Source organism: Gossypium hirsutum, chromosome D04, assembly GCF_007990345.1.
Source record: "Gossypium hirsutum isolate 1008001.06 chromosome D04, Gossypium_hirsutum_v2.1, whole genome shotgun sequence".
In the NCBI taxonomy this organism is placed as follows: Eukaryota; Viridiplantae; Streptophyta; class Magnoliopsida; order Malvales; family Malvaceae; genus Gossypium; species Gossypium hirsutum.
The window spans coordinates 54,198,424-54,331,275 of NC_053440.1; the positions used below are offsets into that span (position 1 = coordinate 54,198,424).

At 33.0% G+C, this 132,852-nt stretch overlaps 13 protein-coding genes across 32 annotated transcripts; 9 read left to right on the forward strand and 4 right to left on the reverse strand.

Annotated features, from left to right (window-relative positions):
• Window positions 1-12,874: 12,874 nt before the first annotated feature.
• LOC107898344 (dirigent protein 22) lies at window positions 12,875-13,616 on the reverse strand. Its single transcript, XM_016823855.2, has one exon. The coding sequence runs from the start codon at window positions 13,579-13,581 to the stop codon at window positions 12,973-12,975; it is 609 nt and encodes a 202-aa protein (XP_016679344.2). The 5' UTR covers window positions 13,582-13,616; the 3' UTR covers window positions 12,875-12,972.
• A 9,313-nt stretch (window positions 13,617-22,929) lies between these two features.
• Window positions 22,930-24,545, reverse strand: LOC107898343 (dirigent protein 21). Its single transcript, XM_041090923.1, has 2 exons — window positions 24,120-24,545; window positions 22,930-23,016 (listed from the first exon to the last, which is right to left on the reverse strand). Exons 1-2 carry the CDS (start codon window positions 24,517-24,519, stop codon window positions 22,961-22,963), a joined length of 456 nt encoding a protein of 151 aa, XP_040946857.1. The 5' UTR covers window positions 24,520-24,545; the 3' UTR covers window positions 22,930-22,960.
• Window positions 24,546-28,820: 4,275 nt separating this feature from the next.
• Window positions 28,821-32,477, forward strand: LOC107898767 (ATP-dependent Clp protease proteolytic subunit 6, chloroplastic). 2 transcript variants are annotated; one of them, XM_016824305.2, is made up of 9 exons: window positions 28,821-29,060; window positions 29,136-29,197; window positions 29,424-29,493; window positions 30,073-30,274; window positions 30,398-30,463; window positions 30,619-30,759; window positions 31,546-31,599; window positions 31,759-31,851; window positions 32,137-32,477. In XM_016824305.2, exons 1-9 carry the CDS (start codon window positions 28,975-28,977, stop codon window positions 32,182-32,184), a joined length of 822 nt encoding a protein of 273 aa, XP_016679794.2. In that variant the 5' UTR covers window positions 28,821-28,974; the 3' UTR covers window positions 32,185-32,477. The 2 variants fall into 2 exon arrangements, with proteins under 2 accessions (XP_016679794.2, XP_016679795.2); XM_016824306.2 differs by having other exon boundaries at window positions 28,826-29,060; window positions 29,148-29,197.
• Window positions 32,478-36,202: 3,725 nt separating this feature from the next.
• On the forward strand, window positions 36,203-38,294 carry LOC107898341 (uncharacterized). Of its 4 annotated transcripts, none has more exons than XM_041090925.1 (2): window positions 36,203-37,422; window positions 38,058-38,294. In XM_041090925.1, exon 1 carries the CDS (start codon window positions 36,434-36,436, stop codon window positions 37,391-37,393), a length of 960 nt encoding a protein of 319 aa, XP_040946859.1. In that variant the 5' UTR covers window positions 36,203-36,433; the 3' UTR covers window positions 37,394-37,422; window positions 38,058-38,294. The 4 variants fall into 4 exon arrangements, with proteins under 4 accessions (XP_040946859.1, XP_040946858.1, XP_016679342.1 ...); XM_041090924.1 differs by having other exon boundaries at window positions 38,079-38,294; XM_016823853.2 differs by having other exon boundaries at window positions 38,097-38,294.
• Window positions 38,295-42,071: 3,777 nt separating this feature from the next.
• LOC107898766 (phosphatidylinositol 4-kinase alpha 1) lies at window positions 42,072-57,676 on the forward strand. 2 transcript variants are annotated; one of them, XM_041090927.1, is made up of 26 exons: window positions 42,072-43,220; window positions 43,455-43,796; window positions 43,906-44,067; window positions 44,356-44,526; window positions 44,675-44,833; window positions 44,923-45,050; window positions 45,211-45,517; window positions 46,006-46,174; window positions 46,505-46,722; window positions 47,830-47,988; window positions 48,101-48,280; window positions 48,722-49,249; window positions 49,372-49,731; window positions 50,006-50,220; window positions 51,282-51,465; window positions 51,651-51,778; window positions 51,904-52,057; window positions 52,305-52,571; window positions 53,118-53,195; window positions 53,337-53,375; window positions 54,441-54,613; window positions 54,702-54,897; window positions 55,371-55,511; window positions 55,987-56,195; window positions 56,806-56,967; window positions 57,075-57,676. In XM_041090927.1, the coding sequence occupies exons 1-26, from the start codon at window positions 42,345-42,347 to the stop codon at window positions 57,331-57,333; spliced, it is 5,964 nt and encodes a 1,987-aa protein (XP_040946861.1). In that variant the 5' UTR covers window positions 42,072-42,344; the 3' UTR covers window positions 57,334-57,676. The 2 variants fall into 2 exon arrangements, with proteins under 2 accessions (XP_040946861.1, XP_040946862.1); XM_041090928.1 differs by lacking the exons at window positions 54,702-54,897; window positions 55,987-56,195; window positions 56,806-56,967; window positions 57,075-57,676.
• A 1,197-nt stretch (window positions 57,677-58,873) lies between these two features.
• Window positions 58,874-65,345, forward strand: LOC107898763 (putative pentatricopeptide repeat-containing protein At3g18840). 5 transcript variants are annotated; one of them, XM_041090930.1, is made up of 5 exons: window positions 58,874-61,271; window positions 61,850-61,897; window positions 61,978-62,050; window positions 63,421-63,479; window positions 64,208-64,244. In XM_041090930.1, exon 1 carries the CDS (start codon window positions 59,174-59,176, stop codon window positions 61,196-61,198), a length of 2,025 nt encoding a protein of 674 aa, XP_040946864.1. In that variant the 5' UTR covers window positions 58,874-59,173; the 3' UTR covers window positions 61,199-61,271; window positions 61,850-61,897; window positions 61,978-62,050; window positions 63,421-63,479; window positions 64,208-64,244. The 5 variants fall into 5 exon arrangements, 3 of the variants coding, with proteins under 3 accessions (XP_040946864.1, XP_040946863.1, XP_040946865.1); XR_005911944.1 differs by lacking the exons at window positions 58,874-61,271; window positions 61,850-61,897; window positions 61,978-62,050 and adding exons at window positions 62,358-63,177; window positions 64,959-65,022; window positions 65,268-65,345 and having other exon boundaries at window positions 64,208-64,259; XM_041090929.1 differs by having other exon boundaries at window positions 61,850-62,050.
• A 1,914-nt stretch (window positions 65,346-67,259) lies between these two features.
• LOC107898762 (arabinosyltransferase RRA3) lies at window positions 67,260-70,601 on the forward strand. Of its 3 annotated transcripts, none has more exons than XR_001684484.2 (3): window positions 67,260-68,127; window positions 68,905-70,208; window positions 70,287-70,601. XR_001684484.2 is itself a non-coding variant. In XM_016824299.2 (2 exons), exons 1-2 carry the CDS (start codon window positions 67,969-67,971, stop codon window positions 70,027-70,029), a joined length of 1,284 nt encoding a protein of 427 aa, XP_016679788.2. In that variant the 5' UTR covers window positions 67,260-67,968; the 3' UTR covers window positions 70,030-70,601. The 3 variants fall into 3 exon arrangements, 1 of the variants encoding a protein (XP_016679788.2); XR_001684485.2 differs by having other exon boundaries at window positions 70,467-70,601; XM_016824299.2 differs by having other exon boundaries at window positions 68,905-70,601.
• A 1,653-nt stretch (window positions 70,602-72,254) lies between these two features.
• Window positions 72,255-76,559, forward strand: LOC107898761 (dolichyl-diphosphooligosaccharide--protein glycosyltransferase 48 kDa subunit). Its single transcript, XM_016824298.2, has 13 exons — window positions 72,255-72,623; window positions 72,704-72,840; window positions 72,936-73,061; window positions 73,830-73,883; window positions 73,984-74,097; window positions 74,272-74,327; window positions 74,446-74,487; window positions 74,809-74,884; window positions 75,001-75,072; window positions 75,161-75,286; window positions 75,397-75,501; window positions 75,799-75,882; window positions 76,294-76,559. Exons 1-13 carry the CDS (start codon window positions 72,350-72,352, stop codon window positions 76,339-76,341), a joined length of 1,314 nt encoding a protein of 437 aa, XP_016679787.2. The 5' UTR covers window positions 72,255-72,349; the 3' UTR covers window positions 76,342-76,559.
• Window positions 76,560-78,440: 1,881 nt separating this feature from the next.
• LOC107898759 (pentatricopeptide repeat-containing protein At4g32450, mitochondrial) lies at window positions 78,441-83,158 on the forward strand. 7 transcript variants are annotated; one of them, XM_016824292.2, is made up of 7 exons: window positions 78,441-78,703; window positions 79,198-81,290; window positions 81,621-81,670; window positions 81,795-81,874; window positions 82,099-82,146; window positions 82,452-82,524; window positions 82,958-83,158. In XM_016824292.2, exon 2 carries the CDS (start codon window positions 79,230-79,232, stop codon window positions 81,270-81,272), a length of 2,043 nt encoding a protein of 680 aa, XP_016679781.1. In that variant the 5' UTR covers window positions 78,441-78,703; window positions 79,198-79,229; the 3' UTR covers window positions 81,273-81,290; window positions 81,621-81,670; window positions 81,795-81,874; window positions 82,099-82,146; window positions 82,452-82,524; window positions 82,958-83,158. The 7 variants fall into 7 exon arrangements, with proteins under 7 accessions (XP_016679781.1, XP_016679783.1, XP_016679778.1 ...); XM_016824294.2 differs by having other exon boundaries at window positions 81,795-81,866; XM_016824289.2 differs by having other exon boundaries at window positions 81,795-82,146.
• A 1,092-nt stretch (window positions 83,159-84,250) lies between these two features.
• On the forward strand, window positions 84,251-92,650 carry LOC107898757 (phospholipase A-2-activating protein). Of its 2 annotated transcripts, none has more exons than XM_016824286.2 (23): window positions 84,251-84,477; window positions 84,591-84,922; window positions 85,029-85,132; window positions 85,447-85,515; window positions 85,685-85,745; window positions 85,934-86,073; window positions 86,503-86,692; window positions 86,993-87,054; window positions 87,232-87,320; window positions 87,683-87,755; window positions 87,837-87,896; window positions 88,331-88,477; window positions 88,592-88,630; window positions 88,758-88,795; window positions 89,100-89,186; window positions 89,646-89,811; window positions 90,092-90,166; window positions 90,427-90,563; window positions 90,764-90,840; window positions 91,126-91,195; window positions 91,379-91,444; window positions 91,974-92,124; window positions 92,355-92,650. In XM_016824286.2, exons 1-22 carry the CDS (start codon window positions 84,409-84,411, stop codon window positions 92,106-92,108), a joined length of 2,286 nt encoding a protein of 761 aa, XP_016679775.2. In that variant the 5' UTR covers window positions 84,251-84,408; the 3' UTR covers window positions 92,109-92,124; window positions 92,355-92,650. The 2 variants fall into 2 exon arrangements, with proteins under 2 accessions (XP_016679775.2, XP_040946867.1); XM_041090933.1 differs by having other exon boundaries at window positions 84,276-84,477; window positions 84,567-84,922.
• A 245-nt stretch (window positions 92,651-92,895) lies between these two features.
• On the reverse strand, window positions 92,896-94,352 carry LOC107898758 (transcription termination factor MTEF1, chloroplastic). Its single transcript, XM_016824287.2, has one exon. It carries the CDS (start codon window positions 93,801-93,803, stop codon window positions 93,006-93,008), a length of 798 nt encoding a protein of 265 aa, XP_016679776.2. The 5' UTR covers window positions 93,804-94,352; the 3' UTR covers window positions 92,896-93,005.
• Window positions 94,353-94,683: 331 nt separating this feature from the next.
• LOC107898756 (EEF1A lysine methyltransferase 4) lies at window positions 94,684-97,714 on the forward strand. 2 transcript variants are annotated; one of them, XM_016824284.2, is made up of 8 exons: window positions 94,684-94,976; window positions 95,112-95,208; window positions 95,580-95,718; window positions 96,426-96,508; window positions 96,658-96,792; window positions 96,874-96,978; window positions 97,233-97,366; window positions 97,681-97,714. In XM_016824284.2, the coding sequence occupies exons 1-7, from the start codon at window positions 94,891-94,893 to the stop codon at window positions 97,359-97,361; spliced, it is 774 nt and encodes a 257-aa protein (XP_016679773.1). In that variant the 5' UTR covers window positions 94,684-94,890; the 3' UTR covers window positions 97,362-97,366; window positions 97,681-97,714. The 2 variants fall into 2 exon arrangements, with proteins under 2 accessions (XP_016679773.1, XP_016679772.1); XM_016824283.2 differs by lacking the exon at window positions 97,681-97,714 and having other exon boundaries at window positions 94,693-94,976; window positions 97,233-97,654.
• A 1,297-nt stretch (window positions 97,715-99,011) lies between these two features.
• On the reverse strand, window positions 99,012-100,944 carry LOC107898755 (tubulin alpha-2 chain). The gene is given in 2 exon segments (NM_001326859.1): window positions 99,012-100,404; window positions 100,776-100,944. Coding segments are annotated over 2 exon segments (1,353 nt in total). The 5' UTR covers window positions 100,869-100,944; the 3' UTR covers window positions 99,012-99,144.
• Between the last annotated feature and the right edge of the window lie 31,908 nt (window positions 100,945-132,852).

The window sequence follows — 132,852 nt, forward strand, 5'->3', positions numbered from 1 at the left end:
GATAAACATGTAAGCCAATGCAATGATTAAATTTCATTTTAGCTCTTATAAAAATATATAACTCAATCACATTGCCTCTCTCCCTAAAAAAAATCTGACTTTACCCTTGGTCGTGGAACCTTTTGCTTGATAAAGCTACTCGTATGTCGAGACCATAGAGATGAATATTGCCTTCTTTTCTATTCTTGAATGAGCATTCATTCAGCAAATAAATAAGCCTTTTGCATATATAACATGCATTCAGAATTCTCCCATAGTTGAACTTAACCATTAAAGGATGTAACTTTTGTATTGATCTTGAAACCTTTAAGTAATGGTTCGTTGACATGAATAACAACCTTAAGGTGTATTACACTGCACTATTTCACTTTTTTTGAGAAATTGAAATACATTCTAATAAGACTGGGGAAAAGATTCCCAATTCTTGCAGAAGTTTTTTCGAGTCAAAAGGCTGAAAGGCATGAAAGGGATTGAATCTAAAATTAGACTTGAAAGAGTCAAGTGATCTGCCCTAATTTGATATATCAAATTAGGCTCTCTTAAACACTTAATGAGTTTATTCTCAAGCAATTTATGAGTCTTTTCTATGCTTTACGTTGATTTTTAGTTTTTATTATTGATGATCATTTTTCTTTAGTTTTAGTCCTTTTGAGACTCAAATTGGCAAAATGGTGTCATTGGGAGTCTAATGATGTAATTGAGTTTATGTAGGGAGACAACGATGGCCAAACCTTAAGGAGAACTGCAATTGACATGGGTGTTGCGACACTGATGCTAGGATGTAACAACATTGATCCTTTATCACTTCAAGGGAGCAAGACTTCAATGAAAAACCTACTTGGAGCAATTTACCGAGGATGTCGTGACACCAAGGGTGTTGTGTTGTGACACTGAACCCAAAGTCGTGGCACCAAGTTTCCAAGGTTGCAATATCATTACTGCTTGTTGAAGTGAAGGAGTCAGGGCCACCGCCGAAGATGTCGCAACACCAACTACTCAATGCTGTGACATCGAGACCCCTCAGAGCCAAGATTGTGCCACTGTCAAAGGTGTCGTGACACCGATGTATAACTAGGAAAAAATTACTGCAATGGTAGTTTTATGTCTAACACAAACACAAGTCAACTCATACACTATAAGGGCATTTTTAAGTTTTAAGGTCGAATTTTGGTTTTATTAATATGCTTTTGTTGTAAAAATTAAAGGAGCCACATTTTTACCATCTTTTTAGCTTAGTTTTTATTCTCTTCTCTATTTTTAAGTTTTAGTTCTTTATCTTTTTCAGGTTAGTGGTTGTAGCTGGTATTTTTCTTAGCTTTTACTATAGTTTTAGTTCTTTACACTTAGATGCAAAAACCTTACCTTGTATTTTGATTTCCATTTAAATCCTTTAATAGATTTTAGCTTTGTTAGCTTTCAAAAGTGTAAAAATCTCAACTCTAGTTGTGCTTTCTTCTTCATTGTTGTTGTTGTCATCTTCTTGACCTTGATTTTTATACTTTCTTTAATGAATCATTTGAGCATGTGTTTGGCTATGTTTGTGTGTTAATGGTGGGTAGTAACTAAATCTCTTGGCGGTTGGTTGATGAAAATGTTGCATGGTTAGTTTTTGGGTTAGGGACTAAATCGTAAAAATTAGACTAAATTGAATAAACTTCAAAACCTAGAATTGACGCCTCTAGGTGAATATTTAGATAGGTGAGACTGAGAGGAGAGCCTATTGAGAACCAATTTGATTGTCTTGATTTAGTTTAGTGAGATTGAGAGATAAACCACACTAAATCGTTTAATTGGTTAAAATGGTGACCGAAAGGTAAAATTGAAGTAATTAGAAGTTTGAACATTTTAGATCTCTAATCCAAGAATTAACCAGCAACATGGAAATCAACTGACCACTTTATTCCATTGAATTGTTATTTGTGTACTTTTGATTGTTTTGCAATTTAGTCCTTCTAGGTGTTAGATAGTGTAATTAAGCTTTGATGATGAATTGTTGTACTATAATACTTAGTGAATAGCTAGCTAGACTTCATATTTGCTTGTGTCTTCATTGTTAGTCACCTTATCACCCGAACTCTCTTGGGTTCGACCTTCGGAATACTCCATGTTCCATTGCAATACAAAAATATTACAACTGACCTATCAACCTTGCAGATAAGCCGCTTTAATTCTAATAATTTTGTGTCAATTCTCTACTCGATGTCCGTACACCGTGGCGCGGTCATCAAGCTATTCAAAATCTACCCCAAAAGGCCAAATTTATAAGACTAAATGCTTTCCTATAAGTGACTATGGGGAGTTGGCTTCAATATATTTTTTTATCAACCATTTCTTCCAAAACAAACATGCAAAAGTTGTGGTCCAACTCATAGACCTCAAGAATACCCTTCGCCTTCCAAGCCTTTTGGACAATCGTTTTCAATGGTTGAAGACGAATAGGTTTCAAAAAGATTACCTTACCAACCAAAGATATGTTGTAAATCATTTCATTAATGAAATCATCAGTGATGAGCTCCTGGGTTTCTATTTCATGCACGATATCCTCTTGTAGCACCAATCCAACTTCCATGTCCTCATCAATAGCCATAATCCAGAGAAGTAATGAAGAAAACGACCAAGCAAATAATATAGAAACAAACAAGAGCAAATTAAAGAAGAAAGGAGGGTTGATAGAGCATTAAAAAAAGTGAAACAAGAGAGCAGAAGGGAAGAAACAAGAGGGTTCTACAAAGAGAATAGAAAACGATTGATATATGCTTGGACAAAGCTACCTTTGATAAAAGCAAAACAACCCCCAATATTAAAAATATAATTAAATTTAATTCCACCAATTCTCTAATTATTTTATATTTTTAAAAATCTTGCAAAAAGAAATGAATTTTATGGACATGGGAACTTGTGCTTTGTAACATTCTTCAATCCTTAGTAATAGGTATAATAGAGAAGTTAAGTAAAGTAGATGATGAATAAGGAGATAATATCTGACTTTTATACTTCTTGCTGAGATTGGTTTTCTTTGGCTTGTAGAAGTAGCTGTCATTAAAACTTGATTTAATTTTAATTTTTTTTAAATTTCGAGTTAATCGAATCGAGTTATTCAAATAATTTGAGTCAACTCGAATAACTCAATTCGAGTTTGAGTTCGAGTCAAGTTGAAATTTACAATTTGAATAACTCGAATAATAGATTGGTGTAAATATTCTTTTGGTCCCCGTCAACTTTGAAAATGAGCAAATTAGTCTCTCTCTCAACAAAAATTTGAAGAAAAAAATTCAAAATATTTATAAATTTTCAAAATTTATATTTTAAAAAAAATTATAAAATATATATAAAGAAAGTTAAAATTTTTAAAATGTTCTAAAGTAATAATTTTAGAAACCTAAATAAGTTAATTAATGATTCAAGTTTATTATATTAAAATATCTTAATTTTTTATTATTTTTCTTTAAAAAAGTTTTCAAATATATATGATTTCAAATTTATGTGCTCTAACATGGAATTAGTAATACTGCAACAATATTTTAATTTGGGATGTTTAGTTTTTTTTAATTTAACTCGAACGATTTTACTCGGTTCGACTCGACTTGAATTTCATTTAATACGAATCGATTCGAAAAAAAATTCAAATCAAGTTAAAATGATAAAATAAAACTCGTGAACTCAATTAACTCAAAAAATTTTGACTTACTTCAATAAAAGAAAAGGTATTAGCTGAATCCATCATAGCCGACAATATTTTGTAGGGTCCTTTTATTAGCCTCACCGTCTATGTGTGTCAATACTAAGATGGCATATACCATTGTCTTGAGTTGGCTTGCTGCTCGCTATGCTTTATTGGTACTTGAGTATTAGGTTAATATTTCTTTTTATAAATTTATTTATTTTTAAACATCTTTTTATTTTTATTTTCTTTATTAATGGTTGCCATATGTTATAATACGAGGCTGTCACAGTTCGTTGTATTATTAGCTATCCGTGTCACATGATTATATTCTAACGATGCCATACCAAAAGTACTAAATTATATGATAAATTTCAAGTTCAAATATCAATTAGGTTAATAAAGGTTTAGATATCAACAAAATACTAGAGACCAAGTTTAAGGGCTGTTTATATGTTCTTATGCGACGTAAATTATATTAAACTAAAATATTTATATATGAATATGCAACTTTATGATATTAAAATTTAAGGTAAATTATACAAATGGTCACCAACGTTATCGAGTTGTTGCACTATGATAATTCATTTGTTAATTGTTGTTAAAGGAGAATCCGTACCACTTTTATAACTTCAACAGTTCTTTATAACAATCTCATAACTATGGTGGTCAGTTTCGTACCAACCCTAGTCGTGTTAGTCGGTACGTATTGTTTTAGTACTAAAGTACAACAAGCAATATATTTTTTCACACTGGTGAAAATTTTAGTCCGTATCGGTTGCACCGGTCGGTGCATAAATAATATTAAAAATATAAATTTTTTAGCTATTTGCTAAAGACTTAATTAGAATGTATTGACCGATCAAAAAAACTACAATAAAAAGTAAGGTTTAACATTTTAAATTTTAAAGTTTTTTTTCTAGTACATATTTTCACTTTTAAAATATAATTAAAAAAAACTCAACTTACCTTATTATTAAAGAAAAACCTCCGCTTACCCTTTAGCTTTTTTTTCTTGTTAATTCTGATTTATTGAATGATTAATTTTTATTTGTAGAATTTATTGATAAGTATTTTATATAATTTATAGATATTTTTTATTTAAAATTTTAGCATCATTTATTTTATATTTATAAATATTTTATATATATTAAATATTTTTTAAAAACATTAATAAATTTAAAATGATACACAAAAACAGATGGTACTAACATATACCGGTTTCAATAGGAAAACGATGTATCCACCGATGTAATTCTAACTATCTTGCTCATAACTATAAACCAAAATGTGGCAAAATTAACATGCCACAAACTTGTCATTACTCCCTTAACAATAATTAATAAATAAGTGACTATAATATAATAAATTAATAATATTAATTACTATTACACAACTTTTAAAAATATAATTTTTCATAAAAATGATTGAAAAATCATAAAAGATTATAAAAATAAAAAATAGAAAAAATATTAAATATTAAATATTAAAAAATATATATGAAAATTGATATAAACTTGTAAAAATTATAAAAAATCATAAAAACTTAATCTGGATTGGATCAATCGGTTGCATCGATTAAACCGAAATCAGCAAGGGTATTGATCCAGAGAAAGCCATTAGATTGGTTGACCTGAGAACTGAACAGTTGAACAATTATTTTATATTTTTAATATATATATATTATCTTTAATGTTTTATTTAATTGAACTAGACGAACTGACAAATCGAAAGCATGACCGGTTCGATCACCGGTCCAGTTCTGAAAACCTTGGTTAGAATATTCATTCTAACATATGATAATAGTTGGATAATAAAATTTTGTTTTGATAAAAGTATTAAAAATAAAAAAATTGTTTCAACCGCCCAGTTCCCGAGTCAACCGGTCTATTAGCTTTTCTTGAACTGGTACCCTTGTCGATTTTGAGTTAATCGGTCCAATTCAAATTATTATGATTTTTTATAATTTTTATAATTTTATATCGTTTTTAATATTTTAATATTTTTTATAATTTTTTATTCTTTTTAAAGAATTCTAATACATTTTTTAAAATTTTAAATAAGTTTTATTAGTGTTATAAAACTTTTTTTTATATTTATTAGATTTTTATATTTTATAATTTTTTATAGTTTTAATAAGTTGATGTAATTTTAATTTTTTTTAATTTTTATTATTTTTAATCATTTTATGGGAAAACTATTAGATTAAACCATAAATTTCATGTGTCACTATCTGATTGATTTTTTAATTTATTTTAACAATCAACATGGTTAATGACGGAAACCATTAACGAGGAGGTTTAATTAATTATTGAGGGCGAAATTAATATATTGGCTTAATTGATTTTTTAAGGGCTTTTTTGACATATAAGCCTAATTATTATTTTTTGTATTTTTCATGTCCGGTTTACCATCTATATTCGAAGTTTGTGATTGCTTGTCTCAACAATATCATCTTCAAGATTCAAATCGTATTCTCTTTTTACAAATATAATATATTTTATCATCACACACAATATTTTTAGTATAAAATCTATTTTTTAATAAAAAAAACAATGAAAGTGGCCGCGTACATATCGCGGGGAAAGAGAAAAAAGTGCGGATACCGCGTAGCACCCGATCCATTATTCTGACGTATTTCGAATCTCCTCTGCCTTTAGCAGTTTTTTCGAATAAGAAGTTTTGAACACAAAAAGGTTGGAATTAGTAGAAAAGTAGATTTTTTAAAAAAATTACTGTGAAATCATACGCACATTTTTTTCTTTAAAAAAATATTCCACTGAAAAATTGTTTTAATATTTTTAAGTTTTGTCGATTGAGCCTTAACTCAATTGGCATGACATTGTTGGCAACGTAGGAGGACGTGGGTTCGAGTGTGCTGAAGTGCATTATCCTCTTATTTACGGGTTGAGGAGGGGTTATGGATAATTCTAAGCATTGTGTCAAAAGAAACAGATATCAGAACCTATAATAAAATTGTTAAAAAGAATTTTTAAGTTTCAATTATGAAAAATAATAAAATTTATTTCAGTGAATGGTTAAAATTTTTTAACAGTAATAGATTACTTTTTTAAAGAAAAACTTTTGTTTGAGTTATTAGATTATAATTTTAATCACAAAAATATTCTTTTATGAAATTAATATTGTGTTTGCAATAAAAATATAAGTCGTAATTGTTTGAAAAATATTTGGTACACTGTTAGTGAAGTTTTTAAACTCTATAAATATAGTTAAGGGGTTGACAAATGTCCTATAAGAGTATAGTAAAATATTAAAAAGAAAACAAATTATTAATACTGCTTGTGAAATAAAAAAAATACAATACCAATATTCCAAATATTAACCGTAATTATTTTTAGCTTAAAGCTATACTAGTAATAATTTTAAACATGTATTTTACAACAATTTTTTTTACTTTTCAAAATTTGAATTTATTCGTAAACAATCCATGATTCTAACAAAAGTTGCTCCTGATGTGATTCCGGTCACATCATGTGATTCGTCTCAAAGGTCTTGAGATTGGACCACGCTCAAAAGGCCCAAATGCAAGATGAAAACGTTCAAAGCCCATGCAATGTTTGCATGTGAACTTTTAAAGGCCCAAACCGTCCATCTTTAATTATTTCTACAACTTTTGTTTTTAAAATATAATGGTGTCTTAATTTTGTCTAAAATAATTGATCAGATTCGTGGACGTTCCTATGAAGAAACACTTATGATACTAGAACTTATGCCTTATCAAGCATGTTATCCCATTTTAAAACTGGTTTATTCTATAGCAGCAAATGCTTGTCACAATAGGGGTTTCAATGAAGTGAGTTTAGCCATTACTCAAGCCGCAATAAATGAGGGAACTACTCTGAAAAGACTAAAACCTCGAGCTTGAGGACGGAGTTATCTGATAAAAAGACTCACTTGTCATATAACTATTACATTGAAAGATCTTGAATTTGAACCACTTGACAAATATATGTCGCGCCCAAAACCAAAAAACACCGAATGGCTAGGATGGCTAAAAAAGAGATAAATTAAGAACACAAATATGGCATATCCTAATATATAGTTGTGGAGAATTATGGGACAAAAAATAAATCCACTTGATTTTAGGCTCATTCTCTTTGGTTTACACAACCTAAAAAGTATTCTGAGAGTCTACAAAAAGATTAAAAAAAATAAGAGACTGTATCAAGAATTATGTACCCTGAAATTGTTTCCTCAACTTCCATATTTTTATTCCTTTGTTAAGCATTTTGTTTTGAAACATTTGAGTCTAGTTTTGGCATGCGTCATTTGAGTAAGTGTTTATAATAAGTTCGTCCTTGTGTATAAGTATGTTACATAGTCTTAGTTATATGAAGATATCATATGCGTGTTAAAGTATCTTTCGTGATTACGCGTGTTGCTATATTGAAGTGTCATATGTTGTTATTTTGGTGTCCTTTGTGCATTTTGATTTGTGCTTCTTTGAAATGATCTCACATTCTTTTTATATTTGTTTTGTAGGTTTATTCGGTTGGCCACTTTAAAGTCGAATGCATGCACAAGTACATTCAAGGAATCATCAAAATCCATGGGTTTAAGTTCATTTTTGTCAAGTCTCATATTTTTGTTCAAACCCTTTTATTTTCCGAGCGAATTTTCGAACCTAAACAAATAATTTGACTAATGAGTAGATCTATTTTTAACTTAAGATAAATTCCAAATACTTGTCGCGTGTATAAATTTATATATATGCCAAATACTTATTGTAAGTTATAATGTTACACCTCGTTAATATATACATGCCTATATATAGTACCTCATCCATGTACGTATATCACCTCGCCCAAGTTGTATATATTCATTTGCGGAGCTTACCATCATAAGCTTGTCTCAATTGGGTGAATTTTTCGAAATCAAGTAAATAACCCTTTCACGAACATTTCGTGCATCTTTTCATACATTGCATGTTCATATTTCACCTTTAAGGCGTCGTGTAATCATACAACATGACTTTATTTAAAAGTAGTAGACTAATGATAATAACAAATTAACTCCTACAATATACCTTTCCAAGTGTTTAAAAATTCAAATGTGCACAATTTTTTTCATAAGCAAACAAATCTCACCCTATACAAATCTTTCCAGTGTGCAATTCGATCGGATCCATTGGTTCGCAGAGCTATTTATTCGATTACAGACATTTTTGGAACACCTCTAACGGAGAGATAAATAGTCAATTTTGAAAGAACTTATTGTCAACCTCTTTCAGATATGAATCCATCTAATTCAGAAAGAAGAACTTGCATCAATATCTCAATTTCAATTCAAACATGGGTTTGATTCACACTCCATGTTCTAAGAAATATTTACCATCCGAAAAGTGGAAAAAACGGAGTCTTTGTCTAAAGAAATGTGTTGAGAAAGGGTGGATGTATAGAACCTTTTAACAAGACTCTCAAAACGGAATCTATTCCAAACATATATGTCATGGTTCCTTGTTTCAACATGGTACAAATATCTAAATTTAATATTTTTAGATGCTTTTCCAGATTTATTGTCGATACGTGACACAGATATTTCATCAATAATTTATTTTTTTATCTCGAGTAAGATTCCTTCTATTAGGAGCAATTGTTATATATAAATAAATCTCCCAATAAGACCCACCCGATGATAGTCACCACTCTAGCAGCACCTAGGTGACTCTTCTGATTGAGGAAAAGAAAGTGGACATATTTACAATGAACTGTCCTCTCTCTCCACCAAGTGAACAACCTTAACCATGGTCTTTCACTTCAATAGTTCACAAATTGTGTGAAACACACCTTCACAAAATAATTTAAAACTCTTAATTATAAATATATAATCATGTTCCTGAAATGATGAAAAAAATTTCCTATATATATATACCTGTTGAACTTTTTCAAACTGAAGCAAGGCTAGCACATGGCTAAAGTTTATCATCTTTAAGCATGTGTTTTGAGTATTACATAAATACACCATAAAAATGATTGAATGATGTTATTAACTTTTTGTATTTAATATTACATTTTGAATGGTATATATATATACTAGAAGTCAAATTGTATTTTGCTCGCTTTATAAAAATAGATAAATTAATTCATGTATATTAGATCAAAGAGCAAATTGATCATTGGGTAAAAAATTTCATCCTGCTCTACTGTTATTTCGTTAGTTATGTCTGTTTTTAACGATATAAATAAATGAATTTCTTAATAGAAAGAACTAATTTACCCTTTAATTTAATATACAGTGATTAATTTACCTATTTTCTTAGTAAAAAAGACATAATACAATTTAACTATAATATAAAAGTCTTCATTATACTTTTACCTCATAAAATCTATTTTAACAACTCGATATAAATACCAAGACTAAATTTGAACATATAATCTCAAATTTTTAAATTATTTTTAACATTTTTTGCGGAATCTCTTTTTTTACCATTAAACTAATATTTTAATTTTAAATTCAAATAAAAATATACATTCACTTTTAGATGAGAATAGTATAAGCTTGACTTTAATCAAAACTAAAGAAAGGGACATGTAGTGGTGGCAATCATGAAAGTCTGCTAATCATATTATAAATTAATAATTTAAATAGAAAATAAAACTAAATGTTTCAGATTTTATAAAATATGATTTATTAAGTAAATTAAAATATCTTAAATTTTGGAGACGATTCACTTTGTAGGTTGAAAAATTATATGTTGCGATGAAATTAGGGTTAAAAGAGTCAGATGAATTGGTTGAGAAAGATCCCCTCTGGGTGAGAGAAGGTTTATATAGGTGGATCTAATGCGACACATAGCTGTCTTTGGTTGGTCAATTGATCTGTTCAACAACTTCTAATAGATCAGTAACATGACATTGCTTAAGTCGTAAGATACGTAAGTAATAAGTGATGATTGTCTTACTAAATTGGTATGTTTGTCAAAGATGATTACTTGCGTATTTTCCACATTTGATTAAACATATCCTATAACGAAAATAAACTGATTGAAGTAACCAATAATATATGGAATTCAATATTAGTGGAATTTATTGATATATAAGTATAAATAAACCATCTAAATAATATTTTATATAAAAATCAATACCAAGTTGAATCCGATTAATTACTCAAAGTCAATTCTTTAGTTTGTGCTAACCCATGTGATAGCCACCAAGCCATAATGATGTATTGCGGCTACTACCAGCCAACGGAGGCAGCTTTGACGACTACTGTTATAACGCTGGTCACAACTCACCAACCACAGAAATGTTACAATCTACTATGTTTCCATGTTGAAAATTTTAATATTCTTTGAGTACAAGGTTACTCCTTAGTTTTAATTGATTCATAGTTATTACGAAAATCTTTGAATATGTGACAGTCATAGGTGAAGCGAGTAAAAGAAGTGTCGATATTTATCATTCGATTCTTAACTCTTTTCTTCACATTTTTTTGTCAAGATTTAATAGACTACCAGTTCGGATGACCCTTTATCACAACGTTCTCTTTGTTCAAGAATTATTCAGAATCAGCATAAGGACATGATTGGAGGAGCTGCTATTGTTCAAAGGTCTAACAGTTTCCAACTGCTGTCTATCCAAAGCTTCAAATTTGCTTAAATCTCACAATATTGATCAACATCATTGAGTGCACTGAAAACTTTAACCAACTTTGGAAGACGCCAAAATTTTCTTTTAATATGTCAACATTAGACACCAATTAGCAAACAATTATGAATTAAAGAAATAAACGATATAGTGTATTACGACTTACGAGTGCTTCCAAAGCTTTCTTTATTTTTTCATGATTATATATAATTGTTCTAGATTTTATATTAAAATATATTATAATATGATATAATTTTTTTTTTTAAATTCCCTTTCCCATGCCTTGTCGCTGCCACGTAAGTGTTGAAACATTTAAGACTTGTTTGGGCAAGTTGAAATGGGCTAGTCCTCCTTAGCTTGGACCAATCAATGGCTATTAATCATGGACCATTTTCTGCTAGTCCAAGCCGAACGTAGCCTACAATGACCACCCTGTTATTTTGTTTTGCCCATCCAAAACTTATAGGATATAAAAATGCAAAGAGAAAAGAATAGGGGATTGGGGGGAGCGACTATAATTAATTTAATAAAAACTAAAATCATTGTTAATAAGTTCATGGTTTAACTAGAAAATAGTCTTGAGAATAAAATTTTTAAAGCTGAATATATTATTTTCCATTTTTTTCTTCTGATAATCGCGGAGGAGAATAGGGTTGTTTGGGATCAAACCCATTCTCGTATACCTACAACATAATGTTCTTGTCACTAAACCAATAGATTATTGACATTTTTGGGTTTTATTTTATATTTATTTTGAGTTCAAATTTTATAATATGTAAATCCTATTTTAATTTATCCTAACGATGTAACGGTAAGATGACGAAGCACGTTAAATTAATATTTCAAACCAAAATTTTAGGTTAATTTATAAAATGGATCCCATATTTTTTTCATTTTGGGTATTTTTTTCTTTTATGTTTTTTTAATTTTATTTTTTCTTTATTTTCCATTATCTTCTGCTTCTCCCTCTATTTTTTTTCCTTCTCCATTTCTTTTAACCTAGTTTTTCTATATTTTCCATTTGTTAAAGGTAGTGCCTATACATTTGTTTTTTTCGAGTGAGGTGAGCTTAAGGAAATTTTAACAAATGGAAAATATAGAAAAACTATGTCAAAAGAAATGAAGAAGGGGGGAAAACAGATGGAGAAACAAAAGAGAATGAAAAATAAAGCAAAAAAAGAAAGTTAAAAGAACATAAAAGAAAAAAATAAATTACTCAAAATGAAAAAATATAGAGACCCATCAGCTATTTAACATAAAATTGCTTAACCTAAAAATTTTGTTTGAAATGATGATTTAACGTACCGCATCAGCTTACTGTTACATCATTAACGTCAATTAACGGCTCAGTGACTAAAATGTTACAACATGATAACATAAGTGACTAAAATGTAACTTGAGGCAAACAAAAGTAACTATTTGATAATTTACCCTATTTTAAAATTATAAATATAGAATTCAAAATCGATTAATTTAATTAATTCGATTTTGGTTTTTTCATAACTGAAACTAAATTAATATTTTAATTTAATCTGAATTTCAAAATTAATTTTAAACCGAATTGATAAAGCTTAATCTGAAAATTCAAAATCAATCTTTACACCCCACTAATATATAAATAAAACATTTTATCATAGTAAATTAATATAACGAAGCTCAAAAGCATAAATTATTAAATGTAAGCAAAGAAATTAAGGTTGATCATCATCTATAATGGAATACAAAAACATTATACTCCACAATAGCACGGGCTTGATTGATTGATTGAGTCCTCACCTGAGCATAGCCACGTGCAAATCGGAAAACGCCGCTCCCACCGACTATCGGTATCTCTCGCACGGTGGAAAGAACCTCATTTCGCCCCAAAACACTGAGGGTGCTACCATTGTATTTGCCTTCCGTGAAAGCAAAATTAGTCACCATTAACAAGCTTAATTCACCTTGCGATGCGACTGTATATGTTCCCTGTGCTTTTCCCACCGTTTTGGAGTTGATGTCGGGCTCAATTGTCAAAGGGTCATCGATGACATATACATCTCCGAACATAAACTGTGAGGAACGATTGGTCGATGGTTTTCCGTCTACGACACGAATCCCAGTAATGTTTTTGCCCGAAAGTACGTCGTGTAAGTAGAAGTGAAGGTGGGATAACTTTTCTTGCTTGAGCCCTAGTGATGATGGAGATATGTATTTACCGAAAAGCTCGGAATATCCATAGGCAACGGTGAGTCTTGAGAAGGAGGTGATGATGGTGATGAAGAAGAGGATGAGGAAGATGATGAAGCTTTGGGTTTTCAGCACTGATGCCACCATTGTCGGATTGGATCACTAGTAGATAGATAGTTCAAGACGGAGGGGGAGTTATTTATGCTTTAAAATACATACCTAACATGATGCAAATTATAATAGAAAAATAACCAAGCCATTGACATTTGATGCTCTATTTTGGCTCTGCTTGACCTTTTGATATTGATGTTTGGATTATTAATTACTGAACTTTGGCATCATCCTTCAATTCAAATGCAAAAAAGAAAAGAATTTGGGATTGAATTGAAAATTGGTTGAATTAATGATATACAATGAAAATAATCAAATCATTTTGATTATAAATGGAAAATTGGAGATTAAAAAGAACCAGCTAAAAATCGATTGTTAAATAAGTTTTTCGAAAATAATTAAAAAAATCAATTAAACCCCTCGACGAACAGTGCACTCAATTGAGCCTTTTGAATCGTGATTTGTCATGGGCTTCAACAAAAAAAAAAGAATTCAAGAAACTTAATTAGATACAAATCATGATGCAAAAGACTCAATTGGATGTACTTTTCATCAAGGGGTTTAATTAATTTTTTTAATTATTTTCAGAAGGCTTATTTAACATTTTAGCCTTTTATTTTTAACAAATTTTTTTTTTATTTTTCCATTATATTTTAGGGTGGCAGAGCCAAAAAAAAATTTTGGGACGGAATTAAATTGTACATTTTTACAAAAGTAAAAATGTAATTTCTCCATTTTAATAGTCAGAAAATTTCTCGCTTGAGCCCTAATGATGATGGAGATATGTATTTGCCGAAAATCTCAGAATTCGACCGACATTTGGCAATGACGGTGATAAAGAAGAGAAGAAGGAAGATGATGAAGCTATGGATTTTGAGCATTGAGGACGCCATACTAGCACATAAGTGATAGTTGAAGAGTTGAAAAACAATGGGGGTATTTATTTTTAAAATGCACACTTAACATGATGCAATTTATAATACCAAGAGTATCCCACCACGGCATTGACATCTGATGTATCTGTTTTTCACCGTCTTTGAGTACCTTTTATTTCTTAATATAGTTATTGATATATATATACATCATCAATTAGTTTATTTTGATATTTTCTAAACATAAATATTTCCAATCATTATTTGAACGAAATATTAAAATTCAAATGTTGTAGCATCATTGTCAAGCACGTCAAATCACCGACAAGCACGTTGAATTTAGCTGTACGAAAAATTGAAAATTATTAGTCTTCTAAACACTCAAAAATTTCACTAGATAATATTCTTTTGTTTTTTAATTTTTTTTGTGCCTAGTAACTTTATATTAGTTAGTATTTATAGTGATGATTCCCCATAAAAGACCACCAACTTTACATCTCACTATTACACACACCGACATGCGAAGATGGCGGGCAACAAAACATGGGTCATTCCCACGAACCAAAACATGAAAAAACTTTTAAAATTAAAATTAAATATTTGTATTAAAATTAAGCGGAATTAATTGATGAATCAAAACACAAACACATAAATAAAATGCTAGGACGCAATTACTAAATCGATCCCCATAACGAGGCCACATTCATGGTCGCAAATTATCTACCTCCAACATTAGGAACAATATTAAGGCCTTGTAAAAGACCACAATATGCGTTTATTTGCGAACAAAAGCCAAAGAAACAAGTAATTGTTGGGGATTCTACTTAAATACCACTTTTAGTTTGAATAGAATTAATCCCGAATCATAAATTTGTGCATATGCTTATAAAAATTACGTATTTAGAACACAGTCGTGTGTTTTAAAATAACATATAATAAATAATGAAATGTATGGTTTGAAATTAATTAATAATAACACATGCAGTATGTACATTATTAAAATAAAAAAATGAGATTAAATTTTGAGTAAAACGAAATTTAAACACGTAAATACATCAGATTAAGAGTATTAAATACACTGCAATTATTTATCGTGGTGTAGTGATAAAGAACTTGTTTATAAATCCTTTGAACATGTATTTGACCTTAAATATGTTAATTTTAATTTATTTTTTAACCATTATATAAAAGTATATAAAGACAAAATTACCATCAAAATAATAATAGCATTCATTTAATAGAAAGGGAAAATTAGTTTTTTTTCTCAATTGAGTTGGTACTTGGTTAACCTGTACCAACTCAGTCAAAAGTTTAAATAATTGTAACGACCCAAAAGTTAGTAGTGTCGAAAAATGCGGTTTCAGGACCTCGTTTCCGTAAACCGAGCTTGTAAATATTAAATTAAAATATTTACGAAGTTCATATAATAGAATATTAAATTTTGGTCCTTCAATTTTGCCTATTAATTGCTTAATTTAGGTACAGGGATTAAATTGTAAAAATTTATCACTATGGATTTTTAATCGGCCAAAGACTTAAGGACTTAAATTGCAATTAAACTAAGGTCTAATTATACAAATAAACCATTATAAAAATGAGTATAGTGCCCGGTTATTGTTATTATTATTATTAAAAGTTATAATTAAATTATAAAATGTAAATATTAAACAAAAACAAGTGGACATAAAGAGAATTCATTTTTTCTTTCTTCTTCATCAACACCGAATATTCAAGATGAAGAAACCAAGAATCGGCCTTTAAGGGTTTCTAGTTTTAACAATAAATTGGTACGTGCAATTAGGTCATTTTCTTGTAATCTTTATATTTTTGAGGTCATGGGAGGTTGATTTATCTAGTCCATATACCAATTTGTAAAAATGTTAAAGTTTTTGAAAGTTTTAATTGTTGATTTCTTGAAGTTTTAGGTGTTAAATTGATAGATTTTAAGCTTAGATATGAAAAATGACTAAATTATAAAACTTAATTAATAGTTTCGTGCATTAGGAACCAAACTGAATAAAATGTAAAATTGACCATAGGAATGAGAAATAGGAGATCCCTAATGGGAAATAGTGAAATCGGATTTCAATTTGGAGCTTTAAATTGGAAGTTATGTTTGTCTTGGTTTTAGGGACTAAATTGAATAAATTGCAAAATATGTATGATTTTCAAAATTAATGTGGTTTGATATGGAATTTGATATTGTATTATGATTGAATTATTATTCGTAGCTAAATACGACATAAGATTATCGAAAGGGAAAAGAAAGGTGAGAGCCGACTACGAGTGACGCGAGCTTTCGATTTGTATTTCTATGATCCAATTCAATTTAATTATTGTGTATTCATGTTAAATTACATGATTTAGTTATGAGGTAAGTATATAATATTTGTATGAGTTAAGATGAGATGTTTGATATGGTATACCAAGATAGAGGATTAAATTGAATAGAATAGAAAGTTGCATGGCTTATTTGATATATATAATTGATATGAAATTGGGTTGAGATATTTTATATACGGTACTGTAAAGGTTAACTAATAATGAATTGAGATTGATGGATTGTGAATTGAACATATAATGACATTGGAAATAGGTTGCCTATTAAATGTACAGGTTATACTTCGATTCATCCAATGATACAGTGTATGTGCTAGTATAATTGATTTGGCTTGTCCGATGATGCACTGTGTGTGCCAATATAATTGCTTCGGCTTGTCCGATGATGCACTATGTGTGCCAATATATTTCCTTCAGTTTATCCGATGATGCACTATGGTGCCAAATTGGGATATAGGTTGGCTAATTTGTATATCCGTCTTGAAATGTGACTAAGGTTAACTGGATTATATAAACATGATTTGGCTAGGTTGTATGGTAGATTGAAATGAAATATGAATTGATTTGGTATATTTGCTTACATATGAATTATGATATTTGATAGCATGTGAAAGACCATGCGAATTAGCTAGAAACGAGCCTTGGGGGTCGATTGAGTATTTACGAGCCAACAGACTCAAAAATGATTAAATTGATGAGATGAAATTAAATATGTAAATCGATGAATGTGTGTATATATATATATGAGTATATGCTTATAGATGGTGATATGAAATAACCAAATGAATCGATCACTAAGCCTATGTTACAATTTGGTAATACAAATTAGTTTAATAATAAACTTGAATTGATTATTTGTATTTGAATAACATTTATGTTAGATTGATTTGATTTATAGAAATACCACTGAGTTTTATCACTTGGCGTGCGATTTGTTTTTCTGTACGTAGGTTAGGTCCCAAACGAGATCCCGAACATCGACTTCAGCATCCAGTCAAAATCTCGGACTCGATAATGTTTGTATAAATCTCTTTTGTTGGTTATAAGGAATGTACCTAGGTTGAGTCAGATTTGGTATACAAAGTTTTGTGTATATGCACTTAGAGTTTAATGATTAATGTTAGAATTTGGTTAAATGCATATAGCTTGTAATAGAGTTAAAGTTTTGATATGAAATGGTATATATATATATGAACTTGGTGAAATAGGCAAGTATGTAAATGATTTAAATGCCTTGCATTAGGTAAATGGGTTGTAGGCGATAAGGTATTGGCCTAACGTTAGAAAAGGCATTAGTTTGCATAACCTGATGTTAATATGTTGCAAATATGAGATGATTATAATGGTTATATGTTTAGGAACTGGTTCGGAAAATTTCAGGTTGCTAAACAAAGAAAAATTGCAGAAATAGTATGTGATGTTGCAACGTTAAACGTATGCCCTCACAACGAGAAATGACCTATAATGTCACAGTGAGACGAGGAACTCCCTCATGTCGCAACATCAAACCTGTACTTTGAATTCTTTACAATTCAGTCCTGATTCGGTCTCAGGTTAGCATTAGAGCTTTCGTAAGCTCGCATAAGACGCATAAATGGTTTTTTTATTGTAATATTTGTTTATGATATTTTTATTTATATGTCCAACGATATGAATTTTATTTAAATTTGATTGAAGTTGCTCCAACAATAAATGTGACACCTTATAGCTCGAACTTGACTATTAGTCGAGTATGAGATGTTATAATAATAGTATATATTAGCACGTCTCCCCATCATTTCAAAAAATTAGGTTCAAAATTTGATTATATTATTTATAATATATATATAAGTTTTTGAGATAATATAATTTTTTATCCTTGAACTTTGCAAATAGGTCCATTTTGGTACATGTACTTGAACTGGGCAACTAGATTCATTTTGGTCCCTGAACATGGACTCTGTCAAGATTTGATGATGTGGCCAATGTTCTTAAAATATGACTAGATTGGACCAAGAACCGATCAGTATACTAGTTCAAACAAATTGAATTGGTAACTACTCGAAACGGGTAAAAATTGAAAACTAGGACAAAAACTAATAGTTAAGTAGGTTGTACGAGTTCAATTATTTTTTAATTTTCTTATGAATTTTTAATTATTTGTTTAATTAGTATTGATTTAGAAGTTGAATTGAGCAAATTAATTGAATAAAAAAACTAGTGATTCGACCGGTTCAACCACTGGTCCAATTATTAGAACACTATATGTGACGTTATAATATAGTACCAAATCATCACCTAAAAATTTATTTAAGTTTTTTTTTAATTTTCAAGTGATGATGTGGCACAATTTCAAAGTGTCGCATCATCAAGCTTTTATATTTTTCAAGTTTAAGGACCAAAGTGAATCTAGTTGCCAAGTTCAGATACTAAAGTGAATAGGAAAAGTACCAGTACGAAGTAGACCTAATTGTCAAGTTTAAGGGCAAAAAGTTATATTATCTCAAATTCTTTTGACATTTTATTTATGTTATATATATAAGGTTTTACCAGTAAATTAGCCTCCAAACTATATTTCAATTCTTACATTGGTCCTTCAATTTTTTTTGTCAAAAATATACTTAAATTATTATTTTTTTTATGTTTACCCAAAAATAATACCAACCAATAAGAAACTCATGGCACATTCTTATTGGACACTATATACTTTTTGGGTAAAAATGAGATAAAATTGATAGTTCAGTATTATTTTGACAAATAAAAAACTTTTAAGGACCAATATAAAAATTGAATATAATTTAAGGGTCAATTTACTAATAAAGCATAGATATAATGATTTTAACCATTGTTATAAATCACACCAAATACAATAATTGTATCACAATGGAAATATAATTTAAACACAAGAATATCAAAAAATAACATGATCTCATGGTATGAATGGGTGAATATGTTAAAAATTATATAAAATAAAGGGTAAATTATATTAGTAGTCACTTAATTTTTAGTAACTTTTTTTTTGTCAACTAATTATGAAAAGTTACAAAATGGTTATTCAACTAGTCGATTTCATCTTTTTTGGTCACCAACTATTAGATGACTAATGGAAAAATGATGTGGCGGCTTTTAAAATTGGCATAATAGAAATTTTAACTCTGAACATTTATACATTGTGTCAATTTAGTCTTAATTCTAAAAAATTTAACCCCCAATATTTACATATCATGTAATTTATTTTATTTTATTTTATTGTAGTTTTACTTTTCTTTGTGACCCTTTCACCGAAAAAGCTATAAAAACAAATTTATTAGCTATATTTAATCGAAAATATACCAAAAATAGAAACAACCAAAAATCCAATATAATAATTTCATTTTTTTTCTTATTATTTTAAATTTAATCATCAATGTCACAAAGAAAAGAAAAACTGTAAAAAATATTAAATTGCATAATATATATAAATGTTGAGAGTTAAATTTTTTAGAATCAACACTAAATTGACACAATGTATAAGTGCCAATTGTAAAATAAGTAACTTTTTGTGTATTTTAACTATTAGTGAACAAAAATAAAAAGTTGAATAGTTAGGTGATCATTTTTTTATTTTTTCATAATTAAGTGAAAAAAAATACTATTGAGGAGACTACCAATATAGTTTATCCTGTAATAAATTATTTTTATAAACATTTAGATAAAATTATAAGGGAATAATTTATATTAGGATGATCCAAAAATATAATAGTTTTTAAGCAACAATAAAACAGTGTCACATTATCAATTTTTAAATATGTACAAATATTATTATACACTCATTTCATGCTAATAGTTTGAGTTGAAGGAGAAGCTTCATGGAAAGATTTTGAAATCGGGTCAATGGTCGAATTGATTAGACTACCGATTTTGGGTTTGATCAGTCCGGCTAATTTGACCAATTTAATTGAATAAATTATTAAAAATAAAATAAAAAATTAATTCAACTGATCGGTTCAACCAGTCCAACCCCTTATTCTGGAATAGTACCTCAACCACTTATCAATCCAACTAATCCGATTTTGAAAACAATGTTTCTTGCTCCTTCAAGAATATTGGAGAAGATGCTTTGTGAAAAAAGTTTGTGCTCCATGAGGGAAGATTTCTTGTGTGACCTTTGAGTCCAAATATGTGTTTAGGCTAATAACCCTTTACAAACCTTGTTATTTGGGTTAATCAATTCATTTGATCTAAATTGTTTGTATTTGTCTGGACTTGAACCTATACTTAATTTTTTTTTGTCTAAACCTATGAAACATTAGGTATTAATAAATTCCATTATCAATAGAGAAGGAAAATTATATGAACAACAAAATAATCATGTGATGAACAATAGTAAATTCAACCCTAAATGTAGGCAATAAAATATGTGAGAAATTAAGCTAATCATCAACAATAATGGAATACAAAAACTGTAACACCCCTTACCCGAGACCGTTTCCGGAGTCGAGCACGAGGCATTACTTAGCTTATCTTACCAATTCGGAGCATAAAAACTAGGTTTGAAAATTTATTTCATTATTCGCAGCAAATCTGTCCAATCGCGCAGCAGTTACTAAATTAATTATAACTTGAGCTACAGAACTCGAAATTTAATTCCGTAAATTTTCCCTGAAACTAGACTCATATATCTACTCACCATAAAATTTTTAGAATTTTTGGTTCAGCAAATTAGTACAGTTTATTAGTTAAAGTCTCCCCTGTTTCACCACCTGACTGCCCTGACCTCTAGTCACTAAAAATAAGTTTTCTCACTGTAGGATTTTCATATGAAGTTCTTACTTGTTTATACAGAAAATAGACTCATTAAGAAATCTAAGCATGTAAATTTCAACTCATAACCATTTTTGTACAATTTGTAATTATTTTCTAAACTCAGAACAGGGGACTCCAAAAACGGTTCTGACCCTATCTTACTAAAATTCACATATCTTAAAATATAAATTTCCTTTTTCTACACCGTTATTTTTCCATGAAAATAGACTCAACAAGCTTTAATTCCATATATCATTCACCCTCTAATTCATTTTATACTATCTTGGGTGATTTTTCAAATTCACGTCACTGTGCTGCCTGAATTCTGTTTCTTTGCAAAATTTTATCCTTTCATGATTTCCATGCATAATTTATCACCTAATCTTTCATAACAACAAACACCTTCATCCTTAATCATTTTAATAACCATACATCATCAAATACTTACACATCACTCATTAGCAAAATCATCATTACAAACATACAAAATAACTAAATCCCTATACATGCCATAACTCAAACGTGTTTCGATATAAAATACCGAGCAGTTGTAGTTGATAGTGTGGACGATCTCCGACTTCTTTAGGATCCTTGAAGTAGCTTTGCAATACTATAAGAGAAAGAGAAATAAAAGAAGTAAGCATAAAGCTTAGTAAGTTTACTAGCAAATAAATAACAATATTTAACTTAAATAATTAAACTCAATGTCTATATCTCTAGTTTACTCTTTAGTTAATCTCATACTAGTTCTCTTACTTGTTTACTTAGAATACTTGTGTGCATAACTTACTCAATCCTTGCTGCATCGTTGAACATCAATTGATAGTATAATAAGTTCTTAAGTCTTACAACTTACCTGAGCTTGCCATTTATGCTTTAAACTGAACTTTCATGAACATGATTCGTTTACAAGCCCGTTGAGCTACATTGGAATAATAAGGATACTCGGGTCTCTTCTGATAATAACATGCCAAAGCCATGTCCCAGACATGGTCTTACATGGGATGTTCTCGTGATGGTGCCCATGCCATGTCCCAGACATGGTCTTATAGGGGACCTCTCATCTCGGTGCCAACGCCATGTCCCAGACATGGTCTTACATGGGACCTCTCGTCTCGGTGCCCATGCCATGTCCCAGACATGGTCTTACAGGGGACCTCTCATGATCTTAAGGATGCCAATGCCATGTCCCAGACATGGTCTTACATGGGATCTCTTTACCCAAATGTCATGACATTCGTATCCAGTACCATCCTTATGTATCAACAGGACTTTTAAATTTTAATTCTCTATCATTTCATGCTTGGATCATCATCAAATAAATTCATAAAATAAATTCATAATTGCTGGAAATTAACAGCATTAATAATAAATATTGAAATATTGCATTTATTTACCGTAAACTTACCTCGGTACCAATTATAGCCAAATTCACCAACTTAGTCTTCAACTTTATTCTTCCCTTTGTCTAACCTCGAGTTTCGTACTTCTTGATCTAAAATAGTAAATTTAACTTATTTAATAATCACATTCATCAAAACAGCCCTCGACTCTAACTTTTTCAAAATTACAATTTTGCCCCTAAACTTTTACATAATTACATTTTTTCCCCAAGGCTCGGAAATTAAACTTCATCTCTTATTCTTATGTTTTATAACATTCTGAACATTTTTCCCTTCTATGGCAACATCAAATTCCCACTCTAACATGTACTTATGAACATTAGGTATTTTTACCGATTATGTCGTTTTACTCGTTTTCACTTAAAATCGCTTAGCAAAAGTTGTTTAACATAATTTATAGCTTCATATTCTATCATAAAACATCAAAATAAATACTTTTCACCTATGGGTATTTTTCCAAATATAAACCCTAGGTTAAATTATTGCTAGAATAAGCTAAATTAAGCTACCGGGATCTCAAAAACGTAAAGAACATTAAAAACGGGGCTTGGGATCACTTACTATGGAGCTTGGAAGCTTGAAAACCCTAACTATGGCTTCCCCCCTTGCTGATTTCGTTCATATGAAGAAGATGATGATTTTTGCCATCTTTTTCCCTTTTAATTCATTTTAATTACTAGATTACCAAATTGCCCCTAACTTAAAAATTTTCTATTTCACTTATCTCATGTCCATTTTTGTCTACCAAGTTACCAATGGTATAATTACCATATAAGGACCTCCAATTTAAAGTTTCATAACAATTGGACACCTCTAACATGTAGAACTCAACTTTTGCACTTTTTACAATTTAGTTCTTTTGACTAAATTGAGTGCCCAAACGTCGAAATTTTCGAACGAAATTTTCAAAAAATCATTTTGTGAAATTGTAGACCATAAAAATATAAGAAAAATAAAATTTTTCTCATCGGATTTGTGGTTCCGAAACCACTGTTCCGATAACCTCAAATTTGGGCCATTACAAAAACATTATACTCCACAATAGCATGGATTTGAGTGATTGAATGAGTCTTTGCTTGAGCATAACCTCGAGCGAATCAGAAAACACCGCTCCCACCAACAATCGGCATCTCTCTCACGGCGGAAAGAACCTCATTGCGCCCCAAAACACTAAGAGTGCTACCATTGTATTTACCTTCCGTGAAAGCAAAGTTGAGCACCATTAACAAGCTTAATTCCGCTTGCGACACGACCACATATGATCCTTGCGCTTTTCCCACCATTTTTGAGTTGACATCGGGCTCGATCATCAAAGGGTCATCGACAACATATACATCTCCGAAGATCAATGGTGAGGAACGGTTGGTCAAGGGTGCTTCAGCTGCGACACGGATTGCAGTGGCGTTTTTACCGGAGATTACATCGTGGAAGTAGAAGTGAAGGTGAGATAACCTTTCTCGCTTGAGACCCAATGATGATATAGATATGTATTTGCCAAAAACCTCAGAATCCGACCGACGACCAGCGATGACAGTGATGAAGAAGAGAATAAGGAATAAGATGAAGCTATGGGTTTTGAGCATTGACGACGCCATATTAGCACATAGATGATAGTTCAAGAGTTGAAATATAAGGGGGGTTGGTATTTATTTTCGAAATGCACACTCAACTTGACGCAATTTATAATACCAAAAGTATCCCACCAAGGCGTTGACGTTTGACTTTTCACCTTTTATTTCTCAATATAGTTATTGATGTGCAGATTATTCATTATTTTATTTTGGCATCATCCTCGTGTGAAAACAAGAAAATAATTTACAGCTAAACTTGATGTTGAATCATAAAATAGGTGGTTTAAGTGATTCAATTGATTTTTTTTATTGAGTCTTAATTTGATTAGCATTAATATTGTTGTTAACGTAAGAAGACGTAGGTTCGTGCATACTGAAGCGTGTTTATCTTCTTATTTAAATGTTGAAATTGATTATGAATAATTTATAAAAAATAATAATAATATCCTTTTCAATCCGCAAAAATAAAATAAAAAATTGTTAAAATTGGGTTTTTTATTATTTTACTTTTAATAAAAATATTTCTTTTTCGTTTTTATCTTTGATTTATCATTTTTCTAATTTTAGTAACTTTTTAATATTTATTTCAAATCTTTTATGATTTTTTAAATTATTCTCAAATAAGTTAAATTGAAGTTTAAGCCCTCGAAAACATATTTTAATTTTCCCCCTCGTAAAATATTTAGTGTGGAATTAAATATTTTGTAATTCTTTACGTGTTTTTTTAAAGAAATAATTATTTTGGTCTTAATTTTAATTTAATTTTTAATCAATATTCAAGTGGGTTAATTGTTAAGTTAATATAAAATGGTTTTAAACATAATTTAATTCTTTTAATTAGATTATAATCTTTTGATGTTGTAGTTTTAATAATTTTGAATGTGCAAAATTGTATTTCTCAAGTTAAATTATTATTTAATAAATTTCATTATGTTTTAAATGGTAAATATGAAACACGATATAGAAATCCATGACTTTACAGTAACCTTCTAAGCAGAAGCGAAGCCCTACCATGAAATTATAAATTAGTAATAGTAAAATTACATTTTGATTTCTCAAATAATAAAATTTTGATGTAATTCTTTAAAAATTATAAAGATATAGGCTATTAAAATGGTGAAATTATATTTTTACTGACATAAAACTATACAATTTAGTTTCGTCCCCAAAAATATTTCTGTTTAAGATATAGAAATGCTATTATCTCAACCAACCAATATAATAATGAAAAAGGATTGTATGGAACTGCGATTCCACGTCACCCCTATTCATTCCCAATAAGAAAATGACAAATCAGAGTTTTAATTTTAGCTTTTAGCATTTTTAGTTGGATTTAATTTTTTTCAGGAGGAAAAAGCCAGAAATCAAGAGAAAAAATATGATTTGCCACTTTTTTATTGAAAAGAGATAATGATGATATGGGATTACAGTTTCATACAATCCATTCTCTATAATAATTGCTTCACAAATCAAATGAAAAAGTTAAAATTTATAAGATTTATATAATCTTTAATTGTTACTTTGTCATATCCATTGGATTTTTTCCTTAGTTAGTTAAATAAATTTGGGTGATTACGAAAGGGTTGTTGGATTGCGTTTCTTACAAAATATTGTTCGTTTTAAGGGGTATTTGATTTAAGAAATATATGGTTACATTTAGTAATAATATTACGAGAATTTGAGATTATGGATGATATATCATATTATGTTGTTTGATTCTTATTCGTCGAATTTAATATTTATGTATCTGATCGACAGAATCTAAAATTTCTTAGAAGTACATTTTAAATTACTTTTATTATAAAATTTGTTTTTTTAATAAGTTTAGTTCTAAATATTCGATGTTGAAATAAATTTATAAATCACGATTATAATAATTCATGAAAAGTTTGCATCATTAATCGTCATTATAATTAGGAATAATGGCAAGTTTTACCCCTCCACTTTTGGGTACATTACCCTAATACTGTTAAAAATGATGACTTGACATGTTGACCAATTAGGTGGTGCCATGTGGCACTTTATTGACTCGTTGACTATGAGTTCATGGGCATCTCAGCAATAAGCCCAACAACATTTTTCTCCCCCAAATTATTGATTTTTTTTTTCACGTTTTTCTTGTTTTCTTTTTCTTTGGTTTTCTTCTGTTTCCTTAAACCACTATTTATGACATAAACATGGTTTATTTGCATATAAGCCCTTGGTACAATTACCACTCAAGAATTGGCTCAAATTCAAATTAACTCCAACTAGTTTTTAATCACTGCATAATTTAGTTCTAGTACTATTTATGTAATAAATTAATCAATTTAATCACTAATTAATTATATTTAATTATTTACTAAATATTTTTATTTCTAATTTAATTCCTAATATTTCTATTTTCTAATTTCACACTTACTTTGTAACTACTCGATAAAAAAATATTTGGACGATTCGATTTAATAAATTTGACTTCGAAACCAAGTTTTTTTCAACATCGATGGAAATTGAGTTGTTACAATTATCACTTATAATTATAACCACATTAATATACTAAAAATAAATTATTAGAATAAATATAATAATTATAATTTTAAGGTATCACATCTACTGTTTCACAGTAAATAAAAAGTTGTTTTTTAAATCATTTTAAATTTTTTTAGAACAAAAAAACTAAATTGATTAAAATAATAAAAAATAATAAACAATTTTGTTTAAAATATAGAATTATGCTCGTAATCTAAGATCTCTAAATAATAAATTGGAATGAGATTATGTCCTATATCAGAGCATCTTAACACTATTAGGGAATATAAAATTACGTGATGACTGAAATATTAAAAATCTAAATAATGTAATGTGATTGTGAAAATGTACATAATATTACTAGCCATAATATAAGTTAAATTTTTGGAGGAAACATTGTTGGGAGCCTCGAACCCCAAACATGAATCGTAAAACGAACATAAAAATATTAAAAAGGTTAATCTCTTTACTGGTTAAAAAAACTTATTTAATACATGAGTTATTATTTTATTGTTAGTGGAGTTTTTTAACTCCACAAATAAAATTAAATGATTGACAATTTTCTATTTTAATTCATTATTAATTTTTTAATATTTACCGTTACTACACTAGCAATGGACCAAATAATTTTGAATTAATGTAAATTTTGACCTTTGAATTTGGCAACTTGATCCACTTTGGTACGTATAGTTTTTTGGGTCCATTTTAGTACTTGAATTTGACAATTAGGTCTGTTTTGGTCCCTGAGCTTGAAAATTATAAAAATTTGATGATGTGGCTCAGTCTCAAAGTGCCGCATCACCAAATGTTGACGGAATTCAAGCTTAGGGATCAACTCAAGTTTAGGTATAAAAGTGAACAAAAAATTATAGGTATCAAATTGGACCTAATTGCTAAGTTTAGGGACAAAAGATTATATTAATCCAATATTTTTTATACATTAGGTATTAAAATAGTTGTAATAATATCAATGCTAAAATAGTTCAGTATTTGCTAGAAAAAATGTTGAATAAGTTAAGCTACTACTTTATGAAATATCACGTTTGGCCCTCCTAAAGCTTATAAATAGAAGGATAATGCGCTTCAACGCACTCTAAATTACGTACTCTTGTATTGATAATAATATTCATGCTAATTGAAGTAAAAATTAATAGAAAAAGTATTGTAATATTTATTTTTTAAATTAAAAATAGGACAAAATCAAAATAAATATGAAAAACTCTAAATATAATTTAGATAATGTGGAATCTAAAAAATACTATAGTTTAAATATCTCATTGAATTAATTTTATAATAGAATTTGCAAGATTGTTTTCCATGACCAAATAAGTGATTGTGGGTAGCTAATACAACACTTAAAAATACATATATAAAGTCGATTGAGTCTTGGCTTAATTGGTATGAGTATTGTTGTCAATGTAGAAATACGTGAGTTCGAGTGCGCTGAAACATATTATCTTCCTCTTTATAGGTTGGAGAGATACTATGGATAGTTCTAAATGTTATATAAAAAAGAGCAGACATGGTTAAAACCTATAAATAGATTTTTCAACAAAAAATACATACATAAAAAAAAGTGAAAATATACTGTTCAACTTAAAATTCATAGTCCGATCATTGTCACATGAAGGCAACCTAATCGATATGTTAAATTGACAAATTTTGATGGAAAATACTTACAATTTTCTACAATTTTATCAAAGTACAGGGGCTAACAGCATATTTTAACCAAAAGATAAACAAATTCAATTTTTTTATTTTACATATTAATAATTAATAATAAATTCAAATAAATAACAAGCCCAACCCAATAATAAAAGGAAGAACTGCATAGATCTAGACGTAACCCAAAAACAAAGGTCACCTGCAATTCTCGTTTGCCTTGGCTATATCCCCTCCTAAAAACTCCTCTCTCAATCTTCCCTAAAAATCTCAAATTTTCTACTTTGAGTTCATACGATTTTTTATATAATGGTAGCTTCAGCTGTTTCATCTTCTTTGAGTCTATCACTCTATTCTCGAACCAGACCCACTTCCATTTCGTCCCCTTCTTCGAGGTACATACATGTTTTTATGTTGTTTGCTCTCATTGTTCTTTTCTTTATTCCTTTTGAAATCTTTTAATTTTTCAGAAGCTCGACTAGGTTGATAATCTCCGCATTGCCAACCCCATATGGCGACTCCTCTGCAATGGGTAACTTTCGGATTCTTGAAATTTCAGTTAGTTGGCCTTTTTTAGCTACTTTTTTAATTCGAGTTTCACGCCATTGATTCGATTAAAACTTTGCCTAGCTGTAGTTAAACTTTGCCAATGCTTTTGATGAGCTATAAATGTAATTTTGTGTTAATTATATTCATTTTTTTTAATTACATGTGATGTATGGTTATGAACATATAAATTGAATGAATTATGGATTCAGGGTTATCTAGTAGAGTTTCTGGGCTACCTTTGAAGATCGACAAGAAGGGTTTCGGTGACTCTGATTTAAGGTTTGTTTACTCTTATCTTATTGCTTTAGTTTCATATCACTGCTTTATGTCTTATGTCATGAATGCATATACATATGATGTTTATGAAGTTTGTCTCCTGTTAACCACTCACGACCCTTAGTTTTTGACTCGTGTTCATAGGATTTAAAAGGATAAATTCGTTGACAGTTTAGTTATGAAGTTCGAATGTGTTGTATATACCTTGTTGCTAGGATGGAAACGTTGAGTGTTGTAGGAAAATCCTTTGATCGAATACTTAGGTTTCGTTTTGCTACCTCCTAATTGATCAGACATTACTTATTGTACTAGACAACATCATAATAGCTTTTAGTTGTTGACTTGTACTCATCGGTTTTGAAAGGATAAATTCGTTGACGATTTAGTTATTAAGTTTGAATGTGTCATGTTTGCTGTGTTGTTAGGATGGAAAGGTTGAATGTTGAAGGAAAATCCTTTGATTGAATGTTTAGGTTTTGCTACCTCCTAACTGATATCATACATTACTTATCGAACGAGACAATCATACCATAAATTCTGTTTTATTTTATATATATACATCATAATACTTTTAATGTACAGCTATGGTGCAATAGAAGCCAAAAAGGGTAACCCACCTGTAATGCCGGCAGTAATGACACCAGGAGGACCGTTGGACCTTTCAACGGTGTTATTCAGGAATCGTATCATATTCATCGGGCAACCAGTCAATTCACAGGTTGCTCAAAGAGTTATAACACAGCTTGTGACCCTGGCAGCCATTGATGAGAATGCAGATATTCTGGTGCGATCATATTTTTTACTATTTCTCTCTTCATTCTTTGTTTTTCCTTTTGGTATGTAGGGTTTTAAATCGAGAATTTCAGATCCTGGTCATAGTTTATAACTTTAACCAATATTTTGTCAGGTGTATTTGAACTGCCCCGGTGGAAGTACATATTCTGTCTTGGCAATTTATGATTGCATGTCTTGGGTAAGATTTTCAACTTTTTGGGGTCCATCGTTTTGTATTTTTTCTGCCCTTATTACTGTATGTTATGGCATCATAGTACGTATTTTGATGAATACCATGCTGCGTGCTTTATTCGAGCTTCTTATTTTGCAAGCATCAATTGGTCATTATTTCAGATAAAGCCAAAGGTTGGCACTGTTTGTTTCGGAGTAGCTGCAAGCCAGGGAGCACTTCTTCTTGCTGGTGGAGAGAAGGGAATGCGTTATGCAATGCCAAATGCACGTATTATGATACACCAACCGCAAAGTGGATGTGGGGTATGATTTAACTTCTTGGTTTGCAATATTAGTGGCCGGATATAGAAAAGAAGAGTTTTTAAAGGGTGATGAGAAGATTTTATAATAGCTAGTACACGTCTTGGTTATCTTGTTCGAGAGGCATGGTTACTATTATGACTGAAGTTTTTAATGTTTGTGGACAAAATCTACTTTAACCATTTAATTTTGTTTAGGTTCTATGATTTTGATTCAATCACATGTTAGCGTTTGAAAACTGATGGGATGCGGAGAAATCCCATCTGGATCTTCTAGCACCAGTTGGATACGGATTGAAATATCGAATTGTGCTTGTTATAGTTTATATTTTAAAAAATACAATTGAGGTTTTGAATAGGGTATGAATATAAGCTTCAAATAGGAATGTGTGTACTAGCAAAAATACTTGTTCTTATATGCTTAGACAATTATGTAGTATCGATGTCTCTATACAACTTAAAATGAAAATCGTGTGGATGTCTGACTGTTTTCTCTTGTGGAGTTCTCTTGTACTCTTGGGTCAATGAGACATTCAACTGACAAGTGCGGCATTGCATTCTAATTCGACAACCACTTATAGTTAGACATATTTGACATCCAGGTTCCTCTTTGATTTAGTTTGTCACCTGTTGACATTTATTTGCATGTTTTGCTGTAGAAGATGCATTCACATTTGTAAAATTTTGAGACACCTTGAAATTACATTTAAGTTCTTCAACTCTGTGTGACAAACATGAAATACTGTCTCATGTACTAATCGAACTCGATTTGTCATGCATTGTTTTGAAGGGTCATGTTGAAGATGTCAGACGTCAAGTAAATGAAGCCGTTCAATCTCGTCATGTAATTTCCTCTTTCTTCTATTTTGCAATTTTCCGAGTAAGCTAGCAATGGATAAAGAATGATAGATTTCCCTGTTGTGCTTTCTAAATCCATTCATATAACAGCTTTTGCTATCGTATGCTTTCTAATTTGGCCTTTTTTCCCCTACGTTTGTTGCAGAAAATTGACAAAATGTACGCGGCTTTCACCAGCCAACCTCTTGAAAAAGTGCAACAATATACTGAAAGGGACCGCTTCTTATCTGTTTCCGAGGTAATGTTTGCCTTCTTGTTTTGTTAGAAACACTAGGTAACGGGAGCTCGCCATCAATGCTTGTTGAAAACATCTGTCCCGATTCCCATCCCCTTTCGTTTTCTTCTTGGTCCATATGAGTGGGAGGAAAAGTTAGTGACATATGAAGTCCGAATTCGCTTTTCCCTCGGGGAGGCCTAATAGTGATTACCTTTGTGTTTAAAATGGCATTGACATTAAAAACCATTTCAACAAATTGAAGAAAATGATTAACCATTCTGTTCTCTTCCTCTGGTTCTTTGACAGGCTATGGAATTTGGGCTCATAGATGGTGTCTTGGAAACAGAATATTGAAACTCGAATTCAATATTTCGATTTTACAAAGTCCCCTCCTTGCAATGCTGCAATTCATTGCCAACCTTGAATTCCAGCACTTAACTTTCATAGTTATATAAATTTATATTGGCAAATTGTAATCATGTTGTGAATTGGTGTTTATAAATTTACATGCTAATTATTTGAAATTATGATTCTGTATGTCTAAAAGAACTACTATGATAACAGAATCAAATTTAGACAGTAAAGGATTTTTGATAAATTTTGGGATAATGTAAAATTTAGTCTTAAACTTTTATATCTTTTATGAATTATCTTTCTTTAGTTAAATTTTGTTCTCGGTCTTTTAAAGAAAGTCAAATTTGACCGTCAACTTTTAATAAAGGGTTGAATTGTTGTTTTCTAAACGGAAATATGGTCTAAAATGTTAAATTTTTAGACATGTATTTTATATATAATTTTTTAATTGTTTGCTAACATGGCATATAATTAAAAAACTAATATTTTAGTTGAAATTTTCATTAAAGAAAATGATTTAACTTTTTTCTAAAAGCTAATAATCAAATTTAGCTAAAAAAAAGAGCGAATTAAGATGGATAAATTTAATATTATATTTTAAATTTTCATTTACATTTATAATGCTAATCTTTCTATAAACTAACTTGGGACATTCCCAAGCATAGACAATTAAAAATAGTAAATACATGCATTAATTCTCAATACATTGAATCCCATATTAATCTCATACATGCATTTTTCTTAATATCTTGATTTCCATGCATTAAATTTCATACATGCATTTTATTCTCTTACAAAAACAATCTTCTCATTTTTCCCATTAGGCTTTCAAAATCCAAAATGTGCTTAACTTGTTACTAGCAAATTAACAGATGCATCTACATCTAGGGTAGGTAAAATACATGGTGTATTTTCGTAAATTTAAAATCTATTTTTTATACTTTTATTTTTAAAAATTTAGTTATTATTTACATATTTCAAAATTCAAATCTAATTTTTAACGTCATTAAAATTTTCCAATTAAATTTGTTGATCTCACATTTTGAAAGAAGAAAAAGTACTTACTTAATAATCATGTAACTAAAGAAATAAAATAATTTTATAATAATATTTATAACTATTTAAATTAAAAATATTTATATAGTAATTCGGACAGATAAGTGTTGGGTGACTGAGTGCAATGTTAAGACACATTTTACTTTTAAGACGATATGTAAATTCGAACCTTAAAGATAACCTTATTAAAAGAGGTAGCTTCAAATTTTGAATATAAACCATAAAACCAACATAAAAAAATCAAAAGAAAATTACTACTAAGTCTCAGCAACGAGAAATTATTTTATAGACCTTTCCTACCATATCATCTATGAGCCATTTTCAATTATTTAATGACAATTTTTTTCATGTCATTTATAATTTTTTTTACCCTGAACCCGAAACCCTAGATCTTGGACCTCGAACCATGGATCTTACCTCAAACAATATCGTTAAAAAAATTAATGTTTTAGTTAGCATTTTCATTAAATGTTTTGACTCTTTTTTGAAAGGTTGGGCCAAATTTAACTCAAAAAAAGAATAATTGTCAAATTGATAAAAAATGTAAATATTGAGGGTTAAATTTGATATTATCCCTTTTATGAATTAATATCGTGAAATTAATTTTTTTAAGTAAAATCAATTACTTAATTAGAGTAAAAAGAGTCTACTAAAATAATTGAGTGTTAATTTTTATGTAACATGATATATTCAAGGGATTATAGTGAAGCAATTATTAACTTCAATTAATTGAGTGATTAATGTCACTAAAACCAACATATTATGTTTTTTTTTAAATTCACACAATCTATTTATTTTTAGGTTAAATTATAAAAATAGTCACTCAACTATAATTTTAGTTTCATTTTGGTCATCCAAGTATTAATTTTTTCCGATTTAATCCTTCATTAAAATCAAATACATCTTAATTGTAGTTGGATTAGTGACGAAAAGCGTGGGCCAATTATTGACTAATAACAAATTTAGCCTTTAATGTTTGCACATTCTATCAATTTGATTCAAAATATAACAAATCAACAAATTTAGCCTTCAATGTTTACAAAGTTTATCATTTTAGATTCTAAAAATTCACTAAATTTAACCATCAACATTTATAATAGTTATCAATTTAGTTCTAAATTTAAAAATTTTTTTAAAAAATAGATTTTTTTTTAAAAAGGAAGAGATAAATTAGTGATTCTTTTGGTGGTAAAGAAGATAAATTAGAGATAATAATAAAAATTTGAAATGATTTTATCTTATAATAATAAAAATTATAAATGAAAATTTTTAAGATAAAAGATTATCAGTAATAAAAATTTGAACTAATTTTATGTTTAAATGTTTTTTTTTAATTTGAACTCATTTTTATATTATTTATCCTCTTATTTAATATTAAAAAAACTTTTTCAAAATAAAATATTATAATAATAACTAATTTTATCTAATATTTTATCCTAATCATACTCACGAGTTGAAGAAATTATTTTTACAATAAATTATTTTATTATCATTTTTTATAATAAACTATCACTTTTATCACATAATATTAATCATTTTTCATTATTATTTAGGATAAATATCAAAACTATACACGAATTTTCATCCAATGTGTGATGACGTACATGAACTTTGATTTGGTCCAATTTTCTCAAATCACTGACAACATTATAATCGGATCAACACTATTTTACGTTTATATATCACATGCACAAACAATTATATTAATTAAATACGAAATTAAATGCATTTATTCATTTCTTTAATATATATACAATTGAATGCATACACGTGAACAACAATTCAAGTTTCATATATATAATTACACCAAATCAAAATTAATGTATCAAATTGCACATTAAAAAAAAGTTCATGGATATATTTAACATTTATCCCATATAATTTCAAATATATATTTTAATTCCAATATATACTGATTAAATTATGATATTAGTCCCTGTATTATGTATAAATTGTAAATTTTTGACATATATACCAAATTATGGTATAGTTTATATTGAATTCAACATTTTCTTTGTAAGCACAAAATTTGGTTCTTCTTCTTTTTATGTTTTTATTTGCTTGAAATTAGAGACAGAAAAAATTTGAACTAATTTTATCTTATTTTTTCAAAGATAAGTTGGAAAAATTTTATATTAAAATTTGAAGTAATTTATTTAAATTATGTCATGAACAGATTTTATCCAAAATTTTTTTAATTTTATGTTAAATTATTTGAATATATATTTGTACTTATATTATACTCGTAAATATTTTGTATTTATAACTGTGAAACTTTAAATATATATTTAAAAGTCTCTAATCACTATTTATCATCTTATTTAGTATTTACTATAAAATAGTCACTTTTGTTTATCTTAGATTACATTTTAGTCACTTACGTTTGAAATGTTACGTTTTAGTCACTTTATCGTTTTGTTACGAAATGGTCACTCTACCGTTAAGCTCCGTTACCTCCCTAATGGCAGTCTTACGTGGCAGTCCAAATTAAATTTATTTAATTAAAAACATATTTTTATCCATCAACTGAATATCCAAATTGGCATTTAAAATTCATTTGGACTGCCACGTAGGACTGTCGTTAGGGAGGTAATGGAGTTTAACAATAGAGTGACCACTTCGTAACAAAATAATAACGTAAGTGGCTAAAACGTAACATTTCAAACATAAGTGACTAAAATGTAATCAGAGGCAAACAAAAGTGACTATTTTTATAGTTTAGCCTGTTTACATGAAATAAATGATAAAATAAAAAATTAAATAGTAAATTATTTTATTTTATTAACTCATATCCTTCAAGATTATCATTTTCAATTATTCTTGTCCATATTTTAATTATTATTTTAAGATAAATATAATTTTTTTTAAAAATTAAGATAAATATTTATCTTCCATAAAAAAAAAAGAAGATAAATAACTGCTATAATAACTGCTATCACAGCATTACAAAAATCTCCGCCGCCAGACCAGCATAATGGTCAATAGACCCGCAGTCACCGTATTAAATCGGTCAAGCAAGGACTAAAACCCTAAAAGCAAAGGATTTGAGTAGTTTCTTTAGTTTTTTAAAGAACAATTCCAAAATATTTTGTCTCCATTTTGTTATTATCTCAATCCCCAAAAAATCTCTCCATTGTTTCATTGAATTTCAAACCCACCATTCATCTTCTTCCATTTTTACAAAAACCCATCAATGGAAGAACAAGAAATCAACAGGAAAAGAAAGAACAATCATCAAGAATTCACTGGTTTCAATAATGGAGGTGATGATGGCAATGAGCAGGACAACGATTTGCTTGAATTATCTTTATCGACGACGGCGGCGGCAAACAGAGTTTCATTTCCGATGGATTTGGTGACGTCGGCGTTGTCTTTTCCGGTGGTACCGTACCAACGAGAACAGCTGCAAATGGTTTCCCAACCGTCGTTAATGGAAACACTGCTTTATCAACCTCCACCTTCGTTACCACTACAGTTATCCCCTAACCATTCTATTATATGCCCATCACAAGAGCTTGTCTTGTCTTCTTCTTCATCGTCGTCGTCTCCTGTGGCTGTTTCCGGCGTTGGATCAGTCACCGTCCCTGTCCCCTCTCCTGGTCCCGGACCTTCACGGCCTATACGTGTTCGGAGGAACTCAACAAATGCCTTACGAGAAGGTCAAAGCGAAACGGTTCCTCCACCGTACCCATGGGCTACATCCCATCGAGCCACCGTTCATACCCTAAACTACTTATTGTCGATACCGATACCAACCATCACCGGCGACGTTCAATGCAAGCGGTGTGAGAGACAGTACGAGATGGGGTACGATTTGAAAACCAAGTTCACTGAAATCGCCACTTACATTGCTCAGAACAAAGAGTCCATGCACGACAGGGCACCATCTGTTTGGCGGAATCCCGTGTTGCCCAAATGCAAGTTCTGTGACCAAGAAAACAGTGCAAAACCAGTCATCTCCGACAAGAAGAAATCCATTAACTGGCTCTTTTTACTCCTCGGCCAAGTCCTTGGTTGCTGTACACTTGAACAGTTGAAGTATTTTTGCAAACACACCAAGAACCACCGCACTGGTGCCAAAGATCGTGTCCTTTACCTCACTTACCTAGGCCTTTGCAAGCAACTAGACCCTAATGGCCCTTTCGATAGATAAAACCGCTTCCCATGGAGGATTGTAACTTGGTACGTATATCAAGCTAGTATGTTGATGATTTTACGTTGATTATGTCGTTAATGCATAAACTATATTATTGGCAACATTTTCTTGTTCCATGAATGGGGGTACATATATATAGCAAGACAAGTGTTTGATAAAAATATTATTTTGCCTCTAAATATATTGTTTTCAGCTTGTTTCCTTTAATAGTTTGGTTCATAAATGAATCATAAATTATTAGGAGATAAAAGTACAAATTTCTCATTATATTAACATGTAATTTAAGAGGCCAAATAACAAATCTTCAAAGCCACTACTTGTACCCTTATCTTCATACTTGCCTGCATGGAAGGATGAAATTTTAATACTGTAGTACTTCTATTATCTATGTTATCCGGATTCGAAGAGAATGTTGAATATCGTATGTATACTTGGAGAGGGTGTCCCATATAAGTGTATATCAGTTTGGTTCATAAGTAATGCTCAATGAAACATGGAGCTATCTAGATTCGAAGAGCATGTCCTATATTATATGTATATATACACCGACAAGAGTAAAAAGTTTTTGTTATATATAGAAGATTATAGTCTCCTGTTTATGTTTGACTTTGTGTTTTAACATTAATGGAAATGTAAATTTTGACTAACATAAACTATTTAGTTGAGTTTTTTTCATTCATAGGTTTGTTTTTGGATGAAGGAGACATATGCTTTGAACCAGCTGCAAGGGAATTTGGTTGAATGAGAAAGGAGCAGAAAACAGTACCAAATTTTAGATTTTTATTTTGTGGAGGGTCAACCATCTTTGTTTTCTTAAATTCTCCAATGCAAAAACTCAAATATAGAAAGTAATATTTGTTCAAATCATATATAAGAAGATTGTTGTTCTTTCTTTCTATATATAATTACTTATCATGTTAATTAATATCTATATTACTCATACTATTCAGCATATCTTTAATCACAGAGTTGAATCCAATGGTCGAGGGTTCAATATTCCTTATTTTGGGTATGAAACAACTTTAAAACTCATAACTAATATCTATCCCCTTAATAAATTTACAAAACGTATAGTATTAATCACCTTGGAAAACCCTAAAAAAATTATCATGCAAATGTCATAAACATTGTGATAGGTAAAAGAGACATATTTTCCTCACAAGTACTCATGTTTGACGTAAAAAAACTCTTAAATTCAGTTAGTTTAATGTTAAGTTGAGCTACATGAATAGTTTCAAATCTAATCCAACTTTTAAATTTTTTTAGTATGTGTTTTTTAGTCTAAATTAATATTAAAAATTTCAATTATAACTTTAAGTTAAAAAGTGATCTAAGTTAATTTCTTTTTAACTAAATAAGTGAATAATAAAGTGTTGTTCATGATTTTTATAATGACTAATATCCTTTTAGAATTTAAAATTATTTAATTTTATAATTACAATCTTTACTATCAAATATAACATTGAGAATTACAACATAATTATATTTTACTAATCAAATACGTCTAAAAAATTAGAATTTTCTGTAATTATAAGAAAACGTAATTATTACTTTATTTCATCCGATTACTTTGTAGTGTCCAAACATACCCTAAATAAGAAATTTTGGGCACAAAATTCATTAATTACCACTAGTATCAACCTGGGTTGATAAAGTTGTTGAATATAAATGCGATTTAAATAAAAAATAAAGAGTTAATTGTATTAGTCATTCTTAAACTATGACTTTCATTTTAAATTGGTTTTCAAATTTTAAAATAGTCTAATTACATCCTAAACTACGGAGGTTATATTAATTAGGTCCTTTAAATTAGTAAAATTGTTAATTTAACCGTTGCATGACATGTCAATTTTTATGTGGTATAATTTAAAATTAAAATTTTAAAGAAAAATTATTATAGTAAAAAATTTGGTTTTTAAGTTTTCAAGGCTATTACAAAAGCTTTATCATTCTCGCTTTTTTTTTCCAGTTTTATTTGTTTTTAGTCTTTACTATTAGAAGTTGTGTGACAATGCTTTTATTTTCTTTAAAATTTTCATTTTAAATTATATCATATAAGATTCAACATGTTATTTGACGGTTTAACTAACAATTTTAATTATGGAAAGACCTAATTTATATAACCTTGATAGTTTAGGGATGCAATTAAAATATTTTAAAATTTGGGGACTAATTTAAAATGTAGTTCATAGTTTGGAGGTGTTTGACGCAACTATATCATATACTATTTGATGTATTTTTGATGGTTCAGTTAACAGTTTTAGTAATAGGACATAATTTATATAATCTCGATAGTTTAGAGATTAGAATAATTAGAAGTTTGAGAACCAATTTAAAATATGTTGCGTTTCTTAGAGTTTATAACAATTTTACACTTTCTTTTTATCATTTTGGCCCGTTATTGCTTATTCTTCCCTTTTTGCTTCAATCTTTTTCCTACAATTTAGTCATTTATTTAATTTTTCGTCTCTTTTAGTCCTTAAATTTATGTTATTTGTCAAATTACTCTAAAATAGATGGAAAATTTAATATTTATTAAATTTGTTGACGTGCCATCCAAGTGGATTATCACGTAAGCAATTAAATATTTTTAAAAAAAATTAAAAATTAAAAATTCATAAATTTTTTAAATTTTTTAAAATTATTTAAAAAATATATTTTTAAAATTTTAAAAATTAATTAATTACTAATATGGTATATACATGGACTACCATGTGGATGTCACGTCAGTAATGTTAACATTTATTTTCATTTTAGGATGATTTGACATGTAATATAAATTTGAAGGTTAAAATAGAGAACAAAAAAATTAAATAAAAAGCTAAAATAACCCTTCTTTTTATATAAAATTGGAGGGAGAAAATTATTATGCTTTTTAATTATATATTTAGATTAGATCGACTTCAATTTTAAGAAAACTTTATCCAATACTACATTTTAATAGGTTTAGTTTTACATTTGAATTAATACTATGTGTATTTATCATAAATTTTTTTATTTCATAAGTAGAAATAATTTTTTGAGAAATAGAAATTTTCAATAAAATTGAGAGATATTATGCTAATTTTATTGTAAAATTTAAATATTCATTACTAGTAAAAAGAAGAAGGCTAAAATGTCAAATAAGTCCCCTAAAAATAATTAAAAATTTAATTAGGTCTTTTGTCGAAATGTGCATCTAAATGAGCCATTTGAATCATGATTTATACCCAATTGAGTCCCTTGAACCCATTTTTTTGTTGAAGCCCTTAATAGTCATTAATTGTTGATGTGGCTAGTGATATGGAAAAAATAACGACTTTCATCATATTAACCCTAAAATCTAAACTCAATAATGAAAAATTAATATCGATATTTTTTAATATCAAAATATATAAGTTTTATCAAATACATATATCGAGTTGAATAAAATAATAATACAAATACCATATTAAAAAAGTGTCAAACTTAAAGAAATGGGTATTTTAATTGAACTAATATTATATATTTTTGGTAGAAAATATTGTATTTAATTCATGATAATATTCTAAAAGAGTGAGGAAGCGGATCAGATCTATCTATGCGAAATATACGAAATTAAATTGGTAGGATTTAATAATTAATACACCAATGCCAGCCTGCCAGTTAAGACAAATTAAAGAACAAAAAAGGATCCGAGAAGCTCGAGGGGTGGGCGAAACAAAATTCGCTTTTAAATATTAAAATAAAAATGAAATGTTATATTTTTGTATTAGTCCCTTCACTTTATAAAAGTTACTAATTTAGTCCCTATACTTAATTTGATAAATTTTAGTCCCTACAAATTTTGAATTGGTCAAATTTAGTCTCTATACTTCTCAAAATTTAAAACTTTAATCATGACCCAAAGAATAACATTTAAACCTATTTGGTTATATTCAATTACTAGTCATATATAGGGGTGTAAATGGGACACTGGTGCTTGTAAGATACTCAAGTTCGACTCGAAAAAAATCGAACTAGATCGGTAGTTATCAAGCTGAGCTCGAGCTACCGGTTGAGCCGAATTCAAGTTTAGTAATACTTGACTTAAATGACTCACGAGATTTATCGAGTTTTTCATATTTTTATATTATTACCTTTAATATATATTATTAACGCTAAGCTTAATTATTGAGTTGAGCTTGAGTACAAAAATTGATAAATGAGCTTAATTGAGCTCGAGTAATTCAATTACATCTCAAGTCGAGCTCGAACTTAAAAATAAATGTTCGATTGAGCTTGAGTCGAGTATTGAGCTCCCAATTTCGAGTCGAGCTCGAGCTCAGCTTGATTATATCCCTAGCCATGTACTACGAGTATAGTTGTAGATTTAGTCCATATTTTCCAATTGAATCGTTCTGAGTCCTTATACTTTTCAATTTTTAAAATTTTAGTATTGATGCAATTGATTTTCGTTATTCCATTAACTGAATTTTTAGCGATTAATACGTGAAAATAACAAGCTGATAATATTATAGATATGATAATATGTTTGTCATATTAGATTTTAGAAATAATTTAACAATTATATCAATAAAAACTAAAATTTTAAAAATTAAAAACTACTGTGATTAAAAATACCAAATTAAAGTATAGGACTAAATCTACAACTAAAAAAAAGCATAGGGACTAATAGCTGAAGTTAAATTCATTAAAAACACATAATAAGCGGAAAAAAGAAAAGAAAAAGAAGAGTATATGAAAAGCAGAGAAAGAGAGAGGAAATAAAAAGAGGCGACAATGGCAACAACGGCGACAAGTACATAACTGAACTAACAGCGACGTTACGAAGCTGCTTCTTCGTATAGAAGAAGATATATGAGAAATCTGAAGCCCTAATTTCTTTTTATTTTTTCTCATTCAGTTATGCGATCTTTTTAGTGACGAAATCTGGTCGCGAGAGTTGTTTTTGATCGGATTTTTTTAGTCAGAATTTTGGTGATCGGAGATGGAGTCGATGATCGAACTGTGCGACATTATAGCGAAGAATCCGGAGAAATTTAGCGATAAAATTGCCTGGATTTGCGGGAGGTGTCCACAGTCGGAGTTGTTACTGGGCGGATCGCCTAGAGTTTCGAGGTCACAGCTCAATGCGGTGCTCGTCGTCGCACGATTGCTCTCTAAGTGCCCCCATTCTACTGATAACCGCCCTAAATCGGTGATGTTAGAGTTTATTCGGGCAATTCCGTCGTCGTTTCACCGTTCCTTTTGGCCGCAGTCGTACAACAACGACTCAATTGCTTCCTTCTTCGTCGATTTCTTGAAATACGTGTCTGAATCTGCCGATTCGTCTCCTGATTTCGGTTTCGAGATTGCAGGGTTGGTTGGGGAGGTAGTTATGGCTGCGGTTAGTAATCACGATACAAACAGCAATGATTCGGCAATTTCTAGGGCTTTCTTGTTGGCTTTATCGCAGAATTTCCCTCCAATTTTACCGTCAGACGCTGATAATTTGATAAATTACCTTGTCGAGCAGTTGGCTATATCAGTTCCGGAATCACCGAGGGAGCTTATTCCAGGAAGCTCGGAGACATCGTCTTCTCAAAGTTCACCTTTGAGCGCCAAGCATTTTCAAGGCATTGAGATTTCAAGCCCGGCCAACGACTCATCCAGAGGGTCTTTGATGGCAAATGGTGGTGGGGCTATGTTTAGGCAACAAGTTGCTTCCTTCGAGGAGGAGCCTGTGGAGAGTATGGAGAAACTAGAAATTGCTTTTAAATTGATTGCTCATATTTTGCACAAAGTAAGTATAGATCAAAAGCTTTTGGAGCAAGTGAGATTTATTGCTAAGAAGCAGCTTCAGTCTATGTCTGCATTTTTAAAGGTAAATGCCAACGAATATCTTGTGGTATTTTATTTCTTCTTTTTGGGCAACTGAATGATGAATTTTTAGGGAAAGTTATGAAATGAATATTATACAAGAAATGGTTAAAAAGGAGATTGGAGATAACTTGCGCTCGCAATAAATTTGTATATTAAGTTGGTCTTTCAAATTTATATGAGCACTTAGTAAGGAAAAATGAGATGGACGTACTTTTTATTTTGACTTGGTTTGCAGATAAGGAAGCGTGATTGGACTGAACAGGGGCCACTTTTAAAATCCAGAGTAAATGCAAAACTTTCAGTAAACCAAGCTGCTGTTAGGATGCAAATTAGAAGTCTTCTATCTCTTGAGGCAGATGCTAAGACCTCTAAGAAATTGGTTCTTGAGACTCTTGCATTGTTGATAGATGCTGCTGAAGCATGTATAATCTCTGTATGGCGAAAGTTGAGAGTTTGTGAGGAGCTTTTCAGTACCTTGCTTTCTGGGATTGTACAAATTGCTGTCCCTAGGGGAGGGCAGCCTCTGCGCATTTTGCTCATTCGCCTTAAACCCCTTGTACTGGCTGCATGTATGCAGGTTTGTTTTATAGTTGGGATTTGGATTCAGAATCTCTAAAATGGTCTTATAGGTTTATATATGTATTTTCCTTTCTTCTTTTATATTTCTTACAACAAGATTACAACAGGCTGATACTTGGGGAAACAGCCAAGGAGCCATGTTTGAGAGTGTTCTTAAGACATGTTGTGAGATTATAGAATCTGGCTGGGCGAAAGACCGTGCTCCAATGGATACATTTATCATGGGATTAGCAACCAGCATTCGTGAGAGAAATGATTATGAGGAGCAGGTCTGTGTATAATATTAGCTTTATATTAACATATCTTCGCCGGTTGTGTTGTTATACAATCTCTTTTATCAATTTAGATTAAAATTCTTTTCTTTTTTTCTTTTTCTGTCATTTCCTTTAGCTTGGATATTCTGTATTTTCATGGATAGAGGTTGCTCTCTCTCTCTCTCTCTCTAGGTGGTGATTATGTTGCCTCTATCTATGCTTGTATTAACCAATAAGTGATAACTATAAACCCCATTTAGTTTTGATATCTTGCAATGTTTACATGGGCCATTTGAATTGCAGGTTGATAAAGAGAAACAAGTAGTTCCAGCCGTACAGCTTAATGTAATACGTCTGTTGGCTGATTTAAATGTTGCTATCAGCAAGCCTGAAGTGGTGGACATGATACTTCCGCTTTTTATTGAAAGCTTAGAAGAGGGTGATGCTATGACTCCTAGTTTACTACGGCTTCGAGTATGTATTTTCTAATTATAGATTTGAAAACTTTTTCCCCACTATCTACATATGCGAGTAACTTGAAGAGTTGACATAATAATCATGCTTCTTTGAATATTGTTGGCATGTTTTCTTGGCTTTGACATGTACTCTCAATTTACTGCAGCTTCTTGATGCTGTTTCTCGCATGGCAAGTTTAGGTTTTGAGAAGTCATATCGGGAGACGGTTGTTCTAATGACAAGGAGTTACTTGAGTAAACTATCTAGTGTAGGGTCTGCTGAAAGCAAAACATTGGCCCCAGAGGCCACTACAGAACGTGTTGAGGTATGCATTATTTGAGATATAAGTTACTATTTAGTTGTCTGGGAGTTTTTCTTCTTGATTAGATACTCACTGATTCAATCACATTCTAGACTCTTCCTGCAGGATTTCTTTTGATTGCTTCTGGTCTAAAGAGTGCTAAATTGCGTTCAGACTATCGCCTTCGCCTGTTATCTTTGTGTTCTGATGTAGGTTTGGCTGCTGAGTCAAAAAGTGGAAGGTAGATATTTTCTGACTAGCAATATATTTTTATGTTTAATATATTTCAAATGTTGTAATCTGCTGGTTCTGTGTCGTATGGCTTACTTTCTACTACCTTTTTTATCCACCTTGTTGTGCATGTTTTAGATATTTTATGCTCGTTATTTCAAATTTTGCAGGAGTGGAGCTGATTTTCTGGGGCCCCTACTTCCTGCTGTTGCTGAAATATGTTCTGATTTTGATCCTACGCTAAATGTGGAACCTTCACTGCTGAAGTTATTTCGCAACTTGTGGTTCTATATTGCTCTTTTTGGACTGGCACCTCCTATACAGAAGACTCAAACACCTGCAAAACCAGTTTCCTCTACATTGAACAGTGTGGGAAGCATGGGTACCATTGCCCTTCAAGCAGTGGGTGGACCATATATGTGGAATGAACTTTGGTCTGCTGCTGTCCAGCGTATTGCTCAAGGGACTCCTCCCCTTGTAAGTACATCTTCAAGAATTCTTCCGTGAGCGCTGACATTATTTCCTCTGACAAATGAGTAGCTTATTTGACAAATCATTAGCTTTTTTTTAGTCTGCTGTCTTGCTAGTATCAGGCTGATTTATATTTAATAGTTTTATTTGACACTTTTTCTTATGTTTTTGATGTACTTGATTATACACAAATAAGTTTGACATTAACACATTAATAAAGTTCTAATTGTCTAGTTGAAATGGTCTTAATCAGGTGCCGACTCTTAGTAGTTGAGTTGATTAATAATATGTTGAACATTAGAAACTTTTTATGTTGGTCTGACTCATAGTGCAATGTCTCTTAAAGGCTTTTTCAACCTTCTACGTTTTTGGAGCAATGCTGATTTTTCTTTGGATTGTTCTTGTATAAACTCAGTTTGAGTTATTTGTGCTTCTGAAAATAGAACTGTGTACGCACACGCACAATTTATATCTAAGTTTGTGTTTCTTTGCAGGTTGTTAGCTCAGTGAAGTGGCTTGAAGATGAGTTGGAACTAAATGCCCTTCACAACCCTGGAAGTCGTCAAGGGAGTGGCAATGAGAAAGCTGCTGTAAGCCACAGAACAGCTCTCTCTGCTGCTTTAGGTGGGCGAGTTGATGTTGGAGCAATGAGCACAATTTCAGGTCTGGTGAAGTTAGTGCACTTTTATGGTGGATATAACTCTGTTCTCCATGTTCAATAATTCCTTGTGTTATAATGGCTTGTTATTTAGTGGTACTCATCATCTGCTGCTATCTATACCATTATTTATTTATTTCTTTGGGTTTTCTTTCCTAGGAGGCTCTTTCTTTTGTTGATAAAAAACAATATTGGGGATGGGGAATGGGGGATTACAGGGCTTGAACCCATGACATCTAGGTGACTAATGGGAGCTATAACCACCACTTCACTCAAATGTCGGCTCCTAGGAGGCTCCTTTGATCAATGTCTCTTTTTGCTTTTTTAATTTTCAGGTGTAAAGGCAACATACCTTCTTGCTGTGGCTTTCCTGGAGATAATACGGTTCAGCAGTAATGGTGGTATCCTTAATGGTAGCACAAGTTTGACCGCTTCAAGAAGTGCCTTCAGTTGCGTCTTCGAGTACTTGAAAACTCCAAATCTTATGCCTGCTGTCTTGCAATGTTTGACAGCAATTGTGCACAGGGCATTTGAAACAGCAGTGTCATGGCTTGTATGTCTTCAATTAACTTTGAAGTTTTTGGAGAATTATTTTCTTCTTTTTTGTTGTACTTGTCAGTTTGAATACGATCTTCATATTAGGAGATTTTATGAGGCACGCATCTATGCACCTTTGTTGTTAGAATTATAATTAATAATCATTTAATCAACTGACTTCTTCTTTATTGAGCACTAGTTTCTTATCAAGTTGGATGTTCAATCTAGTGAACTGTCTCATTCTAAAAATATTTTACACTTCATTACACTGGCTTACTTTACCTTTTCAGTTAGACATATGAAAAAGACAGTTAGTGAAGAGTTATATACAAGATAGCACCAGGGCCCAAAAGCATAAGAGAATCAGTTATGCATCTATCATATATAAGTTCCTTGTTTCTTTTCCACTTTTTATTTAATTTCTTGTCAGCCTTAAATAAATTAAATAATCACTTCGAATGCTCTGATATATTTAAAGGTCCCAAATATATACAGATTGGTCTGCACATGATATTTTTTAGGAGAAGTATATTGAGAAGATCAGCGTGTACCATAAACTGTGGCTGTAGTATGAGACACCTGTCTCCAGGATTTGGTTTTCTACAACCATTTTACCTTTTTTTTTTAATTGTTATACTTTTGTTATTGTTGTTTATTTTACTAATAAGCTCCCTTTTTCTTAAGTGCTGAAGATGAGATGATTTTTCTTGGGTACTTAAGTTTCTTGTGCTCCAAAAATAGATTGTTGAAAAATATGTCATCCCTTGACGTCCTTTATAGTGCTCTCTGGGAAACTATTTGTTTTTGTGCTCAGTCATCTGATTAGTTTATGCACAAGTACTCTGTTACTTTTCTTTCTCCTGTAAATTTTAAAATAAGTGCAACATTCTTAACAACTATGGTAAATATTTTTGTCATTAACTTATAATCTCTTCTTCCAATTAAGTTACATTCTCTTGCATGACATTACCAAACAGTACAAGTGCATCATGTCTTTTGTTACTAGTACAATATTGGTTTCTTGTCCTGTTATTTTATACGCTTTCTTTCTCTGTTTTTCTGATTTGTGCATGCACACGTAATCATAATATATGAACCTCACAATTTCTTCATATGCTTTCAGGAAGACCGAATAACTGAAACAGGCAATGAAGCTGTCATTAGAGAATCTACCCTTTTTGCGCATGCTTGTTTTCTAATAAATAGTATGTCACAGAGGGAAGAGCGCATTCGTGATATTGCTGCGAACCTTTTGCTTCAGCTTAGAGATAGATTTCCTCAGGTAAAGTTATATTAGTGATGTTCTCCTCGCCTTGCAGTTATTCTACATTTTGCTTTCCAAGTATCTGTAATTTGATTAACATGCTTGAGACAAATGGACTAAATATGTGCAGGTTTTATGGAATTCATCTTGTCTTGATTCTCTGCTTTTTTCTGTTCAAAATGACACACCTACTGTTGTCAATGATCCTGCTTGGGAAGCCGCTGTTCGCTCTTTGTACCAAAAAGTTGTTCGGGAATGGATTGTCATATCACTGTCTTATGCTCCATGTACTACTCAGGGTCTACTCCAGGTTGCTCACTGGATGACTGTATATGTTCTTTGCTTTTTTGCTTATTATTCTCCCTCCTCCTTGAATATGTGAATCCTACATGATTATTATGTAATATATCCATCGGGCATTGAGTTTTAAACATCTCTGACAATTACTACTTTATTTTTCGACTAATGACATTTAGTACTAGGATGCCTTGTCCCCCACCCCCCCTTTTTTCAAAAGAAATTTGACTTCCCTTAAATTATATGTATATATATATATAGAGACACACATACTCGTTATTTAGCGTAACAAATTTCAGTTATGATCCTTTCGGTTGTTTCTTAGTTGTTTAAACATTAAGGCTGTTCTTTTTTTTTCTCTCTCCATCAAAACAATTCTCAAGATGACCTAGAGTTGTTCCTTTTTTCATATATCTTTTAGTAAGTTGTTTTTGGTTCCAAATATATACCACAGGAAAAGCTCTGCAAAGCAAATACATGGCAGCAGGCACGGCATAAAACTGATGTGGTATCTCTATTGTCTGAGATAAGGATTGGTACTGGAAAAAGTGATTGTTGGGCTGGAACACGAACTGCAAATATTCCTGCAGTCATAGCTGCAGCTGCTGCAGCATCAGGAGCAAATTTAAAATTGTCAGAAGCCTTCATCTTAGAGGTCCTCAGTACTGGTATTGTTAGTGCAACAGTAAAATGTAACTATGCTGGAGAAATTGCTGGCATGAGAAGGTTGTATAATAGCATTGGTGGGTTTCAATCTGATTCTCCACAAACAGGTCTTGGCGGTGGCCTCCAGAGGTTGATCTCAGGAGCATTCTATCAACCAGCAGAAACTGAGAATGATTCATTTAATGAGATGTTGGTTTCGAAGTTCGTGCATCTCCTTCAACAATTTGTCAATATTGCAGAGAAAGGTGGAGAAGTGGACAAGTCACAATTCCGTGAAACTTGTTCTCAAGCTACTGCTCTACTTCTGTCAAATCTGGTAAATCTGTCACTATTTTATATATGTATATACATATATATTATATTTAGACTTCGTGTTGAAAAGTAATTTTTAGTGCCATTCCACTCTTACCCTTTAAAAACATTCCAATTCTTTGCCAGGATTCTGACCGGAAAGCAAATTTGGAGGGCTTTGCAAAACTTCTGCGTCTTCTCTGCTGGTGTCCAGCTTATATTTCTACCCCTGATGCTATGGAGACTGGTGTTTTCATCTGGAGTTGGCTGGTTTCTGCTGCTCCACAATGGGGGTCTCTTGTCCTTGCTGAACTTGTCGATGCATGGTTATGGACAATTGATACAAAACGAGGTCTCTTTGCATCTGATGTGAAATGTTCAGGACCTGCTGCAAAATTAAGGCCCCACTTGGCCCCTGGGGAGCCAGAGGCACTGCCTGATACTAATCCTGTTGACCAAATAATTGCTCATAGATTGTGGTTGGGATTTTTCATTGACTGCTTTGAGGTAACAGATAATTTGTATTTGCTCTCTCACGCAATTCTGTTTCATGTCATTATGTTTATGCTTCTTGTTTATCACCGAACTGCATTGGAAGATAAATGGAGTAATATTTGTGTGTTTGTCTGCGTATATGCATGTGTGGTTTTCTTTTTCACCTCCAAATGTTTTTGCACTTAATTTATTATCTTGTGTTCTGAGGTCTGACTATATTTAGTTACATTCCAACATGGAATTCTCATTTTCTGATGGTAATTGCTTTATATTGTTTGGTTAATAGGTAGTTCGTCACAATAGTGTTGAGCAACTTTTGCTACTTGGTCGGATGTTGCAAGGAACAACCAAACGTCTCTGGAACTTTTCACATCATCCGGCAGCCACTGGCACCTTCTTCACTTTCATGCTTCTTGGTCTTAAGTTCTGCTCTTGCCAATCCCAAGGGAATTTGCAGAATTTCAGAGCTGGGCTTCAGTTGTTGGAAGATAGAATATACCGGTAACTGCAATTTACTCTCTTTTTTTTTTTTTTGTTGCTTTCAATATACAGCTTGTTAATTCTTTTGTTGAAATTTCTTTTTGGACAAGTAATTGACTTTTGGCTCCTGCTTTCTCAACTCTCTTTCACTTTCAAGCTATGCCTTTTCGATTATTTTTGCTCTGGTTTTCTTTTTGGACAAGTCATTGACTTTTATTTCCTCGTTTCCTAGGACCCTGCAATCTCATTCTTCATATTATTCTAAAAATGTTTTTCCCCTTTGTAGTAAAAAACTTAAGAATCATTGTTTCAGTCTTTGTCCCTAGACACCAGTACACAAATGCACATGCAAATAAACACACATATACATGTACATGTATATGTACATATAATTATATATACCATTTACCCTTTGTCTTATTTGAAGAATGTGCTACTGAACTTGATATTAGACTCAAAGGATGATTACTATATATAGCCTATGGAAGTTTTGATTGCCAAAATGGGAATATAATGTCTGTATACTAGATGACTGTCATGATTCCTAATTGGGATATTGCAGTAAGTTTGGCATTTTATAAGATCACATATATTTCCATTTTATTTTGCCTTTTCCATTTAAAATATCTATATGCTAAATGATAAAGTTCAAACTCGTTAATCATGGTCCGTGGTTGCATATGTTTTGCCATCAGAGCAAGTCACTCATATCGATTTACTCAGCTTCAGTTTCTGACCATTTACACATGCTTTTGAGTTCCATTTCTGGGACATTAATTGCTAATGGTGCATGTCAAGATAGAAGGAAATATAATTGATGATGGAGTTTTCAAACCCATCAAGGGCTTTGGCTTTTGGTATTAAGGGATGAGATTGATTTTATTAAATTAAGTTGCATTCAACAATCAGTGCTTGTCTGTTGCTCATACCCCTTGTAAGGAGAGGTAAGTTCTTAAGGTTTAAAACTGCCTTTTGGCCTCAGGCTTCATCATATGTGTGTGTAATTGCGTGTGTGTTATTAACTTCTATCTTTTGCAGCATACCTTTGCAATTGTATTCTCAGCTGTTTTTGGTGCATGCAGGGCCTCTTTGGGGTGGTTTTCTTATGAGCCTGAGTGGTATGACACAAACAATATAAATTTTGCACAGAGTGAGGCTCAATCTGTCTCTCTTTTTGTTCACTATCTATCCAGTGGGAGGCTAGATTCTCTGCAGTCTGATTCCAAGGGGCGTGCAACTGAGAATGGGAACTCTTTGGTGGGGGCGGTAAGATGGTCATCTTTCAGTTTTTAAATTGTTTCTACCTTACAACATTTATCTGGACTGATGTTCTGTTGTCATACAAATCCTAAAATTATATTAATATTTGCAGAATGATCAACATCACCCTGTCTGAATTGTATGTATGTTCTGTTGCCATTTAAATATTAAAGCTAGTAAAAAATTTGCAGAATGATCACCCTGTATGGGGCCAGATGGACAACTACATTGTCGGAAGAGAAAAACGAAAGCAGCTGCTTCTAATGCTGTGCCAGCATGAGGTTGATCGGCTTGAAGTTTGGGCACAACCTCTTTCAAAGTATTTTCATTTTTCAGTGGAATATATCTGTTGATATTTTAGTTTCACAATATTTCTTTGGATCCTTTTGTTGCATTAATTTCTTTACTAATTTTTTGTTATTTGTAATTTATCTTTATATTCAGGGAAGGCACATCTTCGCGGCCCAAAATTAGCCCAGACAAATGGATCGAATATGCCAGGACTGCTTTCTCTGTGGATCCTCGAATTGCCTTTTCGTTAGCCTCAAGATTTCCAACAAACACTCATCTGAAGGCTGAAATAGCTCAGCTAGTCCAGGTATGCCTTATAGAGTAGCTGCATTGTAATGGCAAAGAAATGAAACTTGTAAATTACTGTGTGGCTATTAATTGTTTAGCTGGTAAGGTGATGGTTGCCACTGTCATTGTGGTTATAAGGCTGAGCATTTCAGAAACATCCATTGATTTGTTCTCTGATCTTCTACTTCTATTGTTATAGTCTTATTGTGCCATTATGGCATGATATTAGTTGATTGCTTCTTGATTTTCTGGCATTTCTCATGCAGTCACACATACTGGATATCCGCTGTATACCTGAGGCATTGCCATATTTTGTCACACCAAAGGCAGTTGATGAAAATTCAGTACTTTTACAACAATTGCCTCATTGGGCTGCTTGTTCAATTACACAAGCTCTTGAATTCCTTACCCCAGTATACAAGGGTCATCCACGTGTAATGGCTTATGTTCTAAGGGTTTTGGAGTCCTATCCTCCTGAACGTGTAACTTTCTTCATGCCACAACTTGTGCAAGCTCTACGATATGATAAAGGGGTGAGTTATCACTGGAATTATGGGTATTTATTTATATTTTCTGTTGTCATTGAGGTGCAATACTAGAAAGTTAACCTCACATAGGGTAGTTTGTAGGCTTGATGTTTATTAGGTTAGGCTGAGAGCTTTCAAGCTCTATCTCAAAATTTTGACACAAGGTGCTGAGCTATTCAAACTAATTTGGGCATGATACATCATTCATACCAAGTTATCAATCAACATTGCCTCTATTGCTGCTGCATTTTGTATAAATTTATTTGGTACTAATCTGATTTTTCCATCCTCCTTCCCAAACAACACCCTAAAAACCACCAAAAAGACCTTAATATTTTTATCACTGTATGGTTTCCATTTATGTTTTCAAATGATTGGGAACTTGAGTCGGTTAGATGCATCAAGTGTTTGATCATCGGGGTTAAAGGTTGGATAATCTTTCCTTGTCCTTATTGCCAGAATTGCAAACCTAAATTATCTTGTTGCTCACACAGCCTTCTATTGTTTTTTGCACATGTTAATTTTTTCATTTACGACTTTTCCTTTTTGCAGAGGTTAGTGGAAGGGTATTTGCTTAGAGCAGCTCAAAGAAGTGACTTATTCTCACATATTTTAATATGGCATCTGCAGGTGTGAAAAAAATATATTTTTCCTTGATTAGATAGTATGCCTTTTGAAGTGGTTTTGTGGGGAATAGATGATCATCTTCACTTTTCATTACATCAGTTTTTTATTATATGTAAGTTCTGAGTGCTTACTTTGTGATGGCAGGGTGAGACATGTGATCTTGGGAAAGATGCAAGTGGAAAGGTTTGTGTATTCAGTGTTCTCTTTTTATTGGAAACTTGCCTTATTGATTTGGAAAGCAGGACTGTACATTGGTTCCTAAAAGTGACCTGATTTTGGGCTAGGGGACTGACTGCATATCTAATGGGGTTGAATGGTGACACAATCTAATGTCATAAGCTACCTGTTTTATATAACTAAGAAGGAAAATAGGAATTAAAAATTACAGAAGTATGAGGAGGTAACTAAAACTCTTCTCTGTATACATACTGGTAATTGACTATAAAAGAGGGCATTTGTCTCAACGAGAAAAAAGTAGGTTATGGAAATGTTGATGACACGTGTACAGAATGGTAAAATTGCAATCTATCTTTAGACTAAAAGGAAACCTTGCATTCCTTTGGACAAGAATAATGTCAGTGGTTCTCACAAATTATTTTTTTGTTCATATTTGAGGCTGCTTCAGATTGAACTCTAGTAACTGGAATTAAGAGTCTAGCACTCTACCAATAGATCACATGTTTGTTGGCAATGTCAATGGTTATCCTTGTCAAGTACCTTTTGCTTACTGTTGTTGAAGGGATATTGACTCTACTTAGCATCAATTCCGTACTTTCACTTCTATTGTTTGCCAAAAATTAAAAATTATACGATTGAGTTTTAGATTCTACATAACTGTTCTTTATAAAAAGTTAAATCATGCATTTTGTTCTTAAAAATAGTTTTGTAATTTATTAATTCTCCAATTTTCTTTTCTTTCATATCCAAATTTACCTGAGTGAAGACAAGGTTTTGATTGGTGATGGGTAGTGGAAAACTTATAATTGGGCTAGGTTGGAATTTGATTAATGGTCCAATAAGAATTAAGGGTGTGGCATGGATTAGCATTGCTCAATCATGTCAACAGAATTCCTTGTTATTAAGTGATCATCTCAGACTGGGAATGTTCTGATGGGATTTTATGTTGAATGCTAAACATAACATGATTGTTCTGTTGCCATTAATTTGTTGAACTTTTGAAGCTGTAAAGCATACAGCTGTAGTCTTCCATTCTCTGATCAGTGACTTGTCTACATTCTCTCATTTCAGAATAGTTCATTTCTAGAACTGTTACCAATTGTTCGACAACATATTATTGATGGTTTCACGCCCAAGGCCCTTGATGTATTTCGAAGAGAATTTGATTTCTTTGACAAAGTTACATCCATTTCTGGTGTCCTATTTCCTCTTCCAAAGGAGGAACGCCGGGCTGGCATCAGGAGGTATTTCCCTTTCTTAATGATTTCACTTATGTCATGTCTGATTTCTTTCTGGCAATTAAATTGGTTGAGTGGCATGCTATTGGTTTAGGGAGTTGGAGAAAATTCAAGTGCAGGGAGATGACCTTTATTTGCCAACTGCTCCTAATAAGCTTGTTAGGGGCATTCAGGTCGATAGTGGAATACCCTTACAATCGGCGGCAAAAGTTCCTATTATGATCACATTTAATGTGGTTGATCGGGATGGTGATCAGAATGATATAAAGCCACAGGCTTGCATTTTCAAGGTAAACTCGTGTTTGAATTGGACAGGACACATTATGCATTGAACTGCTTACACATAAGCACAAAATTCTATCTTGTACCAATAATTTTGGGAAAATTCGAAACCCCCTTTATTTGCTTGGCTGCCCATGTTGGCACATTTATGCACCAATTATGGGGCCATCTCCCTTTTTTTCTCCTACAAAAGACAAGGGATACTGTGAGCACCAACCAGCTCTGAAAGGGGGTTTCCTTTTTAGTATGTTATGGGAGTTTTGGATTTTAGAAATTGATAGCACCCTAACTCACCTTTTGAGATTAGAGTTGCATTTATGTACTACAGTTTCTAGTTATTCAATTTTATGTTCCTAATATACAGTTCCAGGTTGCATAATTGAACTTGTTTAGCTTTCTTGTTTTGCTGGATAAAATGCATCATCTTGATTTCTTACGTAAAGCCATGCTGCCATCTTTTTATAATTGACTTTTATTCAAGGTTGGAGATGATTGTCGACAAGATGTTCTTGCTCTTCAAGTGATAGCTCTTCTAAGAGACATATTTACAGCTGTTGGACTTAATCTCTATTTATTTCCCTATGGTGTTCTCCCAACTGGTCCAGAGAGAGGTATTATTGAGGTGAGCATATCTTCTAATCTGTTAAGTTCTTGTTTTGCATCTGCATTAATTCTGTTACACTAGTGAAGGAACCTTTGTTGTGTAATTCTTTTTGACATAACTAATCTATAACAGCTAAATTTACAAGGAAAAAGACCTTTGAGGGAATATAAATCTCCCACTGCTGAGTTGTTTTTGGTTTTGGTTTGTCTTATTGTTGTCATTCTTGCAATTGTCTGTCCTAACTCTTAGGTCTTTCACCATCACAACAGAGAATGACGTTCTAAGAAGGTTTTGTTAAGTGAATTCAGGGAATACCACTGCTATTTTCACCTTGCTCCCCCAATGTGTACTATACAATCGAATATGACGACGTGGTTTGATTTACTAGTGAAGTTACTTGTGCATGTGTCTTGTTACAGGATAATCGTTCCTAGGGTACTGTAATGAATATTTTACTTAATAAGTTCCCTCTTTTTCTTTTCCCTTGATGCAGGTTGTGCCTAATACACGAAGCAGAAGCCAGATGGGTGAAACAACTGATGGTGGTTTGTACGAGATTTTTCAACAGGATTATGGGCCTGTTGGCTCTCCTAATTTCGAAGCTGCACGCAGAAACTTTATAATTAGCAGTGCAGGGTATGCTGTAGCAAGCCTTCTACTTCAACCGAAGGATCGACACAATGGCAACCTTCTTTTTGACGAGTATGACTCTGCTAGTTCCTTGACCAGTGATCGGTAGAATAGTTAAATTAAATCATTTATACTCCAAAACATGATTACAGATGATTGTAAAAACCGGCTAGGTCTTAATCTTTTACGAATCATTGTACTTATGTTAATAACAACTGTGAACAATTCTTGCACTGATGTCATAAACACATAATCATATTGGAGTGAATTAGGAACAAACCAGCCATAGTACCAAACCCTATGTTGTCAGTTGATTTGCTTTTAGAAAACCTGAACCTTCGAAGAGGTAATCACTTAGGAATAGTTAAAAAAGACGCAAGTATTGAACTAGTGACTGGAACACATAGCCATATATGAATGGATTAGATTTTAAATTCGGTTTGATGCACATGATTTTTTAATTATATTTTTCATAATTCTAATTTGGCTTTTATTCTTTTAAATCATACTAATTTTTAGATTATCTTAAGAGAACAATTAACATATTCTTCTAGATCTATTATTTATATAATCATATACATTTAAATTGTTAATTTTATGTGGCCATTTATTTTTTGGTAAACTTTATACATTTATTTATTTTTAATATAACTCAACCACTGTGATATGCATGTCAATGCAGTGTCGGGAGGCTTGTTCATATTGATTTTGGTTTCATCTTGGAAACATCACCTGGTGGAAATATGCGGTTCGAGAGTGCACATTTCAAGTTGAGCCATGAGATGACTCAATTACTAGACCCATCGGGAGTTATGAAAAGTGAAACCTGGGACAACTTTGTAAGGTGATTTCTTCTTTGCTCGATTTTATACTTCTATCTTATCTGCATACCCTTCATTTTATCTTTATTGTCCAAGTCATGTGAGTTTTTTCTTTGTCAAATGCTTGCAGCTTGTGTGTGAAGGGATACCTTGCCGCTCGCCGACATATGAATGGGATCATCAACACTGTGTTGCTTATGCTTGACAGTGGATTGCCTTGTTTCAGCAGGGGTGATCCCATTGGAAATCTTCGCAAGAGATTTCATCCTGAGATGAGCGAGCGTGAGGCCGCCAATTTCATGAAAAATGTCTGCACTGATGCTTACAACAAGTGGACAACTGCTGGCTATGACCTAATACAGTATCTGCAGCAAGGCATTGAGAAGTGAAGTCACGGGTAATTATCTTTGAGGTACATTATCGTTTGTAATTTATAAATATTCTTTTACCCCCATAGTTACAGTTTTCTCGAGGAAATCCCACCTAAGCAAGGCTCGGAAGTATAAAATATGTGGCACAAGCAATTGATTTGATAAGAGAGAAAATGAGTTGAGTTCTTTGTAACCCAGTGGTGGACATCCTTGTTAGTTAGGTTTGTAAACGATACGCCCTAAAAAAATTGTTTGGGAAAGTAATAGTTTGAATGAACGTGGGGGATAGTTTCTGTTTGAAACAAAAATTCTATTGAATTCTTAATGTTTATGAACCGAGCCTGAGTTCCAAGGCTTATTATCTCGGTAGGAGATGGTTGGTTAGCTTAGCTTCAGTTCTCAACTTTGATTATGATGGATACGGGTTCTTGACTGTACTGAAGATAGTTTGTTTGGGGTTGGACCCTTAACACTGGTATTGTGTTCTTGCGGAGTCTATGCTCTGTTTTAGCTCCAAGATTTTAGCCTCCCACCCAGAAGAGGGCTCTGGTGCACCTTTGTTTGTGGTTCACATGATGATGCCAAGAGCTAAGGGGTTCACAAGACCAAGCTAAGAGCCACCCATGTCGCAAATATGTCCTTTATATGTTAGACGCATGGGTTCGAACCCCACCTTGCGCCAACTCGTCAGTTTCTTGGCACGGTTGTGTTAACTGTCTGGGCATTCAACACCACCGTGTGAGCTATCAACAAAGGCGCCTACCTTCTTCAAGAATGGGGGACAGAACACAATGCTGGATGGGTTGAGGGCCTGACCCCTTACCAGATTTACATATTTATTTTTGAAAGGTGACATCTAACAAAATCAATGTTTGAATTTCATCACTTGGATCTTCTTCAATGCTTATAACCTTTGAATTTTTACATCTATTAATGTCAGCTACGTTAATATTTTGAAGGTAATCATGAAAGGTTAACAAGATTTTGCGTTTGTTACTTATATGGAAAATGCCCCGAGAATATATCTCCATGGTTGACGCTAGTGCTTCAATTTCTTGTGGTGCGCGTATAATTCGCACCATTTTTAGCCGCATTTAGCTGTACATACTTTTATACATTTTCTGTAAGATTAATATTGTAAATATTTTATTGTTATATTCCATCTTCTAATCTTTTACATGATTCAAGAGTAAATTAAAAATATCTAATTATTTTCATATATAAAAATTAATATTCTTAATCAATATGATAAAATATTAGATTAATTCGAAACTTCATGTACATAGTTATAAATTCAATTCAATGTAAAATTATTAAAATATTAATCATATAAAAGTTATAAAAATGTATAAGATTATTTTAATTTCCTCTTCTCATAATTAAATGTTGAGTTAATGCATGATTTGGGGTTTGAACTCGAATTTTTTATTGAATTCTTTTTTCCCAAAATTAATGCCTAATAGTTTTTTTTTTGCAAAAAAAAATAGACAGGAAAAATCCACGTCCCAATGTAAGAAGAAAGTTCAAGATTAATTTATATATAAAAAAACTTAAAACAAAGTGGGAATCATGGCGAAGTATTTTCCTGTTAAAAAAAGTTTGAAGGAAAGCATATATATATTAGTGCAACTGCTAGCAGGGTTACTTTTGCCATTGAAGGAAAAGGAAAGAGAGAGAGACCCTCCACCTGGTCTTGGTTCCCAAGGGTGGAAGTCCGTGTGTCATGATCCACTCCCGCCCTGTTGCGCTAGCCTGAATGTAAAGTTTTGGTCCTTGTTTAGTTGCCAATATCCTTTCTCTCGACACTGTTTCTAGTTGAAGACTTGAATACCGATTTCCCATTCCAGTTTTTGCATGAATGAGGTCGTTGAGAGATGGTTTAATGTTCCACGTTCAATCAATCAAAGCTGGCTTTTCATCGCCCATTCTCACATCCAATCAACTCATTCATCTGTATTCTAAACATGGCCGTATTCATGAAGCTCGAAAACTGTTCGATGAAATGCCAGAACGAAACGTTTTCTCTTGGAACACAATCATATCCGCCTATATAAAATTCCAAAACCTAACTCAAGCGCGTGCTTTATTCGATGCTGCACCACGGAAAGACTTGGTCACTTATAATTCCATGTTATCTGGTTATGTAAGCACCGATGGGTATGAAACTCCCGCGCTTGAATTATTTTACGACATGCAAACGGCTTGTGAGGATACGATAAAAATCGACGAATTTACAGTAACTACAATACTGAACTTGAGTGCGAAGTTGGGTAAATTGAGCTATGGTGCTCAGTTACATTGTTTTATGGTGAAAACAAGGAATGACAAAACTGGGTTTGCTGTGAGTTCTCTCATTGACATGTATTCTAAATGTGGGTGTTTTAAAGAAGCCTTTCAAGTTTATAAAGGCGGGGGTGGGTTGGTTGATTTGGTTTCCAAGAATGCAATGGTGGCAGCTTTTTGTAGAGAAAATGAGATGGAAATGGCTTTGGAACTTTTTTGGAAAGACCCTGAGTTGAATGATGCTGTATCTTGGAATACTTTGATTTCAGGTTATCAACAACATGGTTATTTAGAAGAGTCATTGAAGTTGTTTGTTATGATGAGAGAGAATGGGTTTAGATGGAATGAACATACTTTTACAACTGTTCTAAGTGCTTGCGCTACATTGAAGAATTTGAAAGCTGGAAAGGAAGTTCATGGGTGGGTTTTGAAGAATGGTTTGATTTCGAATCTGTTTGTAAGTAGTGGCATCGTTGATCTTTATTGCAAGTGTGGTAAAATGAAGTATGCAGAGTTAATGCATTTGTGTAGTGGGAGAAACAACTCGTTTTCAGTCACTTCAATGATTGTGGGTTATTCATCTCAAGGTAATATGGTAGAAGCACGGCGGCTTTTCGATTCATTGGCTGAGAAGAATTCTGTGGTGTGGACAGCATTATTTTCCGGTTATCTCAAATCACGGAATTGTGATGCAGTGTTTCAACTCTTGAGTGAACATTGGGACAAAGAAGCAACTGTTCCTGATGGTTTGATACTTATGAGTGTCCTTGGTGCTTGTGCCATACAAGCTGCTCTGGATCCAGGAAAGCAGACTCATGGTTTTATGCTGAGAGTGGGAATCGAAATGGATGAGAAGCTATTTAGTGCTATGATCGATATGTACTCGAAATGCGGGAATATTGCATATGCAGAAAAGATGTTTGGAATGGTTAAGGTTAAGGATTCAGTCATTTATAATGTTATGATGACTGGCTATGCTCACCATGGGCATGAAAGTAAAGTTTTCCAGCTGTTTGAGGAAATGCTGCATCAAGCAATCAAACCCGATGTTGTTACCTTTGTTGCACTTCTATCAGCTTGCCGTCACTGCGGTTTAGTAGAACTCGGAGAACAATACTTCAATTCCATGAAAGAAGTTTATAAGATATTGCCTGAGAATGACCACAATGCTTGTATGATTGATCTGTATGGGAGGGCTAACCGATTAGACAAAGCTGTGGCATTTATGAAAGCCATTCCGATAGAGCATGATGCTGCTATTATGGGGGCATTTCTGAATGCTTGTAGGGTAAATAAAAATGTGGAATTAGCCCAAGAAGCAGAAGAGATACTACTAAGAATTGAAGGAGATAACGGGGCTCGTTATGTTCAGTTGGCTAATATTTATGCTGCAGAAGGTAACTGGGCTGAGATGCGGAGGATAAGGAAGGAGATGAGAGGGAAAGTCAAGAAGTTTGCTGGTTGCAGTTGGGTTTTTGTGGAAAATGGAGTTAATACTTTTATCTCTAGTGACAGATCCCACTCGAAAGCTGAGACTATTTATGCAACATTAGACTGCTTAAGCAAAGAACTACGAGAACCTGTTGAGGCATTCCTTTGAAAGAACTCGAACATGTCATTCCATGGTGTCATCTGGTTTTTGATGCCCATTCAGTGCCATGTATATTCAGGAGGTATGTTAACAGTTTCATGATGGTGAACAGGTTGTTCTTATACATATTCATTGTAGAATAACCATTCTTCATCTCTTTATTTATTATGTTTTTATTTTTAGATTGTTAAATGCAATACTATAACAGCATTTTTGCATCTTTGATGTCCTCTTAATACAAAGTTTGTACAACTTAATCCTTTAGGGATGAAAATCATGTCTGTTTGTAATGCTTTTTAGCTAAATTATTGGCACAATTACCATACTTTCCCTTTGTACTAGGAGTTGGATTGCATTTTACTCTTACTAGAAAATGAGCAAATTAGTCCCTGTACATTAGATCAAATAGCAAATGACCAGCTTGTAGTAAAAGGAGCAAAATGCAATTTGACTTCTAGTAGAGGGCCTCCATGGTACTTTTACCATCGTTTTTTGTTTCTCATCTTCTTTTGCTTGCTTTTCCGACTCAAGGTTGTTTAATGTTACTGGGATTCAGGTTTGTGGGATCACATGGAATGTTGCATTGATAGTATTTTATTAACTTTGGCCTATGAAATCAAATTTGAATTTACTGGTTTCATTGTTTTCTTTCTGAAATAGGTATCCTCTATTCGTTCTTTGGAGAAGAGGCGAAGCCAGAGATTCTTTTTAAGTGTCCTAGTTTTATGCATTGTATTAACTTATAATTTCATTATTTTTAAAGGAACTAACCCTTAAAAATTTTACAGGGCCAAGACTTTGGGAGCTTAATGATATAAACAATCAATTATCATTGAATTTGGGTCCATGGTGTCCATTCTGGTAATCCATTCATTTATCTTGTTTCTTCATAAAGATAGAAATGACATTTTACAACTGCAACAACAATGCTAAACTAGGCCAAAATATGCAGAGCAAGACAAAGGTAGAGGCAGAGATTATGTGAATATAAATTGATGTGTATTTGATTAACCCTTTTATCTTTACAAATTTTATTCCAAATTTTATAATCATTGATTCCAAGGATATAATTAATTGTGTGTTTTTTTTTGGGTTTTTTTTTACATATAACCTTAATAAACTGTCATATATCTTTTTTTTAATATTTATTTTTTAATTACTCTAAGAACACTTGTCAAAAAAAATTACTTTAATATTAAAATCTAAAAATATTATATAAATATAATACTTTAAATATATAACAGAAAAATAACAAAAATATTATATAAATATAAAAATTTTAAAGACCTTCAATTTACAAGGCCGATGCTCTACCACTAAGCTATAGGGACTTCCTTATAAAAAAGCCCTTAAACATAAAAGATAGTTGGCTAATATACTAAAAAAGCCCCTTAAACTACTGCACTTTGTTTAAATAAGTCTTTAAACTATTTTTATAATTAAATAAGTCTTTATCCTTTGATTTTTACCCATAAAAGCATTTGATTTACATTTTATGTTCATTCAAAATATTTTTACTTTAATTTTAAAATCAAGTGTTTTCATGATAAAAATTACGGGTCATTTTGGTAGCAATACCAAAAACTCAAGCACCAAACTAAACATTAGAGTCAAATTCAGGTACCAAATGATAAATTAACCCGTTTATTATTACTTGAGATTTTATGCGTTTTACCAAATTGGAAAAAGTTTGTAACTACAGAGGCTAAAAGTTGTTTTATCCCTTTCTGGAAATAAAAGCAAAGAGATTAAATTGCAAAAGTTTGAAGATTTATAGGACTGGGGCATAGTAAAAAGACGAATTTTCTTATTGAATCCTGCTTCTGATTGTGTGTCCTCCAGTTTCCAATTCGAATTAGGGAATTCTTTAAAGCACCGCAATCGAAGTCATCAAACTTTCAACTGTACTCTGCAAATTCAACAATCTCCCTTCAAAACCCAATCTCTCTCTACAATTTCCAGAAAATTTTATGGATTTACCGAGCGAGGTCTCTCATTTCTTTTTTGTTTTGCAATTTATTTTTAATATTTAACTATGTTAACAAGTTTGAAATGGTTATTTATCAGTTAATTTAGGGTTTAGTTTATACATTTTCTGCATTCAATAAGAATTAGTACTGTCTGCTTAGTTTAACTTAAAAAGAAACGAAAAGAAAAGAAAATCATTGTTAAGAACAATTAGGGTTTAATTTATGTCGAGTTAGTAATAATTGGTTATTGAATTTGTCTAGGTTGGATTAAAACTGCTTTTCTCTCCAATTAGTTCCAATATTGTTGTTCGAACGGCATGGTAAGCTCTTAGTCAAAAACTTGTCAAATCTTTTCTCCATTGATTATGATTCTGTTGCTATTTTTTTTTTTAAATTTTATTTCATAGTTGTACAGTTGGGACTGTAATACCAGTTTACTCGACTTTTAAAGCGATTGAAAACAAAGATCAAAACGAGCAGCAAAAATGGCTTCTTTATTGGACTGGTTACCCTGCTATTCCAATTTTTCAACTTATCTCTGTTTTACATGCATCATGAATTTGTTCAATTATATTATTGTCTAAAAGATGGCTTCTTTATTGGATTTTGTTTCCGATGGACAAGTTATAGTTGGGAACAAACACGCACGATAAAGCACACAATGAAATCGCCATTTCACCGATGCATATACCCTATGCAAATTTTATTTTATGTACTACTGATGGACTATGGAGTTAGATTATCCATTTTTTCATGCCCTGCTTGCCTTGTTTTCTTGTGCTATTAATGTGTTTTAGATATTATATATTAAGATACATTTTGAGAAGTTAATAATGTGTTATATAGATTTAGACACATTCAAATTTTTGTGTCGTGTTCATGTTTCTTTTTGTGTGTATTGTCTTTGTTTTCTGTAATCATGTCATATCCAAAAGTATTTGGTCTACTTGAAGCTGGGGCTAATGAAGTTCATACTGATTAAGTTGCTTGAATGCATTATTCAACTCTGTTTTTACGTTTCACAGAAGTTCTTATTTTTTGTTTGCAGTTTATGGATCTTTTAGTGTTGCTGAAGTGTTTGCTGACAAAATCCTCTCCTGGTACCTTTTCTTAAACTTAATTGTTGCAGGAATGGTTTTTTTTGGTAAAAAGACCTCTCCAGTCCTTCTCAAATTTGAAATTGCGCAAATTGGTCCTTCTAAAAAAATCAGAGCAATTTAATCCCTATCAATTTTGAAAGTGAGCAATTAAGGACAATCAATCACATCATTAATGTCTTCAGTCAATTGTACATAATTTTGATTGGTATAATAACAAATTTAGCTCTCGATGTTTACATGTTTTGTCAATTTGGTCTAGATTCTGAAAGATTCAACAAATGTTGCAGGCTAAATTTGTTTAATCATTAACAAATTGACAGAATGTGTAAACATCAAGGGCTAAATTTGTTATTATACCAATCAAAATTATGTACAATTGATAGACGATGTAAACATAATGATTAGTTGTCCTTAATTGCTCACTTTCGAAATTGAGAGGAACTAGAGAGATCATTTTACCTTTCTTTTTTTTATGTTGTTCGGTTTTTTGCTTCATATTTACAAGTGAACTATCAGAATTAAAGTTCCATAATGAATTGTTCTTGCTACACTTTTTATACAACTAATTTATTACATATATGGTTGATCAATGTTTGGATTTACTGATTATTTCTTTTGGTGCTGGTTCTTGCTTATTTCTAGGTTTAAAGCATTCTCTTTCAAGTGTTATAAGGAAGTTCATTTTGTTTGTTTCCTCAGGTTCCCTCTCTACAATCATGCAAAATTTGCTTTTCTAGTTTGGCTTCAACTTCCATCTTCCAATGTAAGCTCAGTTTTTGCTTCTGTTTCACAGATAGGATAGCTTATTACTTTGATCCTGCACGCACCAATTTTAAAAGGGTATCCATGTTTATTAGGGTATAATTGCACTCTTAAGTCAAACCGAAAAAATAGATACTGTTATTCCGTATTTTTTGCAAACTGTATTTGAATATTCCTTTTTTGTTATTGTTTATATATGCAACTAGATGAACAATATACACTTCATAACTGATTGGTCTCTAACAGGGGGCCAAGCATTTGTATAAGAGCCATCTCCGTCCATTTCTACTTAGGCACCAAGCTACGTTTGATAAAATATTGGAGTTCATTAACAGTGAAATGGTAAGAATTTGTTCCTTTGTTATATTACAAGTGTTTGTTGTGGTTCATGCCGATAATTTCCACTCATCAACCACTGGTTCCATCTTCATTCTTATTTCCACAAACATGATTTTGTCACTAAACTGGAGGGTGGTTCCCTGGTTTCTATTTTAGACTAGGAATTTAAACATTTAACAGTAATTGTAAAATGTTAGAGGCCTGATTGATTTAATGAAACTGTAGAGCAAAATAGTTAGCGCACGCCAAGCAGAAATCAAGTTTGCAAGGACACTTATCGTGAAGCTCATGGCATCAGGTACATCATTGGACCATTATTAATTTTATTCTATGTTGGAAGTACCACACTCACCTGCAAAGCTATATTTAAAGTTTCTGTATTTACATTTTTTTTTATTAAAGTACCTGGGAGATCCTTGTATTATAGGGATTGGATCAAATTTGTCTCTCTATCATTAAATGGATCAATTTACTCCCTATACTATTAAAAAAATTCAAAAAAGTCTAAATTGTAATAACAAAGTTAACATTTACAGTGTAAAAAATGTCTTGAAACTTATTTTTTCAATTGCTGTTCAATTCCAAACAGAAGACAAAAGATTTTGTTTATAGAACCATAAAAACTTAAAAAATATCAACTCTCTTAAACAGTAAATGATTTTTTTAACAGTAAATGTTAACTCTATTTCAATTTGGCCTTGTTTGATTCTTTTTAATAGTATAGAGACTTAATTGATCCATATAATAGTAGAGGGGCTATATTGATGAGGACCCTATAATAGAGGGACCTCTTAAGTACATTCACCTATTTTTTTCTTAAACCTACCACTTCACTAAGCATTTTTCTAAACACATTGCTAGGTTTTAAGGCTCTAATTTGTTCTTATGGTTAAGTTTGATGCAATATAAAAGAAATTTAAAAAATCAAAATAAGTGTAAAAGCTTCAATGGAATTGAATCCCTCGTTTTCTTCTTATTACCAGTGAACCAGATTGTTTGGTATCTTATTCACCCTATGCAAACACCACAAAATCGTTCCATCGAAGGCCCAAGACAAGTAGATTCTTCAGATACACAATCAAACAGTGAAGACTGATGCGGTCATAATAAGCCTTAATTTGCAGACATTGCCTCTATTGGTAACCTCCTTACTCTACCACTTTTGGTTAAATATTTGTTTGTGCCAATATTTCTCGAGTTTCGGATAAGCTTTAAAAAAGGTTCAGTATATACATACAGAGTTTCTGTTGGAAATATGATTTCTTGGATCCATCCTACTATCATGTTTGTGTGTGTGTGTATATATTTGTAAATAGGAGGTTTTTATCTATAATTTTTGCCTTTGCAGCTTTTGCTGAGGGAAAATTTGTACAAGGTATAGAAATTGTTATAGTCAACCTTTCTTCAATGTCAATGTAAAACTAAAATATTCATAATCTTTTACATGATTTATATTTGTTTAATTTGGTGATTGTATTTCATCCTCTATTGATAGATTGTGTGCCACGAGAATCATATAATATATATATGCATGCATTTAAGATTGTGGAGAGTTATATTTTGATGATTGAAATTTCAATATGCTATATCAAAGATTGAAGAGAAGCGATTAATTTACATCACATTACATATCAGAAACATCTAATTATATAACAATATCATATTACATGTTAAAAACAATCAAGATCTTGTGAAGTTTTTGAGTTGTTTGCTACTCATGCTCGGCTTGCTAATTTTTCTTGAAATGCATGACAAACCCTTGGGCGGCTTTTGTTTTTCTAGGCAGAAAATACAGAGCCTTGAGATTGTTTTTACAGCACTTATATCATCCATGCATAGTATTTGGCTTACCTCAAACTACACACCATTTTGTTGATCCGTGCAGCAAACATAGCCATCGAAAATCTTGCTCGTGTTACACGGAAACTTTAACTCATTTCCATGAACTCTAACATTAGATGGTGAGAAGGCGAGAAGAAGCACCATATTAAAAAACGAGGTTGATCTAACGGTTAGCAATAGAGAGCTGGAGTTAAGTGGTTTCAAAGTTGATTTAATTTCTAAAAATCGAGTTTTGAAGAAAATTGAGTGGGGATTTGTGAAGAAGCCATTGAGAGAAGCATTTTGATGCCTATTTTCGCCGGAGAAGGAACAGTTGAGATTCAAGAAAAAGGGAAAGGGTTAGATCGTCCATTGTTGCAGAGGAGGAAAGAAAAGAAATAAATTGATCAATAGTTTAGGAAATAATTTTTTAATCAAAGAAAACAATTCAGAAATAGGAAAAGGAAATATTTTTTAAAAAAATATGTGGAATAGTTTAACATGTCACCTAAGATAAATAGTGTTAATGACACTTAACGATTGGATGATTAATGTTAGTAATAATTTTATAAAATTTTGAAAGTTGGGTAGCTGAAATGTAATTTAAATCAAAGTTTAGGTATGGTTGTTGGAATTCACCCTTAATTATAATATTGTTGTTTGAAATAGTGTTGTTTAGTTTAAACTTGAAGAACACAACACCCCCACTTTACTCTCTCGCCTTTCAATATTTCCAAATTTACAGTTAAAAACACTGCAACCCCCCGCCCCCGCCCTACCAAAAAAAATGATAGGCGGACGAAGGGAAGGTGGGTTGATGAGAAAGGCATCGCAGTCAGTGGTGAAATCAAGAATATTAATAGCTGTTGCCATTATTGGTTGCCTCTTCGCTTTTCTTTATCCTCACGGTTTCCTCTCTTTCTATTCCCCTGCTTTCCACTCCCAGGTTCCTTTCATTTTCTGCATTTTCAGGAATTCAATTCACTTGCTCTTTAGATCAAATCTTGATTTACTTTATGCCTTAATTATATACCCTTTACTTCAATTTTCATTCCTTTGTTAATTGGGATGCTAAATTTGTTATTTATTTATATTTTTGCTTTGGACTGAAACTGGAGAATTCTGTATCGAGCTTTTAGCAATGTTAAGTAAAACTCCTCTATGTCCTTCTCAATCTCGATATTGGTCAAATTGATCCCTCTCAAAAGATTAGAACAATTTAATCCCTCTCAGTTTTGAAAGTGAGCAACTAAGGATAGTTAATCATGGGGTTAACGTTGTCTGTCAATTGTACATAATTTTGATTGTTATAATAACAAATTTAGCCTTGGATTTGTGTAAATGTTGCAGGCTAAATTTGTTATTAACCAATAAAAACTATGTTGTCCTTAGTTGCTCACTTTTGAAATTGATGGGACAAATTGCTCTAATTTTTTTTAGAGGGATCAATTTGCTCAAGATAGAATTTAAAAGTGACCAGAGGGGTCTTTTTACTGCAATGTTATGACTGACTTCTGCTCTTCATTTTTTTTCTTGGTTTATTGGAATTTTGAACCACGTTATTTAGTTAATTTGGTATTCAGAATTGATATATTTATGTTGTAAAATGTTTCTAAATCTGGTAATGGTTTATTTGGGTTTTTACAGTGTTTGTTAAGTGGGAATTTTATTCAGCACCGATGTGGTAATTAGTAAGCAAAATGACTGCAATTTTTACTGTTAGGTTCTATCTTCCAAATGTGAGTCGTCTCATAGGTTGAACGAGTTGAAAGCAGAGTATGCGGCCGAATTGGAGAAAAACGAAGAGTTGAGACAACAAGTTAAGGAGCTTACTGAAAAGGTTAGGTTGGCTGAACAAAAGAAAGATCATGCACAGAAACAAATCGAGGCATTGGGTAAATGGCGTAAAGCGGGGCCTTCCGGAACCGTTAAAGGTTTAAGAACAAACCCCACGGTGATTCCAGATGAATCCGTTAATCCGAGATTGGCGGTAATTCTGGAAGCTGTTGCTGTCGGAAGAGAGCTTATAGTGGCACTTGCAAACTGGAAAGTGAAGGAGTCATTAGAGATTTGGTTCACAAACATTAAGAGAGTTGGCATAACTAATTATTTGGTTGTTGCTTTGGATGATAAGATCACTGAATTTTGCAAGTCAAATAATGTTCCAGTGTTTACGAGAGATGCAAATGATGGGATTGCTTCCATTGGGAGGACGGGGAATAACCATGCTGTTTCGGGATTGAAATTTCATATCTTGAGAGAGTTTTTGCTGCTGGGGTATAGTGTTCTCCTTTCGGATATCGATATTGTGTATTTGCAAAACCCTTTCGATTATCTTTATAGAGATTCAGATGTGGAATCCATGACCGATGGCCATGATAACATGACAGCTTATGGATTCGATGATGTCTTTGATGAACCTGCAATGGGATGGGCTCGATATGCACACACAATGCGTATATGGGTTTTTAACTCTGGTTTCTTCTATATCAGACCTACAATCCCTTCAATCGAGCTCTTAGATCGTGTGGCTGGTCGCCTTGCTAAGGAACCAAAGTCATGGGACCAGGCAGTTTTCAATGAGGAACTTTTTTTCCCTTCACATCTCGGGTATGAAGGGCTTCATGCTGCTCGGAGAACTATGGATTTCTATCTCTTTATGAACAGCAAAGTCCTTTTCAAGACTGTGAGGAAAGATGATAGACTGAGTAAGCTTAAGCCGGTCATTGTTCACGTAAATTACCATCCTAATAAGCTCCAACGAATGAAAGCTGTCATGGAATTCTACGTTGATGGCAACCGCGATGCATTGAAACCTTTTCCCGATGGTTCAGAATGGGAATGGTAAACTGTGCTTTACTCATCACAACTTCACAAGTCAGCAACTGGTGCGAAAGACTCATCCTGTAAATGGCTCAAACCGAAGCATATTCATTACACAGATACGAGTACACACATACACAAAAGAAAGGTGGTTCATTCTCTTTATTCCCTACTTGTGCAGAAAGTAAAAGCAACTACCCAAAGGTACGTAGTTTTACTTTATTCTATCTTTGCTATTAAGATTTGTTCTTTGACTGCTTTGAATTTTTCCTTTAATAGCAGTTCAAAGTTCGTACCAATCGATACGAACTCCTCGACTCTTTCACTTTTTGATATGTCTATTCATGTGAAGAAGGCTTAACTAGGGTTTATGCTTGAACTTTTGAACATATTGAAAACCTTTTTAGAACATCTACACTTCTTCCATTTAGAGTAAAAATATTACCCTTTTTCTTATTGAAGGGTTCCGAAAAATGGGCGTATAAACAAGTGGCATGATCGTAGTGGATGTATTAATGTCATTTCAAATAAGAAAATGAAGACCTTTGTGTATATGAATGAGCGAACTACACATTTTATTAGACAATTCTTTTGGTATATTCGGTTTTGAATTAATCGGCTAATGGTTAATGATCAAATAGAACTCACTTATGGGATTCAATTAGTATCAAAATGAGCAAAGCCAGTGGATGTATTGGTAAAACAATGAGAGTGCCTGAGGAGGATGTATAGTAAGAAATTGTAGCTGCAATGCAATGCAATGGTCGCATTGTAACAGAAACGAACTTCTCCGAATCGCATCACGACTATTGCGGTCAAAATTCGTTACGTAATGGCCAATAAATAGTGGGACAACATTGCAACAATTTGTTACAAAAATGAGAGATCCGTAGGCAAGAATGCATTAAAGCATAGCCACCCCAGTCTTTCCTATCTCTAGGCATTTTGTTGTATCTGTAATTTTTCAAGAATCAACAAGTTTCGTAACCGAATATCATAGTGTTAAATTTTGGCTATGACACAATGCAGTTGTAACAAGCTTTTCAAAATCGAATTGAAGTTGAAATCGATTCAACTAGCAATTTTAGATTCGATCAGTCCGATCAATTTTGTTTGGTTCAATTAACTAAATTATTAAAAATATATTTGAAAAAAGTGATTCAATTGGCTTGCATCGGTTCATGGATCAACTGGTTTAACCCCTTATTCCAGATCAATACCCTGATTTGTTTGGTTTCGAAAACAGTGTTAAGTAGATGAAAAAATAAAGAAATAGTGATTCTCAAATATCATTCTTTTATTTCTTTTCTTTTCCTTTTAAGGGTGTTCTCCCATCAACAATATCTAATCTCCTCAATAATTTTTAAGTTTTAATAAATTATTTTTCATTATACTATTTCAAGTTAATGTAATTTTTGAAAGAAAAATATTAAATTATAAACTTGAAAGCAAGTTAACCCTCAAGCTCTCAATATTAGTCTGCCCTATTTTTAAACAAGCTTAATATTTGGCTTATGTCACAATTTGAGTGTGGAATTATATATATTTTCTCACTTTAGTATCTAAACATTTTTTTACCACTTTAGTACTTAAGTTCAACTATCATTTCGTCTCAATTACTAAAAAAAATAAAAGTTGCCTATAAGAACATAAAATGTGACATATTCTTATTGAACATGAGTAATTTTGAGAATAAAATGGGACGAATTTGATAATTTAGGTATCAAAGTGGGACAACAAAAGTTTAAGTGCCAAAATGATAATAAAAAGAAAGTTCAAGGCGATGTTTTCAAAATTGGATCAGTAGTCGAATTGTTCAGGTCATCAATTCGACCAATTCATTTGGTTCAATTAAATAAATTATTAAAAATTTAAAAATAAAATTCCAATTCAACTGTTTTTGTCTGGCTTAATCGCTTTGTACCAATTCTTGGGTCAATCAATCTAATTCTTTTCTCCTGACCGGTATCTCAGTCGGTTCTCGATCTAATCAATCCAATCCAATTCAAACAACCATGATTTAAGGGTCCAATCATGACTTAAGCTTCTTCTTTTTTGTCAAAATTAATTTCCCGAGTCTAATATTTTTATTTAAATCCACTATTTGACATTTTTTTAGCTATTTAAATTTGTCGGATAAAGTTAAAAATTAAAGTAGTTAATTGTAATTTTGTTAAAATCGCAGGCAATATTTGTAATTTTTCCATAAAGTTCATGGAAACCAGAAGTCCCTGAATCAAAAGCTAAGTCAACCCGGTGAAATAGTGGTAGTATATATCCCAGAACCTCCCAAAATCCTCACACTTCACAGTTCAGTTCACACGAAAAAAATCCCTAATCAAAAAATGGGGAAATTGTGGCTAATTTGCATTGCTTCGATCTCAATCCTTCTCCCATTTCTCTGCAATGCTTTCTCTCCCGAATCGCCAACGGATCGCCGAGTCCTTGTTCTCCTCGACGACTTCGCCATCAAGTCGTCACACTCCCTCTACTTCAATGCCCTCAAATCACGTGGCTTCGACCTGGAATTCAAACTCGCCGATGATCCAAAGATCGCCTTGCAACGCTACGGCCAGTATCTTTACGATGCCTTGATCCTCTTCTGCCCCTCCGTCGAACGTCAGTCATTTCACATTACCTTTTTTCTTTCTTTCTTTTAATGTTTTCGAATTAACTAGAAATGTATTTTGTTTTTTTAGGATTTGGAGGATCTATTGATGTTGCCGCCATTGTCAATTTTGTTGATTCCGGTCATGATTTAATTGTTGCGGCGGATGTTAATGCTTCGGATTTGATTCGGGAAGTTGGTACTGAATGTGGAGTTGATTTTGATGAGGTCTGATACGCAAATATTTTTGTACAATTTTATGCTTCAGTCTCTGTTATCGCTTCGCTTGATTGTTCATTAAAGCTTGGTTGTTTGCCGTGTAGGATCCTTCGGCTATGGTTATTGATCACATTGGCTATGCTGTTTCGGGAACTGAGGGAGATCATACATTGATTGCTAGTGATGATTTTATTAAGTCTGATGTGATCTTAGGAGGCAAAAGAATTGAAGTAAGTATAAATGTCAGCCAGCATTGTTACTCTTATCCTCTTATTAGGTTCTGGATACTTTTATGACCAAGTAAGTTTGGGGTTGTTCCGATTATGATAATGATAAAATGTTATATGATAGTGCACCTTTCTTAATATGTTTTCTAGTTTGTTATACTGAACTGGGGTTCCGGAGCCACTTGCTTATAATCTTCTAGGATGGATGCAGGATGTGAATCAATGGGGCAAATTTATCGGAAGAACTCTGAATAAGTTTATATAAATTTGTACAATCAAAATTCTTGAATCATTTGCTTAGATTTAGTTTAAGTTGTAAAGAAGAAATGAAGTACCTGATTCTACTCATAAATGAAGGTTAAAAGAAATGAAACTTTTAATCACTTATGATAGTTGTTAGAGATTTTGTTTTCAATTTAAGGGAACACAATTGATATATATATTGTTGACTGTTAACACAGGAATATTCATATGCTCCAAATGCTAAATTTTGATAAATATTAGTGGAGAAAGTATTATTTTCATTAAAAGTTTTAAAATTTTCGATTTGTGGGGGCTAAAATACTACTTTTATTAAATTTTAAAATTTCTATAATAATTTCAATATTATTTCAAAATTTAAGGGCATGATGACCTTTGATTATTTTTACTATAGCTGTATATTTTATGAGCCAACAGGAATTCTCATATATTTTTTGAAGCTCATTGCATATTATGGACTTCTTAGATTACATTGATATTTCTGATTAGTTTTCATTAAACTTGCTGCAGGCTCCTATACTTTTCCGAGGCATCGGCCATTCAGTGAGTCCTGCCAATAGCTTGGTATGCTGCTTCCATCTGATTTGAGGGAATTTAATCATGTACAATTTATCAATGACCACAATGGTCCTTTTTTCCCCCTTAACACATGCACTATTTTTAGGTGTTGAAAGTTCTCTCAGCTTCTCCATCTGCCTATTCTGCTAATCCTAAGTCGAAGCTGTCAACTCCTCCATCATTGACTGGTTCTGCTATCTCTTTAGTTTCAATTGTCCAGGTACATCTATGTAAACTGTTCATATATCTGCATGTCTAGAACATGAAAGTTTTGTCCTTTCGATCGTACTTCAAGATAGTTCCACTAAAGATGAATGGAAGAAAGTTTGTTGTGACTCAAATAACCATGCTGTTCAAATAAGTTTGTGATACTTTTTTCTTTTTTCCTTTTTAGGCAAGGAACAATGCACGGCTTCTGATTACTGGCTCACTAAGCATGTTCAGTAATAGGTATAATAACTGTTAACTGAATCCTCCATTGATGATTTTTTTTTTCTTTTTATGTTTGCTTTTATTTTGAATTTAATAACATGTCATGTTTCTTAATGAACTTTTTAAATATTTTCAGGTTTTTCAGATCTGGTGTGCAGAAAGCTGGGAGCCAAACTAAGTGAGTGAATTTTTAACTTTCTAAGCTACCTTTTCAATATAAGAACTTGAGTAATATTATCCAAAATTAGCAGTAACCTATTCTGAATAAATAAAAGGAAACAAATAAAGAAGTTTTTTGGTTGCCAGTTGCCACCCTCATCATACAAAGTTCATATTAAAGCTTCTGCTTTTATATGGATCTTCTTATCTGGGTGCATTTCCCAACTTGAGATTAACGTTTTATATGTCTTTGCAGTTGCACCTAAGTGCATACTGGGTTTCTTGTTTAACTGATGTACTTAAAACACGATATATTTGAGAATGTTCTTTCTGATGGCAGACATGAGAAATCAGGCAATGAACAATTTTTGACTGAAATTAGCAAATGGATTTTCCATGAAAGAGGTCATCTTAAGGTAGGCATGTCGATCAATTTATTCATAAATATATGATTCTTTTATTACGGCATCATTTTGGGGCATGTTCTTGGTCTTTTTTATGTATATTTTATATTCATGTTTTTTATCCTTAGGCTGTAAATGTGAAACACCACAGAGTTGGGGAAACAGATGAACCTGCATTATACAGGATTAATGATGAGTTGGTACTTCTTCTACCTTGTCTATTTTGACGTAATGCTGAGCTTCATTTTGTAGAAATTAACTGAAAAGAAATCGGTATATTTCAATCAGGAATACTCAGTTGAGATCTATGAGTGGTCTGGAACAAGCTGGGAGCCATATGTTGCTAATGATGTCCAAGTGCAGTTTTACATGATGAGCCCCTATGTTTTGAAAACTTTATCATCTGACAAAAAGGTGTGTCATCTGTCTCTTGAGCTCATATGGTTTGTGATATCAGTCTTCCCTCGATATGAAGTCATCCATAAATGGTTAAAATAAATATTGGTCCATATTTTGTTTTGCAGGGTCTATATTCCGCATCATTTAAGGTTCCCGATGTTTATGGTGTTTTCCAATTCAAGGTCGAGCACCAAAAGCTTGGGTATACTAGTTTATCCCTTTCAAAGCAGGTAACTAATTTTGTTCTCTCATGATCCTGGATACAAATTTCTATCTTGAGACCGAAGTCTCTTACTAGTTATCTCATTTTATTCGAAGAATGGAAGCTTGTAACAGTAGAAGTTAAAATTCGAGAAACCTTGTTCTTTTTCTCTTTTCTTATTAGAAAAATTGTCTCAATTTCCCCTATCCAAATATTGTAATCTATGATTGCGTTTGTGGAGCTATTCCTTTGGGTCTTTCACAATTCGTGGTATATATTTTCCGAATTTGAGCGTAAGTTGCTAATATATGGAATTGGATTGCAGATTCCTGTCAGACCATATAGACACAATGAATATGAAAGATTCATACCTGCTGCTTACCCCTATTATGGAGCTGCATTTTCTATGGTACCACTTTTTTACTCTCTCAACCATTGTTTACGTTATAGCTAATAAGTAGACCTGTCAGCACTGATCCGAACTTGAAAAAGCAACATGATTAATCTGAAACTGATTCAACCTGATATGACTATAAAAAGCCAACAGCCAAGAATTTGAACCAGGAATGATCCAAACTTGTTATGACCTGAATTAATCCGAAATGTCTTGACATGTGTCAAACTCAAATGACAGATCAATGACTTGACTGGCAAACCTGAATGTCCCTAACCCAAAATGAGGAACCTGAAATGATCCGAGCTGACATCACCTGGATATTTTTGTAGATATCATCATCATCACCATAACTATGAGCTATTGTTTCTCAGAAAAATCACTAGGGTGACATGTAACTTTTGATATGGCCTTTTATTTTTGTAGATGGCTGGATTCTTCATCTTCTCGTTCGTTCATCTCTACAGCAAGTAAAACTGTAGCATCTCTAGCTTGCAGGCCGTGGACCGTTGGATTCGAAATTTTTGAGTGGCACAAATGATGCAATAGAAATGTTTAGGGTTTTGAAATTTATGCGTTATGTTATTTACCGGTTAGAGGAAAAAAAAATGCCGTAGAGTTATCCGTTCAGTTTCCCCTACTTTCTCTTTTACGCTGTTATAATATTTCAGAAATACTATTATTATTTTTCATTTTTGACTTTCTTTGCTCTTTCTGGAAAACTTTCCTTTTACAAATAACTTGATAATATCAATAGATAAATGGAAAAGAAATGAGACAACAAAAAATATCTAACAATGAATTTCTTTTTCAATAAAAAAAAGATCATCAAAATTTGTTTTAAGACTCCAACAAATAATTAGGCTTGTTCATGAGTTAAATTACTTGGAGTTTGGATAAAAATGTTAGGTTTGATAAATAAATTTAGGCAAAAAAATTAAGTTTGTTTAACATATGGATTGGACTTAAGCTTGAACATTTAAAACTTGAGTTCGGTTGATTCGTTTTTAAGTTTATAGTATTTTATATTATGTTATTTTTATATATTATGTAATTTATAATACATTAAAAAATAAACATATATTAAATATATAATAATGTAAACATTAAAATAATGTTAAGATAATTATACAAAAATTTCAATAAATAAAAATATATAAATTATTAATTTTTAAATTAAAATAATATAAAAAAATTAAATTAAAATAATATATGGACATACCTAAAATGAATTTGGATTAATCTTTTACAAATATAGATGAATTTAAAAAAAAAATTTAAGTTTATATTTCAAATCAAGCCAAGCTTGGGGATTAGCTACACCTATGAACTATTCTACAGAGAATTTATTAAAACTTGGCAAACAAGCAAAACTTTTCACATTTTTTTTTGTTTAATGCTCAATTTGGCGCCTAAATTATGCTTCTTTTTTCACTTTGGTATTTAAATTTTGTCCTAAATTGATACTTAAACTATCATTTTATTATCTGGTTCAACCTTTTTTTGTACCGATGATAAAAAAATTGGTCATCATGTGATGCTAATCGCAATATGTCGCATAGCATATCTAATCAATCACAATGTTCCACATGATAGTTAAGTTTATTTAAAATAAAAACATTAAATTTAAATTAAAAACATCTTTGATTTTGACTCATCATTAAACGGTGTTGACCAGTCATTGCTCGGCGTTGATCGCTATTGACCAGTCATTGATCAGTATTGGCCATTGTTAACAAGTCGTTGATCGATGTTGACCATGCACGTGATCTATTAGAATGCATCACGTGTCCTTTTTTAGATTTTAATATTATATATGCTATATATATATTAAAAATGTTAAAAAAATATATAATAAATTTTATTTTTTAAATTATTTTAAATTCTAGAATTTAAAATAATATATTTAAATTCAAAACAATTTAAGTTTTTTCTAGAATATATATTTTTTAAATTTAAGTTTTGCTTTTTCAAATTTTTAAAATTTAAATAATTTTTTTAAAATTTTTAAATATTATTTTGACATTTAAAAATTATATTATATATAATTTCTTTTACATTTTTAATCAAAATAATATATAATATATAATATGTAAGAAAATAGAAAAAAAGACACATGATGCGTTCTAATAGCGACATGTGGATACTCAACAATGATAAAGGCCAATTAGTTTAGTTTGAATCAAAGTCAAATATGTTTTTTAATTTAAATTTAACATTTAAATTTTAAATAAAATTAATTACCATGTGACATATTATGATTGGTTGAATGTGGTACGTGGCACATTTTGATTGACACAATGTGACGACCAGGGGCGAAGCTAGAAAATTTTTTTAGGGGAGACCGAAATAAAATTTTAATTTTTAATGTTTTATATCTTTATAAATTTTAAAAAATTAAATAAAATTTTTATAATTTTAGAAAGAGCCAAAATAATAATTTTTTATTTTAGAGGGACCTGATCCCTTGCCTGCCCTTGGATTTGCCTCTGGTGATGACTGATTTTTAACGAATGATAATTTAAGTATCAATATGAGATTAAAAAATATATATATCAAAATGAAAAAACATGAATAGTTTGAGGGCGAAATTTAGCATTAAGCTTTCATTAATTTTACCTACCCTAAAACCTGAATACCAAAAAAAACACCTTCCCTGGCTCCCTGCTGCAGTCGTTCCCCCGTCGCCTCCGATCCCCGTGCTTCACCTCTGTCCGTCGGCCTCTCCTCTCTTCTTTTCATCGTCATCGCCGTCTGTCGGCCATCGGCCTCTGCTCCTCATATCTGTCCGTCGGCGTCGGAGTAAGGGGTCTCTTTCGTTTTCGCGCTGCCGCTGGTCAGTTCACCTAAAAACTAACGCCTCTCTCAGTCTTTCTTCATTTTTCTATCTAATTATCATTTTCGTTTGCTGCGTTTTGGGGTTTATTGATATTTGAATGAAATGATTTCTGCTGTGATTCCCATTACTTCATATTTGCATTTTGCAACTTCAATATTGGTTTGCAGGTTTGATAAATGATTTGAACATTAAGATTAAAAATAGTGGCTTGTTTTTTGTATTATATATGTGTCTGTGGTTGATGGTTAATTGTTTGAAGCATGCATGTATGGCTGCTGCACAAACACAGACAGAGAAAGCATACTAAACTCGGTTGGTTAACCGACCGAAAATGACTCGGGTCGGTTTTTTTGGTTTTCTCCCATAGTCAAATCGTTGTCGGTTTTCGGTTTTTCTGCACCGAACTAACCGACCTGACCGATTGCTCACCCCTACTTGTTTTAACAAATTTCCGTTCTCATTACTTCATTTATTGGTTGTTTCTACAATAGGTGAAGCTTCAAGGTATCAAAGCAACGCGTCAATGTCCAGCAAGAGGGCTTCGGTTCTGACCTTCAACTATCTCACCGCTTTATCTATGGTACGTTCGTCACGGCGTTTCCCTCATTCAGTCACAATTTTCAGTAAGTTCCTCAGCACTGCCCCTGAAAGGTGGGATTTTCATAGCCCTAGTAGCACCTCTCAGTTTGAGGATTCTCCTTATGATACCCCAAGTTCACTAGGTTATGAGCAGAAACAAAATGGGCAGGCCTTAAACCCAAACCAGGGTTTCGTGGTATGTCCTATGGATGATTATGCGGGAAGTCCGGCTGGGGACAACCGTAATAGCTACAATAGTGGTTTACAGCCAACAAGAAATCAGATGGGTGCCATGGGTCAAACTGGTTGGCATCATCATAGCCATGGGGAAACTAATGGGAACTTAGAGATAAGTCCAAACGGAATTTATGCAAATGGTTCTTGGAAGGGTGCTGAGCCAGGGTTTCATCAGAATCATGATGGAATGCACTGGGGAAACAAAAGAAATGAACTGCAGGATAACTCAGTTTATGGAAATGGAAACTTTAGAGGATACGAGGCTGATGCTCAAAGTACTTCCAATATGCAGAATCAAGTATGGTCATATTGGCAAGGGCCTAAAGAAATCAGACAGAATCAATATGACCTTAATTTACCAAGGTTTACAGAATCTCAAGGAAGCCATCTGAATTCGCAAGGCCCAAATTTCAGCCAGTACCGGCAGAAGCCGCAAGATGTTTATAATTTTAGTTCTTTTGGTCAAGTAACAAATAACATTAATTTTTATGGTCAAGTATCTGCTACTTCTAATCTCAAGGAAGAGTTAACTGAGGTTCCTGAAACTATCTCAAATAGTGCTACAGTTGAGATGCTAGAGGAATTTTGCAAAAAAGGGAATGTTAAAGAAGCTGTAGAAGTTTTGGTGTTGATGAAACAGCAGGGTGTTCATGTGGATTTGGCCCAAATTTTGCAGTTAATGAAGGCATGTGGGGAAGTGAAAGCTTTACAAGAAGCGAAAACTGTTCATGAACACCTCGTAGGATCATTTTCACCTCTCAAAATAAGCATCTATAACAGGATTTTAGAGACATACTTAAAATGTGGTTCTACAGATGATGCATTTGATGTGTTTGAAAAGATGCCAAGGCGCAATCTGACATCTTGGGATACTATGATAACAGGGCTTGCTAGGAATGGGCTAGGGGAGGATGCCCTTGATCTGTTCTCTCAGTTTAAGCAGGCAGGCTTGAAACCAGATGCCAAAATGTTCCTTGGAGTGTTTTATTCTTGTGGTGTCGTTGGTGATATTAATGAAGGAATGCTTCACTTTTCGTTGATGAGCAGTGATTATGGTATTGTCCCTTCCATGGAGCATTATGTGGGTGTTGTTGACATGCTGGGGAGTACAGGGAATTTGGATGAAGCATTGGAATTCATTGAAAAGATGCCATTTGAAGCCAGTGCTGATGTCTGGGAAACTTTAATGAATCTCTGCAGAACTCATGGGCACTTGGAACTTGGGGATCGTTGTGCTGAGCTTGTGAAGCAGCTAGATCCCTCTCGCTTGAATGAACAATCAAAGGCAGGTCTCATACCTTTGAAAGATTCAGACCTTAAAAAGAATGAGAAGAAGAAATTGGCAAGTCAAAGTCCTCTTGAAGTCAGAAGCAGGGTCAACGAGTATCGTGCAGGAGATACATCACATCCTGCGAATGATAGAATCTATGCACTGCTAAGGCATTTGAAAGAACATATGAAAGAAGCTGGTTATGTTCCAGAGACAAGATTTGTTTTGCACGATATAGATCAGGAAAGTAAGGAAGAAGCTCTTCTTGCTCATAGTGAGAGACTTGCTCTTGCTAATGGTCTCCTCACTAGTCCAGCTCGGGGACAGATTCGTATTATCAAGAACCTTCGTGTTTGTGGTGATTGTCATGCTGCATTTAAGATCATGTCAAAGATTGTTGGCAGAGAGATCATAATGCGAGATGCCAAGAGGTTTCATCATTTCAGTGAAGGGTTATGCTCTTGTCGAGATTTTTGGTGATCAAAAATAGAACTTGAGGTATCATTTATCTTGACATTCTGTTTTACTTCTTCAATGAAAAAAATGAAATCTAGAAGCATCTGAAGCGAGTAATTTATAAGATAGTAACTTTATAGAGAAGATATAAATAACCTATCTAGTTATAATTCTCGTCGTCTTTTTTATGATATTTACCTGCAAACCCTGTTTATATATCTTCTGCGTGTCTAGAACATGAAAGTTTTGTCCTTTCCTCATACTTTAAGATAGTTTCACTAAAGATGAAAGGAAGAAACTTAGTGTGTTGTGACTCAAATAACCATGATGTTCAAATAAGTTTGTGAACTTTTTTTCTTTTTTCTTTTTTAGGCAAGGAACAATGCTTGGCTTCTGATTACTGGCAGTATGTTCAGTAATAGGTATGTGGTATAATAACTGTTTAACTGATTCCTCCATTGATGATTTTTTTTTCTTTTTATGTTTTCTTTTATTTTGAATTTAATAACATGTCATGTTTCTTGATGAACTTTAAAATATTTTCAGATTTTTCAGATCTGGTGTGCAGAAAGGTGGGAGCAAAATTGAGTGAATTTTTAACTAAGCTACCTTTTCAATGTAAGAAAGTGAGTAAAATCATCCAAATTAGCACTAACCTATTCTGAATAAATAAAAGGAAACAAATAAAGAATATTTTGAGGTTGCCACCCTCATCATACAAAGTCCATATTAAAGCTTCATCTTTTAAAGAAGTCCATATTAAAGAAGCTTTTTAGTTTTTTTTGTCTTGCGGGGTCTATATTCCACTTCATTTAAGGTTCCCGATGTTTATGGTGTTTTCCAATTCAAGGTTGAGTACCAAAAGCTAGGGTATACAAGTTTATCCCTTTCAAAGCAGGTAACTATTTGTGTTTTTTATGATCCTGGATACAAATTTCTATCTTGAGACCTAAGTCTCTTACTAGTTATCTCATTTTATTTGAAGAATGGAAGCTTGTAACAATAGAAGTTAAAATTCGAGAAATATTTTTCTTTTTCTCTTTTCTTATTAGCAAATTTGTTTCATTTTCCCCTATCCAAGTATTGTCATATATGATTGCCTTTATGGAGGGAGCTATTGCTTTGGGTCTTTCGTAGTATATATTTTTCGAATTTGTTACGTAATTTGCTAACATATGGAATTGGATTGCATTTTCCTGTCAGGCCATATAGAGACAATGAATATGAAAGATTCATACCTGCTGCTTACCCTTATTATGGAGCTGCATTTTCTATGGTACCACCTTTTTACTCTCTCAACCATTGTTAACTTCATAGAGCTTATAGGTAGACCTGTCAATTTGATTCGAAATTGAAAACCCAACCTGATTAATCCGAATTCCAACCCAACCCAATTTGACTTTAAAAAGCCAACAACCCAACTCTGAACAAACCGAATCTGACAATGACCGAAACTAGGAATGGTTGAGCCCAAAATGACCTGAACAGGTAATTCGAAATGACTTGGACATGAGTGTCAATTCTGAATGGCAAAACGTGAAATGACTTGACTGCAAACTCAAATGACCCAAACTCAAAGTAAGGAACCCATAAAAGAGCTTTAAATCCAGAATGATCCAAACCGAAATGAACTAGAAATTTTAGACCCGACTCAGACAGACATGATCACCATAATTATGAACTTCTAATATGGCCTTTTATTTTTGTAGATGGCAGGATTCTTCATCCTCTCCTTTGTCCATCTCCACGGCAAGTAAAGCTGTAGCATCTCTAGCATGCAGGCCATGGACCGTTGGAGTCGAAATTTTTTAGTACAATGATGCAATTGAAATGTTTAGAGTTTTGAATTTTATGCGTTATGATATTTATCGGTTAAAGAAAAAAAAAATGCCCGTAGAGATATCCGTTCAGTTTCCCCTTCTTTCTCTGTTACGCTGTTATTATTATTTTTCATTTTTGACTTTATTTTGTTTTTTTTTTTTTGGAAAACTTTCCCTTTTACAAAATAACTTGATAATAACAATAAATAAATGGGAAAAAATGAGATAACAAAAAGTATCCAACACAAATGTGATTAACTATTAAATTTTTTTTCAATAAAAATTGTGACTTAGTCCATTTTAATAATTAATTATTAAATCTTAGTTAAAAATAACAATTAGTCATATATTTTTATTATTGGCATATTTGTGGAAATTTTCAATGATGTAATTCCTCAATTTATTTGATAATTTCTGATAAGTATAATAGACAAGTTCTGAAGTTTGCAGGTGGTAAGTAGACAGAGTCAGGAGGATATCTTAAGTATTATTATTTTTTATTTGAATTAAATTAAGGATAAATTATAAATTTTTGTTTGCTTTAAATTATATTTTAGTCACTTATGTTTGAAATGTCAATTTGGAGGTTTAGTTGTTGGGATGAAAATATGTTTTTAATTAAATAAATTTAATTTAGATTGTCACGTATGACATTTTCAGGACTGATGTTAGAGAGGTAATGGAGCTTAACGGTAGAGTGATCACTTCGTAACAAAATGATAACGTAAGTGACTAAAATGTAATATTTCAAACATAAGTAGCTAAAATGTAATTTGAAGTAAACAAAAGTGATTATTTTTATATTTTACCCTTAAATTAATATCATAAATTAAGTTAAAAGATGAATGTTTATTTATTCTGTTTTTGACAAACTATTCAGAAGATTACGAAAATGTTATATAAATAAAATTAAAATCATAAAATTAGCACTTACAAACATTTGCAATTTATCAAACAAAAAATAAAATTATATTTAATTGTACTTTTGTATTTTACAAAATCTGAGCAATGATTTTTATAGTGCTATACTAACTTCTCGGTTTTCATTTAAGGATTAAATTGTGATAAATTAAAATAAAGAAGCTAATATCTGAATTTTTATAAAGTAGAAGATGAAATTAAAATTACACCAAAAAGAACATACTGTTTTACTTTGACAGTGAATAAAGAGAAGAAAAGACCGGAAAAGAAAAGAAATCCCGTTAAATTAAAAAACGAAGAGAGAATTGATAAAAACTTGGCAAACAAGCGAAGCTCTTGACAATTGTTTTTTCTTTCTAATATAACTCCAATTTTAAAGAGATTTTTCACCGGTTTTTGTCACTCCCTAAAACCCCACGATGAGTTCCATGGAAATCGATTTCAAGCAATATCAACTCCGCTGCCAATTACGAGGCCACGAAGACGATGTAAGATCTCTATTTCCTTCGTTTCCTCTCAATTCCATTCGCCATTTTCCTTTTTTAATTTCGAATCACTTAGGTTTTGAAAAAAAAAGGTTGCTGGAATTTTGATTGTTTAGGTTCGTGGAATATGTGTTTGTGGAAGTGAAGGTATAGCCACTTCTTCGAGAGACAGAACGGTTAGGTTCTGGTCTCTTGATTCGTCAGATAAGCGTAAGTATGTTTCGTCTAAGATGCTATTAGGGCATTCGAGTTTCGTCGGTCCATTGGCTTGGATTGCACCGGATGAGGAGTTTCCTGAAGGTGGAATTGTTTCCGGTGGGATGGATACCATGGCTTTTGTTTGGGACTTGAGGACTGGAGAGAAAGTGCAGTCATTGAAGGGTCACCAACTGCAGGTTACCGGTGTTGTATTGGACGGTGGGGATATCATTTCCTCATCGGTTGATTGGTGAGTTAATTAAACTGTTGGATGGGAAGTGTTTTGCATTTTGTGTGAAATAGTTATGTTTGGTTTTTCATTTAATCTTCAAAATAGTTAACCATCTGTTTCGCAGCACTTTAAGACGATGGAGGAAGGGTCAACCTGTTGAATCCTGGGAGGCACACAAGTCGGCCATTCAAGCTGTAATAAAGCTTCCTTCAGGAGAGCTAGTTTCAGGTACATCTATTCTCTATGACATTGCAAAATTTGATGACACATTTTCCTTCAGGAGAGCTAGTATCAGGTACATCTATTCTCTATGACATTGCAAAATTTGATGACACATTTTTTCATTGATTCTAATCCATTTACTTTGTTGGTATAAGTGTTACCTTCTGGTCTGTCCATGCAGTATAATCTTGCTGGCATTCAGTCTTTGTTATGGAAGTTGACAAAAATTATTTGGTCATAACAGTTTTATCTGAACTGTGAATGAACACAAAAAGTTGGGGAAAAGAGTGTATGGTTTAAAATTTTTAAATTTACTCCAGGTTCGACTGACACAACCTTGAAACTTTGGAGAGGCAAGACTTGTTTGCACACTTTTTCTGGGCATACTGGTAAGTATCCTGCTCCCCAAATTTACCATGCTTTATTCTTACTGGATAGGTAGTTAGGTATAAACGCATTCTGTGTTTAATGGAATGCAATTACTCAGGAAGAGCATTTCTTGTTATAAAATGATGATATTAGTTTGCATAAGCACTCTCACATTTGTGGATTGTGCAGATACTGTTCGGGGTTTGGGAGTTATGCATGGATTGGGGATTCTTTCTGCGTCACATGATGGGTTAGTATCCTTTACCCTTTCTTTCATCATTCTATCACTACAAGTTAAGACTACAAGGAGGCTTCTCTTTCAGTTCTAAATTCATCTTCATTTTCCCTCCTTTATCTCTCTTTTAGTTATTTATCATGTTTTTATTGCTTGAATGTATAGTTGCATTAACTCCTACCTGTTTTGTTTTGGTACATTAGTTCCATCATGTTATGGGCTCAAAGTGGCGAAGTATTAATGGTGATGGTTGGTCATACTTCCATTGTCTACTCAGTTGATGCTCATGTTTCTGGACTTATTGTCAGTGGTAGCGAAGATCGTTTTGCAAAGATATGGAAAGGTGATTGTTTCTGCCATCTTTATCTCTGTTTAAAATAACCACACTCATGAATTAGTAACTAAGGGCTGAATTGTGTCTCACGGTGTCATAAGATAGAGTAATTTTTTAGTTGACTTCGGAGTACCATCAGTTCCTCATCATTAGATAGCTTAGTGAAGTTTTCAGGGAATCTTATTTGGTATTATTTATCAAGCATACCCGAAAGCATAACCTGTTCCTTAACTTGGGTATATTTCATCGCATAAGGGAACATATTATCTTCTTTTTTTGGCTCTCGGTGGTAAGTTTTACTCGTGTTTTACTTACCCCAAATACTCTGTAACTAACATAACTGGTTATAGGCTTTTATCTTTCTTATACTTATAGCTAAACATGGATTTTGCATGACTGGAATTATTATTATCACAAGGATAAATCTTCTTATTGCAGATGGGGTCTGTGTGCAAAGCTTAGAGCACCCTGGTTGTGTTTGGGATGCTAAATTTTTGGAAAATGGAGATATTGTGACTGCATGTTCAGATGGAGTTGTAAGAATTTGGACAGTAGATCAGGAGAACATTGCAGATCCTGTGGAACTTGAGGCATATGCTTCAGAACTCTCCGAATACAAATTGAGTAGGTATGATCATATAACACTTTCCAATAACTTATGCTTACCTTATTGTTATAATATGATCATCTTCTGCTTTGTTCACCTTTTCTTAGTACAAACATGGGGACTGTTTGGTAACTATTTATGCCTTTTCCAATTCTCATTCTTCTTGAATTTCAATAAAAAATATTCTTCTCCCCAGTAGTTCATTGTGTAATTTTATGATTTGTATGTGGTTTATTGACTTCCAGATCACTCAAGAGTTCTAAGGTTTTTAACTTTTCAGCTTTGCCTGATATCCATCTCTTACCTTTCTGTTTGTATTAGGAAGAGTGTTGGTGGTTTGAAATTGGTAGATTTACCTGGGCTTGAGGCTTTGCAGATTCCAGGTGTGTTCCCAATTGCCTGTACATAGTTAGTTTTCTTATGCTGTGCTTGAGTCATGCTTATTCTGTTTAATCTAGAGATGTAGAAATACTTAATTTCCCTTCTCATCGCATTTCTTTCTGATGATATCTTTGGTAGTAGCAGTTGAATATGGTTTAATGATTGGTGTATTTGGCCAGGAACTAGTGATGGCCAGACAAAAATTGTTAGAGAGGGCGACAATGGAGTAGCTTATTCATGGAATATGAGAGAACAGAAATGGGATAAGGTAACTTCATTCTAATACTTTGCAGTTTTTTTCCTTATCATTTAAAAGTTTCGTTCTCACTCATCTTGAGTGCACTGTTCATTTTGACACTTAATATTCTGTGAGGAACATGAAAGCCTTGATGTTTTTGTTCCTATTTATTCTGCTCTTTTGTTTCATAAGTTGTTTTTATCAAATTGTTAGTGGTTAAAATAAAAGAAATGTCTTTGATTTTTTTTTAAATTTCAAGACAAATCTGTTCCCATATACAGGTAAAATTTCTGGTGGACCATTAATTGGTGATGTGGTCTGCCTTGTTGTTAACTTTGGCTTAACCATCCATCTACAAATTATTATATTTTCCATGTTGATGTCTGATTCAGATTGGTGAAGTAGTTGATGGTCCAGATGACAGCATGAAGCGTTCGGTTCTTGATGGAGTTCAATATGATTATGGTCAGCAGCTTTGCTTCTTAGTCATTTAAGGTTAATGAATTAAATGTAAATGCATTCTTAATTTTATTTTTTCTGACTCAGTATTCGATGTTGATATTGGCGATGGGGAGCCTATACGTAAGTTACCTTATAATCGATCAGGTATTTCTCTATTCTTAGCCTTGTGTTTTCTGTTGTTTCCAAATTAATGTAATTTTTCTTCAGATCTTTTGGGTCTCCTTATCTTTTTGCCCTTCTCTCTTTCCCCAGCCTAGGTACTTTGTAAAGCTAAAAAAATGACTACATCTTTTACCCTCTAATGAACAATAGGAAGCATGTGTTCTCCCAGCTTGTTATTCTTTGTGAAAATTTAACTATGGTTCAGGCATGCAATATTACCATATATAAACATGTTTTTAATGAGGAAAAAAACATTTTAAGGACTACCTCATTATTTCTTATGATCAAAATCACGATAGGGAACATGATTTTTAAAATTTACATTATAATTTGAATGACTTGCAAGTGGCATAAAGCAGATAAATTGGGCATGCAACATAACCTAAAAGTGATAACATGGCCTGCTATCTTTCCAGATAATCCGTATGACACTGCTGATAAGTGGCTTCTGAAGGAGAACCTTCCTCTTTCTTACCGTCAACAAATCGTGGAGTTTATACTTCAAAATACTGGGCAAAAGGATTTCAATATTGATCCAACATTTCGTGATCCATATACTGGCTGTGAGTATAATATGTTTTCAGTCCTGACATTCGCTGTTGGAAGCCCTTTATGAATTCCTACTCGTATTGGCTACTTGTTTGCAATGACTAATGTCTTGTTGTTTTTCATTGCAGCTAGTGCTTATGTACCTGGACAGCCATCATATGCTTCTGGTTTGTACTTGGTTAATATATAGAGATAGATTCTTTTCTGTTTCCTTCTACCAGCTCTCCTACTACTCTGCCAACATCAGGATATCTTTTGAACCTTGATATATATTCACATCAATTTTGTATGCAGGTATTGCGGCTAAACCTACCTTTAAACATATCCCAAAGGTTTGTCACTACTCTCTACCTTTAAGCACATAACACTTACAAGTACAAAATAGATGTTCTTAAAATCTAACTCTTGCCTTCTCTACCAGAGGAGTATGCTTCTAGATGGAATTGATTGCTTAAAGTACCACAAATAATTGTGGTCAAAGCTTTGCATTTAGTTAACTATGCTAAATATTCTCCCACTCCAAACCTATGTGTAAACTAGCATTATTGCATCTCTGAGCTGTTTTTTAACTTTCTTCTTGTCATTTTTTAATAAGAAAATTTGTTTTAGTTTATTCTTTGTTACTTTTTATTCCAGAGAGGAATGCTGGTTTTTGATGCGGCTCAATTTGATGGCATCCTCAAAAAATTTTCAGAGTTCAACAACACACTTCTGGCTGACTCGGTAGATTCTACAATCAATAATTCTTATTTATATGTTTACATTTATTCTTAATTTTTGTCTATGATAGCCTTACGTTGCACCAGTATTCTTCATAATATTTTCTTAGCTTACTCTTTAACTTTTGAATCATCTTACACATGACTTTGTTGTGCTGATAGCTCATTCTTGTATATCAGACCTCAACTTGAGAAGCTATAACTTTTCTATTTGTGATTGCTTTGTGTGTCATAACAGTTCCCTTAATAGTATCCATTCCTGGTTTTAGTTTTATCCATTGGTTTCATAGGGACAAGTTTTGACTAGCTGCCTAATATTCTGTATGCATTAACTTATTTGTTGGGATTTCCTGCCTGGTTTACTTTCGCTGCTACCTGCTATACCATTGTTATTCTGTTACATCTTTGTGGTTCTCTTGGATTGAGTTTCTCATATAACGGATCCATTGACATTCTTGTGAAGGAAAAAAAGGACTTGTCTTTGACAGAACCGGAGATCTCTAGACTGGGTGCTATTGTTAAAATTCTGAAGGACACATCACATTACCATACGAGCAGGTTTGCTGATGTTGACATTGCGTTGTTGCTGAAATTGCTGAAATCATGGCCAGTTGCCATGATATTTCCTGGTTAGTGTGGAGAAGATTTTAAGGTTTTAGTTTGAAGTCTCTTCTTTGGGTTGTTTCTTTGGTATTGGGGTGTTATTTAAATTCTGCTTTGACAGAGTTTTGTTGGCAGTTCAACTCTATTTTATTCAAATTGAAGCACCACTCTATGTGAAAAGCTGATTTCGTTTCTTTTACTTTATGATTTTAGAGGGCTCTATGCTTGTTTATGTCAACTATAGTCCTCCTTACATGTTTCAAATCCATTGTTCACCTTCCCAGTGGCTTGCTTCTATTTGTGCAGTTATTGACATGCTGAGGATGACCGTTCTGCACCCTGATGGGGCAACTGTACTTCTCAGGCATGTTGAAGTCAATGGTACCTAACTTAAAAACTTTCTCTGCTATTTAGTCTACCTTTCTCTTTGAAAAGTAATTGTCGCAACCGGAAATGTCTAAAAAATGTATATTTTAGTTACGTCGTATATATGAATCTATCCTAATATTGTTTGACAAACTTCCAATGAACAGGTTAGCTCCTATTTTATTGATGAAACCACTAGATAATTTTATATGCAACTATTCCTCTTTGTTATGTTCTGTTGTAAGTTTTAACTTTGAATTTATGTGCTGAACTAGATGTGGTAATGGAAATGATTATGAAAGCCACGACTGATCCTGCACTTCCTGCAAATCTTTTAACCAGCATCCGTGCTGTAACTAACTTTTTCAAGAATTCGAGCTACTACAGCTGGCTGCAAAAGCATCGTAGTGATGTAAGTTTGCCTCCTCTATTAACATTGAAATGTTATTTTGGTAAATCAAGGTTTTTGATATTGCTTTCGGATGCTTCCGGTCTGCTAGGTGTAGACTATTTTTGTTTTCCTCTTCAGTTTAGGGTTTTGCCTTTTTCATCAAACAAAAGAAAATTAATAGTAATCAATTGTAATGATTTTTTTCTCTTCTATTCTTGCAGATTCTTGATGCATTTTCAAGTTGTCTTGCATCACCAAACAAGAATTTACAGTTGGCTTATTCAACCCTGATACTAAAGTAAGCATTCTGTTTATGTAAATATGCTCACATGGGTTTACTTTAGTGAAACCATTTGGGACAGTTTAATTATTGCCCCTTCTTTTGGATGTTGTTTGTCCTAAAAGTTCCTAGTTGACCTTTTCCTTAAGTTTTGTAAACTTTTTTACCATGGGTTTTGATGTTGAAGAGAAGAGGATGGAATTGCTTATATCTCCTTTATAAATTTGCTTTTATTTTCTCAATTGCTTTATACATGTTTTTAGTTACACTCTGCGATGCACTTCTCATGAGTGTGCTTTGCAGTTATGCGGTGCTGCTAATTGAAAAGCAGGATGAAGAAGGTCAATCCCATGTTCTTTCAGCAGCTTTAGAGGTTTGCGTTACTCAATTATTCCCTAACTTAGGAATTGAATTCTATATATTCCTGATTTGATTTCTCTTCTCTAAGAACTCAACCTTGTGCATGTAGCAATGGAATGCACTGATATTTTGTTTAGTAACGATCTTCAGCTACAAAAATCATGAACTTCTTTCATTGTTTTCCCTTTTGACACAGATTGCTGAACAGGAAAATCTAGAGATTGATTCAAGGTTCCGAGCTTTAGTTGCCATTGGATCACTGGTATTGTCCTCTTAACTCATTTATTCTTACCTTCAGCATGGTAGTTATGATTGACCCTGTTTTCATTTGGATTTGTTCACGACATGACTGCAAGCATAACAAACACTTTTTCCTTTCCACTTGATTAGGCTAATAGTAAATAAAATATCCGCTAGCCCATTTCACAATCTACCTTTTGTTTCTTGGTTTGTTTGGTTTTCAAATGCTATAATATATACATGTTCCACCGTTTCTTCTTTAAGGAAAAGAAAATATTTAAACCCTGCATCAAAGTTGATGGAACAATTGATGTTTGTATCTTTGAGCTCATAAACATCTATAACCAGCTTTCTTCGAAGAAAATGCAATAAGATTTTTAAAATTATTTTTAAAAGGCTTATTCTCTAGAATTCTAAGCAGTGTTAAGTGGTACCATTAGGCTTATTCCTCTTTATTTTGCAGATTTACTTGTTGGAGTTTTACTTAATTAACTTTTTTTCCCCTAAAAATAATTTTGGTTTGGTTTTGATAACTTAAATGCTCCATACAGATGCTTGAGGGTCTGGTGAAAAAACTAGCAATGGACTTTGATGTTGGGAACATTGCCAAAGCAGCAAAGGCTTCTAAGGAAGCCAAGATTGCAGAAATTGGAGCTGACATTGAACTGTTAACAAAACAGAGTTGAAAGCTGGTGGTTCCTAGTAAGTTGGCCTTTTATTTTCCTTTTCTTACCAAACTCGTATGAAGTTCCAACCTTCAAGTCACACGGATTCTTTTGTATTATCCGAGGCATTTGCTGGAAAAGCTTAATACCTTTAATTTTTCCTAGAGTGGGGAAGTTTGGGGCTTTATTCCAGTTTGTGCACTGCAACAAAAAATCCTTGTTCTATGGACTTCTTAATAAATATGTCAAACTTTACATTGTTTGCAGGATGAGAGAGAATGGTCGAGAGTTTGGACAGATCTTCTGTGTAGGGATCAAATTGGAGATTGCAGAGAAAAGTGGGTCGGAAAAATTCATTTTAACCAATCATATATTCCGGGGAACTTGGGGCTTCATCTCATAAAACCCAACCGTTTGCAGCATATTTTGCTTGCTTTATATTACTGTTTACGGATGGTAAGACAGCTTGGGTGGTTGATCTTTAGGCTTCATTTGTTCACAGAAAACAGGCAAAGCAAAATGATGCAAAAATGGATCAAATTGCTGGTTTTCATTTGATTTAATGATGCGTAGTTTATGGTCACTTGCCAATAACTGGCGACATGAATGCACACATACATAATTGAATACTTCTGCACCTGGATCGTATCATGCAAAAATGCCTTCATATTCCAGCGTATTCCAATTATAGTTTTAGTCCCTCGACTATGCTAAAATTTGAGATACAATACCTTTGAAGTACATTCATCTGTATGTGTGTTTGTATAAAAAAATTAAGATTGTGGGTAAAAGAAATGTAAAAATGTAATTAATCTAAATGAATAATAGTTTTTTCAAGATGTTATTTGACACCAAAAATTCTTTGTTCTTTTTTGAAAGTTAAATTATTGTATAATTGTAATTAAGACCCTCCAAATCTCAGTTCCATTTAGAATAAAACCTATCATCACCTCCTAACAACATCCTATTCAGTTTAAGCCTAACATTCCTGTGTTTCAAATGCCAATGCCTTGGCTCAATCCTCTTATGCAAACTAAACCCAAAATACTGCGGAAACTCCTTTAATTCCTCCAAGCTCCTCTCCATTTCCCCCACTAAGAACTCATATTTAGGCCTCAAATTATCCTCCACATTGTACCCAAATATCGCTGGCATCCTCGCACAAACCATCGCTGCTTCTTCGTATCTCAACCCTATGCTCCTCAAGAACTTGATCTTAGCCTTTAATTTATCCACCCTCGTGTTCAGTAGAAACGCCTTCTGTTTGCTCGGCTCGTTCAGTTTCTCGACGCCCAGTCCTTTGAGGTACTCGACCGTGGGCTTCAAACAGTATTCCACGTCTGAGAATAAGATGTAGGGGCAGTGAACGATCAATCCGCGGGATTCTTGTGCGGTGGCGTTTAGATCGGTGGTTAAGAAATCAAAAACCGGCTCGATTTCGGAGGTGGAGAAGTTGGAGGAGAAGAGTTGGGGGCAAAGGAAGGTAAGGCGAGGGAAATCGTTATCGTGGATGCCTTTGGATTTGAGGAAGTTGACGGTGGAGATGAGGTAGTCGGCGGTTTGAGGGGATGGGAGATTGCGAGGGTTGGTGTTGGGATGGATAATGCCTATGGCTTTAAGGTAGCGGAGGTTTTCGCGGTGAGATGTGCGGAATTTGAGGTAGAGCGGCGGCGGAGGGGTTTTGGGTGGCGGGATGTGGAGACAAGGAAGCTGCATTGAGGATTTGTGTTTGGTTAGGCTGCGTTTCTTGGAAGTAGATAAAGGAGCAAGTAGATAAGGCACGTATGAAGCTATGGTGCCACATAAGCCACTTGTTTATGGACTATGCTTCTTGCATGGGTAGGTAACAAATCCTTCTTGCAAGAATTTGAGATTCGACGACCATGATGGTGATTGGTGTGGCTGTCTAGCCTGTGGTAGCTGTGTTGGAGATCGCCACTCGCCACTCGCCACTCGCCACTCGACAGTGTAATGGTCTAGCTTTTGGGAATTGGGAGAAATGCATTTGTCGATTCAGTTTTAAATTATTATTTACGTAATACATATTAAATTAATTATTAAATTGGGTTTAGTTTTATAAATTTATATTTATGTTGAGTTTATATTTATTTTTTAATTTAAAACCATCAAATTGAGTTTATTCGGTTATTTCAGTTTAGATCCCAAAACCAAACTAAATTAATCCAAAGATCAAAAAATTTTATTTATTTAATTCGGTGAGATCGATTTAATCGATTTTGTTAATAAAGATTCCAGCTGGATTGATATGTTATGACTCAATTTTGAAAGAAAATTAATATGAATACAAAAATTATAAATTTATACCCATATCCAACATAATGGTTTAATTCAAAATTAAATATTAAATTATTTGATTCCAAACACTATACTTCACTGGATTGATATGTCATGACTCATAATTTTAATTTTTTTATATTTTACATTATTAATTGTTTTCTATAATTATGTTTTTATTATCGTATATATTAAATTAATATTATAAATAAATTCAATTGGTTGGAGAATTATATGCCCCTACACCAAATTTCAATGGATGAAAAAGATTTAGAAAAATTTAATTCTTGAGGTCGGGAATTTAAGTTTAGGGATTAAATTGAAAATAATATCAAGTTTTTAACCGAAAATTAGAAATCAAAACGTGAAAAATTGTAAGTTTAGGACTAAATCTTCGTTTTTTTTTTCTTTAACACTGAGGATTTGATTAGGGTTTAAGGGCCAGGAAACCCAGAGGTGAATAAAGAAGCACGAGGGGAAGAACTTAATAACCAAAAAGAAAAAAAAAATGGATACGGCTCAAAATCCAGACTCAGATCATAAAAAAACCGACCCTCCTTCGTCGGCTTCGGCCTATCTTGATCCTAACTACTGGTAAACCATTTTTATGTTCTCCATTCATGTCTCTCCATTTTTCTTTTGAATTTTTTTATTTATCCCAAAAAGAGAACTTTTTTTAAAAAAAATTCTATGTGTGTTTTGATGTGTTATTCTTTGTTTGTATTTCAGGAACCAGCGGTTCTCTAATGAAGAACACTATGAATGGTTCAAAGATTATTCTCATTTTCGCCATCTCATGCAATCCCATATCAAACCCAATTCCTCAGTACATTCTCTCTCTGTCTCATTGTTTTAAATCCATTTTGCTTCATATTTTTTGTACTTATTTTGAAGGAAAATTCTAGTTATTCAGCTAAAAATCTAAGCTTCAAGGCTTAAGAGAAAATGGGTAGTCGATTGTTTTTGGTTTCTGAGCTTGATTTGGGATACTGTATTAAATTCTTGATATTTTAGTTAAAAATTGTAGCAAAACAGCAGTTAAATTTGTTGGTTTTTGAGTTGGGGTTATACGTTATTTGCTGCATTCATAATTATGGATTGCTAGTTCGATTTTCATTACGGTTTTGCTCAGTTCTGGTTAGAATGGGATTCGGTTTACTTTAACACGATAATGATGAAAAATTTTGCATGATGAAGGTGCTGGAACTGGGTTGTGGGAACTCGCAGTTGTGTGAAGAGCTCTACAAGGATGGTATCATAGACATAACTTGCATTGATTTGTCATCTGTTGCAGTAGAGAGGATGAAGGAAAGGCTGTTGTCTAAGGGATACGAAGGTGTGTTTTGTGGATATTTTCTGAAGTTGCTATGTGTTTTCTTTTCTTTCTTTCTTTCTTTTTTTTTTTTTTTTTTGGTTTGAAGCTTGATTTGAGTCTATGATGAGTATGCAATATGAACTGTGAACTGACTTTGTGATTCAATTTTATTGCCTTTGTCCTATGAGTTTAATTTGCTTATGTGGCATGTGATTGAACTATTGCGCACAACATATACAGAGAAACTCGTGCCCTATAATATGTTTATATGATATCTCATGGTTAGTCTATCAATTCAATGTTCAAACTGAAATGATTCTATCGTAGATAAGTAGATAGCTTTTTTTAGTCTTTCCATTCGGAAAGTAGTAAGCCAGGCTCTAGAAAACTTGAGCATAAAACAATCATGTTGAGTGCTGAGGATATTATGTGCTTAAGTGTGTTCGACCTCATATCCTCCAGGTTATTGCAACAGCAACAATGCCAGTGTTGGACTTTAACATTAAAGTCTTCACTATTTGGCCATATGAAACTGAAACTAGGTAAGGTTTGAGGGCTTAACCGAAAACCAAAACTAAATACCAGTGTCAACTTTCATTGGCAAATTCGTTGGTCAAATGTCCAAAAGATATCCATTTTCTCTTAACTGTTATAAAAATTATCTTGATAATGGTGAAATTTAGTTTCATTCATCAATTCTTTTTGCTTTCTTGTCACCTCTTTATCAGAAATAAAAGTCCTGGAAGCAGACATGCTAGACCTTCCCTTTAGCAATGAGTGTTTCGATGTGGTTATTGAGAAAGGAACCATGGTAAACCAAAAACCCGAGATGAATTTTCTTTTACACATATCATATAATTAACATTTCTTTGCCGCCGATTTACTTTTTAATTGCTTTCTCTTATTGAGTCCCATTATGCCGATACCTTTCTTCCCCCATCGTTTTATCTTTTTTTGAAGGATGTACTGTTTGTGGACAGTGGTGACCCATGGAATCCACAGCCGGCAACAATATCCAAGGTCATGGCAATGCTTGAAGGTGTTCATAAAGTTTTGAAACCCAACGGCATTTTCATATCTATTACTTTCGGCCAGGTACAATAAAAAAAATTCATTCAGATTGTCCGTTTAAAATGTGAAGCACATTGTTCTTAATTGGAACTTTCGTTCATATAGCCACATTTCAGGAAACCTTTCTTTCATAACGCCAAGTTTACGTGGTCAATCGAATGGAGTACTTTTGGAGATGGATTTCACTATTTTTTCTATATATTGAGGAAGGTTAGTCCAGACTTCATGGTTGTTGCTTGGCATTAATATATTTAACAACTTTTGTTTCGAACATGGAAATTGTTTACTTACAGGATTCGAAAAGTCTGCTGTAAGCACTTCATGTAGTATCATCTGAATTGCGTAATAAATGATACATCAACAAGTTTCTGTGATGAATCATCTTTCTAAGTTAAATTATGAACCTTGTAAGCATTGTATCCGTGATTTTCTGGTGTAAAATTAACACCTTTTTGCATTTTCAGGGACGGCGGTGTTTAGATGATGAGGACTCCATTGAAAAGATCCAGATGCCATCAATTTCTCTATATCATGAAGAGTTAGAGGGTGAAGATTATATTTTTCAAACCAATATAGAAGAGTTAAACAGTTAGCTCAGGTAACTATCACTCTTCTACTTTCAGCGTCCCTGCCGGAACCATGCTAATGAAGTCGAAACAAGGCAAACATGTACCAACATGTACCTTGAATGCCATTCTATCTCTGCAATGTTTACATCGATGTGATAAGATTTAAGTTATCTGGAACGGTCGCTGAGAATTTCGAGTCTGACTGGCTGTTCAACCTTTCAATTGTAAACTTCATCGATTCGGACCTTGTCTGAGTAATGTTACTATTGTAATGGAAACAAGTTACAGCTAAATGTAGTTTCTGCATTTTGAGCTAATGACTGTGTTCATTGTTGTAATGCAGGTTTCATCTAAAGGGTACTTTTATAGTTGTGTTAGATCCTGGATTGAGGTTGTCCCAAAAAAATGGAAATTTTTTGATGCTCTATGTATCTTTTAGGTTTGAACCATTTGGACTTCATTTCTGCAATAAAATTTTCACAATAAAAAATGGAATTTGTTTGTGATTTATTTATACTAGAAATCCTGTGTGTATGCATGTAAAAACTTTGAATTTAGAATATTAAGGTGGGTTTAATATTCACATATGATTTAGAATTAATTAATGTAAAATCTGAAAATAAAAAAATTATATTAAATTGGGAGTACAATTAAATTTAAACACATAAATACTTCAAGTTAAGAATATTAAATGTATAAAATTATTTATTATGGTATTGTCATCACTATTAAGTCAATATCGAGTTAATTTTGACTGAGTGATAAATTTAAGGTTTTACTAATGCAATTTACATGTATCTAAATTCTACCATATGCATATTTTTATATTTTTTTTAAATAAAAAAGGCTAAAGTATTCTCAAATAATATAATTTATTTTAAATATGAAAATATATTTTTGTAATTTCTTCAACTGAGTCAAAGTTTAATAATAACATAGATAAAGGTACTCTAGCATAATTTGATGTGAATTAGAATGTAAAAATCATAATGTGTGAGTCCATCTAATTTTTAAGTATGTACTATTGGTGATTAAACTTTAAAAAAATATTCTAACTATTTTCAAGAAACTCGAAAAGGATGATAAGTAATTACTTTTTAAACGGAGATTTTGGTAAAATTAGTTGGGAGTTTAGGATTTGAAAAAGTATAAAATTATTAAATTATTAAATTTAAAAATATTTTAATAACTTCTGCCGAATAGGCAAACAAACAATGTGAGAAGTAAGCATGAATAATAATACATTTTTATATATTTTACTAATTTTACTTTCTGAAATTTAAATCCAAATTTTCAAACACTACCCAAACAATTTCTTCAACTTGATCCAAATAATTTAATTCAAAATAAATTTTATTTATTTATTTATTAGTAAGTGGCCTGTTATCTTAATTATGTTTTTCTTTTTCTTTTTAAAAAGTTTCAAAAATATTGATAAATTTCTTTTTTATCTACCAATTGTACAAAGTTACAAACTGGCTAATCAATTTTTCATCTCAAAACCCGGGCAAATTGGTAGAAGAATTAACCGTTGAAATTGCCCAATTGATTGGTCCACACCTAGGGTCAAATAACCACATGAATCCATTATACCTGTTGGGCATTTACAAGTTCCCTTAACAATTTACTTCCAATACAGACAACAAAAATATCAAGTTTCAACCCAAACACAAATAAAACATGAAAAAGCATAACATACAGTAAACCATTTCAAGTCTTTAACAAGCTTCAAAGAATAGAAGCTTGCATAACACGGAAGCAACAGGTAATAAAAGACATCATACGCACACTCAATCACAGGTACTTCTTAGTACTCATCATCTTCACCCTCATCACCCTCAGCCGACTCAGCACCAACTTCTTCATAATCCTTCTCCAATGCAGCAAGATCCTCACGAGCCTCTGAGAATTCTCCTTCTTCCATACCCTCACCAACATACCAGTGAATGAAGGCACGTTTGGCATACATAAGATCAAACTTATGGTCAATGCGAGAGAAGACTTCAGCAACACTGGTGGAGTTAGAAATCATGCAAACAGCTCTCTGGACCTTGGCGAGATCACCACCAGGGACAACAGTGGGTGGTTGGTAGTTGATACCGCACTTAAATCCAGTAGGACACCAATCGACAAACTGAATGGTGCGCTTGGTCTTAATGGAGGCGACTGCAGCATTGACGTCCTTGGGAACAACATCACCACGGTACATCAAACAGCAAGCCATGTACTTTCCATGGCGTGGATCGCACTTAGCCATCATAGATGAGGGCTCAAAGGCACTATTGGTGATTTCAGCAACTGAGAGCTGCTCGTGGTAAGCCTTCTCAGCAGAGATGACTGGAGCATACGAGGAAAGCATGAAGTGGATTCTTGGGTAGGGAACCAAGTTGGTTTGGAATTCAGTCACATCGACATTCAAGGCACCATCAAACCTCAGTGAGGCAGTCAAGGAGGAAATGACCTGGGAGACAAGACGGTTAAGATTGGTGTAGGTGGGCCGCTCAATGTTAAGAGAACGCCTGCAAATGTCGTAGATAGCTTCATTGTCAAGGAGAACAGCCACATCAGTGTGCTCCAAAAGGGAGTGAGTTGAGAGAACACTGTTGTAAGGCTCAACAACAGAAGTGGAGACCTGAGGAGATGGGTAGACAGTGAAACCCAACTTGGATTTCTTGCCATAATCGACAGACAAACGCTCCAAAAGGAGAGAACCAAGACCGGACCCGGTACCTCCACCAACAGCGTTGAAAACAAGGAACCCTTGAAGACCAGTGCAGTTATCAGCAAGTTTCCTGATGCGGTCCAAACAGAGGTCAACAATCTCCTTGCCAATAGTGTAGTGACCACGGGCAAAGTTGTTAGCTGCGTCTTCCTTGCCGCTGATGAGTTGTTCTGGGTGGAAGAGCTGGCGGTAAGCACCAGTTCTCACTTCATCAATAACAGTGGGTTCAAGATCCACAAAGACGGCACGAGGGACGTGCTTCCCAGCACCAGTTTCACTGAAAAAGGTGTTAAAAGCATCATCACCTCCTCCGACAGTTTTGTCACTTGGCATCTGACCATCAGGCTGTTAACAGAAACAAAACCGCTCATAAGAAACTCAGCTTTCAAAGCCTAACAGCAATAAACAGATACATCCCTCGTGGATTTAAAGCTAAAAAACAGAATACCAATCAAACCTGACGGGAAAAACCGACAAATTTAAAAACACAAACAAAGATTAACCAGATCCAGAGCAAGAAAAACCGACACCTTAAAGATTCAAACAACAATTAACCAGATCTGATTAAGCATGAACAACAGAGACCTGAATAAAACACAGATATAAACATAACAAAGCTACAAACGCTGAAACGAAGAAGCATAAAACACAGATCTGAATCAAAACGAAAGGTAACATTAACAAACGTAAAATCATAAAGAAAACGGGAAAAATACCTGGATTCCATGCTCGAGGCAGTAAAGCTCCCAGCAGGCGTTTCCGACCTGGATACCGGCCTGACCGATGTGAATCGAAATGCACTCTCTCATTCTCGCTTAAGAAAAATTCGAAAAAGCAAAGAAAGGGAGAAGAAGAAGAAAGAAGGCGTTTATTAAGACACCTTCTAAGATAAATTCAAATTTGAATATCTAAAGAGTGGTGAAGGGGGATATTTATAGGCGGATAATGGGGGGACAAATACAGGTATTTGAGGGTGATGTTGTAACTGTTGTGATTAAGATTAGGTCAAGACAGCCCTAAATGATGACGTGGGATAACGTTATTGGTCTGTTTAACTATCGTTTTAACTACGGTTAGTTGGCTTTTCTAATTTTTGAATATTTTTAAAATTTGCCTCCCGGCTGTATAATTGGGTTTATTGCAACTAGCAAGGTGAATCGGGATGGGTGGATTTAACCAATGTTATTTGAATTGGGTCAATTAGTTGGACTGAAAAATAGTTGAGGTTATCGGTCCGAAAGGTATTTTTGAACTGATTAAATTGAGAATCAATTGAATTAATTAAAACAGAATTTTTTTTATTCTTTTATTCTTTTAAGTTTTTAACAAACTGATGCTTTCAGCATCAACAAATTTAATATTCTACTTAATATTGTTTTTAGTAAATAAAAAACAACAATAGTGAAACAAAAGTACACTCTAATTCAAACCAGACAGATTGGACTCCACCATAAGTAGTTCCCTAATCGCCAGTAGAGGATCCTCTATCAAATTAAATCTCATCAACTCTAGACTTACAAATTTTGTAAACCGATTTGCCATTGTATTCTGGGCCCGAGGAATATGTCTTACACGAACTTCCTAAGGACGAATAAGCATACTATGTAACAACCTTAGTTCTATCATCTTGCTATCCACATCACCTCCAGCAAGAATGGTCTCAACCAACAAGCCATTATTACACTCTAACTCCAACTTTTGGAACCATTTATCCCATGCCAAGCAAAGCCCTTCAAGCATCGCCCTTGCTTCCACTTGAAATATAGTACCCTCTCCCATTGTCATTGTAAAACCACGTCGTCAGTCCCCATTAGTGTATCTAATAACACCTCCAATAGAGGCACAATTCCTTAGTGAGAATACAACACCATCAGTATTAAGTTTAATGTAACCCTCCTCAATACGCAACCAATGTGAACCCTCCTCAATACGCGACCAATGTGAAGCTATTGCCCTTGGATGAGAAAAAGACAGCCCGAGTCTTCAAGGTAAAACACTCCGCGTCCAACTTGTGCTTTTATCCACAAGTTCTTGCACACAACTGTGACCATCCGAGAAAACAAACAAATTCTAATTCTTCCAAATTAGTCAACAAATAATAGAGAAGAAAGAATTCCAAGAGAAAGTAATAACATTTTTTAAATTCCATTTCAGCTAATCCTTATGAGAAAGAGAAAAGAAATGTACCTGGCTCTAACGTGGTACTAACGTCATCCAAATTGCACGTAGAAATGAGTAATCCCTCACTGCATGGAGACTCGTCTCAACCCCACATCCACATCGCATACAATGGCTATCAGTAGCCATATGTCTTCTCAATCTTTCTCCATTAGTTAGGATCCTATTATGCCAAATGAGCCACAGAAAAAACCTTACTCGTTGGGGCGTCTTGGCCTTTCAAACTAGATTCCATTGAATAGACGAGTTAGTAGAATCAACTTGGTACAAATTATTAAACGTTTCTTTGAATGAAAACTTATCACTTGCCCTCCACTTCCAAATCAATTGATCTGGCACACTTGATGATGACGGAGGAATCATCGCTACAATATAAGTCAGAATTGAACGAATGAGCCATCTCCTCAACCGCACCCAATCCCAATCTCCTGCATCGGCCACAACATCACAAACACGTAACGTATCGACTGGTTGTCCTTTACCAATATAGAAATCTCTAAGTGGTCTATGTAATCTTAGCCAAATGTCATTCCAAAATTAACTGTTCTACCGTCACCAATAGTCCATATGACATTATTAAGAACCTCAAGCCAAACCTTCGACAAGAACCTTTAAAAAAAAGAGCAACTAGCTCGTGTAACAGACGCCGATAGCCGAGTTTGAGGAGAAAAACTTTATTCTAATAAACTAAATTCCGTAATCCAATGCCCCTTCTCTCAATGGGCCGACAACTATCTTCCCAAGCTAAAAACGTCGATTTATGTTCTAATGAATAAGATCCCTAAATAAAGTTTCGAGCATGCTTCTCAATTTCTTGACATATGGAAATAGGCAAGTGAACGGCGCCTATAAAATAATTGAGTATAGCTAACAAATTAGATTTAGCTAAAGTAATTCCACCCGTAAGAGAAAGCTTATTTGCATCCCATCCATTGAGCTTCCTTCGAACTTTATCCACTACAAACTCAAAGTTCTGTTGTCCAACTCTCCCACGAAACAATGGCATACCCAAATACGTACCCAAATTATCCACATGTTCAAAACTGACTATATTGCAAATATCATACACAATATCAACAGGAACATTAGGATAGAAGAAAATATGGAACTTACTTCTATTGAATTTTTGCCCCAAAAAATGGCAAAAATATTCAGGATTTGTTGATTAAGCAAGCTTGCCCCCTATCAGCCTCCCCAAAAAGGAATAGATCATTCGCAAAGAAAAGGTGTGTCAACGCTGGCCCATTCCTAGACAAAGGATAAAAATCTTATGAAAATTAAATAAATTATATTCATTAAAAATATTGGCCTTGTTTGACAATTGGCTGAAAATTGATTGTTGATTGCAGTGATAGCTAAAAGCTGATATATGTAAAATGACAAATAACGGCATGACACCTTTTATTTTTAAGTATTTATTTGTTTATAATACTTTAGTTTTTATTGGGTGAAATTGTTGAAATAAAACACTATTACCAATGAATTAGAACATCCACTATGGAAATTAATTAGTGAATATTTTTAAAATTTTAAATAAATAAATTAAGTTCCTTATTTGCAAATATTAACTTGTGGAAATTGATAAATATTAATAGTGTATCAATATAGTTTACGTAAACTATATTCTTATTGATAATTATGCCATGTTCTTAGTATGTAATTAGTGGTAATTGTGTCACACTTTGAATAAATTTGTCAAGTAGCATATTTCAATTAATATAAAGTTGCATAACAAATCATTTTACACAAGAAAATTGAAAATAAATTAATACTACATAAATATTCAAGGATGAATAGGCTCAATCGACAATTTATCGAGGCAATGTTGATTTTTGTAGATTCATTGTGGAGTTTTTTTTTTTTTGAGATTGACTTTAAACTTTAGAGGTGAAAGAGAAAATGAGAGAATGGAGACTACGAATATATTGGCACCCCTATTAGGTTTGAGAGCACGAGGCAAAAGGAGTAATTTTTGAGTAAGCCTGGTCAGATATATCATTCCATATATCTAGTTCCCAATCAGCTGTCGAATCCAAACATTTTTTGTTTTGGAGGTTTTAGCTCAACAAGTTCTTGCAAACCTCCATTCACCAAACACTACATATACAACCCAATTTTTGCCCGGCTCAGCAACCAAATCAATAAAACAAACCCAAACCATTAATAACCCAAATGAAAAACAATTTACCCAGCCCTAAGCCCAAACATTTTCAGCAAAAAAACAAAAACCTAACCCTAGGTGCGCCGCACCTAGGGTCGTCCACTTGTTCTGCCACCGCCGCAGCCACCTGCCAGCTATTTCGTCAAGACCTGCAAATACGAAAAGCAGTAGCAACAGCAGAAATGACAATTTTTAATAATAAAATGTTTGAATCGGCTATAAAAAGCCAAGATCTGATCCTTGTAAGGGTTACACACTATTTTTTAGAATACAAAAAAAGAAGTTCGAAACAGATTCAAAGAAACAAATGTGCTTTATTTTTTATTTTTTTTATATATTTTTTATTTCGAAATAAAGGAAATAATAAGAAAATAAAAGAAATCTTTTACCTTAAGTGCCGAGGATGGAGGTTTCTCCGGTCTTGAGGGTGGTTGAGCCAGCGGGCTCGCCGAAAAACCCAACCGACGACGAGGGGAAATCAAAGGGTTTTGATTTCTTTTTTTCTTTTCATTTTTTGCTTTTGAGAGCCTTTTGGACTGCTTTAACCCTAAATCGGGGCTTTGCTCGAAAAAAGAAGTGAAAAGGTGCTTTTTTGAATTTTTCAGCCACCATGCGCGGCGACGCCATCGCCAGCAGCCGGTGGTCGGTATGGCAGTCATTGGCTGGAGCCAAGACTGGAGGGAAGGAAGGGTTGAGAGAAAACCCTTAATTTTTCTTTTGAAAATGAAAAATATTAAGTTTTTTTTTAAATTGACTTAAATAGGCCTATGAAACGGCGTCGTTTTGGGCTTGGTCACCAATAGACAAAACGACGTCGTTTTGGCCTTAGGATCTGCGTGTTGACCCGACTCGTAAGGAGGATTCGCGTGTTTTTGTCGGAAGGGCTAATTGCACTTTTATCCCTTCCGCTTTTTTCTTTGTTTTACAATCAAGTTTTTACATTTTTTTAATTTGGCCCCATTAATTCGTCTTGGTTTCCAATTTAGTCCCTATTGAACCTGCGCATTTTGGAGGGTGGGGATTATTACTCTTTCAGTCCTTCCCTACTATTCGCGCGTTCAAATTAGTCTTTTTCCTTTTATTTATTTCGAATCCCCCTCAAATATTTCGTTTTTAGTTCAATTTAGTCCATTTTCTTATTATTTTAGCTATTTTATTATTTAATTAATTATTTTAATATTATTATCATTATTATATTATACCATTAATCTTTTATTATTATCTACTTATTTATGCCTTTTAAATTTTAAATTTTATTATGTATATACATGCATACATTTTTATAATATACGTACATATTTTTATAATTTATATATATACATACTTATATATATTTTTTATATTTTATAATTTATATACATATCTATATATATCTATATACATATTTTTTAATTTTCATAAATATATATATACATACTTATATATATTTCTTATTATATCTTATAATTTATATATATATGTACATACATATATCTTTTTACATTTTTATAATTTTATTTATTTTCTTTATTTACTTATTTATTTACGTTCTCATTATTATTTTAAAAGAATGTTTTACTTTTATTTGCTTATATACTTATTATTTCATGTATAATTGATTTGTCATTTTTATTTATCTTATTTTTTGTCGTTGTTGCGCGTATTATTTATGCTTACATCATCGTATTTATTATTGTTTTGTTGCGCATATAAACACCATGTTTTATTTCTATTATTTCGTGTTAGATTAATTTTATTTGATGCATAAATTATGATTTTTGAATAAGCAAAATTTCGGGTTTAGATTCGAGAAGGTCGTACCCTAACTTACAGGGTTTCGATTTTCGCGATAAATCTAAATACACGAATCTTTTCAAACTTAAGTTTTTAAACGATCTCGGAAATCAACAAAAGATCGTGTTCTAACTTACGGGACATGATCCCTTTTCTAAACCCGAGATAGTTGAATATCTTTTTAAATAAATAATTTTTTGGCATTTATTCACATATCGGGAATTCGATAGCTGTGTTCTAATGCATTGGATATGACAAATTGTTTTCTCGAGATGAGGATTTTTCTAAAAAAATAATAAAGGCAATATTCAATGTTTGGAATTTTGAGAAATTGTGCCCTAACGTATTGGACTACGATTTTTCATCTGACTTAAACAATTGAATATCCTTTTGAATTTTATTGCATGAGTTTTTTAAGGACAAGCTCATTTTTGAGGATGTGAAATATCATGCCCTAACTCATTGGGTGTGACATTTTCTCTCTCCAAAATGAGAAGGTCTTAGCATGTAATTTGATTTATACAAGTTTTTTTAACACAAGGATCGTATTTCGAATCTCTTCAAAGTTTCCAATTCTCGACACTAAGAAACTAATTAATCAACTAGGTACCAATTTTGGGCATTACGAGGGTGCTAATCCTTCCTCGTACGTAGCCAACTCCCGAACCCGTTTTTCTAAATCTTGTAGACCAAAATTGTTGTTTTGATAAATAACCACTTTTCGAGGTGACCCAATTACACCTCATTAAAAAAGATTGGTGGCGACTCTCATATTCGTTTTTGTTTTCAAAATCCAAGTCGACCCCGTTTTCACAAAAAAAATGGTGTCAACACCACAATTAAAGGGTTTGATTATCAATCCTCCATTTGTGCCCAAATCATCTAGAAAAGATTCAAAACTCTGTTTACCAAACACCTTCATTAACTTATTATCATAAATCATTTTAAAATTTTTTAACCTAATTTATTACAATATTTGTATAATTATATTAAAATAATATGAAAGGTTATCAAAATAATAATTATTTAAAATTGAATTATTATATATTCATAATTTATATTTTTATTAAATATAATAAAATATTTAATTTTAATAATAGATATTAAAAGTAATAATATTGTAGAAACAAAAAAATTTATTATAATATATTTATATATATATATAAGTAAACTTGTCCATGAATGGGTTGTCCATATGCTATAGTAGGCTCAACTCGACTTGTATTGAGCTTGAAAGAAGATTTTCGTTTCTCAAGATGGCTCAGCTCGGTCCGAAATCAATAAATATTAAAAAAATAGATTAAAATTCAAGTTTAATTATAAATATATAAAAATAATATAAAAAATTATTAATATTTGAACAGTGAAATGTTCTAATGGGTTGGGTTGGGTATAAACCTGTCCATGGGTCAGACAATCCGATCCTACTGAAAGTCCCGCTCAATAAGTGGGAGGGTTTGGGCAAAAATATAGGCACGAAAAATGGGCTTGGGCAAAAAAATAAGGACCATTTAGAAAACGGGTCAGGCATCGTGTAAAGTTTTTTGGCTCGGGTCAGCTCGACCCGAATTTGGAAAAAAGGAAAAAATTGTTGTTGTTTTCGCACTATTTTGATGTCATTTTACTATTATGTTGCTACTATTTTGTTATCATTGTCTGGATATTGGTAACTCTTGTTTTATTGTTAATTTTACTATTATTTTAGAGACATTTACTTGTTAAGTTGCACATGTCTTAGTGTTATTTAAGTATAAAGACTTTTTTTATTTTGTTTTCAATTTGTCGGGAAACATTTATTTTAATGTTTTTAGTGTTTTTTATGTATTATGTATTTAATTTTTATAAAAAAATTTAATACTAGTGGGTCGGGTTTTAGCATTTTTAGCTGGGCCAGGTTTGGATAAAATTTTAGGCTCATTTTTTGGACTGGGTACGATCCTATCAAGCGGGCCTAAAATTTTGTTAGGGTTGATCTTGAACCTGACCTATCCCAGCCGATGGACACCTCTAGTTGGGTCAACCTGAAAACAAGCCTAGTTTTGATTTTGTTTTTTAAATTGATTTATAACTCGACTTAATCTCTATATTTAAGTGATAATTTTTTATTGAAATTATGAAATTATATTTAATATAATATATTTTAATTTTTACTTAATATTATATGATATATTATTTATTTATTCATATAAATACTTTTAAAGGCAAACATGAAATTTTTTTTATATGTTATTCAATCTTGCACGGAATAAGTATCACCAAATAATTGCTATTAGAAGAAAAAAAGAAATAGAGAAGAAATAGTCACCCTATTGAGTTATTCTTCCAACCAAACTAATAAATCACACCATTCATTATTGGGTAAGAGTGGAATAGCTATTCGATTTCCCCAACCAAATATGTTGTAAATGCAGCGATAAGGCACATCTCAAATTTAAAAATAATATTATTAGTAACGACAATCACAAAATTTGACAAAAAAATCTTTCATTCACCATTACATTCAAGTTATATATCACCAAAAAGAACAAATGCCCATAAGCAACTCACTTCAGAAAAAACAAATCAAAACAACGAGCCAAGAGAAGGCCTGCCTTAAAAGAACTTCGTCCGACCTAAAGATCCCATGGTCACTACAAATTCCAAAGGAAATTTATTCAATATTATCTCATGTTCTCTCCCATCACTTCCCAGAGGCTTTAGTAGTGATTGACTCCCCCAAACTTCATGTTAGGTCCCCTAATGTAGCATTCAATTGCATCCTACTAGGATTTTTTATGATTCGACCTTTCATCCTTCTCAATTTTTAGGGTACATTCATTTTGGTCACCCAAAATATAAACCATTTCAATTTTGTCACTTTGGTTAGATAAAATTTTCATTTTAGCCATTCAATCGTTAACTTTGTTAAGGCAAGTTGTGTGATTTTATGCTAAATGGCACTCAACAGTGCTCATTGCAACCTGCCACTAAGGTAGTAAAGATACTTGCCATATTTGAGTTGACAATTTTATACAAAAAAATAAATATTTGGACTAGTTATTGTGTTGATGTTTTGAATATACTATAATCCATCTATACAAACCAATTCGTGACTAGTAAAGAGTGGATTAGATTCGAATAAATCAAGACAACCATTGTTTTGTGGAGAATTGGTCAGGATTGTAATGCTGATTTTGGAAGGTCATATATTCGTAGGATTATGTTTTTGTTGGTTGTATTATAATTGCTATTTTCAACGAATTGTTTTGTATTCATTTAGATTCTATGTTAGCGAGCCGAAATTGATATATGATATGAGGTTTGTCTAGGTGATGTATGAGAGCATATTGAGAGCACTTGTATTTATTCACTGAGGAACTATTTGTGTGAATGTGCAAACTAATTTGTAAACATTAGGTGTTTATTGCCCAAATTCTCAGGGAAAAATTTAGAGGTGAATTGTAACAGCCCGATTCTGGGCCTAGTCGGAATAGTGGTTTCGGGACCACAAATCCGACAAGAGAAAATATGAATATTATTATATTTTTATGGTCTACAATTTTACGGAAAAATTTCGTAAAAATTTCGTTCAAAAATTCCGACGTTTGGGCACTCAATTTAGTCAAAATGACTAAATTGTAAAAAAGTGCAAAAGTTGAGTTCTACAAGTTAGAAGTGTCAATTTGTTATGAAATTCTAAATTGGCGGTCCTTATGTGGTAATTAGACCATTATTTAATTGATGGACAAAATAGACATAAGAAATGAGTGAAATAGATTTTTTTAAATAGGGGGCATTTTGGTCATTAGCAAATAAATAGAATTAAAATGGGAAAAAGATGGAAAAATGGTGTCCATCTTCATTAAGTTGCTGCCAAAATTTGGAAGACACCATAGCTAGGGTTTCGTTGCTTTCCCAAGCTCATAGTAAGTGCATCCTAGCCCCGTTTTTAATGTTCTTTGCATTTTTGAAATCCTCGTAGCTCGGTTTAGCTTATTTTACTATTAATTCATGTTAGGGTTTATATTTGGAAAAATACCCATAGGTTAAAAGTGTTTATTTTGCTGTTTTATGGTGGAATATGAAGCTAGAAATTATGTTAAACAACTTTTGCTAAGCGATTTTAAACGAAAACGGGTAAATTGACATAATCGGTAAAAATAGTTAATGTTCAAAAGCATGTGTTAGAGTGAGAATTTGATGTTTCCATAGAAGGGAAAAATGTTCAGCATGTCATAAAACATAAGAATAAGTGACGAAGTTTAATTTCAGAGCTTGGGGACAAAAGTGTAATTATGCAAAAGTTTGGGGGCAATATTGTAATTTTTCAAAAAGTTGGGTGGTGGATTATTTTAATAAATGTGGACATTAAATGAGTTAAATTTGCCATTATAGATCAAGAAAGACGAGAAGACTACCTCAAACGGAGAAAAGAGAAGGTAGTGGAGTAAATTGCAAAATTTCGATATTTTGCACCGATGTAAGTAAACATGTGATTTAATGCATTATTTTGATATTATTCAATATATGTTAGTATTTAATAGAACATAGAATAAATATTTGGCAAGATCCTAAAAATGTGGTTAAGTTGGATAAGGTGGTAAAGTGTTGAAAATATGGGTTTCGGTTGAACACTCGGAATAAGCCGGAGTACATGGAATATGAAGGGGTTGCTAAGTGCTGATTCCTCGACTCAATGGTGGTTGCTAAGTGCTGATTCCACCGTATCTTTAAATATAAAGGGGGTTGCTAAGTGCTGATTCCCCAAGGGGTTGCTAAGTGATGATTCCCCGATTCATTGGTGGTTGCTAAGTGCTGATTCCACCGTATCTTTAAATGTGAAGGGGGTTGCTAAGTGCTGATTCCCCCAAGGGGTTGCTAAGTGCTGATTCCCCGAATGATTGGTGGTTGCTAAGTGCTGATTCCACCATATCTTTGAATGTGAAAGGGGTTGTTAAGTGCTGATTCCCCGAATCACTGGTGGTTGCTAAGTGCTGAATCCACCGATAACGGTTAACATTCCGAGTGTTCAACGAGGAAATTGGGAAGGTGAATATTTATGTATGGTGGACAAATTTATGGGAGGAATATTGGGTTTGATACATAGTCAACCCATGCATAAGGTAAGAGGAAGTATCAAAAACTACAAAAGAGCAAATTAAATATAAAACTGTTTTGAACAACGGCAGTTGGACAACTTTGAAAAATCACCATAAATGGTGGAAAATGAATTGGAGGTTGAAAAATATATGAAATTAAAGCTGAGTGAGTCTATTTTCATATGAAAGAAACAGAGCAAGCAAAAGAGTTGTGTATTTGGGGATATTTGAATTTATTTGAGACAGGGTTGGATTGATTTTGAAATCCCCTGTTCCAACTTTGGAAAATCACCAAAAATTGTACAAAAATAATTATGGCCTGAAATTTATATTCCTGGATTCCTTATTGAGTATATTTTTAATAGAAACAAACAATACCATTTTTTAAATTTTTTACAGAGAGTTAAGTAAATTTTAGTAAAGGGAGGTCAGAACCGTCAGGCAGTGAAACAGGGGAATCTTTAAAGAATAAACTGTACTAATTGGCTAAATCAAAAATTCTGAAAATTTTATGGTGGAAATTTATATGAGTCTAGTTTCGGGTAAAATTTACAGAACTTAATTTGGAGTCCTGTAGCTCTAGATAAAAATAAATTAGCGTCTGTGACGCAGAAAGACAGTTTGCTGGAAATTAAACGAACCTTGAAATTTATGTGTGACTAAAATTATATTGCTATGAAATCAAGTGGGAAATTTATTTATTTGTCATATGTTTACTTACTAAGCTATATGCTTACTCGTTTTTATTTTCCCTTGATTATAGTGACATCAGCCAGCTCGAAATTTGGACGAAGTCAGGAAATCATCCACACTATCATCAAATTTTTGGGCATTTTGTAATTAATATTTTGAAATATGGCATGTATAGATGACTTTATGTGATGTGGTATAAATATATATATAGTGTTGTTCGGTTTAATATGTTGGTGATTATTAATGGAAAAATTATGTCTGAACATATATCTGTAATTGGTTGGAAATATTGAAGTTGTTTGAAATTGTTTTTGGAAAGTTGTAGGGGGTTTTATGTAAAAACAAGCAGAAATGCTGCCGAAATTTTTATAAAAAAAAATTTATAAGTGTTTGAGTTCTAGTAATACCTCATACTCTGTTTCGGCAAGGAGCACGGGTAATGGGTGTTACATTTTAGTGGCATCAGAGCTACGGTTTAGTCGGTTCTTGGACTACTAAAATATGTGTGAAAGTCAATCTATACATGCCATAATTATATTGTGATAGTGTGATGATTTCTGACAATTTAAAATTTTGTTTTATATAGTAAATGGATCCTGACCGAAGTGTGACAGATGGTGTTGAAAGTAAAGCGTAGGCTCCCACACAAGGGACCGCGCATGAAGAAAGTAGACATGAGACGCATTGTTAGGATGAGGCTCGGGAAGCCTTCCTTCGAATGATGAGTAATTGGTACACAGAATTTGTTCGTGCAAATCTGAATGTTCAACCTCCTCCACCCCCTCCTATTCCTCAACCGGTCCCCGTAGCTCCACAAAGTGTTGATTTGGTGAGATCAAGTAAACCTCCCGTTGACAAAATCCGAAAGCATGGGGCTGAAGATTTCAAGGCTAATGTTGATGATGATCCAGAAAAAGCAGAGTTTTGGCTTGAAAACACTATTCGGGTATTAGATGAACTATCTTGTGCTCCTGATGAATGTTTGAAATGTGCTGTGTCTTTACTGAAGGATTCAGCATACCGTTGGTGGAAAACATTAATATCGGTGGTTCCGAAAGAAAGAGTTACTTGGGACTTCTTTCAGGAGGAATTCAAAAAGAAATATATAAGCCAACGGTTTATTGATCAGAAACGCAAGGAGTTTCTTGAGTTGAAGCAGGGCCGGATGTCTGTGGCAGAATATGAAAGGGAGTTTGTCAGGCTCAGTAAATATGCCTAGGAATGTGTGCCCACGGAGGCCATTATGTGTAAAAGATTCGAATATGGGTTAAATGAAGATATCAAACTGTATATTGGGGTTTTAGAGTTGAAAGAATTTGTAGTGCTGGTTGACCGAGCCTGTAAGGCTGAAGAACTGAGTAAAGAAAAGAGAAGAGCAGAGATGGAAGCTCGAGATGTAAGAAAAAGGTCAATTAGCAGAACATTTCAATCCCAACCAAAGAAGCTTAAAGGGATGGATCCACGACCAACTAGCTCAGTTGGGTATTCACGTAGAGACCGAGGGAGGTCATATTCTGGAGCTAAAACTCAAGCTACCTCAGTGGCAAGTGTGGGTAATGTGGGGAATACTAGACCCGAGTACCAACAGTGTGGCAGACGACATGCTAGTGAGTGTTGGGGATTTAAACGAGCCTATTTCAGATGTGGTTCTCAAGAACACTATATAAAAGATTGCCCTGAGAGAATAGAGGAAGAAAGATTGCAGAGAGCTGGAACAGGTGATATTGTCAGTAGAGGTAGACCACCGAAGAATACTGGGAGCAAAGCCAGTAGTAAAAGCGTGGCGAAAGATACAGCTGGGAGATCAAAAACTAGAGCGCCTGCCAGAACTTATGCCATACGTGCCCGTGAGGATACATCATCTCCTGACGTAATTACTGGTATATTTTCTCTTCATGATATTTGTAATATTCCTTACCCGAGACTGTTGCCAGAATCGAGCACGAGGCATTACTAAACTTAATCTATCACTTAAATAGTTTGAAATTGTTTATTTAAGCTTTTCGGAATGTGCTGCCATTCTGCATCGTAGTCGCCTAAAAATTCATATCTTGAGTTCCAAAACTCAAAATTAAGATCCGTAAATTTTTCCTGAAACTAGACTCATATATCTATCCACTAATTTTTTTCATAGATTTTTGACTTGGCCAATTAGTACAGTTTATTAGTTAAAGTTTCCCTTGTTTCAAAACTCGACTGCACTAACCTCTTCTTGCTACGAACCATGTTTATTCCTATACAAAATTCATATCACTAAGCCGTTTGTTTCTATTAAAACTAGACTCAACAAGGATTATAACCATATAAAGTAAACCTTCTAATTAGTTTTGTACAATTTATGGTGAATTTCCAAAGTTGAAATAGGGGATCCAGAAATTGCTCTGACCCTGTTTCACTAAAACTCAGAATATCATATAATATAATACCTTTACCTGTTTTTCATATTCCATAAGAAACTAGACATAATAAGCTTTAATTTAATATATTATTCATCTTCAAACTATGTTTCTACAATTTTTAGTGATTTTTCAAAGTTACGTCATTTCTGTTACTAGAATCTGTTTTTAGGTTACTTTCACATTTTTCATAATTTTCATGTGATAATCACCATTCAATCATACATATTAATAAACATGCATATCATCGGCCATTTTTATTAGCTAATCACTAGCAAGTATTTACACATCGTTCATTGTTCATATTATACCAAAAGTAGCTAAGTTTCTATACATGCCATACACAAAACAAAACGTCTAATTATACCGAGTTATTTCTTTGATAGTGTGATCGGCCTCCGACGTTTCCTTCGATCCCCAAGTGGCTAGATAAGTACTATAAGAAGAAGAAAATAAAGAGATTAAGCACTAGGCTTAGTAAGCTTACAAGCAAATAAATCACAACATTCAACATAATGGATAATTATGCATAATATCATCTAACATCATAAATTTCTTTACTTCTCAATTTCTATCTTCTTCTTTATTCCCTTACCTTCTTTCTTACCTGACCTTTCCTTTTTCATAAATATAATCTACTTTTCCTTTGCTGTTAATTCACTGTAATTTAACTCGTATTCTGACCCGTTAAACCACTCGGAATACTAAGGATACTAGGGTCATTCCTGTCTATCAATACCCTGCCAATGCCATGTCTTTGACATGGACTTACATGAATTATTCCTGTCTCCAATGCCATATATAATATGGACTTACATGGCTCAACCCTGTCTCCAAAGCCATATTTCTAATATGGACTTACATGGCTCATTTCTGTTCTGTCCTGTCAACCCTAATATCCTAACATTCCTAGGGTTCAACCGGGCTTTCTAACACTTTTCCTCTGTCACTTCACCTTAAATTCGACTTTAAATATTTTCATAACATAAATATATAAATGCTGGAAATTGACAATAATAATGTAAAATAAAAGAATATTGCATTTATTTACTGTAAACTTACCTTGATACAAAATGTGACTAAACTTTACAATTTAGTCCTTTACTTTTTCTTTTCCCCGATCTACTCCCGAATTTCGTTCTTCTTGATCTATAATAGCAAATTTAACTTATTTAATATTCAAATTTATTAAAACAGTCCTTGACCCAAACTTTTGCAAAATTATATTTTTACCCCTAAACTTTCACATATTTGCACTTTTTCCCCAAGGCTCGTAAATTAAACTTCATCCTATTTTCTTATGTTTTATGACATGCTGATCATTTTTCCCTTCTATGGCAATATCAAAATCACACTCTAACATATACTTATGAATATTGGTATTTTTTTCCAATTTAAGCCCTTTTACTCGTTTTCACTTAAAACCGAGTATCATAAGTTGTTTAACATAATTTAAAACCTCATATTCTATCATAAAACACCAAAATACACAAATTTCAGCCATGGGTATTTTTCCAAATATGAACCCTAGGCTGAATTATTGCTAGAATAAGCTTAATCAAGTTACCGGGACTCTAAAAACGTAAAGATCATTAAAAACGGGGCTTGGAATCACTTACTATAAAGCTTGAAAGTTGAAGAAACCCCAGCTATGGAGAGAGGTAAGGTTCGGCTGATAACTTGAAGAAGATGATACAATTTTATCATCTTTTTACCTTTTTATTAATGTTAATAACCAAATGACCAAAATACCCCTCCTTACTAAACTTTCAAAAATTCCTTCCATGTCCTAATTTTGTCCATGAACTTAAAATTGGTCAAATTGCCATTTAAGATCTCATAATTAATATTCCAAAATAATTTCATACTAAAAACTTCTAGGATGCCAGTTTTGCAAATTATTCGATTTAGTCCCTAACCTCAACTTAAGCACTTTATGCATAGAATTTTATCACGAAATTTTCGCACAATCATGTAATCATACCATAAACCTCAAATAATAATAAAATAATTTTTTTTTCTACCTCGGATTTGTGGTTTCGCAACCACTGTTCCGTTTATGCCTTATTTCGGAATGTTACATTTCTCCCCCCCTTTAGGGATTTTCGTCCCGAAAATCATACCTATGAAGAGATATGGGTACTGTTTTCGCATAGCCTCTTCGGGTTCCCATGTAGCCTCGTCTACCCCATGTCTATTCCATAGTACTTTCACAAGTACAATACTTTTGTTCCTTAATTGCTTTACCTCTCGAGCTAGAATCTTTACCGGTTCTTCACCGTAAGTCATGTCTGGCTGAATCTCAACCTCTGTCTGAGAAATCACATGTGATGGATCTGAACGATAACGACGTAGCATAGACACATGAAATACATTATGAATCTTTTCTAACTCAATCGGCAAAGCTAACCGATATGCTAATGGTCCGACTCTCTCAATCACTACAAACGGTCCAATAAAACGTGGACTTAGTTTGCCTTTCTTGCCAAATCTGAGAACTTTCTTCCACGGGGATACTTTCAAAAAACTTTGTCACCAACTTGATATTCGATCTCTTTTCTTTTTAAGTCTGCATACGACTTCTGCCTGTCTGAAGCTGCTTTTAAACAATTTCTGATAACTTTCACTTTTTCTTCTGTTTCTTTAACTAGATCAACCCCGTAAATCTGGCTTTTTTTAAGCTCTGTCCAATATAAAGGTGTGCGGCATTTACGTCCATACAAAGCTTCATAAGGTGCCATCTTCAAACTTGACTGATAACTATTATTGTAGGCAAACTCTACCAATGGTAAGTATTTTTTCCCAACTACCTTGAAATTCTAATACACAACATCTAAGCATATCTTTAAGTACCTGAATAACTCTCTCTGACTGACCATCGGTCTGAGGGTGAAAAGCCGTACTAAAACTCAACTTCGTACCTAAAGCCTCTTGTAACTTCTTTCAGAACCGTGAAGTAAATCTTGGATCTCTGTCTGAAATGATCGATAATGGCACTCCATGTAGTCTAACTATCTCTGAAATGTATAACTCGGCCAACTTGTCAAGTGAATAATCCATACGGATTGGGATCAAATGAGCCGACTTAGTTAGCTTATCAATCACAACCCATACTGCATCTTTCTTTTTCAGTGTTAATGGCAATCCTGTCACAAAATCCATAGTAACTCTGTCCCATTTCCATTCCGGAACTAGTACAGGTTGCAATAATCCTGAGGGTACCTGATGTTCGGCCTTTACCTGTTGACAAATCAAGCATCTAGAAACAAACTCTAAAATATCTCTTTTCATTCCTACCCACCAATACAATTTCTTCAAGAAATACCGGTTTAGCTCTAAATTCAGCTAAAATAGAACTATCATCTAACATGGCTAAATTGGTATTCAAAGCTCGCAATGTAAATAAAAGTTTCCTGCTTAAAGCGTCAGCAACTACATTTGCCTTACCTGGGTGATAATCAATCACTAACTCATAATCTTTAAGCAATTCCAACCATCTTCTTTGCCTCAAATTCAAGTCTTTTTGAGTCATCAAGTATTTCAAGCTTTTATGATCGGTAAATATCCGGCACCTTTCACCATACAAATAATGTCTCCAAATCTTCAATGCAAATACAATAGCAGCTAGCTCTAAATCATGTGTCGGATAATTTTTCTCATGTGGCTTCAATTGTCTAGAGGCATAAGCAATTACCTTTCCTTCCTGCATGAGTACACAACCGAGCCCATTCAAGGATGCATCACTGTAAATCATAAATTCTTTACCCGGTTCCGGCTGTACTAAGATAGGAGCTTCCGTCAACAATGCCTTTAACTTGTCAAAACTTTGTTGGCACTTCTCAGTCCATTCAAACTTAACATCCTTCCGTAGCAGTCTCGTCAACGGGGTAGCTATCATGGAAAATCCCTCCACAAATCGTCTATAATATCCGGCAAGACCAAGAAAACTTCTAACTTCTGATACATTTCTAGGAGGCTTCCAATCAACAATGGCTGAAATCTTACTCGTATCAACCTTAATACCTTCACCTGGGACAATATGTCCAAGAAATCCAACTTCTCGTAACCAGAACTCACTTTTGCTGTACTTGGCATACAACTGATTATCTCTCAGAATTTGTAAAACTGTTCTCAAATGCTCTGCATGCTCAGTCTCATCATGAGAATAAATCAAAATATCATCAATGAACACAACTACAAACTTATCTAAGTATGGTCTAAAAATTCGGTTCATTAAGTCCATGAAAATGGCAGGAGCATTAGTCAAGCCAAATGGCATCACAAGGAACTCATAATAACCATACCTAGTCCGGAAAGCAGTCTTCAGGACATCTGACTCTTTAACTCGCAACTGATAGTATCCGGATCTCAAATCTATCTTGGAAAACACAGTAGTTCCCTTCAATTGATCAAACAAATCATCAATTCTAGGCAATGGATACTTGTTCTTTACTGTTACCTTGTTAAGTTGCCGATAATCTATGCACAATCTCATCGATCCGTCTTTTTTTTTTTTACAAATAGCACTGGTGCACCCCATGGTGAACTACTAGGTCTTACAAAGCCTTTATCTGTTAATTCCTGCAACTGAGCTTTCAATTCTTTCAATTCCAATAGAGCCATTCTATAAGGAGCAATAGAAATGGGCGTGGTACCTGGAATCAACTCAATACCAAACTCAACTTCTCTAACAGGAGGCAAACCTGGTAGTTCTTCCGGAAACACATCGGGAAACTCACATACCACAGGCACTGATTCAATTTTCAATTCTGGATCTTTAGTGTTCAACACAAAAGCAAGATAAGCTTCATACCCTTTTCTCAAGTATTTCTGAGCAAACATAACAGAAATTATGGGAAATGAACTATCTGACTCTTCTGAATTAACCCGAAGAATTTCACCATTTTCACACTTCAACTCAATGAATTTCTTTCCACAATTCACTATCACCTCATGAGTAGTCAACCAATCCATACCAAGAATCACATCAAACTCATCAAATGGCAATAGCATGAGATCGGCCGGAAAACAGTAGCCTCTAATCATTAAAGGACAATTTCTACATACTTTATCTACTAATACATGCTTGCCTAATGGATTCGATACTTTAATCACAAATTTTGTAGATTCTATAGGCATACTTATACTAGGCATCAATTTCATACAAACATAAGAATGATTCGAACCCGGATCAATCAGAGCAATGACATTAATATCATGTAGAGAAAATGTACCCGTAATCACATCGGGGGAGGATGCCTCTTCGCGTGCACGAATAGCATAAGTCCTTGCAGGGGCTCTAACATCTGGTCTCACAGCTGAATCTCTAGAGGTACCTCTGTTACTTGCTCCTACTCCTAGTTGCCTCGGTGATCTACCTCTAGTAGGAGCATTTTCGGATCTAGCACTCTGTGTTACCTCTCTGCTAGCCACTTCTGAACATTCTCGTACAAAATGATCTGGAGCACCACATTTATAGCAAACATTTTCGCCTGCCCGACAAGGACCATAATGAAGTCTACCACACCGTGGACACCCTGATCTACCCTGTCTGACATTACCTACACTCGTAGTCGATGTGGTCTGAGCCTTCGGATCCTTAAATCTGCTACCTCTATTCTGACTAGATTGCCCTGCCGAAAAGCTAAATCTGGTAGAAAACTCTTTGGGCCTCTTGGATGTAGCCTGAAATGATCTACTCATCTGTCTCTTCTTTGTATCTTGTGTCTCTGTCTCAACTTTGCCTTTTCTTTTTAATAGCTCCTCTGCCTTACAGGCTCTCTCAACTAAAATAACGAACTCTTTTATTTCTAGGACACCCACTGACAGTCGGATATCATCATTTAACCCATCCTCAAACCTTTTACACATGATAGCCTCTGTGGACACACATTCTTGAGCATATTTACTGAGCCTGACAAATTCACACTCATAATCGGTCACCGTCATATTGCCTTGTTTCAATTCCAGGAATTCCTTTCTTTTCTGGTCAATAAACCTCTGACTGATGTACTTTTTACGAAATTCTTCCTGAAAGAAATCCCAAGTGACCCTCTCTTTCGGTACAACTGATACAAGTGTCTTCCACCAGTAGTAGGCTGAGTCTCTAAGAAGTGATACTACACATTTCATACACTCCTCGGGTGTACAAGATAATTCGTCGAAGACTCTGATAGTATTTTCTAACCAAAATTCTGCTCTTTCTGCATCATCATCTTTTGTTGCTCGGAACTCTTCTGCCCCTTGTTTCCTGATTCTATCAACTGGTGGCTTTTCTCTTACCATTGTACCTGTGACTAGGGAAGCTTGAGCTGTATGGGTAGCCTGAGAATCATGAGGGGGTGGAGGTCTAACTGCCGGATTCGTACGAACGAACTCGGCAAACAAATCATTCAAAGCTCGAAAGAGAGCTTCTCGAGTCACTCCTCCCTGATCAACTATTACTGGCCTATTCTCAGATGGCGCTGCCCCTTCTGTGGAAGCAGGCGCATTACTTTCTACATCATCATCACCAGCTCGCCCGGGATCCATTACTATAAAACAAAATGTTTATTAAAAAAATTGTCAGGAGTCGTCACACTATCAAAATACAAGTATGGCATGTATAGCTAGACTTTTTCTCACACTAACTGTTCCGAGAACCGACTAAACCTGCTCTGATACCAATAAATGTAATATTCCTTACCCGAGACTGTTGCCAGAATCGAGCACGAGGCATTACTAAACTTAATCTATCACTTAAATAGTTTTAAATTGTTTATTTAAGCTTTTCGGAATGTGCTGCCATTCTGCGTCGTAGTCGCCTAAAAATTCATATCTTGAGTTCCAAAACTCAAAATTAAGATCCGTAAATTTTTCCTGAAACTAGACTCATATATCTATCTACTAATTTTTTTCATAGATTTTTGACTTGGCCAATTAGTACAGTTTATTAGTTAAAGTTTCCCTTGTTTCAAAACTCGACTGCACTAACCTCTTCTTGCTACGAACCATGTTTATTCCTGTACAAAATTCATATCACTAAGCCGTTTGTTTCTATTAAAACTAGACTCAACAAGGATTATAACCATATAAAGTAAACCTTCTAATTAGTTTTGTACAATTTATGGTGAATTTCCAAAGTTGAAATAGGGGATCCAGAAATTGCTCTGACCCTGTTTCACTAAAACTCAGAATATCATATAATATAATACCTTTACCTGTTTTTCATATTCCATAAGAAACTAGACATAATAAGCTTTAATTTAATATATTATTCATCTTCAAACTATGTTTCTACAATTTTTAGTGATTTTTCAAAGTTACGTCATTTCTGTTACTAGAATCTGTTTTTAGGTTACTTTCACATTTTTCATAATTTTCATGTGATAATCACCATTCAATCATACATATTAATAAACATGCATATCATCGGCCATTTTTATTAGCTAATCACTAGCAAGTATTTACACATCGTTCATTGTTCATATTATACCAAAAGTAGCTAAGTTTCTATACATGCCATACACAAAACAAAACGTCTAATTATACCGAGTTATTTCTTTGATAGTGTGATCGGCCTCCGACGTTTCCTTCGATCCCCAAGTGGCTAGATAAGTACTATAAGAAGAAGAAAATAAAGAGATTAAGCACTAGGCTTAGTAAGCTTACAAGCAAATAAATCACAACATTCAACATAATGGATAATTATGCATAATATCATCTAACATCATAAATTTCTTTACTTCTCAATTTCTATCTTCTTCTTTATTCCCTTACCTTCTTTCTTACCTGACCTTTCCTTTTTCATAAATATAATCTACTTTTCCTTTGCTGTTAATTCACTGTAATTTAACTCGTATTCTGACCCGTTAAACCACTCGGAATACTAAGGATACTAGGGTCATTCCTGTCTATCAATACCCTGCCAATGCCATGTCTTTGACATGGACTTACATGAATTATTCCTGTCTCCAATGCCATATATAATATGGACTTACATGGCTCAACCCTGTCTCCAAAGCCATATTTCTAATATGGACTTACATGGCTCATTTCTGTTCTGTCCTGTCAACCCTAATATCCTAACATTCCTAGGGTTCAACCGGGCTTTCTAACACTTTTCCTCTGTCACTTCACCTTAAATTCGACTTTAAATATTTTCATAACATAAATATATAAATGCTGGAAATTGACAATAATAATGTAAAATAAAAGAATATTGCATTTATTTACTGTAAACTTACCTTGATACAAAATGTGACTAAACTTTACAATTTAGTCCTTTACTTTTTCTTTTCCCCGATCTACTCCCGAATTTCGTTCTTCTTGATCTATAATAGCAAATTTAACTTATTTAATATTCAAATTTATTAAAATAGTCCTTGACCCAAACTTTTGCAAAATTATATTTTTACCCCTAAACTTTCACATATTTGCACTTTTTCCCCAAGGCTCGTAAATTAAACTTCATCCTATTTTCTTATGTTTTATGACATGCTGATCATTTTTCCCTTCTATGGCAATATCAAAATCACACTCTAACATATACTTATGAATATTGGTATTTTTTTCCAATTTAAGCCCTTTTACTCGTTTTCACTTAAAACCGAGTATCATAAGTTGTTTAACATAATTTAAAACCTCATATTCTATCATAAAACACCAAAATACACAAATTTCAGCCATGGGTATTTTTCCAAATATGAACCCTAGGCTGAATTATTGCTAGAATAAGCTTAATCAAGTTACCGGGACTCTAAAAACGTAAAGATCATTAAAAACGGGGCTTGGAATCACTTACTATAAAGCTTGAAAGTTGAAGAAACCCCAGCTATGGAGAGAGGTAAGGTTCGGCTAATAACTTGAAGAAGATGATACAATTTTATCATCTTTTTACCTTTTTATTAATGTTAATAACCAAATGACCAAAATACCCCTCCTTACTAAACTTTCAAAAATTCCTTCCATGTCCTAATTTTGTCCATGAACTTAAAATTGGTCAAATTGCCATTTAAGATCTCATAATTAATATTCCAAAATAATTTCATACTAAAAACTTCTAGGATGCAAGTTTTGCAAATTATTCGATTTAGTCCCTAACCTCAACTTAAGCACTTTATGCATAGAATTTTATCACGAATTTTTCGCACAATCATGTAATCATACCATAAACCTCAAAATAATAATAAAATAATTTTTTTTTCTACCTCGGATTTGTGGTTTCGCAACCACTGTTCCGTTTATGCCTTATTTCGGAATGTTACAATATTGATGTTGTTGCTTTGATTGACCCTGGGTCTACTAATTCATATGTATGTGTGAATTTAGTATCTAGTAAGAATTTACCTGTTGAAAATACTGAATATGTGGTTAAAGTATCAAATCCTTTAGGCAAATATGTCTTAGTCGATAAGGTTTACAAGAATTGTCATTTGATGATTCAAGGTCACTGTTTCCTGGCTAATTTGATGTTGTTACCATTTGATGAGTTTGATGTTATTTTGGGGATGGATTGGTTGATATTGCATGATGCCAAGGTAAATTGTAGACATAAAATCATTGAATTGAAGTGTGAAAATGGTGAAATTCTTCGGGTTGAGGCAAAGGAGCCAAATAAGCTGCCTACGGTAATTTCGCACATATCTACTTAGAAATACATGAGAAAAGGATGCAAGGTTTATCTTGCTTATGTGTTGAATACTGGTATAACTGGGTCGAAGTTTGAATCAGTGTCGGTAGTCTGTGAATTTCCATATGTATTTCCAGAGGAATTGCCTGGGTTACCTCCGATCAGAGAAGTTGAGTTTGCTATTGATTTGTCACCTGGTACTGCGCCGATTTCTATTGCTCCGTATCGGATGGCTCCAACTGAGTTGCAAGAATTAAAAGCTCAATTACAAGAGTTGACAGATAAAGGATTTGTAAGACCGAGTTTTTCTCCTTGGGGTGCTCCTGTGCTATTTGTGAAAAAGAAGGACGGTTCTATGAGACTTTGTATTGACTATCGTCAGCTCAACAAAGTGACTATAAAGAACAAGTATCCTTTGCCGAGAATTGATGATTTGTTTGACCAACTAAAAGGAGCAATAGTGTTTTCAAAGATTGACCTGAGATCTGGTTACTATCAGTTGAGAGTTAAGGAGTCCGATGTGCCAAAGACCGCTTTCAGAACGAGGTATGGACACTATGAATTTCTGGTAATGCCTTTTGGTTTAACTAATGCTCCGGCTATTTTTATGGATTTGATGAATCGAATTTTTCGACCGTATCTGGATAAGTTCGTGGTAGTGTTCATAGATGATATTTTAATTTATTCTCGGGATGAATCCGAGCGTGCAGAACATTTGAGAACTGTGTTGCAGATTCTGAGGGAGAAGAAATTATATGCTAAATTCAGCAAAAGTGAGTTTTAGCTTCGCGAAGTTGGATTCTTGGAACATATAGTTTCAAGTGAAGGTATTCGGGTTGATCCAAGCAAAATTTCAGTAATTGTTGATTGAGAGCCACCAAAGAATGTGACCGATGTTAGAAGCTTTCTGGGCTTAGCCGGCTATTACAGACGGTTTGTCAAGGGATTCTCGATGATTGCTTCTCCTATGACTAAGTTACTGCAAAAGAATGTCACGTTTGAATGGACCGATAAATGTCAACAGAGTTTTGAGAAGTTGGAGGCATTATTGACTGAGGCGCCAGTGTTGGTGCAACCTGAGTCTGGGAAGGAGTTTGTAATTTACAGTGATGCATCGTTGAATGGTCTTGGGTGTGTGTTAATGCAAGAGGGCAAAGTAATAGCTTATGCTTCGAGACAGCTGAAACCGCATGAGAAGAATTATCCGACACATGATTTAGAATTGGCTGCTATTGTTTTTACTTTAAAAATTTGGCGTCATTATCTGTATGGTGAGAAATGTCAAATCTTCACTGATCATAAGAGTTTGAAGTATTTAATGAATCAAAAAGACTTGAATTTGCGACAACGGAGATGGCTCGAGCTAATAAAAGACTATGAGCTAGTGATTGATTATCATCCTGGAAAAGCTAATGTTGTTGCTGATGCCTTGAGCAGGAAATCTTTATTTGCTTTGAGAGCTATGAGTACGAGATTAGCTTATTCTGATGATGGTTCAATTTTGGCTGAATTGAGGGCTAGACCGTTATTTCTTCAGCAAATTCGGGAAGCTCAAAAGAATGACAGTAAATTGTAAGCCAGGAGAGCTCAGTGTGAAGCAGGTGTTGACTCAGATTTTCGAATTGGTTCAGATGATTGCCTGATGTTTCGGGATAGAGTATGTGTACCGAGGAATGATGAGTTAATTCGGACCATTTTATGTGAGGCACATAGCGGTGATTTGTCAGTTCACCCAGGTAGTGTGAAAATGTATAATGATTTGAAGAAATTGTATTGGTGGCCGGGCATGAAAAAGGATATCTCGAAATTTGTATCAAAGTGTTTAATTTGTCAATAAGTAAAAGCTGAGCATCAAGTACCATCGGGTTTACTTCAGCCGGTAATGATTCCAGAGTGGAAGTGGGACAGTATCACGATGGATTTTGTGACAGGATTGCCTTTGACTCCAAAGAAGAAGGATGCTATTTGGGTAATTGTTGATAAACTGACAAAGTCAACCCATTTCATTCCTGTACGCATTGATTACTCACTTGACAAGTTGGCGGAGTTATATGTTACTGAAATAGTGAGATTACACGGGGTGCCTAAGTCTATTATATCGGATAGAGATCCGAGATTCACTTCGAGGTTTTGGATAAAGTTGCAGGAAGCTTTGGGTACAAAATTGAACTTTAGTATCGCGTTTCATCCGCAAACTGACGGACAATTGGAAAGAGTGATTCAAGTTCTTGAAGACATGCTCCGGTGTTGTATTTTAGAATTTGAAGGCAGTTGGGAGAAATATCTACCATTGGTTGAATTTGCTTACAACAATAGCTATCAGTCGAGTATACAAATGGCACCGTATGAAGCATTATATGGGCGTAAGTGTAGAACTCATTTGTATTGGACTGAGCTCGGTGAGAATCGGATTCATGGAGTTGACTTGGTGAAAGAAACTGAAGAAAAGGTGAAAATAATCCGTGGCTGCTTAAAGGCTGCTTCAGATCGGCAAAAGTCATATGCGGATTTAAAGAGGAAAGAGATTGAGTTTCAAGTGGGTGATAGAGTGTTTTTGAAAGTATCTCCATGGAAGAAGATTCTGAGATTTGGCCGTAAAGGCAAATTGAGTCCACGTTTTATTGGACCATATGAAGTTATTAAAAGAGTTGGACTTGTAGCTTATCGGTTAACTTTGCCGGCAGAGTTAGAAAGGATACATAATGTATTTCATGTATCAATGTTGCGACGCTATCGTTCTGATCCTTCACATATAGTTTCTCCTACAGAAATTGAAGTTCGACCGGATATGACTTATGAGGAGGAACCGATAAAGATTCTGGCTCGAGAGGTCAAACAGTTGAGAAATAAAATTATAGCTTTAGTGAAAGTGTTGTGGCAAAAACATGGAATGGAAGAGGCTACGTGGGAACCGAAAGAAGTTATGAGGAAACAGTACCCAAACCTCTTTTCCAGTAAGATTTTCGGGGACGAAAATCCCTGAGGGGGGGAGAATTGTAACAGCCCGATTCTGGGCCTAGTAGGAATAGTGGTTTCGGGACCACAAATCTGACAAGGGAAAATATGACTATTATTATATTTTTATGGTCTACAATTTTACGGAAAAATTTTGTAAAAATTTCGTTCAAAAATTTCGACGTTTGGGCACTCAATTTAGTCAAAATGACTAAATTGTAAAAAGTACAAAAGTTGAGTTCTACATGTTAGAAGTGTCAATTTGTTATGAAATTCTAAATTGGGGGTCCTTATGTGGTAATTAGACCATTAGTTAATTGATGGACAAAAATAGACATAAGAAATGGGTGAAATAGATTTTTTTAAATGGGGGGCATTTTGGTCATTAGCAAATAAATAGAATTAAAATGGGAAAAAGATGGAAAAATGGTGTCCATCTTCATTAAGTTGCTGCCAAAATTTGGAAGACACCATAGCTAGGGTTTCTTTGCTTTCCCAAGCTCATAGTAAGTGCATCCTAGCCCCGTTTTTAATGTTCTTTGCATTTTTGAAATCCTCGTAGCTCGGTTTAGCTTATTTTACTGTTAATTCATGTTAGGGTTTATATTTGGAAAAATACCCATAGGTTAAAAGTGTTTATTTTGCTGTTTTATGGTGGAATATGAAGCTAGAAATTATGTTAAACAACTTTTGCTAAGCGATTTTAAACGAAAACGGGTAAATTGACATAATCGGTAAAAATAGTTAATGTTCAAAAGCATGTGTTAGAGTGAGAATTTGATGTTTCCATAGAAGGGAAAAATGTTCAGCATGTCATAAAACATAAGAATAAGTGACGAAGTTTAATTCCCGAGCTTGGGGACAAAAGTGTAATTATGCAAAAGTTTGGGGGCAATATTGTAATTTTTCAAAAAGTTGGGTGGTGGATTATTTTAATAAATGTGGACATTAAATGAGTTAAATTTGCCATTATAGATCAAGAAAGACGAGAAGACTACCTCAAACGGAGAAAAGAGAAGGTAGTGGAGTAAATTGCAAAATTTCGATATTTTGCACCGAGGTAAGTAAACATGTGATTTAATGCATTATTTTGATATTATTCAATATATGTTAGTATTTAATAGAACATAGAATAAATATTTGGCAAGATCCTAAAAATGTGGTTAAGTTGGGTAAGGTGGTAAAGTGTTGAAAATATGGGTTTCGGTTGAACACTCGGAATAAGCCGGAGTACATGGAATATGAAGGGGTTGCTAAGTGCTGATTCCTCGACTCAATGGTGGTTGCTAAGTGCTGATTCCACCGTATCTTTAAATATAAAGGGGGTTGCTAAGTGCTGATTCCCCCAAGGGGTTGCTAAGTGCTGATTCCCCGATTCATTGGTGGTTGCTAAGTGCTGATTCCACCGTATCTTTAAATGTGAAGGGGGTTGCTAAGTGCTGATTCCCCCAAGGGGTTGCTAAGTGCTGATTCCCCGAATGATTGGTGGTTGCTAAGTGCTGATTCCACCATATCTTTGAATGTGAAAGGGGTTGCTAAGTGCTGATTCCCCGAATCACTGGTGGTTGTAAAGTGCTGAATCCACCGATAACGGTTAACATTCCGAGTGTTCAACGAGGAAATTGGGAAGGTGAATATTTATGTATGGTGGACAAATTTATGGGAGGAATATTGGGTTTGATACATAGTCAACCCATGCATAAGGTAAGAGGAAGTATCAAAAACTACAAAAGAGCAAATTAAATATAAAACTGTTTTGAACAACGGCAGTTGGACAAATTTGAAAAATCACCATAAATGGTGGAAAATGAATTGGAGGTTGAAAAATATATGAAATTAAAGCTGAGTGAGTCTATTTTCATATGAAAGAAACAGAGCAAGCAAAAGAGTTGTGTATTTGGGGATATTTGAATTTATTTGAGACAGGGCTGGATTGATTTCGAAATCCCCTGTTCCAACTTTGGAAAATCACCAAAAATTGTACAAAAATAATTATGGCCTGAAATCTATATGCCGGGATTCCGTATTGAGTCTATTTTTAATAGAAACAAACAAGACCATTTTTAAATTTTTTACAGAGAGTTAAGTAAATTTTAGTAAAGGGAGGTCAGAACCGTCAGGCAGTGAAATAGGGGAATATTTAAAGAATAAACTGCACTAATTGGCTAAATCAAAAATTCTGAAAATTTTATGGTGGAAAGGTATATGAGTCTAATTTCGGGTAAAATTTACGGAACTTAATTTGGAGTCCTGTAGCTCCAGATAAAAATAAATTAGTGTCTGTGACGCAGAAAGACAGTTTGCTGGAAATTAAACGAACCTTGAAATTTATGTGTGACTAAAATTATATTGCTATGAAATCATGTGAGAAATTTATTTATTTGTCATATGTTTACTTACTAAGCTATATGCTTACTCGTTTTTATTTTCCCTTGATTATAGTGACATCAGCTAGCTCGAAATTTGGACGAAGTCAGGAAATCATCCACACTATCATCAAATTTTTGGGTATTTTGTAATTAATATTTTGAAATATGGCTTGTATAGATGACTTTATGTGATGTGGTATAAATATATATATAGTGTTGTTCGGTTTAATATGTTGGTGATTATTAATGGAAAAATTATGTCTGAACATATATCTGTAATTGGTTGGAAATATTGAAGTTGTTTGAAATTGTTTTTGGAAAGTTGCAGGGGATTTTATGTAAAAACAAGCAGAAATGCTGCTGAAATTTTTATAAAAAAAAAATTATAAGTGTTTGAGTTCTAGTAATACCTCATACTCTGTTTCGGCAAGGAACACGGGTAAGGGGTGTTACATGATTGTTCTAGTCTTTAAGTACAAATGTGAGATCTCTATACCTGGGGAGTGATAGAGTGTGATTCACTTGTTGTATTATGGATTAATGATAGTGAAATAACTCACAGAGTTAGACTTCGTAGACGTAGGAAAACCGAATTGTGTAAACAAACTTTGGTGTTCTTTGTATTTGTTTGCACAAATTTTGCAATGCTAAGGTATAGTGGCTATTGCAATCAAACAGTTCCATTAATTGTTGCCTTATTCAGTAAACATCAACTGTAGGTAGCAATAAACTTCATAATAACACCTGACTTAACACGCCACATTATCATTTTTTTTACTATTTTATTTCTCCCTTTGATGATGGTAATTTGGTGGGTATGCATAAAAAGATTTATTGTAGGGAGTTTAAGTTTCCATCTTGGATATCAAAGCAAACAAAAGCTCTAACATGATAGGGTTTAAGTCCAAATGCTAACACGAGAATGAGTTTAGTGAATTTAATGGAAACTTCATGGCTTAAGAAAGCTTTAGCTGTATATGCATCATCAAACAAGCATCAATGAAGTTTGTTATATGGGAAGAAGTTAAAACGTGACTTAGTTTGTAGTGGAGTTAATGCTTTTAACATAATATATGTGTATACGGTGATGGATTGTTAGGTCTTTTTGAATGAAGGAATGATGTTAATAGGAAGGAAAAGAGGCATATTACTTCAATAGAGTTGGATGAGGTGATGGGGAAGGTTAAGGAGGTTGGGGAGAGATTGAAGTATAAAATGAAGAAAGGAAAGAGAGGGATTTTGAGATTGGAGAAAATGAGGATGGTGTCGATTGTGGAAGTGGTGGAGATTGCAAAGTTGTCTGTTTTGTTAGAGGTTAAGATGGTTGAAGGCATGGTGAAGTTTGATGAAAGGCAATGGTTGGATTTAGAAGGCAGCCTTGGAGACATTTGTTTCTTGGGATAATCATGTTGTGTGGTGATGGTTTTATTTTGTAGTGTTTAGAAGTTCTCTTTTTTCATTCATTTATTCTTTTAGTGAATTATTTTAGGGTTGGTGAGGTTTAATTTCAGCATGAATCAATGTAAATGTGATTTTAAGTAATTTGATTTTTAGTTGCCGAATAAAAGTTTCTTCTGTTGATTTCTTGACTGCTTTTTATAAATTTTCGAAATTTGATATTAAGGAAGAAGATTATGGTGAAGAAGAAGATGAATAGTAGTGATTCAATAATTGAAAAAATTGAATATATGGCATGTTAAGTCCACCACCATTATGGAATTTACGGTTGAGTGACTAAAATGAAAAAAATTCTAATGGTGGTGACGAAATTGAAATAATTTATTTTTGGGTGACCAAAATGAGATCATCTTAAAATCGAGTAGCCAACTAATTAATTTACATTTTATTTTTTATACATCATGTCTAAAATAAACTTTTTAAAATTTTGGCAACATTTTTAAAATAATTGTTGGTTTGTGGATCTGTCAATAGCAAAATGGTGGAGCTACGTTTGATTCATGATATCCTTAATCGTGAATGGAAGGTGCGCATTCGTCATGTTCTTAGATCCCAAAACGCGGTTGTTGATCACATAGCAATGCTTGCGGTACCTGGTCCTCTAAGTCTAGTCATTTTTGAAGAACCTCCAACTTCGGTCCAAGGACTTCTATTAGCTAATAAAAAAAGGTTTTATAGTTCCTAAGATGTGTGGTTTTTCATAATCGTTTTATGTTGTTCTTTTCTACTTAAAAACAAAATTGGCAAAATTTTTAGCATTTTAAGTCAAGGTTCACAAAAACACCTTTTAACTAATTCTTAAGATGGATATTACAATGTAAATAATTCAACCAAATGACACATTATCTTTTATAATTTCATTTTAAATAAAATTTTATATTTTTTTATTATTTTAGAAAAGGTATTAATTTTATTTTTTAATCAAAATTATTATGATTTCTACTACGCTTCGTGTTAAGTTAATTACTTTTTTTTACTAAATTATAAAGTAAAATTTGAAAGTTAAAATTATATATTGGTCAAATGCAATGAAATTAAATTTAAAGATTAAAATATAATCTACATAAAAAAAATACATTACATTGGGTAAATAAGTAAATGACCTTCCTTATATATATATTGATCACAAGCAGATAGGTTTTAATTTATTTTATGGAAAGAGTAGCTGTTAAATTAATATTTAAGTTTTTTATTTTCAATTTAATAAATAGTTTTTTAATATATATTTAATAAAACATATGATATATGTATATATCTAGCATAAATTTTTTTATATAGTTTATGTCTGTTTTAGAATTATGTTCGGAATTTGTGGCTATCTCTTTTAATAATGTCATTTTCAAGGTTTGAACTTGAGTCCTCCTCTTGAGAGTGCAATATGTTTTATCATTACACCTAACCACTTATTGGTACAAAAATAATTATTTGGTATATTTATATTAACTTATTTTAATTTTATCATATATAATTATGTTTTATTTTATTTTATTTTATTAAAAAACGACATGTAAAATCTCAATTCTGCTTACCTTTTATACATATTATATTTTATTTGATGTAAGAGATTATTTGGTATAAATAAAAATAATAATATGAGCGAAGATGAAAGAAGTTCGATATCTTTTAAATAAAATATTAAGTTTGAGTTTTATGGTTATGGATTAAAAAAAAATAGTACTAAAAGATATTTGCCTCAAATTACAGAAAACTCAACATGGTTATTACATACTAAAAAGTCCCAACTATAATAAAATAAGGTAAATTACAGGTTATTAAATTATTAGTAACTTTATAAAATATTATTAAATTATTTGAGAATTTTTATTTAAGTCATTAAATTATTCAAATTTTTTTATTTAAGTCATTGGACTGTTAATATTTTTTTAAAGTCCGATTAGCGAGCTCTAAATGACGATTCGACGATCGGTACCCATTGATGAGTAGAATAACATATCTTATATTCAAGCCAATCTAATGGTTAGTGTTGAAGATCGAATAAGAAAGCTGTTTGAATTTTAGTTTGCAGATTCATGACGTTCAAAGCTGTTTAATGAGAAAAAAAACTTGAACTATAGAAGAGAATGGAAGGAGAGCTTTCAGTTGGTGCAGGCGGTGCGAACAG

Bases quoted from the DNA above. Each gene is read 5' to 3' on its own strand.
- LOC107898344 (XM_016823855.2), bottom strand. From the start codon at position 13,581: ATGGTGGCATCAGTGCTGAAAACCCAAAGCTTCATCATCTTCCTCATC.
- LOC107898343 (XM_041090923.1), bottom strand. From the start codon at position 24,519: ATGGCGTCGTCAATGCTCAAAACCCATAGCTTCATCTTATTCCTTATT. The intron at 23,017-24,119 runs GTAAATACAATG...TTACTATTTTAG, and splicing joins CAACTTTGCTTTCACGGAAG to ATCAAGAAGTACGAAACTCG.
- LOC107898767 (XM_016824305.2), top strand. From the start codon at position 28,975: ATGGTAGCTTCAGCTGTTTCATCTTCTTTGAGTCTATCACTCTATTCT. The intron at 29,198-29,423 runs GTAACTTTCGGA...TTATGGATTCAG, and splicing joins TGGCGACTCCTCTGCAATGG to GGTTATCTAGTAGAGTTTCT. The intron at 30,760-31,545 runs GTATGATTTAAC...ATTGTTTTGAAG, and splicing joins AACCGCAAAGTGGATGTGGG to GGTCATGTTGAAGATGTCAG.
- LOC107898341 (XM_041090925.1), top strand. From the start codon at position 36,434: ATGGAAGAACAAGAAATCAACAGGAAAAGAAAGAACAATCATCAAGAA.
- LOC107898766 (XM_041090927.1), top strand. From the start codon at position 42,345: ATGGAGTCGATGATCGAACTGTGCGACATTATAGCGAAGAATCCGGAG. The intron at 44,068-44,355 runs GTCTGTGTATAA...TTTGAATTGCAG, and splicing joins GAAATGATTATGAGGAGCAG to GTTGATAAAGAGAAACAAGT. The intron at 48,281-48,721 runs GTTGCTCACTGG...TATATACCACAG, and splicing joins CTACTCAGGGTCTACTCCAG to GAAAAGCTCTGCAAAGCAAA.
- LOC107898763 (XM_041090929.1), top strand. From the start codon at position 59,174: ATGAGGTCGTTGAGAGATGGTTTAATGTTCCACGTTCAATCAATCAAA.
- LOC107898762 (XM_016824299.2), top strand. From the start codon at position 67,969: ATGATAGGCGGACGAAGGGAAGGTGGGTTGATGAGAAAGGCATCGCAG. The intron at 68,128-68,904 runs GTTCCTTTCATT...TTTTACTGTTAG, and splicing joins CCCCTGCTTTCCACTCCCAG to GTTCTATCTTCCAAATGTGA.
- LOC107898761 (XM_016824298.2), top strand. From the start codon at position 72,350: ATGGGGAAATTGTGGCTAATTTGCATTGCTTCGATCTCAATCCTTCTC. The intron at 74,098-74,271 runs GTACATCTATGT...TTTCCTTTTTAG, and splicing joins CTTTAGTTTCAATTGTCCAG to GCAAGGAACAATGCACGGCT. The intron at 74,885-75,000 runs GTAGGCATGTCG...TTTTATCCTTAG, and splicing joins ATGAAAGAGGTCATCTTAAG to GCTGTAAATGTGAAACACCA.
- LOC107898759 (XM_016824288.2), top strand. From the start codon at position 79,230: ATGTCCAGCAAGAGGGCTTCGGTTCTGACCTTCAACTATCTCACCGCT.
- LOC107898757 (XM_016824286.2), top strand. From the start codon at position 84,409: ATGAGTTCCATGGAAATCGATTTCAAGCAATATCAACTCCGCTGCCAA. The intron at 84,923-85,028 runs GTGAGTTAATTA...TCTGTTTCGCAG, and splicing joins ATTTCCTCATCGGTTGATTG to CACTTTAAGACGATGGAGGA. The intron at 91,196-91,378 runs GTTTGCGTTACT...CTTTTGACACAG, and splicing joins TTCTTTCAGCAGCTTTAGAG to ATTGCTGAACAGGAAAATCT.
- LOC107898758 (XM_016824287.2), bottom strand. From the start codon at position 93,803: ATGCAGCTTCCTTGTCTCCACATCCCGCCACCCAAAACCCCTCCGCCG.
- LOC107898756 (XM_016824284.2), top strand. From the start codon at position 94,891: ATGGATACGGCTCAAAATCCAGACTCAGATCATAAAAAAACCGACCCT. The intron at 94,977-95,111 runs GTAAACCATTTT...TTTGTATTTCAG, and splicing joins TATCTTGATCCTAACTACTG to GAACCAGCGGTTCTCTAATG. The intron at 96,509-96,657 runs GTAAACCAAAAA...CTTTTTTTGAAG, and splicing joins TTATTGAGAAAGGAACCATG to GATGTACTGTTTGTGGACAG.